General features: G+C 49.5%; 3 protein-coding genes across 6 annotated transcripts; 2 read left to right on the forward strand and 1 right to left on the reverse strand.

Moving 5' to 3' along the window:
- The first annotated feature begins 13,217 nt into the window (after positions 1-13,217).
- Positions 13,218-94,037, forward strand: ABCC8 (ATP binding cassette subfamily C member 8). 4 transcript variants are annotated; one of them, XM_068989312.1, is made up of 39 exons: positions 13,218-13,365; positions 14,629-14,770; positions 18,389-18,510; positions 25,509-25,675; positions 27,309-27,551; positions 28,445-28,633; positions 36,458-36,622; positions 39,797-39,952; positions 45,596-45,730; positions 46,052-46,214; positions 55,679-55,719; positions 56,882-57,027; positions 59,534-59,639; positions 59,778-59,894; positions 60,274-60,349; positions 61,090-61,195; positions 70,077-70,112; positions 71,870-71,905; positions 72,614-72,712; positions 73,763-73,847; positions 74,821-74,901; positions 76,675-76,812; positions 78,329-78,454; positions 79,374-79,473; positions 79,695-79,936; positions 80,034-80,200; positions 81,286-81,355; positions 82,414-82,571; positions 84,282-84,374; positions 88,395-88,497; positions 89,062-89,175; positions 89,503-89,623; positions 89,773-89,903; positions 90,709-90,787; positions 90,984-91,092; positions 91,480-91,583; positions 92,362-92,495; positions 93,317-93,379; positions 93,900-94,037. In XM_068989312.1, the coding sequence occupies exons 1-39, from the start codon at positions 13,218-13,220 to the stop codon at positions 94,035-94,037; spliced, it is 4,749 nt and encodes a 1,582-aa protein (XP_068845413.1). The 4 variants fall into 4 exon arrangements, with proteins under 4 accessions (XP_068845413.1, XP_068845414.1, XP_068845415.1 ...); XM_068989313.1 differs by having other exon boundaries at positions 70,080-70,112; XM_068989314.1 differs by having other exon boundaries at positions 27,309-27,548.
- Positions 94,038-99,148: 5,111 nt separating this feature from the next.
- On the forward strand, positions 99,149-100,315 carry KCNJ11 (potassium inwardly rectifying channel subfamily J member 11). The gene has a single exon (XM_068989034.1). The coding sequence runs from the start codon at positions 99,149-99,151 to the stop codon at positions 100,313-100,315; it is 1,167 nt and encodes a 388-aa protein (XP_068845135.1).
- Positions 100,316-106,912: 6,597 nt separating this feature from the next.
- NCR3LG1 (natural killer cell cytotoxicity receptor 3 ligand 1) lies at positions 106,913-119,343 on the reverse strand. The gene is given in 5 exon segments (XM_068987950.1): positions 106,913-107,246; positions 107,995-108,109; positions 109,668-109,994; positions 117,473-117,820; positions 119,244-119,343. Coding segments are annotated over 5 exon segments (1,224 nt in total).
- Positions 119,344-126,107: the final 6,764 nt, after the last annotated feature.

The raw sequence follows: 126,107 nt of genomic DNA on the forward strand, positions 1-126,107 counted from the left end.
CTGCTATGACCATGGAACTCTCGGGCTGAGATACAGGGGTTCCAACACTTGATTCCAGATGTCCAGAGATGTGAGAACTGAAATCTGACCTTGGGCATGTTAGTTAATCGCTGCCTCCATTTCTTCAACTATAAAAGTGTTATATAAACAATACCTGGGGCCTCCCAGGTGGCACAGTTGTAAAGAACCCACCTGCTAATGCAGGAGACACAGATTCAATCTCTGAGTTAGGAAGATCTCCTAACTGGAGAAGGTAACGTATTCCAATACTCTTGTCTGGGAAATCCCATGGACAGAGGAGCCTGGCCGGCTACAGTCTGTAGGGTTGCAATGGAGTCAGATGTGACAGCAACTGAACAGCAACAACAACAAAATAGTACCCACTTCATAGAATTGTAAGAATCAAAAGGAACAGAGGTGAAGTGCTTAGAGATAGTTCTTGGATCTCAAATTAACATTATTATTATTATTATTATTATTATTATTATTTTGATCTACAATGGATAGAAAGAGGAGCTTGGGACCCATTCCAGAATGGGGCTTCCCCAAGGTGGACTCTGAGGTCGAGATGTTGCTCAGCCTGCCTCTGTGCTCCACACACACAACTACACCAGCTGGGGGCGGGGCTATCTCCCCGTCCACATGTTCTGTGCACAAAGTCCTCCTGCACCTTCCCTTGCTACGGAAGCTGCACCTGTTCCCCAATAGGCCACCAGCTGAGTGTGTGTGTTGGTGTGCGCGCATGCACACACATGTGCTGGTTAATATTCATCCTCATTAATTGTGTCCTGAATGTGTGCAGGAGTTATTCTAGATCAGAGGCAGATTTCCTCTCAATTATCTTATAGGCAATGATAAGGGAGTCAGCCCCTCCTTCCCACGCCTCCCATTGCCCCCGATCTTACTCCTGAGGTGATGAGATGAAAACCAGATGGGAGAGTCTCCTACATGAGTAATGGGACAATCCATAGGCCAGGGATGGTAAACTGGGTTTTCTCCATTTATCTGTAGGAGGCAGATAGCCATTTCCCTCCCCTCTTGAAAGGGAAACTGAAAAGTCTTTTCTTCTTTGAGAAGGAATGAAAAGGATTCTCAATCTAAGCTTCTGGAATGTACACACCTAGGGAGCTAGTGCTTGAATCTTCCTGGTACCTCAGGGGCTTAACCTGGGGACCTGGCCCTGGCTATAACCTTCTGGCTCTCTTGGAGAGATAGAAGCTTTGTTATCATTTTCTAAATTGTGACACGATACACATAACCTACAATTTACTGTCTTAACCTTTTCAAGTGCACAGTTCAGTGATACTCAGCACATTCCCATTATTGTGCACCCATCACCACGATCCATCTCTAAAACTCTTTCATCTTACCCAACTGAGACTCTGTCCTCAGTAAATTTAAAATAACTCGCCATAACCCCTGACCCCTCAGCCCTGGCAACCACCATTCTGTTTTCTATCTCTGTGAATATGAGGTACTACTCCAAGTACCTCATATAAGTGGAATCATACAGCGTTTGTCTTTTCTCAACTCCCCTTGTGGCTCAGATGGTAAAGAATTCACCTGCAATGTGGGAGACCTGGGTTCAATCCCTGGGTTGGGAAGATCTCCTGGAGGAGGGCATTGCAACCCACTCCAGTATTCTTGTCTAGAGAATCCCCATGGAAGAGGAGCCTGGCAGGCTACAGTCCATGGGGTCGCAAAGAGTCGGACGCAGCTGAGTGACTAAGCACACATATTTCACTTAGCATAATTTCCTCAAGGTTCTTCCGTGTTGTAGCATGTGATTTTAAGGCTGAATAATGTTCCATTGTGTGGAAATAGCACATTTTTCTAATCCATTCAGTTCTTGGTGTACACTTGGGTTGCTTCTACTCTTTAGCTACTGTGAATAACGTTGCTATGAACATGGGTGTACAAATATCTCTTCCAGACTCTGATTTCAATAATTTTGAGCATCCCTCCACAGGTGGAATTGCTGGATATGTTTTGTTATCTTTTTGGGTAAAAGCAATTATCTAAACAAGTGGCTACAGATTGAATTCTCATGGGGTGTGTGTGTGTATGTGTTTGCGTGCACACGCACACGCTTAGTTGCTCAGTCATATCTGACTCTTTGTAACCCTTTGGACTATAGCCCGCCAGGATCCTCAGTCCATGGGATTCTCCAGGCAAGAATACTGGAGTGGGTTGACATGCCCTCCTCCAGGGGATCTTCCTGACCCAGGAACCAAGCCATGTCTCCTGTGTCTCTTGAATTGCAGGCAGATTCTTTACTCGCTGAGCCATCAGGGAAGACCCTCTCATGGTGTACGAAGGGCGAAATGCTTCTAGGGAAAGTGAAAGCAAAAATTTCTTCTTTACATCATATATATTTCCAAATCTCAGGAGGCTAGGGCTCCTTTTTTTTTTTTTTAATAGACACCTGAGGAATCTAAGGGAGTTGTATTTCCCCACAGTCCACATGCTGGTCACAGGTGGACAGACAAGGGAGGTTCTCAGCGAGCATCACAGGCAAGCGATGAAGGCTGTCACCTCAGAGGAAGCAGAATTTCTTCCTCTCTGCCTGTGTGCTGCACAGCTGGCCACTCTGACCACAGACTCTTCATCAGTTTATGGTGATCCTGAGACCACGGAGTCGGCTCAGACTCTACTGTTCAGGCCCCCTTACTCACTTGACAGATACCGAGGGGCAAAATTCTGCTTGGTGTGGCTCTACACCTTCCGCACAGTTTGAACAACACCCACCAGGCAGCCACCTCAGGCCTGCAGTTCCTAACTCAGGGTCCACGGAAAGATTTAGAGAGAGCTTATGAACCTCAGAATGTAAATCTCCTTTTGGAGAAGTGGTCTAAATTATACCAGATTTTCAAAAGTATCTCTGACTTAAAAGAGGTTAAATCCACTCTATGATAGGGTGATGATTAAAACAAAAAACCTTAATAATGAGATGTTGGGAACTCCCAGAAGATTAAAGAATAAGTTCACTCAAAGCAAGCCCTGTATTCACCACTGGGTCTCTGCATTTTGTAAGGGACTGGTCATATAATATGTGTTCAACAGAGATATGCCAACAAATGAATGAGCGGGAATCTGTTAAAGACAGACAAAGAAAGTGCACCTGCATGATACGATGTAAGTCAATGAAAAAGCTGAATCAATTCATAGACATCAATTTTCCACTTGGCTGAGCAAGTACACAGCTGTTGTGCCCATGGGGAAACATTATCATTGATCAACTTATTCATTCATTCATCCACTCATTCATTTAACAAATATTGAGATTTGAGCACCCACCACGTGCCCGAACCAGAGTTACATGAGACTCAGTGTTGGCCCACAGTGGGTCAGGCAGGCCAGCAAATGGCCCATCACTGGGTGGCAAGGGCGGCGACAGGGACTGGACAAAGTGCTGAGAGACCAAAAGGAGGGACCTTTAAGTAGTCTACCACGAGGGAGGGTCAGGGAAGGCTTCCCATGAGAAAGTAACATTTGAGCTCAAGGCTGAAAGCCTAGAAGCAGGCAGTCAGTGGGTCAGGGAGCCTATTATTAGCTCCCATTGCTCCCTGCCGGGCACACCCAGCAGATGCTTCCTAAATGTGGACTGTCAAATGAACAGTGGGGCAGAATCTCTAGGGGGAGCTCCACAGCTGGAAACTCCAGAGCACAAGTCATCCAGCCTCCCATTGTCCTTCCTCATGGAGCCTCATCCCTGCCAGACTTACTGGTTCTCTCACTGCATTTGGAAAAGTCTGACCCCAGCTTTCCCACCTTTACACACAGTGGTATCCCTCCCTAACCAGCCAATCTCCCCCTTCTTCCCCTGTATAGGCTGGGCCATCCCCAAGGCCACTGTTTCCCCTAAAACTTCAAGAAAGCTAACTCTGCAAGCCCAGTCACCTTAAAAAAGAAAAAAACATGTATGTTTATCTTGTTTTCCCTAGCAGATTGTACACCCCTGAGGGCAGGGACATCTGTTATTCCCAATGAGAAGGCAATGTGGTAGAGAGCAATGGTTCTCAAACTCCGCAGGGGTTAGAGTCACCCGGAGGACTTGTTAAAACAGATTTCTCAGGACTTCCCTGGGAGTCCGATGGCTGAGACTCCAAGCTCCCAGTTTCAATTCTTAGTCAGGGGACTAGATTCCATATACCTCAACTAAGAGTTAGCATGCTGCCACTAAAGACCTCAAACTCCGAAACAAAGATGGAGGATCCCTCAGGCCTCAACTAAGATTCGGTGCAGCCAAACAAATAAATACTTTTAAAAATAAAAATAAGACAGATTTCTCAACTCCATCCCCAGAATTTCAGATTCTGTAAGTTTAGGGTGGACCAAAGAATCTGCATTTCTAAAAAATTCCTTAGCAATGCCATTGGCCCGGAGATCTCACTCTGAGAACCACTGGCATGGGAAACATAGTGGTTCCAAATCCAGGTGAACCTGGGTTTCAGTGCAGGCTATGCATCTCACCGGCTTGTGAGTTACGGCAAGTCCCTTAGCCTCTCTGGGCTTTAGCTTCCTAAGGACACAATAATACTCAGTTTGCAGGGTTGCAGGGAACAATGTAATCTGGGAAACCCAGTCTGCACCCAGCAGATACCCAATAAAGCCTATAATGGATTGACTAACTGCCTCAGATACAGACTGGAGTGGCCATGGCCTGAGCCAAGTTATTTCTCCCAAATAGGAGAGCAAGCAAATTTCAATGTCTTCCTCCCCCCACCCTCTCCCACCAGGGGGCTGGACCAGCAGAGGAGTTTGATTAGATTTCTCCAGCTCCAGGGGAAAAGGTGACACTTCTGTCCAAACCGCTGGGCTCTTTGCTCTTCACAACACAACTTCTCCAGGCTCTGTCCTTTGCCCAAGCCCCAGAACACTCACATCATTAAATGATTGTCTTCTCAAGGACACCCTGGCTACTCAAAAAGCTTCAACTTAAATATATTCATGAATTTGAATGCATAATACACTAATTTTTAGCTGAAAATAAATTTTGAGGCTGTACAGCAAATAAGGGGGGAGTGCGTCAGGAACATCTCTTTCGAGTAAGTAGGTAAATGTTAGGTAGTGGCTGTGAGTCTGTCTCGACGCCTCTGTCTCTCTCATCCCCAGCTCTCCTTCCCTCCCTCCCTTTCAGGTCTCTGTTTGTCTGAGTGAAGAGGTCTTTCTTTGCCCAAGCACCAGAGGGAAGGGTCTTCTTTCCTCCTCCCCAACAGAATCACTGTGGCAGGCATGCCCACACGTACCTTAATTTATACACCAGGTTTTCATCAGTGTGCCAAGAAGTTGGCTGTATATATACTTACATATAGGCACAGCCTCAAGCGGCCAAGTCTAAATAAGGACCGTGGGCTTGCTTTGCAGAGACAACTTCCAGACACCCCCACCATACCTCCTCGCACCTTCTTCCAGCTGGAAAGCTCCCATACCCCATTTGGCCTTCCTCATTTATCCCACCCCTACGCCAACCCACCCCTGTTTCTCAGCAGGATGCTCCAGGTAGGGACCTGCGTTCTGCTACCTACATGGCTGGGGGTCCCTGGGTCAGTGACTTTTCCACTCTGCTTCATGCTCACGTCTGTAATGATGATTATATCACCTGCTTTAAAGGGAGATGATGATCAAGCTAGAGAATGCTATAAAGGCCTTGGCATTTTATTCTTTCCCAGTCAAGTTTTAGGTATGAACTCAATCAACTAGTAAAAATCAGTAAGTAAGTGTTGCAGCATTACTTATAATGGCCAATACATGGAAAGCAACCTAAGTGTCCATCAATGCATAAATGGATAAAGAAAATATGGTCTTCATGAAATGGAATATTAGCCATAAAAAGAAGGAAATTCGGCCCTTTGCAACAAAATGGATGAAACTTATGGGCACTATGCTAAGTTAATAAGTCAGAGAAAGACAGATAACTGTAGAATGCACTTATGTGCAGAATCTAAAAAAACTGAACTCACAGAAATGAATTGGTAGTTACCAGAGATGGAGGGTGCAGGAGCAGGATAGGAAAAATGGATGAAGGTGGTCAAAAGGTACAAACTTCCAGTTATAAGAAAAGTTCTGAGCATGTAATGTATGGCATGGTGACCACAGTGAACAGTACTGTATTGTATATTTTAAAGTTGCTAAGAGAGCAACTTTAAAAAAATTCTCATCACAAGAAAAAAATATAACTCTGTAAAAAGATGGATGTTAACTAAACACAGTGATAATCATATCCATATATTTAGCCATTATGTTATACATCTTAAACTTATGCATTGTTATATGTCAGTTACACTTAATAAAACTAGGAGGGGGATCAGTGTCTTGTCCTTGGATAAGAAGCTGATTTGAAAACTGGAAAGCTTGATACGTGGTCTCCAGTTTGCCAGGCTTTCTTACACAATTGAATCCCAAGAGAAGACTTATTCGTCCACTTTTACAGATGAAGACCAGGGAGGCTGACTTGCCCAAGGTCACATGGCTGGTCAGGGGCTGAACTGGAACCTGAACATTCCCAGCACTGAATTGGGTCCAGGAGCCTTGGTTCAGGGGAACAGGAGCTGAGGTCCCTCTGGGTGGGTGGGAGGTGGAAGAAAGCTAAAAGGAAGACAGGTGGCCCAGCAGCATCCCCCACCTCACCTGCCTCCAGCCCTGGCTCTGGTGGGGCCCCTCAGGCCCGGAGAGCTGAGGCTGTGCTGTACCTGCCAGAGGCACCTGTCTGGGGCCAGGCTGTGCCAGAGAGAGGAGCCCAGATGGGGATTCTGCTGCAGGGCAACCTCGGGTGGGGAAAGAGGCAGCCCAGCGCACCTTATGGGATCCTCATGCATCTCACTTGCAATCATTCCTTCTGTCACTGGAATTCATCTCCGAAACAAATCAATGCAAGGTCACCTGAGAGCCTGCTTCACCCACAGGTGAGGCCCCACTCCACAGGACCCCCTCACACTCAGGTCCTCCCACCTGGCCCCCCGACTGATGCCAGTGACTGATGTCATGACTGGGTGTTTCCTTTGGCTTCTAACACAGAGAAAAGGCAGAGTACACAGCTCTGTAGGTTTGCCCAAAGGTCTGTCCTTCGGGGCCTGCATTCATTCCCTCCTCCGGAGATGAAGCCTCAGAGGCAGTAAAATGCTCAGGACCCTCAGCGTCGCTTTAAGGAGTGACTGACAGAGCAGGCTCTGAAGCTGGCCCCAACTGGGTTTTGATCTTTTCTCTACCAATCTCCAGCTGTGTGACCCTGGGGAAAGAGCTTAGCTCCTCCGAATCTCAGTTTTCTCTGATAATAGTAACTTCTAGGCAGTTCCCCTGAGATTTAAATCAGGTAAAGTGCGGTATACACTAAGAACTCAACAGTTGCTGGGGAAACAAAAGAGAGAAAAATCTTATTCTCTCTCCCAATAATCTGTCCAGGAAGAGAGCAGGCTTGAGGCCAGTCAGCAGCTGGGGAAGGGACACAGGGCATGCTTGAAAAACCCTGAGTGGGTGTAGAAGCTGAAGGCAAATGCTGAATTGCCCTGGGGACTGAGGGGCATGTTTTGAAGAGAGGCTGTGTGGGAAAAAAGGAAGAGGACATGTAGGAAAACACAAATCCGAGAAGACTGCTGGGGCTGGGGCAGAAATAGGAGATTCTACCAAGTCTCTGCTGTGAGGTGTGAAAAGTACATCTTCCCACCTCCCCATGGAGGCTTTCGGTAAAGCCTCCATTTTAAATCAAGGTACTGGGGAGCCGGATCTTTTGGGAATACAGTGAGAGGATGGGCTTGTCCTCAAGCGTGTAGAGAAACCAGGCCACGCATGCAGTCGTCCTCTGGCTTGTGTTACTATGGTGAGGGTGATCCTGGACCAGAGCTTAAGTGGGCAAGAACGAGAACTTATTTATTTTTATTTCAGACCTCCATCCCTTCCAGGCTGGCAGGAAATGTTAACCCTGGGTTTTCTTGGAGTTCCTTCCCCACCTCCCCATTTACACGGTGCCGAGACACTGGGGAGGATTCATCTTCTTTCTTCAGCATCCACCCAGGCAAGGATGGCAGAGGGTCCCCCGCCGCTAATGGCCCTTGTGTGGATTTTTCTGGCACAACTGACACCTAGCCTTTCCCTTGCTGGGTGGCTATCCACTCCTCCACCCCACCCTGCAGACACACACAGACACACAGACACACAGACACACAGACACACACACGTGCAGCAGGCAGGCAGCGAGGTTGAGTGCAGGTTCCTGGTCTCAAGAACTTCTCTCTCTTTGATATATCAGTTGTCTGTTCTCTGTCTGCAATTTCCTTCACAATCATCTGCCTGAAGGGAGAGTTGGGGGCGGGGGAAAATATCTTTCCAAATCGGTTTGGATAGCCCTGGGGCTTCCCAGGTGGCGCTAGAGGTAAAGAACTCGTCTGCTAATGCAGGAGACAAGAGAAAGGTCTGCCCTGGTGGCTCAGAGGTTAAAGCGTCTGCCTGCAATTCGGGAGACCTGGGTTCGATCCCTGGGTCTGGAAGATTCCCTGGAGAAGGAAATGGCAACCCATTCCAGTATTCTTGCCATGGACGGAGGAGACAGTCCATGGAGTCACAAAGAGTCGGACACGACTGAGCAACTTCACTTAAGAGAAGGAGGCTGGGTCCTTGAGCCAAGAAGATGCCTTGCAGGAGAGCGTGGCAACCCACTCCAGTGTTCTTGCCTGGAGAATTCTGTGGACAGAGGAGCCTGGTGGGCTACAGTCCATGGGGTCACAAAGTGTCGAACACAACTGAGTGACCTAGCATGCATGCACGGATAGCCCTACTTTACTCTCTCTACTTACTGCAAAGCATGGATAAAACCATTTTTGGTTTTGTTTTTAACCATCGCACTATTGATTGGGGTTACTGAAAGGGCTAATTTCTTGAAATATCCTCCTTCTCTACTATGTCACCATTATCATCTTGATGACCTCATCTGTCGTGGTTACTGACACACCTGAGACAGGGCACTAAAGGATGAATGACATCACAGCTAGAAGGAAGTTTTTTGAAGCCTTGTACCCAGGTTTCCTCTCGCTGTACACAAAGCGAGGGATGATCTCTGCCTGCAACTACGTTCACCTGGTGAGCCCTTTGAGCTCAAGAATCCAGGTCGTGAAATCCTTCCCAGGTTTTCCATTCTACTCTGAGGAAGGCTGAGCATTCTCAAAGGGGAATACCCTTGCTTCAAGCCTGCTATTGATGTAATCCAGCCAGCATCTTTGGAGTTGGAAAAGCTTGAGATCCAGTGCCTCCCCGTAGAGACATTGCAGCTCCCTGTCTGTTTCTGTTGCAAAAATAAAATGGTTTCATGCCACACACACAGACTGCTCTATATCTATGCCTTGGACATCTTTCCACATCTCTGTACATAACCCTACTTCATTCTCTGTGTTTGCCTCGCAGTATCCCACAGCATGGAATTATGATATTGTTCGTTTGTTTTTTGGTTTTGCTTTCACTAGCCCTCTATTGATGAACATTTGGGTGTTTTCTAGATTACAATCCATGTTACACCAGAAGTCCTTTCATGCCTCTTTATGCACCCAGTTCCATACTTCTTTAAAAAATTTATTTATTTGGCTATGCTGGGTCTTAGGGAGAAGGCAATGGCACCCCACTCACTCCAGTACTCTTGCCTGGGAAATCCCATGGATGGAGGAGCCTGGTAGGCTGCAGTCCATGGGGTCACTAAGAGTTGGACGTGACTGAGCGACTTCACTTTCACTTTTTACTTCCATAAATTGGAGAAGGAAATGGCAACCCACTCCAGTGTTCTTGCCTGGAGAATCCCAGGGACGGGGGAGCCTGGTGGGCTGCCGTTTATGGGGTCACACAAAGTCGGACACGAATGAAGCGACACAGCAGCAGCAGCAGCAGCAGCAGCAGCAGCAGCTGGGTCTTAGCTGTGGCATACAAACTCTTAGTTGAGGCATATGAGATTTAGTTCCCCGACCAAGAATCCAACCAGGCTTCCTGCATCGGAAGCACAGAGTCTCAGCCACTGGACCACCAGGGAAGTCCCCTAGCTCCACACTTTTCAAGATAATACAGTCACATGACGGGCAGTGGGATGGGTATCCTCACTAGAAAGCTAGGTGCAGGGAAGGGTGGAATTTGCCCATAGGCATGCAGTAGGTTTGCATTAGAGATAGCAAATGTGGCACCCCTTCCAGCCTCTAGACCCAACACTCTCTTAGTCCCAGTGAGTGATCCCTTAATTGTCCTATATATTTGGGTCCAGCTTGGGTTGTGTGCTAAGTCACTTCAGTTGTGTCCAACTCTTTGAGACCCTTTGAACTGCAGCCTGCCCGGTTCCTCTTTCCATGGGATTAACAAGCAAGAACACTGGAGTGGGTTGCTATGTCCTCTTCCAGGGGATCTTCCTGACCCAGGGATCAAACCCGTGTCTCCTGCATTTCAGGCAGATTCTTTACTATTAATGTCACCTGGGAAGCCCCCCAGTTTGGGTTAGAGCAGGCTTTTTATTTATTTCAAATGACCTAGAAGAAGCAAGTATGTGGGTTATGCTGGGCACTGTGTACTGAGTGCAAGAAAGGGAAAGACCACTAGATAACCTTCATTGATTGATGGGGTCCCATGTGTGAGCCCCCAAAGGATGAAGTCGCCAGGATCATCTTCTAGGCTAACACAACACATGTACGCCTGTGACCTCATTTTAATCCTCTAGGGTCTGTATTATTATCTTCCCCATTTAGAAAAGAGGAAAGTTAAGCACAGAATGGTGACTATGTGACATAACTCATAGTGGTAGAGCCAGGACTGGGGACTTGTCTTTCAAACACACCTATATTACTACTGGTAATAGTACTACTGGAATACACATATATATTCTCTGGTGAAGGACAAGGAAGCCTGGAGAGCCGCAGTCCATGGGGTCGAAAAGAGTCGGACGTGACGGAGTGGCTCAATAACCACAATAAAATATTACTACTACTGAAAGGTAAAATAGCATTGCTGAAAGTGTGAAAAACAAATTATAACTACAAAAACAAAATGGCAACAAAAAGTTGCTGGGTTTTTTTAAAGATTTTTTTTAACGTGGACCATTTTTAAAGTCTTTATTGAATTTGTTACTTCAATAATATTGCCTCCGTTTTATGTTTTGGTTTGTTTGGCAACAAGGCAGGTGGGATCTTAGCTCCCCAGCCAGGGATCGAATCTGCACCCTCTGCACTGAAATGTGAAGACTGAACCACTGGACCACTAAGGAAGTCCCCAAAATGGCAGCAGAAAATGTGGAAAGAAAAACTTGGGAGTCAAAAATAAAATCCTAAAAACAATCTTGTTAGGTGACCAAGGGCACATCATATCTCTCTGAAACTTAGTTGTTTCATTCTTACAGAAAGAGAATTGTAATAACAATAAGAATCAGCACAGCAACAGCAGCTAATGTATACTATACACCACCCTAACCTAACAACCGTTTCCAAGTCTGAGCTTCCCCTGTGGGCTTTCATTCAAATATACATATTTAATATGACTATAATCAAAGGAAACATACAATTTTATTTGTTGATTTTTCACCTGACATTGTCTCATAAGCTTTTCCCACGTGGTTACATACATGCACTCAGCAATCACTTTTTCTGTAACTGCCTTCACCCATGTTAATTAACTCCTTTCACGGGTACTGGACATTTACCGCCACCAACTTTTCACTATTTTGGCTAATACGGCAGGCCTCTTTCAGCTTCATGGAGATTCCCCAAAGTCAGAGACTGTCCAAGGACTTCAGACTCTGATCTCCTACCCTTCTAAGCTCTTCACTCAGCCCCCCTGCCTTCTGCTCTGGCGCCTGGCTCTGCCCTGGCCTCTCTCAAGGCCTGAGGCAGAGCTGAGGCCCTGCTCGACAATGTTCTGGAAAGGCTCTGAGCCTCAAAGTGGCCTCAGAACAGGCTCAGAGAGGCTCAGAGGAAAAGGGACTGAAGAGTGCTTCCTTGATGACGCCCCAGCTCCCCCTGAGAATACATGCATTTATATTGCAAACCTCTAACTCAGAAAATTCTTCTAAAATCTAAGCCAAAGTCCCCTTTGTCTTCTTTCTTCATAGGACATAAACTGTTTTTGACCACAGACCTATGAGAATTTTTCCAAAAAGCCAAAAAGACATAACACTGTCTTTACAATTTCACAAGCTTAAGGGTTCTTGAACTCCTTAAGCTTGTGTGTGTCAGGTTAAGGCTACAGCTTGTGTGCACGCTCACTCAGTCATGTCCAGCTCTTTGTGAGCCCATGGACTACAGCCCGCCTACAGCTCCTCTGTCCATAGGATTTCCCAGGCAAGAATACTGGAGTGGGTTGCCATTTGCCATTCCAGGGGATCATCCCCACCCAAGGATTGAACCCAAGTCTCCTGTGTCTCTTGCATTGGCAGGCAGATTCTCTACCACTGAGGCACCAAGGATACAGCTTAGGGTGACATTGTCTTTCCACCTCTCTTGGCTGCCTTCCATTGCCTTCACTGGATACAGTGAGACCTTGGGTCAGTCATGTAAACTCCCTGAGCCTCAGTTTCCTCATCAGAAAAATGGGAGAGATTATAACCTGTACTTAGCAGGAGTATTGGGAGATGCCCTTTGTGAAAGAGTGGGATAGGCTATAAGGCACCTGTGAACATCCAGCCCCTGGAAGGACTTCTGAAAACAATCGAACTGTCCCCCTGGATTCTGTTTTTCAATGCTTTTCCTATTCATGTGGGGTGGGATTTGTTCCACTTTGCCTCCATCAGGACCCTCAGATCTAACTTCATCCACCAGCACCAGGCCAGGTGAGCCCACATTTCAGACCCAGGGCAGTGAGACTCCTACGGCACTCACTCCGGACACACGAGGCCCCTCCTCTCTTCTGCACCTCTCAGCCTCCCACCCAGAATCAAGCGCGCCCACCCACCCAGCCAGCCTGCCTTCTCCCATGCCCCAGCGTGCGCGCGCAGCGGGGCACCCACCAGGCGGCCCCCCGCACAGCACCTCGCGCGGGCGCCGCAGCTGGAACTCCGGGTCCCAGCGCAGCCGGGCGGGTCCGGCCTCCCGCCGCCCCCCGGGGGCCCACAGGTAGCGGAGCAGGGAGGTGGGGGTGGGGGCGCGGGAGCGCCGCGGGGCCGGGCCCGCGGGGCGGGGGCGGGGGCCTGGCTACAGGGGACAGAGCGCGCGAGGCGCGTGGAGCCAGCTGCAGCCGCAGCCGGAGCCGGAGCCCGAGCCGGCGCCGCCATGCCCCTGGCCTTCTGCGGCAGCGAGAACCACTCGGCCGCCTACCGGGTGGACCAGGGCGTCCTCAACAACGGTTGCTTCGTGGACGCGCTCAACGTGGTGCCGCACGTCTTCCTGCTCTTCATCACCTTCCCCATCCTGTTCATCGGTGAGCGCCCTGGGCGAGCGGCGGAGGAGGGGAGGGCGGAGGCCGGGAGGGAGGCGGAGGCGCTGCGTCCTGCCGCTCTCGGTGTCCCCTTGCGGGCGGGCGATCGCCGCTCGCCTCCCTCCGGGGTGCTCTGTATGATGCCCCTCGGCCCCTGCGCTCGCATACCCGCGCAGCCCTCACTACTGGGATGTCCCTGAAACCGCGCCAACCACAGCGGACGCTCCTGACCCAGGGGACCCCCAAGTTTTGCCACCGCGGGGCTAGAGCCGGAATGGAGAAAGGGGAAGGCAGGGGGTCTCTTTCCGTGCTGGAAAGGTCGGGAGGGGGTCGGGCTATACTCTCAGAGGCGCTATGTAGGGAGCCGGGTCACCCCTCCCCCAGGGCACCCTCCTCGTCAGCCGCCACTGGGGCCAGGGAGGAGAGCAGCCTGCGCCTCGGAGGCTGGGATGGAGGCCCTGCGAGCCCTTGGGCTGAGCCAGACAGTGGTGGTCAGCAGCCTCCGGAGATCCTGGGATCCCACTCGCCCTGAGCGAGAAGAGGCTCTGCTTCCCCAGCCAACCCCATCCGGGCGCGCGTGTGCCTAGAGGGCAACTTCTCAGGCTCCTTGCAGAGCCCATCCGACTTAGCAGCGACCCCCGGAGGCCCCCAGCGTCCTGTTTGAAAACCCCCTGCAGAGCTGGGTGGAACCTCCCGGGAGGTTTTCAGTGCCTCTTTCCTGAGGTTCCTTAATGTCTCTCCAAGACCTCGAGTTTCTCAAGCTGGCTAGCTCTGTCAACTCACTCTGTCAACCCTGCTTCCCCCTAAACCTGTTAATTCCTTCTAATTAAGAAAAAAAAAAAGCAAATCTTAACATTCATACACAGCTTTTGGGAAGAAAGGCATAATTGTCACAGAATTAAAAAGAGGATGCTGCAGAAGCAAAAAGTTGTTAGTTACTGACAAAGACAATTAGGAAGGAAGCTATGCTCACAGATACATCAAAAATTGTACCAGCATTTACACTGTTGCTCTCATTGAGATGGTTTGTTTATGCTGTAGTTTGTCACATGAAAAGCCAGATATAAAATGGGTACCTACACATGTGGGCCTCCATGGGTCTGGGCTTCATGCAAAGACATTTAGTTCAAGTGAACAGACTGGGGCATTGTCCTGGGTACACTCCTCATCCCCACCATGGGCCCAGTGCCTAAGCACTTTCCTGGGGTTCATGAAACCTCCTCCAGGTGAGCCAGGCTTCCCGCCTCTTCTTGTGTCTGCTTGCAGGATGGGGCAGTCAGAGTTCCAAGGTGCACATTCACCACAGCACGTGGCTCCACTTCCCTGGGCACAACCTGCGCTGGGTCCTGACCTTCATGCTGCTCTTCGTCCTGGTGTGTGAGATTGCGGAGGGCATCCTGTCTGATGGGTGAGTGACTCGCAGAGAACCGAAGAGAGCGGGTCTCTTCCAGGGTGCCTCCCGAAAGGCCCAAGGAGACCCCAGCTCACCTGTATTCCATGAGCTGATACGGTTTCATTTGCTAATAAATTCAACAACCGTTTACCTAACATACGTGTGCCGGGCTCTCTGTGCCAGGCACTGGGCACTGAGAATCATGCCCTACCCATATCTGCACACCAAGACCCAGTGAAATAATCCTAGAATTTATTAGAGTACCATAGCTCCTGTAGTTATACTCAGCCTCTCCCACAGACTGCTGGAGTTACCTTCTCAGGGCAAAAAATCACTCTTGCTTGAGATCTTTCCTTGGCTCCCAGTTGTTTTCAAGGTCCCAAGTGCTTAGCCTGGCACCCAGGTTCCTCACAGTTGGCCCTCCCTGTCTCGAGCCTCATTCCCAAAGGCCTTCTCCCCATGCCCACCTTTCCCAGGGCCTCACAGCATACTCTCCACACCTCTGCCACTGCACAGGTCATACTCTATGTTCTCATCTGTATCTATTTGCAAACTCTTTCCCCCTTAGCTAGAAAGGCCTCAGAGTTGGAAGCTGCGTTTTATTCATCTTTGTATTCACCGTGCAAGGCACATGAGAAAGTTCCATAGACTCTTAGTGACTCCTTAAGAGAATAAATGAAATAATCTTGCAAGTACTCTGGGAGGATAAAGGAAGGCAGATTGGGCAAGCTTCATGGTTGAGGGGCCTTCTGAGCCGAATCTGGAAGGATGACTAGGGTTCTGAGGAGCAGAGGAATTCCAGAGAGGGTGGGAACAGTGAGGCAGTGCAGCGGGGCTAGTGTGAAACACACCAGAGCTGTGAAGGCTGAGGCTTGGACACTGAGGGCATCTCCAGGAAGGTTTCCAATGCCAGGCTGAGTGTTTGAGTTGAATTTTGCAGGCAGTTTAGAAGCGATGTAATCAGCACAGCACTTGGAGGTGAGAACTTGAGGGCAGGGTGGCAGCAGTGAGTAGCTGGAGGTAGAAACAGCACCTAGGAGGTGACTGCGGTAGTCTAGGTGAGAGATGACTGCAGCTGAAAGTGGTGTGTCAGCAGTTGGGGGTGCAGACAAGGAGGAGGTGAGCAGCCATCGCATTAAGGAAGAAAGACTCCCTGGGTGAAGTGGTGGTGGAAGGTGGTGAGCATTTGGCTTGAATAGCTGAGGTCCAACCCTTCTGAGCTGGGGTCAGACTATGCCCAGATTCCACTCCTGCCAACCCTGGCTCCTGGAGTCGGATGGCAGGGGGAGGGGATCGGGGATCCCCACCCTCATCGATACACATACTCCCTCACCCTCCGTTCCCACCGTATCCGGGCTTCAGAGATAATCTCTGTGATAACTGCTTGCCTTGGGCTTCCTCCGAAGCCCAAGGGATGAGCAGGACAAGAATGCATACTGCCACATAACCAGCAGGTGAAAAGTCTGCCTCCTGCCTTCCATCCCAGCACCCTTTCCAAAACAGTGCAAATGCCAGAGAGGGGAGGGCTGCCTTGTGAGCCCTGGGGCCAGAAGATACTCACTGGGCTATAATGAACAAAGCAATGGAAAGGAAAACATCATTTCTGTAGAGAAGGTAGACCTCGGTCTTCACCAGCATATCTGCCGTGCCACGTACCAACTGTGGGGCTTTGGACAAGCCACTCAGCCTTCCTGGGCCTCACTTTCTCTACCTGTGAAATGAGCTTCATAATCCTTGCCTGACCTGCTTCATAGGAGAGTCCAGGATGATATTAGAGCATGGAGAGGGTGCAGAGTGCAGAGTGGCAGAGCCCTGGGCAGAGAGCACACTCCCAGGATGTGGGAGACTGGAAAGAATCAGGCTGGGGACTCCTTCCTGATGGCCGTTCAGCAGTCCCTCCTGTGTGGGCAGCACCTGTATCCCAAACCTCTCTACACTCAGTGAAAATCGCCATCAGCTCCCCAGAGGGTGGGTCAGCTCCTCAGATGGGCACTTGTCGCCTGGTGTCTGATGGTTTCCATCTGTAGCCTACACCCCTGGGCAGGCAAGCATGAAAGAGGGACATGGGAAGGGAGTCAGACTGGAGGAGAAGCCACCGTCCCTGCCTTCTGACACCCCCAATCCACCCACCCTGGGTTTACAGACTTGCTGGGAAGTCTACAGGGCAGATAAGAGAGGGGGTGTTAAAGCAGTAGTCTTCAAGTATAAGCCTCTTTTGGGCTTCCCAGTTGGTGTTAGTCGTAAAGAACCTGCCTGCTAATGCAGGAGACACAAGAAACATGGGTTCGATCCCTGGGTAGGGAAGATCCCCTGAAGGAGGGCATGGCAACCCATTCCAGTATGCTTGCCTGGAAAATCTCATGGACAGAGAAGCCTGGCAGACCACAGTCCATGGGGATACAAAGAGCCAGACACGAATGAAGTGGCTTAGCACATATGCAAGGCCTCCTATACTGATGAATTAAGGTATAGGGCTAACCTATAGGGCTTCTTGTCTTCCTTTAAGGATTATTTCTCTGTGGTGCTCTGAATTTAGAACAGCCAAAGGTTTTTAGGTTATTTAGAAAAATTTTTTCTTAACATAGAATGTTTTCCCAGACCAGCATAAACTGGAAAAAGCCCTGTAGAAACTTTTACCTAATTTGTTACCTAAGTCAGTATGTATTATTCAATAAAGCAGCCAAAAATCTGTTTAAGTCATGTCATAAAATACTTATTTCAATTATGGTTATTCATTCTCATTTTATCTTATAAAATATTTATTATTTCTACCTTCTGCAAACAGAAGACTGTATTTAAACTTATGAAATAACATTTTAGATGTCACTTAAAATCTATGCAGGAGTACAGAGTTTTTAAAAATTCTTTCTTTTTAAAAAATGTTCTATGTATTTCTTTTAAAAATATTTATTTGATATATATTTGTCTGTGCTGGGTCTTAGTTGCAGCATGGGGCCTCTAGTTCCCCGACCAGGGATCAAGCCCAGGCTCCCTGCACTGGGAGTGTGGTGTTTAGCCACTGAGCTGCCAAGGAAGTCACTTCAGAGTTATTTCAAGGAGTACAGAGGCAAGAGTTTTGAAGGCCCCCTGGGCAGGGTGTTGGCTGTTCCCAGCGTCCCCACTAGTGACTGCCTTGTACCTCCTATAACAGTGTGAGGACCTTGTGCTGAGACTATCCACTAATCAAGGCTTGAAGAATCTCAACATTTACAGTCTCATTTACCAAGAAATCCAGAGGCCACTTTTTTTAGTTGGTGTGGTGGCTTAGTGGTGGCATCAGGACCCCAGCTTCTCTGCATTCTGGTTTCAGGGTAGATGCTTTGCAGCTGTGACTGCCAAGGCCAGCTTCCCTCTGCCAGATTCTGTAAGCGTGAACCCAGGGAGAGAAGACCATGAATTTCAGAGCCTGGACACCAAACCCTCGTAGCATCTCCGTGTGATCGCCTGGGCCCCTTATTTGATAGACGTGTTTGGGGTAGTGCCAAGCAGAGCTGCCAACATATAGCAGCCACACGTGTGTTCTGGAGGCCACACTGCATGCTGCGCCCTAAACACGAGACCTGGGCTGCTCTGTCGGGGTATGGCGCAGCTCACCCGCATCTCCTCTCTCCTTCTCTCTTGCCCTCCCCTCAGGGTGACCGAGTCCCGCCATCTCCACCTGTACATGCCGGCCGGGATGGCATTCATGGCTGCCGTTACCTCTGTGGTCTACTATCACAACATCGAGACCTCCAACTTCCCCAAGCTGCTGATCGGTAGGGGAGCGGGAGGGGTGAGAGGGGGAGGGAATAGGGACTTCCATTTGTTCCTGAGCCAGGCGCTGTTCTAGGCGCTAGAAGTGGAGAAAAATCCCTGCCATTGTGGAGCCTCCAGTCTGGTGGAGGAGACCTACAAAGACAGTAGACAGACAAGTTGTGATGATGCTAAGAAGAACACAAAGTATGCTAAGGGGCAGAGAGGGAAGGCCGTGCTGCTGTCTGTATAGGATGCTTGGAGGAGGCCTCTGGCAAGAGTGGGCACGCAGACTTTGGGGGGTAGATGTTTGCTGAGGTCCAGCCCCGGTGCATCCAGGGAAATCAAAGCAGAGACGGTGTCAGTGTCTGAGGAATTAATTGCTTAATTAAAGATATGGAGGGAGATTAGAAAGAAATAGTGTAGTAGGAAAATTAGAGAAAAGAGGCTGAATAACTTGGTTTATGCGGAGAACCAATAAAACTCCGAGACAAGGAGTTTGCACCACCTATGTAGGCCACCAGCGCCCGCTTGAATAGCGGAGGGTGCCCCGCCTTGGGCTCCCTCTCGCGTGGGTCTTAGAAGCCAGGGCAAGTAAGTAGACATGGCGAGCTTCCATGCTCCAGATGGGAATTCAGCCAGAAAAGAAGAGATCAGGAAAGAACAACACGGGGGAAACCAGTCTTTCCAGGAACTGGTCCATTTCTTTATTTTCCAGGTCCGCTTTTATACTTTTAGTTGTACATAGAGATAAATGCAAGAAACAGAGTCACGCAGGGTCAGCTGCTCCGACCCTTATCAGCATATCTTTGTTCTTACAAGGGTCTTACATTTGTTCACAATATCTTCTGGTCTGGAGACCAATCAACATTTTATGGCTGCACCTATCTTTCTATTGATAAAGGTTAATCAATCAGAAAACTTGTTTCCCCTTAAGATCTATGTAGTCTTAAGAGAGTGATAAAGTTACATTTTTACAAAGCAAGGACGCAGTGATTTATAACAAAGAAAGAGGAGTACAGTGATCTATAACAAAAGAGAAAATTCATTAACTCAAAAAGTCTAGTATTGCTAACATCAAAACTACTATATTTCTTTTCCTACATTCCAATTACATTGATTAACATACTCCCAGGTGCCTAAGGATATGGAGGCCTGGTGGCAATCAGTAACTCAGCAATGAAACCCCTCACCAACATAATTTCTAACTAACTCGCTAATACTATACTAATAATTTTCTAACTTCTCAAAAGAATCTGTTTTTAGAAAGTTTAAAGCATCTCGTGCCTCTCACAGTTGGGAGGCTGTAAACAATCACATGTGGCCGGATAATGCTGTCAGGCAGGCTAGAGAGCCATCAGAGGAGTTTTTGGACCACACCCAGGAGATTTATTAACTGGAGTCCTAAGTTAACTCCTTTACAGAGAGAGGTGGTGGGGGACAGCCCCCCGTAATGTCAGAAGTGTAGGTGAAAGGCATAATGCAGGAAGGCAGGCAAATTCTGGTTTTGGGGCAGACGCACGAGCAGATTTACTGAGGCTCCCTTGAGGCCTGACTCGCCTTTGCCTGTTGGGCCCCTTAACCTCATGACCTTTGCCACGGGCGGGACTCCTCATGCCGGCTCCCGGCAGATGTTGCATGCAAATGGTAAAGCAAGTTCAAAGCCCTTTCTGATAGGAGCACACTTGGCAAAGAAGCTGGTGTGGGCCAAGGCAAATGCGAGGAGGATGATTGAAGGTTAGGTCGGGGGCCAGGAGAGGAACAGAAGACTCCAGGCTCTGGGCCTGGGCACCTGCGTGAGCAGTGTGTTAGTGACCACCGTGGCAAAGGAGCCGGAGTTGGGGTGTGTAAGCCACACTGAGTTGAAACAGCCAGCTCAAGTATCAGGCAGGCAGATAAACAAGTTGGGCACTCAGGGGAGGTCCAGGGCAGTCATGGCTTTGTAGGTGGCATGTAAAACTTGAGCCCAGATGTGGTAAGCTTTAGCAAAGAGAAGGGCCCCAGGACCAGAGCCTGCAGTTTGCCAATGCTTAGGAGTGCCCGCTTAGACCTTCTGACACCGTGTGGCCAGGGTCCCAGGCAGAAACAACAGTGATGACTGTTGATCTTTACTGAGGCTGCACTGTGTGCCAGGCTCAATGCTAGCTTCCTCCATGCATCATCTCACTTAACCCTCACTTCATTCTCCCTCTTGTACTATTGCTATCCCCATTTTACAGACGTGAACACTGAACTCAGAGAGGTTACACATAATGACAGCGAACACTCATTTAGCACCTTCTATGTGTCAGGCACAATCCTAACCATTTTACATGTGTTAACGCCATTTAATCCTTACAACAACTCTATGAGGGAAGTACCATTATTACTCTTTTGCAGATCAGGAGACCAAGACTCAGAATTTAAGTGGTTTGCTCTAGTCTCCCCAGTTAGTCAAGGGGTAAAACCCAGGTTAGAACCCAGGAGTCTGGGGCCCAAGCAGGCTGTTAAAAAGAATGAAGCTGTGTGTCTAAAAGTCCTCAGACTGTGTTGGACTCGAGGTATAAATCCACAGATCTTCCTCTGTGTGGGGCTCCGTCTGCATGTCTAAGGCCGGGCTGTACATCTTACTGTTAAGCTGTGGTCAGACTGTGTGTCATTAAGTCAGACCATGAGTTTCAGAAGTCACAGCATTAATTGACATCTGAAGTCTGGAACTCTCTATGATAAGCCAGAGACAGCCTGGTGTCATGAGTGGGAAGGGGGTGCTTCCCAAGCCTGGCTCAGGCCTACCTTCCTGGTAAGGTGGGATCTGCACTCCCATCAGGATCGTCCAAGAGACGTCCTCACCCCAGCAGCCCCCGTGTGAGTGTGGATGGGGGACTGAGGGGCAGCAGGTGGAGAGATGTTAAACACAGGCTTCAGAGAGCCTCCCACACCAGTGTCTGAAGCAGCTTCTCATGCACAGAGACCCCTCCTTAATCGCCAGGCCTGGCTGACCAGCGCCCTGGAAACACCCTATCTGGGCATCTGGCAAGTTCATTTTGTCATTCTCCAGAAAGCATATAATATTCTCTCCCTAAAGCACAAATTGGGCGTTCCTTGGCTCAGCAGTAAATAATCTGCCTGCCAGTGCAGGAGACACAGTTTCAATCCCTGGGTTGAGAAGATCCCCTGGAGAAGGGACTGGCAACCCACTCCAGTATTCTCCCCTGGGAAATTCCATGGACAGAGGGGCCTGGCAGGCTACAGTCCATGGGGTCGAAAGAGTCGAATATGACTTAGTGTCTCAACAACAACAATGAAGCACAAATTACCACCCTTGGACGGACCAGTCCTTTTCCAAGGAACAAGGACTAACTCCCTCCATTCCCCGTAGGTAGAGTTTTGCTCTCCGCAGAGCTGGAAGTTCTAGAACAGGGGAAAGTGAAGAGGATGCACCCATGGGCTGCAGGGCAGTGAGTATTAGAGAAAGAACTGTCCTTCTGTGGAGGCTACTGTCTGGTCACAGGTCTGGAGTCCTGCAGAAAGTGAACCGTGATGCAGCTTACAGTGTGCCGAGAAGTAACCTTGTTCATGGACCTGGGTGAGATCAGAAGGTGTTCTATGAGAAAGTCATGTTTGAGTTGAAAACCGAAGGATAGGTAGGACCTAGTTGGGGAAAGGGACAGGGAAATGCTTCAGACAGAAGGCGTGGCATGTGCAAAGGCCCAGAGGCAGAAGAAAGAAAGCACATTAGGAAATCTGGGGTGGGGGAGGGAAGGAGTGCTAGAGTGCAGAGGGCAGAAGGGAGCTGAGCTGTGAAGGCTAGAGTGGCAGATGGGGCAGGACCTTGAAGGCCACACCACAGGCGTTAGTCTTTATCCCAAGGACAATGGGAAGCCATTGAGGATATGTATCATAAAACTTACTTTAATCACTTTTCAATGTATACTTCAGTGGCAATCAATACATTCACCTTGTTGGGTAACTATCACCACCATCCATCTCCAAAACTCTTTCATTTTCCCATTAAACAATAACTGTACGCATTAAACAATAACTACCCTCAACCCTTCAAAGCTGGCATTCTACTTTCTGTCTCTGTGAATCTGACTACTTTAGGCTCCTCATTTAAGTTAAATCGTACACTATTTTGTCCATTCGTGACTGGTTCATTTAACTCTGTTTTATATTCTCAAGATTCACTCATTTGTAGCACGTGTCAGAAAGTTCTTCCTTTTTAAGGCTGAATGACTGTGTGTGTGTGTATGTATATGTATGTATATATATATATATATATATATATATATATATATATATGTTCCATTGTGTATATATACATCCTGTTGTATATATATATATTATATATATACCATATTTTGTTAATGCATTCATCCATAAGCAGTTGGGTTGCTTCCACCTTTTGGCTACTACAAATTATGCTGTTATGAGCATGGGTGGGTTGAGATCATACTTCATTAAATGTATTGGTCTGTGGAGGGCGAGAGGGGAAGTGGGGAAGCCCTGAGAAAGCTCTAAAGGTAGTCCAGGGGAGACATGATGGTGGCAACCCAGGTGGCCACCCGGATGGACAGAAGTGGATGGATTCAAGACAATTAGAAAGTAAAACAGAGTTTGGTAATAGGTAGGATGTGGGGGAGAGGGAGCAGAGAGAGAAGGAAGGAGCGGAGGTAATGAGAATTCAGAGAGTTTCTTTTATTATTTTACTTTTTAAACTTTTTATTTTCTATTGGAGTATAGTTGATTAACAATGTTGTGGTAGGTTCCGGGGAATTCAGAGTTTAAAGCTCAGCAGCAGCCCCCGTGTTGTTTCTTCCCCTCTCCCGTTCTCTCAGACAAGCCCTAAGCTTTCACCGAGCGCTGCTGTATCTGGCCACAGGCTGAGGGCTCAGCACTGTAGGGTAGGGTTGTGGGCTTAGTCCTGGGTCCACCACTAACTCCCTGTGTGACTTTGGACAAGACGCTCAGGCTCTCTGAGCCTCAGTCTCCCCATCTGGACAGGAATAGTAAGTCCCTGGCTAAGTCCTAAGGTTCTTATAAAGATCAAATCAGTTCATATCTGTTAAGCATTAGAGGCTAGACCAATCTGAGACGTATTTACAAGTCTGGTCCCAGTAGGAAACCCTCACGAAGGCCTCCAGAGCTTCTGGTGCCTGGGACAGAGTCTGTTGGGAGAGTACGGGTATGGAGGCAAAGGTATGGCATCCAGCTAGGGGATTCCTTGTGACCCGGAGACCAGGCTAAGCTGAGAGACACCATCCAGACTTGAGAGCCGGGACCAGAAGCAAACACTCCTGCCCTCTATCCTGATGTTCTCACTCAGGGACCTGAGACAGGTGGCATTCACCCCTCCCCAATTCAGTGTCTTAAGCTAGTTCCCAGCCCAGAGCCAGGCTGAGACAGACTGCAGCTTTTGTCCCCAAGAGATGCCCTGGCATTCATGTCCAGGCCCACCCAGGGATGAAAGGCAGGGTGATGGTCTTCTTCCCTCTCTGTGATTCCTCTAGAGGAGAGCTCTAAGTATTCAGGCTGACCTTATATCATATGTAAGATCCCATATGTCATATATCGTAAACCATATGACTCTAGGGACTAAGGGGGAAGGGCTTCCTGTGCTAAAGCACTCCCTAAAGGGGGACTTAATTACTGCTCTCTTTTGTTGTCACCAGTAAGCTAAAACTGGCTGGTTTATTGGTGGATTTGAATGGGGTAGATAGGAATTTAGAGGATAGACTCCACCGATGGCTTCTGATTATTTATGGTCCCAGGTCTGAAGTCTGGAGATAATAAATATATTAACACCTGATATCCAAAGAGCACCTAGTGTGTGCCAGGCTCACTGTGCTAAATGCTTTCCATACATTGTTCACAACAGCCTTTGAGGTAGTAATATTATTATTCCCATTTGTGGATGGGGAAACTGAAGCCTAGATGAGTTAAATGACTTTCCCAGGATCATGTAGCTATTAAGTCACAGAATCTGAGCCCAAGCGTATCTGGCTGCAGGCCCAGCTCTAACCACAATATGCACTGCCTCACAGGACTGTGACTCACTTTTTTGTACCCCCCACTCCCCAGGCTCCCTGAAGAGCATCATTGTGCCCTACTGGGCTCTGGGCAAGGTGGGCCAGGGGCCTAGGCCTCCACCTTCCCTCTGTCATTAGCTTGCAGTGAGCTTGGGCAGGTCCCCTCCTCTCCCTGGGCCTCAGCTTTCTCATCTGTAAAATTAAAGGACTAGATTGAAGGACCTTTAAGATATTCCCAGACTGGGGATTCCACAAAGAAGCCATTATAAGGTGGAGCCTACATGTATTAGGCATTAGGCTAGCCCAGTTATGCCACTTAATGTCTGTGTGACCTTGGATCAGTTACTAAACCTTTCTGATTCCTATATCTGTTTAACTGAGGGTGATGGCAGGACTTTGCTCACAAGGCTTTTGTGAGAAATAAATGAGATAAATATGTTTAAAGTGCTTATTTGACACAGTGCCTATAACTTAGCTAAATTCAAGAAATAATTTCACTATTTTTCTTCTTATTTATTATAAAGGAAAATTTGGCTGACCACCTAGACTTGTAGGATTATAATTATTTCTGAACATGCCTGTCATGAATGTTTTAATGTATGCACATTACTTCTCTGGTGGCTCAGACAGTAAAGAATCTACCTGCAATGCAAGAGACCTGGGTTCAATCCCTGGGTGAGGATGATCCCCTGGAGAAGGGCATGGCAACCCATTCCAGTGTTCTTGCCTGGAGAATTCCATGGACAGAGGAGCCTGGTGGGCCACAGTCCATAGCGTCACAAAGAGTCAAACGTGAATGAATGACTAACACCTTCACTTTCACTGTCTCAAAATTATATACTTTTATATTCATACACACAGACATCTCTCATACTGAGTGTGCTTGGCCACAGGTACACCTCCTCCCTGACACACTTTTCTGTCCTCTTGCACACACTTGTGCACACGTGAGTGCACACGCATGCACATACGTGCACACACGCCCTCCGTGCTCTCTCGCCTCTCCCTGGCAGCCCTGCTAGTCTACTGGACTCTGGCCTTCATCACCAAGACCATCAAGTTTGCCAAGTTCTACGACCACGACATCGGCTTCTCGCAGCTGCGCTTCTGCCTCACAGGGCTGCTGGTGATCCTCTACGGGATGCTTCTCCTCGTTGAGATCAACGTCATCAGGGTGAGGGTAAGCAGGCCCCCCTGGGCTGCCACCCACCTGCCGACACACCTGGGCCAGGGCGGTGCTGCTGACCAGGGTCCTGCCCCTGGATGTGGGCCACCACCCTGCTTCTTAGACAGGTCCTAGAAGGAGTCAGCTTCTTATACCTGTCCTCAAAAGGAGAGTTGAGGCCAGTGAGGGATGTTTCAGGAGGAACGTTCCATCCAGCCCAGCAGCCCTCCACCCCAGGCTCTCAGGGGGAGAGGAGGTGACAGCCAAAGCTATAGGGTTCGGGTTTAATAGAGAGGAAATGAAACTTCAGGTTCTGGCTTCTCTGAGTTTGATTTTTTTTCTTTTTGAGGTGGGGGGGGCTTGTTTTATTTTAATGTATTCATATAATTACACATGAATTAGTAAATGTGGTAAGTGTGGCTGCATACATATCTTTTGAGTTTTGGGTTTTTGGGTTTTTTTTTTTTTTATCATTTTGGCTTGCTCCCTTTCCCCCTCTGTGATTCACACCTTCCCCTGTCTCAACTCATCCCTCCCCAGGTAACCCAGATTAACATTTTAGTATGTGTCCTTCCATTCTTTTTATTAATATATTGTGCTACATACTTGCATCTGTTAAGGATATCTCCTTAACATAAATAGGTATTGTTTCTTTCGATGTTTGTTTTATAAAAATGGGATCATATTATATACAGTTTTTACATCTTGCTTTTCTCATCTATCAGGTATCTCTTAGGATACCCTCCAAGTCTAGTACGGTTAATTTAGTTTTCTTAATGGCTGCCTAATATTCCATCACGTAACTGAGTCATTACCTGTTGATGAGCATTCGCTTTGTTGCCAAATTTTTGCCATTACAAATAATGGCATATTAAACATACTTGTATCCATGTAAAGCTACTTCTGTTTCTATGGGAGGGAATCCAAGGAGCAGAGTTGCTGGCTCAGAGGGCCTGAGTATTTGAAATTTTAATTGTGCAGATTGCCTTTCAGAAATGCTGTGATCTACCAGCAATGAATTAGAAAGCCCTTTCCCTTCCTCCAACCAGCAATATGGGCTATAGCCATTTCTAATTTGGACCAGTCTGATGAGTGTGAAGTGCTACTTTAATGTGCATTTCTCTGATTCCTCTGCTTTTAGTTGGTGATTTGCAGGGTACACAGGCTTTCATATTCTCTGCCTCCACTGACCCTCGCAGCATCACCGTGATACAAGTAAAATCCCCTTTTAAGATGAGACATTAGATGAGGTTTGTCCAAAGATACCTTGCTAGTAAGTGGGGGGAGGGGGGCAGAATTTGAACCCAGGTCTGCATGGCTCCACATTCTACAAACCCTATATGAACATGGTGGTTTCTTCAGATTTGTAGGAGAGAGAAGATGGCATATAGGAGACTCCTGCTCTTGCCCAACACAACCTAGCCCAGGGGATTCAAAGTAGGACCTTGATGAAGAGTTATGAGTCAGGAGGCCCTGGCACTGGTGGTCAAGAGGAGTTGGGGGGTTCTTTTTCCTGGGAAGAGGCAAATAATGACCCGACCTGTTAGAAGTCAAGGGTGGGATGACACAACCCCAGGTCTCTGCTGGGACAAAGTAGAGGTGATGAGAAGTTGCACTTACCCTTCCCTGGTGTCCCGTGTGCCCACAGAGGTACATCTTCTTCAAGACACCAAGGGAGGTGAAGCCCCCAGAGGACCTGCAGGACCTGGGGGTGCGCTTCCTGCAGCCCTTTGTGAACCTGCTGTCCAAAGGCACCTACTGGTGGATGAACGCCTTCATCAAGACTGCCCACAAGAAGCCCATCGATCTCCGAGCCATTGGGAAGCTGCCCATCGCCATGCGGGCCCTCACCAACTACCAGCGGCTCTGCGAGGCCTTCGATGCCCAGGCGGTCAGAGGGGGCATGGTCACACTGTCCGTTCCCTGCCCTCTGGTTTAGCGTCACAGACGGGGAGCTCAGAAAGCATCAGGTCAAACCCCTGATGGGACAGTGGGGACACTGAGTCCCGTGAGGGAAAGAGGCTTGCCCTAAGTCACACAGGGAACCAGGGAGAAGTCCAAGACCAAAGACCCATAGGACAGTCGCAGCTGGAATGGTCCTCATGGTTTAGATCACCCAGTCTAACACTTTCGTTGTCCATGTGGGGAAACTGAGGCTCTAAAGGGAGGTAACCCTACTGGATTTCCCATGTCTTGTGGTCTTTCTTTTGGAGCTCAGTGACTGTACAGCTGGGGATGGTCACCCATTTGGAAAGCAAGGGCATTAGTGACCTAATCCTTGCAGTAACTCTATGCGTTAGGCCAGAAGGCATCTCCTCAAACCACTGATGTGGAAACTGAGGCCCTGAGAAAGGCCATGACCTCCCCAGAGCTAGCCTACCTCTGGCAGGTGGCAGAGCCGGTCGCCTGACTCCCAGTCCGGTGCTCATTCACTGCCTCTGCCCTAGCATTTCAGAGGAAAACACCAGGACAGACACGGTGGCATTGGACTGACATATGCCACACCCTCGTCATAGCACTATGCTCACCACACAGTCCCTGCCCAGCCACGTGACCTTGATCCATCACCTGGCCTCAGATTCCCTATCTGGACCACGTTAGGTCTCTGTTTGGACCCACACAACCATGCACTTGGTGGCTCCATAATTTCTTCCTTGAGTCCACCTTTTTGCAGCAGATGTGGCCACTGGGTTTTTCTAGGCAGCAGGAGCCAGGGGTTCCCTGGGAGGCTGGGCCCTGCTGTGAATGGGCCCTCAGCCACTCTGACTCTGTCTCTTTGGGCAGCGGAAGGACATGCAAAGCACACAAGGTGCCCGGGCCATCTGGCAGGCCCTCTGCTGTGCCTTCGGGAGGCGCCTGGTCCTCAGCAGCACATTCCGCATCTTGGCTGACCTGCTGGGCTTCGCTGGGCCACTGTGCATCTTTGGAATCGTGGACCACCTTGGGAAGGAGAATGGCGTCTTCCAGCCCAAGGTAGGCTCCCAGGGGGAGAGCAGGGCGCCCTCGACAAGGTTTTCACTCACTGGTGAGAACAGGCAAGAGGTTGATGTGTGTAAGAGTGGCTGCTCAGGGCAGTTCCTCACCATGCAGAGCGCTTAGCAATATCTGTCTCTAGGAGATGTCTGCACCTGGTCAGCAGAAATGCTAGAAGGCAGGCTTGTACCTCTAGAGAATGTATGGTGCCCTACGCTTTTGACTTAGCAACTAAACAGCAGCATACCGTAATCACCATAATACTTCTCTCGGTTATGTCATCATTCAGAAAGTTGCAGGAGGTATCTAAAGCTTTTATTTGTTAGTTTTTAATTCATGCTGTCTTAAGACTCTCGATGACTTTAATGGGATCTCTCTTCTCTGGTTTTGTATGTGCACAGAACTTGAGGCTCTGCAGGACCACTTTGGTGGCTGCTGTTGTGGGGAGGAGAATGGGAAACCTCCATCTGTGGGGCTTTTTCTCCCTCCACTCCAAATTTTGTTAAAAGCTGCCCCAGTTTTATTAACATGTTAGAACTTCCCATTAAAATTTCTTTTAAAAAAAAGAATCCCGTGTCTTAAAAGTAATTGAAACCCACTGGACTAGATGATACCCAACGGCCTTTCCGGCTCTAAAGATGCTACAAACTGAAATTTGTCAGACAACAGAGACAGAAAATGTTTCTGGGGTTTGCTTTCCTTCCTTGGGGCAATAGCATTCACTCTGGGGATGAGGGTGGAGGGCCTAACTCTTTCATGTTTCTTTGCGGCTGCTGAGCTTTGTTGTTGTTCAGTTGCTCAGTCACATCCAACTCTTTGGGATCCCCACAGACTGCAGCACACTGGTACTTCCCTGTCCTTCACTATCTCCCAGAGTCTGCTCAAACTCATGTCCATTGAGTCGATGATGCCAGGTTTAGATGGCCACAAAATGGAAAACTTTTTGCCTCTAATAAGATTCAGAGTCTTATTTCCCCAGCAGGAACATCATTATAACCTTTTAACCACAAATAGACAGTCCAAAAATGATGCAGGTAATTACTGATTAGGGATCTGATTACTAATTTACGACTTCCCCTTGTGTAGTATTATCCATCTCATGGGTTCCAAAACTGCAGATACCATTTAATTCCCAGGAGGTGCATATGAATTTTTTTCCAGAGACATAATTAATCAGCTGAGCACTTTTGGCCAGGAATATGAGACACTCTTAAGTCTGTCTGATTTACTCAGCAAACAATTATTGAGCCGTACCATGTGCCAGACCTGGGTAAGACTGTGAGAGTATAGAGACAATGGTTATGATGAGGAAGATTAATAATAACAACCACTGATTGACTGCTTAACACATATCCATGTGTTATCTCTTTGAATCCCTGAAACAGCCTTTTAGGGTAAGTTATTTGTTTTTTGAAACAGCATTTTGAGATATAATTGACAAACCATGCAACTTATAAGGTAGGTATCTTTAATCCCCATTTTATAGATGAAGAACTTGGGGCTCAAAGAGGTTAAGTACCTTTCCCTAGGGTCTCTCAGCTAGTTAGTGACAGAGTCAGGATTTGAAATCAAGTGTCTTTTACTCCATAGTCTGGGCACTTACAATCATGATGTTAAATTGATTGTTATCAAGTCTTCATCTCTGGCCTCAAGGAATATGGAACCAAATGGAAGAGAGAGAAATCTAAATAAAATATTTTAAGTGTGCTGAATCGCTTCAGTCATATCCAACTCTTTGCGACCCTATGGACTGTAGACCACCAGGCTCCTCTGTCCATGGGATTCTCTGGGCCAAGAATACTGGAGTGGGTTGCCATGCCCTCCTCCAGGGGATCTTCCCAACCCAGGATCTAACCTGTGTCTCTTATGTCTCCTGCACTGGCAGGCAAGTTCTTTACCACTAGTGCCACTTATGTGTTAAATATTGCTACTTGGAAGTAGACACAAGGAACTATGGGAAAAGGAGTAATTAACTCAGCCAGTGATCATGACAGCTTCGAAAAGGAGAAGATATTTGAATGGGGCCTTGACAGATGAGTAGGAGTTACCTAGGCTAAGATGGGTAGATTTCTTATTCATTTAAGGATGTGAGAACTATTTACTTGGAAATAAATTTCATGAAAACTTTACAGTACTTCACAATTTTTTCACTTTTAAAAATGTTTATATAATCCATCAATTTCTTTAAAAGACTAACATGAGAAAGCCTTAAAAAAAAGAAAAAAGATTATTAGGACTCTTTTTGCTTATTTAGACTTCAGGGGCTCTTGAGACCTTCTCTGGCTTTGAGCTGCTGAACTTTATTTGGCCCAAATGGCGGGGAAGAGACTGTTTCTTTTGTAAAAAAGTGTCACCTTCAGCTTCAGTCTAACCATAAATGAAAAAAAAAAAAGAAAAGAAATGTTAGTTACTCAGTCGTGTCTGACTCTTTGTAATCCCATGGATTGTAGCCCGCCAGGCTCCTCTGTCCATGGGATTCTCCAGGCAAGAATACTGGGGTGGGTAGCCATGTCCTTCTCCAGGGGATCTTCCTGACCCACGGATCAAACCCAGGTCTCCTGCACTGCAGGCAGATTCTCTATATCTGAGCCACCAGGGAGGCCCATGGGGGATTCCCAGATGCTCCAGACTGATAAGCGTTCAACGGTATGGAGCTGGTTGTTAGCACTAGGGGACAGTAAAACCAGCCAGAGCCCTTATCAGCTTGCCCACATCATCTTCTTCATCCTGTGTTTCCCTAAACTCTTACACCAGTCCCCTAAGAACTCTGGGGCCAGATTTATCAGAGACACGGTGAGAACAACACTTAGAATACTAGTTCATTTGAGCGTTAGCGTTGCCTTCTCTCTCTGTTTGTGCACAATCCCTGGGATTTGCTGCCCTCTCATTGGAATGCTCTTGTCTAAGTTACTTGCCAGCACATAAATCGCCAAGACAGATGGCCCTGCCTCAGTGGCAGCAGGTCTTATCAAATTTAATGTTTGTTCCCGGCAGCCCAAATGCAATCAGCAAATTACAGACATAGAAACGAGAGTTGAAAGTAAATATCGTCTCCAGTGTCAGCAACAGAGGGTCCTCAGTCTTGTGGTTGCCTGGGATATGCCTTAATTCTCCTGTAGTGGGGGAAAGTGAAGTGAAATTGCTCAGTCGTGTCCAGCTCTTTGCGACCCCATAGTCTGTAGCCTACCAGGTTCCTCCGTCCATGGGATTTTCCAGGCGAGAATGCTGGAGTGGGTTGCCATTTCCTTCTTCAAGAGGTCTTCCTGACCCAGGGATGGAGCTCGGGTCTCCCACATTGTAGGCAGACGCTTTACTGTCTGAGCCACCAGGGAAGGTATAGTGGGGGAAAGGGGTCATTTATTGAAGTTATTTGATTCACCACCACCCCCTGCCTCCCAGTGGCTCTCACCCAGAGAGACAGGTGCTATCCTGGTCTTCATGAACAGAGAAGGAAGCTCCCTAGCTGTGTTTAACAACCCTCTCCCTGAGAGAGCCCTTCTTCCCGTTCAACCTGGATCCATCCTGCTGCAGTCGGCGCAGCCGGGCACTCACTGTTTACTCTGTTATCAGTGGCTGCCCTGTCGTCTCTTCCCTTGCCAGGATACTCACAGTTGGCAAGAAATCTTGCCGCCCTTGGCATCCTCAAGGACAGGCATTTCTTATTTCTTCTTTTATTACTGGAAATGTCATATGGCCTGCTAGGTCCTCAACACTCCTGTCCCCACTGTCACTCCCCAGGGAACGCTGGGACCTAGGCCCTGCAAAACCCCTGATGGATCTCTTTCCAGCCCCCTCTCTCACCCAGCCCCCACCCACAATCTGTCACCTGCCATGGATGCCTCTGATCTGGCTGGAGGACAAGGGAATTGGATTCATAAAGCACTGCTGGCATCTGAAACCAGCCAGCACTGCTCTAGGCTGTCAGCTGAGCAGAGGAAGAAAGAACAGTTTGGGTTTGATCTCAGGGCCAAACAAAGCTCCACACGGCCTCTAAACCTCCACACAGCCTCTAAACCTCCGTGGGTATCGTGTGTAGGTTAGCGTGTGTTTGTTTCTGAATGAGTTCTCCTGGGACCTGCTTATGAGTCTTTGTGTGTGTCTTTCTGTTGTCCCGGTGTCTCTTGGTATGCCTGTTTCTGTGTGTATCTGGGTTCCCATCTGGACACCCATATTTGTGGCTGTCACTCTGGGTACTTTGAGAACTTATAACACATTTCTGTGACTGTGCTGGGCTGGTCTCTTTATGACAGTGTCCATGTGGCTGCTCTGGTCTGGCATGCCTCACTAACTCCCTCTGAACTGCAAAGACATGTCTTTGACGTCACCTCCTCCAGGAAGCCTTCCTCTGATTGAATTAGATGCTCCTCTTCTGTGCTCCTGTAATACCCTATGTTTGCACCATCAAAACACCCAGTTTCTTTTTCTTCAACTTGACCCTGAGTCCCCTAAGACAAGATCTGCATTGGCTGACCTCTGTGTGCCCAGCTCCATGCCTGACACCCCAGAAGCACAAGAGAAATGATTTTTCAATGAAAAATGCAGACATTAACATATACTGAGTGCTTATACTTACTACAACCCACTCCAGTGTTCTTGCCTGGAGAATCCCAGGGATGGGGGAACCTGGTGGGCTGCTGTCTATGGGGTTGCACAGAGTCAGACACGACTAGAGTGACTTAGCAGCAGCAGCAGCGTACTTACTACAAATCTTTATTTTTCCACACCATGTAGCATATGGGATCTTAGTTCCCCAGCCAAGGATCAAGGCAATGCTCCCTGCGTTGCGAGTGTGGAGTGTTAATACTGGACCACTGGGGGAAGTCCTAAGAAAAATTTTTTACTTACATTGTTACACTGAATTGTCATAACAGCTCTCTGAAGTAGAAACCGTTAATAGCTTCATCTTACATGTAAATAAACTGAAGCTCCGAGAGGTTGAGGAACTTACTAAAATCACAGTCACTAACATAATGAGTCAGAACTTGAACTCAGATATGGGCTAACGTCAAACTCTAAACCACCATGTCAAATGGTTGTGGATGGATGGGTGGGTGCCTTGGTCTATAAGGGGTCAAAGACAGTTATCAACGTTTTCACCAGGGCCTTCCAGAGCTGGAACCTTACGTTCTGCATGCCTTGATTGGCTCAACTGTAAAATGGGGAAAAGGATAGCTTCTATAAAAAGTAGATGGGAGATGAAGATCATATGCATCGATTACTTTAAAATATATTTATTGAGTACTACTATGAAAACCCCTGGAAACAAACACAATTTCTTCCCTGAGAGCGTGTGAAAATGTGAGACAAGGGCATCTGATCTTCCAAAGCATTTTCCACTCATCAAATGTCAAGCTGTAAGTCCTCGGCCTGTCTCTCCAGCTGTCAAGGTGCTGGGCAATGCCAGTGCCCTGACAGCCATCTGAAGCTTCCCCGGGCTTGCCGTCCACGAGCAGTATCCCTGGCCTCTGTGGCTAGTCTAGTACCTACTTCTTAATCAAAAGGCAGCTACTCTGGCCTCTATCTCTTTTATTCTGTCTCTTTGAAGAGAGATTAAAAAAATGGCCCAATGACTTACACCTGCAGGCAGATTTTCATTTTAACAGGTCACAAAACTCTTGACCCAAATAAATATGATTTCTGACCCTAGGGGGTGTGCATTTTGGGGAAAGGGAGCAAGGCTTTAGCTTTAGACCAAAAATTCCAACAAATTGTAAAAAGAGAATTTGTTGCTTTGTGGAAAATGTACAGATATTGATGAGTGCATTTAACAAAGAACACACATGCATCAGTAACCTAAACAATGAGATCGGTTGATTTTTCTAGCCCTCATTCTGCAGCCTGTGTGCTTTCTGATCATTGTGATATAGTGAATGTGAGCCGTTCCATGCTGCTTAAGAGCTTTCATATTGATTGGTGTTCTTGGGTACATAGTGTTTCCCATGAGTATCGTTATATACTTAACCATCCCTTGTGGTTACACATTTACATGGATTTTTGCCTGTTCTAACCCAGAGACAGTACATCTTTGCACATACAGCTATTTCATTACGTTAAATTATTTCCTTTGGGATAAATCCCCACCATGTCCTTTGTGGCTTTAAAATAATGGACTCCGTTCTCCAGAGCTGGGTCTCTACAGAGGCTGGTAGAACAGAAGAATTCCAAGGCATGTTAAACAGGACCAGGTTTTCCCCTAAAGCAGATGCCTTCATTTTTGACCCAGAACGAGCCAAGTGGCCAGGTTTCAGTCCCTGCAAGGCCACAAGCTTGCAGCTGACAGTAGGAGACTCAGAGTTAACAGGTTGGATGGTGCTCAGGCAGTGGATCTAAGGGAGCGTTTTTGGCGTCACGTGGTTTCATGTTCACATCTTTTCCTTTATCAGCATGTGACCCTGGGCCAGCCACTTAACCATGATGACGCTTCATTTCCTCATGCATAAAACTGGTCTAATAATGGTGTGCTCCTCATTGGGTGTTGTGAGCATTGCACCTGGTGAACACAGGGCGCTGCCCCTTGCTTCCCTGTAAGATCAGGTCTCAAACTCAGCAGCCCAATTTTAAGGTCCATTTTGCTGCTCCCAGCAACCCCCACTGTCTTCCTTCTCTCTCCCCCTCTGCCTTTCCCCCTTGTGCTTTAACAAGTGAGGCAGAATCAGGGCTTCAGGTTTCAGCAGGACCCTCTTTCTAAGAGGCCTCCATTTTCTCTATGATTGTTTCCCGCTGACCCCACAGGGGAGCAACCCTGTCCCGCAGAGGAAGGGCAATATTGTTGTAACCAGAACCAGCTCCATGGGCCTGTGAGAGCTGGTGGAAGGGCGCTGTTAAACCAAGACACACAATCTTTCCTACTGCCAGAAAGGTCTGTGTCCAGGATGCATGGATTTCTGACTCTAGAAAAGGCCTCCGCTTAGAATCCTGACCCTTTCAGCCTGATCCTGGTGTGGACACGCCCTCAGGCTCCTTCTCATCATTTTGTTCCCACCACTCTTTACCCTGCAGCTCCCACAACCTTCCAAATCACTTGCAGAGTTCAGGGCAGAGTCTCAGAAAGGGGTGAGCTGTGTCTTCATGGAAACATTGATGTGGAACGATGGACTTAATCAAGATCAAAGTTTCCTGGGAGCTGTTGACGCTGAATTTAGAAACAGACATGCTGTTGTTCTCTGGTATCTTTAGCAACAAAATCAAACCATTTGGTTTTTTTCCCCCACTGCTTATCATCTGAGATCTTGCTGGAGGTTCAGAAAGCCTTCCATTTGAAAGGAGGTCCCAGGAGCCCACAAGACTGGGGTGCTTGGGTCTGAAATGGTCCATTACAGGCGATGTGGTCCCATTCCTCCCTGGGAGCACTCCTCCCATGTTTTCTGCTGGTCTTTCTGCCCAGAAATTTCTACAGTGCAGGCTGTTGGTGAGTGTGAGACAAAACCTCAGCTGATTCCACTTTCGTCGCAGAGCATACATCTTGTGCGATCTGTTTTAGTGGTTCTAGTTTTAACTGCTTTATGATTTGCTCTATTTATTCTTGCCCCCATTCAGAGTGAAATCCCCTGGCCTCATGTCCACAAAGCTGAGAATCATATTTATGGACATAAGGTTAGAACTGGGTCACATTCTGTTTACCTAAGTGGGTTGATGGAGAGAGTATAGGCAACCCTCCCTATAGTTACAAGAATGTTTAGCCTGATTTTTCCACTCATAAACAGTTGCACAAGGCTCACAAGCATGGAGAGTCCTGTCACAATGGCCTCTGTGGCCCATAACAGGTATTAATGGCAGTCATTTTGCTGGCAATGACAACTACCTCTGAATTTCTCTTTCCAACAGACACGGTTTCTCGGAGTTTACTTTGTCTCATCCCAAGAGTTCCTTGCTAATGCCTATGTCTTAGCTGTGCTTCTGTTCCTTGCCCTCCTACTGCAAAGGACATTTCTGCAAGCATCTTACTATGTCGCCATTGAAACTGGAATTAACTTGAGAGGAGCAATACAGGTACTTGAATGATTATCTTTTCACTATTCAATAAGGACCACATTATGTGTCTTCATGAACATTCAAGAATGATTTTGCTGTGAATGTATTGTTTTGTTGCCTTTTGACAGTGTTTTGAAACTAACCATTGACAAGGCAGTGTGACATGGTGGAAAAGTGCCTTGGGCTGGCCTTGGAACTGTTGTAGTTCCAGCCCTAGTTCTGCCTTGGACTAGATCTGAGATGTCAGCTGCTTAACCTCGAAGTGGGACAGACATCACTAATCAATCACAGAACTTTTTCCTGCTGAATGCAAGTGAGGCCTCATAATCCTTCTATAAATACTGTTTCAGGGCTCTGCTACTGGACAGTCTTCTTTGGCTACAAAAAAAGCATCTTTGACATACCAGGATTAGACAGACTGAGTAGCTCAGATGGTAAGGAATCTGCTTGCAATGCAGGAGACCCAGGTTTCAATCCCTGGATTGGGAAGATCCCCTGGAGAAGGGAGTGACAATCCACTCCAGTATTCTTGCCTGGAGAATTCCATGGACATAAGAGCCTGGTGGGCTACAGTCCATGGGGTCACAAAGAGCTGGACACAACTGAGTGATTTCAGACCAGACCAAGATCAATTTGAGCTCTTAAGTCTCAGGCCATGATGAAAGGGACATATCTGGCCTGGTAGGTCCCTGGGTCTAGGTTCTTGCTACTGCCTGCTGTGACTTCCTCCTCAGAGTCTGTTGGAAGGCTGATCAAGGTCAGGAAGGATTCAGGGACCCTTTAGGCAAGGTAGTGATGAGCCCCAGTGTTTTCATTAGAATTTTAGTTCCACTGTTAGAATGGAGAGACCCAGTGTGATAGTTGCTTAAACAGGATGGAAGTTTGTCTTTCCCGTTTGGTCAGGACTGATACAGTCATCAGAGATCTTGGCTCCTTCTGTACTGGTGTGCTGCCAGCCTTCTCACATGACTTTGTCCCATGGTTTAATGTGACTATGGATATCGCCACTATTGTGTCTACATTTAAACCGACAATAATAAAGGTGGGACAGTAGGAGGGAAGGCTGCCTTCTTTTCAAATCATGATGCAGAGATCTTCACCCGTCCCGTTGGGGAGCAATTGGCCCCATGGCTATACCTAGAGAGGCTAGAAACTGTGGCTGTATTCTTGACAGGCTATACCCTGCTACAAATTCTTATGAAAAGAAGAGAATGGATAATGAGGGACAGCTAACAGATTCTGCCATACCCAGCAATTCCTATGAAGTCAGTAGAACACTAAGAGGTTGTGGCTAAATCCCAAAGCTGCCTCATTCTTCAGAAATGTTCCTCAAAGTCATTTACATCGACTGGTCCTCTGGGAGCCAGGATAAGAAGCACTGCCGAAAAGGCACTAAGGAGAAGGGTATAGCCTTGGCTGGGGACAGTGTCAAGGTCCAAACTCTGGTTATCCTGGTATAGTCCATGTGGATGGCGCCCCCTGGAGTTGTGCAGTACACAACTTGTAAAGCTATTCATGACGACACTCCATCTCCAATGCTTTTTTGTTGAAAAGCAGAACCATTTCCTCATGAAGGTCTTCATGTGAAAATAATGGAAAGATCCCAGAAAAATCCAAGACCCCTAAGACTCATAGGGGTTCAGATCTAGGAGAACCAAGCTATTGCAAGTTCAGAAAACCTTTCTACCCTGTTCAGAGCCTTCCAGTGATAAGCAGGCACATACCACTACAAACAACAGCCAGTTTTGTAGCCAAGCAGTTTTGTAATTAAATCTACTTTCTATTTCTGTCATAAATCACACTCTAACCTAATATTTTCCAATTATGCTAAAAGAGCCAAATATGGCTTTTTAATGTATTAGCATGTAATTGTTTTTATTATACTGTCTGAATATTTTGCATGAATAAGAAAGATTAATTCATTATGTCCCCCAAAGAAAATGCTGGCATTAATTATGGGAACAGATCAGAAAAAAATTCTTCCTTTGAAAGATTTACAGAAATCTATAGATAAAGATTTATGTCTTCGTGAGTTTGAGAACAACCACAGTTCTTGCACAGAAGGTTATAAAGCAAAATCCCTGTATTGTATATAATTTTTGACATATATCAGGTTTTCATTGTGTAATTCTGTGGATACTTGTCTTTACTTAATAATGCTTTCTTTGTTAGTTTACTTATGTTCCTACTTCACTGAAACTAGATTTATAATTATTCTTTAAAAATCAATTGCATATAACTTAAGATAAGCCTAGATCTGTCAAAAAATGTCATTGCCATTATTTTAACCCCCAACCATGGTGTACATAAACTCAAAAAAGACAGAAGAAGTTCATGCTTTAAGCAGACCTGTCCCATGAAAAAGCCTGGCTTTACACAAAAGATGAATTAAGGGCTGGGAATCCACCTTACAACAGAATGCACAATAGAATTTCCTTCAAGAGCAGACATCCCCAGGTCATGAAGACAGAAATGCATTTTTCCTTGTTTCAGGACACATAGCCTGAAAATTGCCATCTTTCTGGGAGGCACAATTGCTCTGCACATAGAGCTTTTAGGTTCAGAGCTCATGGGAAGCCATTACCGTGGCTGTTCCTCATGTGCCCTGGAGAGACAGAACAAGGTCCTCGGGCATGGCTGGACTCGGGATAGTGCTGGGCTGATCAACATACACATTTGTCTCACATAAGACCTTCCCAGGCTGAACCCTTGTGTTTATTTTAAGGCTCAATTAAGACAGGATTTAGCTCCAGAGCAAACCCCTTTCCCCATTGGAGAAACCACATTAAAACAGATGGCTGCCACCTTTCATCATTTTTATGGCTCTCAAGTATGTTCTCCACTGGCCTCCAGTAAATCAAGAATACAACTGGGCATGAAAATCTGCTTTTAAGATTTAAAAGCCAATTAAGTCCTGTCTCCAAGGGAAAGGTCTTGCTTGCTGGGGATTCCTCATGGGAATGCTGCCTCTCTGACTTGCTTGGACTGTAGTCAAAGCCCTTTACCTCTCTGAACCTTAGCTTCTCCACTTATAAAACTGAAACAGTCTCACGGTGCCCTTTACAGGGCTGCTCTGGGGCTCCATGGGGGGATGCCTGAAAAGCCCCTGGCACTTTAGAGACACCTGGCATCTGGAGAGGTGATTAGGGGGTTGATGATGACAAATGTGAAACACCCTACTCTCATTTCCAGACCAAGATTTACAATAAAATTATGCACCTGTCCACCTCCAACCTATCCATGGGGGAAATGACAGCCGGGCAGATCTGTAACCTGGTAGCCATCGACACCAACCAGCTCATGTGGTTTTTCTTCTTGTGCCCAAACCTCTGGGCCATGCCAGTACAGGTAAGGGATATGTGCTTTGTTGGGAGTTGGGAGACACAAAACCGCAATCTGCTGGTGCATGCCCGGTGGCTAAAAGCCTGCCATTCCATTCCATGTTTGCCTATACCTTTCACCTCCTTGGGATCTGCATGGGTGTATCCATGTATCCTGGGTGTCTACACTGCCTCACACTCTCCAAGGGGTCTAGGCGTCTCTCTTGATAATCAAAGAAGGCAATGGTCACTAAGACTTTAAAAGTGCAGCCAACCTTAAAAAAAAAAACTGAAGGATAATCATGTGTAGAGCACTTTCACATAAAAGTTGTGTTATAGCAAAGTACTTGCTTACATTGAAAAGTGTTCATGATGTGTTTTTAAGTGTGTTTTAGTCATGTATCTAAAAGCATGATGTGTTTTTAGTATTTATAGTGTGCTTCCTGCTAAATTGGAATACACATATGTATGCGTTTGCACAGATCCACACAGGAAAAAAAGAACTAAAGGGCCTCGTGGGGGCTTACAAATTATTTTTTAAAGAAATGAATTCTTTTTATTTTTTTCACTTAAATTTATTTATTTACTTATTTTTTATTTTGCAATATTGTATTGGTTTTGCCATACATCAACATGAATCCGCCACAGGTATACATGTGTTCCCCATCCTGAACCCCCCTCCCACCTCCCTCCCCGTACCATCCCTCTGGGTCATCTCAGTGCACCAGCCCCAAGCATCCAGTATCATGCATCGAACCTGGACTGGCGATTCGTTTCATATATGATACTATACGTGTTTCAATGCCATTCTCCCAAATTCTTTGTAAAATCTTATTTATTTTTAGCTGTGCTGAGTCTTTGTTGCTGAGCAGGCTTTTCTCTAGTTGCGGTGAGTGAGGCCTACTGTTCACTGCATTGCACAGGCTTCTCATTCTGATGGCTTCTCTTGTGGGCTATCGTAGTTGTGGCGTGAGGGTTTGGTGGTTGCAGCTCCCTGGGCCTAGAGCATCGGCTCAATAGTTGTGGTGCACGGGCTTAGTTGCTCCACAGCACGTGGGATCTTCCCAGATCAGCAATTGAACCCATGTCTCCTACATTGGCAGGTGTGTTCTTTATCACTGAGACACCAGGGAAGCCCTGCAAATTTTTAATTTATTCATTTATAAATTCTCCAATAAGCCTGTTTTAATTTTGGAAATCTTAAACATGGCATTTTCTAAAGCGAGACAACTTTTGAGATTGGCTCTGCAGGAGGCGCACTCTCCTCCAATAGAATGAGAGTCCTTGGCGTGATTTACTGATTCCTGGCCTCATCTGCTCCTTCTCCCATCCTGAGCTCTTCCACCACAGAGTCTGTGACCCCTGTCCTGTGCCTGGGGGTGAATCTTCATTCTGGCACTCAGGTCAAAAGCCAAAATCCCAGATCCATTCCCAGAGAGTCTGCAGGCCCCCTGGGTTCAAGATACTTAACCTATCCTGAACCTTAGTTTCCTCATCTGTGAAAAAGGGGACGATTCCTACTCTCTGGAGTTGCTCTGATGATTCAGTTAGATAATGTAAGCAAAGCAGCAAGCAGGGAGCCCGACACAGAGTATTGTTTAGTCGCTCACTCATGTCCAGCTCCTTTGCAACCCCATGGACTGTAGCTCGCCAGGCTCCTGTCTGTGGAATTTCCCAGGCAAGAATACTAGCATGGGTTGCTGTTTCTTTCTCCAGGGAATCTTCCTGACCCAGGGATCAAACCCGCGTCTCCTGCTTAGCAGGTGGATTCTTTATCACTGAGCCACCTGGGAAACTCAAAGTTTTCATTTAAGAGACACTAAAGGAAAATAGAAGAGGCTTGTATAGGGAGGCAGCTAGACAAGACTGGAAGAAGTGTGTTAGTCACTCAGTCATGTGACCCCATGGACTCTATCCCACCAGGCTCCTCTGTCCATGGAATTCTCCAGGCAAGAATACTGGAGTGGATTGCCATTTCCTTCTAGACAAGATTGGATGTAGGGCAGAAAATCTGATGGTCCTTTTTATGGTAACAGGCGTATATGCTATCCCCCACTTACTCACTCCCAGACCCCTGTGCCCCCTCTGCTCTGCTAAGATTTTACAATTTTATCTTTTATCATTTTACTTGTTTTCCCTTGAACAACTCATTTCAGGAGATTTTGTCCACCAAACTGCTACAAACCTGTTACTATTAGTAATAGTTTTTATTGCATATGGACCATTGCTAACAATAGTAATACTAACTAACAACTAATAACCCCTGCCCTGTGCCTGGCCTGTCCAGCCTCTCTCACTTGTGTAATTAACCCTCACAACATAGTGGGAGGAAAGTTAGGTAGGAATCTTTACCTCCACTGATTACTTGCTGCTGCTGCTGCTGTTTAGTCGCATCAGGCGTGTCCGACTCCGTGGGACCCTATGGACTGTAGCCTGGCAGGCTTCACTATCCATAGAGGAGTGGGTTGCCATGTCCTTCCTCCTCCAGGGGATCATCCCAGCCCAGGGACTGAACCCAAGTCTCCTGCATTGCAGGCAGATTCTTTACTGTTGAGCCACCAAGGAAGGCCCCACTGATTACTTATCTATACTTATTTATCATGAAGTATCATTTGATTTTCTAGGTTTTTTACATTTATTTTCTAATATTTATTTATTCATTTGGCTGCACTGGGTCTTATTTGCGGCACATGGGATCTTCAATATTCATTGTAGCATGCAAACCCTTAGTTACAACCTATGGGCTGTAGTCCCCAAACCAGAGATAAAACCCAGGCCCCCTGCATTTATCTTAGCCACCAGACCACCAAGGAAGACCTTGATTTTTTTGTTTTTAATTCCTCAAAGACTGTACCTTTGCACTTAGAGCTTTGACCAGCCCTCCAGACCCAGTATTACCACCAGAATTAATATAATCCCTTCAACCAGCTCAGGATTCCATATGCAGCCTGGTTATCCACAGGGCACACGAGGCTTTTGATGGTGTTGAAGAGAGCTCAGGAGCCCCATTCCTTCATCCCCAAAGGCTCTCCCTGATTGGAATCTTTTTTTGATTACATATGCCTTTTAAATAACACTTTCATTGAGATATAATTCACCCATTTAAAGTGCACAGTTCAGTGGGTTTTAGCATGTTCACAGAATTATGCAACATCATCATAATTTTAGAACACTTTCATTACCCCAAAAAAGAAACCCATACCCATTGGATGAGTCACTCTTCATGCTTGCCCCCAGCTCTACACCGTCACTGATCTACATATTCTTCTTTTATATAATTTTTATTGGTGTCTAGTTGATGTACAATGTTTTGTTAGTTTCAAGCATACAGCAAAGTGAATCAGTTATATATACACCTATATGCATGCTTTTTTAGATTCTTTTCCCATATAGGTCATTACTTTTGAAAACGTAATGAACCTTCTCCTCAGAAAAACAGAAGTCCATTCGCATGTTTTGCCTACAATTTCGGGGGCTTTGTGGGCCCCCTGAAGCTTATGGACAACTATGTTAAGGAATTTGCCCATAGTGGGGACCTCTGTGCCACCTTATCCCATGAGCATTGGAAACCCGAGAGGGCAAGGGCCTTACCTTGGGCAACCCAACAAGCTGGTAGCAACACCATACCCAGGTATATCCTTTTTATGGTTCCCTAGTGACAGAGTTCCCATGAGGCTTGTTTGTTTATTTTAATAAGGAGGATCAGCCACCTTGTCTCCAGCTGTATGCCAGGTATTATATATGTGCTTATCATATATGCTCATTTAATCCTCACAACCTGGAGAAGGGCATGGTTACCCACTCCAGAATTCTTGTCTGGAGAATCCCGTGGACAGAGCAGCCTGGAGGGCTTCAATCCATAGGGTTACAAAGAGTCGGACGTGACTAAAGTGACTTAGCATGCAATCTTCCCAACAGTTCTGCTAAGTGGGCAGTTAAAATCACCACTTTAAAAATGAAGAAGCTGAGACTTAAGATTTCACAGCCAGTAAGTGCTGGGACTGCATTCAAACTCAGGGCTCCTGACTCTTGGACTGTGATCGCCCCACTACTACACGAGATTGCTCTCCTGGCCTGTGACTAGGAGATAAAATAGTCCTTTTAATCCCCACACTCACTTTGCGCACTCCAAATCCCTGTTTTCTGGTGTGTTCTTCCACGTGGTCCATTCAGACCCCTGCAGAAGAACAGAGCAGACAGAGGGTCTGGGGAGCATGACATGGGGTGGGCGAAGTGTGAGGATGAGCCCGGCGGCAGCAGTGGTCACATACCCAGCAGCTGCCAGCCTTGGAGGTGGTGGTGGGTACAGATACCTACACCCAGCTGGGGCCCTGGGAGTGCTCTGGGAGTGCCCTAAGAGTGTTTGTGGTGTCCATCTTTAACCCAAGCTGCTGAACGACAACCTGATTGCCTCCAAATGAGGATGCCAAGGATAATTTTCCAGAATGATATTGGGAGTGGGTTCTAGCAAGAGTAGGAATGTTCCCTAATGTGCTCCTCTGCCCGCCCGTGCCAGCATTTAACATCAGTTAAACACTGGGAGGTAGGTGGTGAAGGGGTCATTTACCAGCCCCTAAGAACCCGCTAATGGAGGAGGCTTTCTGTAATTAATAGATGTTACAGAGTCAGCCACCGACTCCTCTGTCCTTGAGATGGTGCAGGAGCTTTGTGCCAATTTGATGAGGGCTCAGGCAGTGCAGGGCCAACCTAACCTTTTTTTTTTCTTTTTAATTAAGGAAGACAGCACATCTGTTCTTCTAGAATAAGCCCTGAATTTAGAAGTGTCTGCCTTTGAAGGCAACCTGCGAATTGTCATCTTGAGGCTTTGGGGGCTGGCAAGAGTAATTTACACTTCTCATCCATATTCAGAAGCCGGCTGTCACTTACATAAACCGAGAAGCAGAATGAATTCTCTTTTTAGAGAATACCTACCAGATTCATTAAAGATTAAAGACAGCAGGAACATTAGACTAAAAAGTAAACTCTCAGACCCTGGACTGGTCTTGTCGGGCATGGATGCAGTTCTTTTCCCCTTTTCTCAGGTATCACTTTTTTCCAATAGAGTGAAATATCAACTTGATAAGCAGCAAACTGCACAAAAGGTACCATCACTCTTTGTGCAGCCTCAGCTCTGAGACGGACTTGCATCTGGAAGGTAGACCTGGAGAGAGTGAATGCCTCAGTCAAGCTTACAGATAAATGTAGTTAGGTGCCAGTCCAAAGACTCTCTGACTGTGTGCGAACCCATCATATTAATCCCTCCTTCTGAAATCACACTGTCACACCTCCTCTTCTTTCTCCCAGGAAACTTTGGAAGGCTGGACACCAAGGCATGTCCCACTTTAGGGTAGTGGGGTTGGGGAGGGTGGAGTGCAGACTTTGTCAGTACCCCCTGGCAGGGGCTTCCCTGGTGATTCAGTGATAAAGAATCTGCCTGTCAGTGTAGGAGATGCAGCTTCCATCCCTGGGTTGGGAAGAGTTTCTAGAGAAGGAAATGGCACCCCACTCCAGTATTCTTGCCTGGAAAATTCCATGGACAGGGGAGCTTGGCGGGCTACGGTCCACGGGGTCGCAAAGAGTCAGACACAACTTAGTGACTGAACAACATCAACACAACCTGGCAGGGCAGCCCTCAGGTCAAAGGGAACTCATCTCCATGACCCTCCCTCAGATCATCGTGGGTGTGATTCTCCTTTACTATATCCTCGGGATCAGTGCCTTAATTGGAGCGGCTGTCATCATCGTGCTGGCCCCTGTCCAGTACTTCGTGGCCACCAAGCTCTCCCAGGCCCAGCGGAGCACGCTGGTAAGTATCCACAGTGTGCATGTGGCCCCCTCCCCATCCTTCCCGTACTCCCCCTCCCCTCGTGTTGGTGGGTCTCCTCACTCTTCCCCCACGTGCTGCCAAACAGCCCCTCACACATCCACACTGTGACTGGCCTTAAGCAGGTCACGTCAGCTGTCCAGACTTCAGTTTCTTTGTGAAATAGGGTTCATGCAGGGACATTCCTGTGGGGACAGAAGCTGGGCATCATCTGTAAGACGGCGAGGGCATTGACTCAGCTCCTTCCTCTTGGGTGGGATGGGGGCAAAGGAAACCCTCCTCTGACTTGGGGACTTCTGGCAGGAGTACTCCAATGAGAGGCTGAAGCAGACCAACGAGATGCTCCGTGGCATCAAGCTGCTCAAGCTGTATGCCTGGGAGAACATCTTCCGCACGCGGGTCGAGATGACCCGCAAGAAGGAGATGACCAGCCTCAGGGCCTTTGCCATCTGCACCTCCATCTCCAGTGAGTACCCTCCGCCTCTGCCAACCAGCCAGCACTGTGTGCTGCTGCCTACATGCCAGGATAGGGTGTCAGGGCTGGAAGAGGAAGTAGGCGTGCAGAAGCAGGAGACTTTGGGACCATTCCGTCCAGGGATGATCAAACTGTCTCTTAGAGCTGCCAGAAAGCAGTGTTCTCAGCCATTGATCCAGCAACTGTATTGATAGCCTGCCACGTGCAGGACACTGGGCTGGCCCCCAAGATACAGTGATGAGAAAGACAGATGTGGTTTTTGATGTCTTACTAAGCTGATATGTTATTGAGAGGCATCAATAAGTGAATAAATAACAGCAGTTTTGAATTCTCCCAAGTGCGAGGACTTTTTTTCAGTTAGTCAGGCTGAGCTGCCACTGCCCTAAGGGAGCTACAAGGAAGCTTTTGTCTCCCTGGAGCCATAGGAGTGAGAAGTTTTCTCTTTAAAGAACAAAAGCTCAAACTTGAGGTACTTACAGGTATAGGGACTGAATTTACATTAGCCAAGTGGTTTGGGAAGCCCAAATCCAGAAAATAGAGAAAAAAGCCCAAAACGCATAAAACTCTTATGGTCCCAGAAGATAGACATATTAAAACCATTTTCCAGAGAACACAGGACTCCAGTGGCAAACATTCCTGTTAAATAATGAGCTAATAATAAAGAAATTAAAATCCACCAGAAAAAATGTACCATCAGAGTGAAAGTCAGCAAATGCGAAAAATAGTATTAGTTCTTCAGTACTTAGAGATGATAGAATAGTTTGAAAGAGATAATAAAATATATGTGTTAAAATAACTAAAGAGCTAAAGGAGGGCACAAGGCAAAACAGTGACAAGAAAGACAAAAGAACTTCTCAAAATTAGAAGTTCACTTATTGAATTCAGATGGTCCCTTGTCAGAGTGAGCATATAGAGGTCAGGCAGTGGATGGAGTCCTGGCCTAAGTTTATCTCCACAGTTGGTCTGGTAGCTCCACGTACTCACCTCTTTGCAGTTACTGCCCAAGTACGTAATCAGGATGTAGATCCTTAGCAGCTAGAAGACCCCATACTGATTCCCTGATCTGCCCAGTTTAAGAGCCATTTTGGTAGGAAGGGCTGAGGGGAAGCCCCCAAAGAAAAAATTATAAGGGCAAGAACTCAGTGTACAGGTTGAATGAATTCACATAACTGAAGAGGGGATTTGTGAATAAAAAGATATATCTGTGGAAATTACACAGAATGTGTCAGGGATAAGTAAATGGGAAATGTTTTTGCAAGTTGGGAGAACCGTTTTACAGATGGGAAATTGAGGCCCAGAGTGGGTATCTCCCTGAGGTCACTTCTGAGGTTAATAGCATGGCTCAGACTAGATTCTCTGGAATCTCTGAGACTCTCAGAGCTGAGAACCTAAATGAGGTGAAGAAAACTTAGGACACAATGGAACACCGTTTTCAGGCTGTGGTCTCTGAATGGAAGAGAAGCAACCTAGAATGGGCTTTGATGGGAATAGGAAACAAAGAAGGAAATTAGGAGAGAGAGACACTACCACCCCCTCTGCCAGCTGAAGCTGGTTCTTTTGGTGTGCCAGGAAGAGACATATGTGTGGGCATGCCAGCAGTGGGCAGCAGTGGAGGGTGCACTGTGTTTCCCAGAGAGGCACGGGGGAATGAGATGGGATTCGGGTCATCTGTGTGTTCCTGGCAGTCCACTGCCTAGAGAGAGGATCTGGCGGGGCAAAGTGGCCTGCGTTCAACCTGAAGGTTCTCACAGGGCAGGGCTTGCACTGACACCTCCTTGTGTCCGCCCAGACAGCACAGGACAGATGGTACCCTGGTCCATGTGGCAGTGATCAGGCCATCCACCATCATGGCACCAGCCATGGCATCTTTCTGCAGGAAATCCTAAAAGCTGATTTTCACAGAATGGAGAGATGAGCATGGCAGTCTTCCTGGACTCCTCACTGAGACACTCTAGGTTCCTCTGCCATGACCCCGTGGCCTCCTCCTGGACTGAGCACTTGATCAGTTCAGTTCATTTGCTCAGTCATGTCCAACTCTTTGCAACCCCATGGACTGCAGCCCACTAGGCTTCCCTGTCCATCACCAGCTCCCAGAGCTTACTCAGACTCGTGTCCATCGAGTCGGTGATGCCATCTAGCCATCTCATCCTCTGTCGTCCCCTTTTCATCCTGCCCTCAATCTTTCCCAGCATCAGGGTCTTTTCAAATGAGTCAGTTCTTCTCATCAGGTGGCCAGAGTATTGGAGTTTCAGCTTCATCATCAGTCCTTCCAATGAATATTCAGGACTGATTTCCTTTAGGATAGACTGGTTGGATCTCCTTGCAGTCCAAGGGACTCTTGTGAGCACTTGATAGAACAGGAGAAATTGGGAAGGAGCCTCTGGGGAGCTGAGGGAACACAGTGTCCACAGTGTCCACAACCCCAGGCCTTCTTCAGCCTGTCTATCAGCTCTGCCTACCCATGGGCCTGGCCATGGGAACAGTAACCCACACTGTGTTCTGCTCTGTGAGTTACAGACACCTGGCTTCCAGACACCCCATTGGGAGGAACAGCTGTTGAGGCAGGGGAGGGCTTCTCCCTCCAACAAGAATGTGGCAGGGTGGAGTGGGGCAGACTCACTGTTGCTACAGTGGGAGAGAGAGCAGGGAAGCAGTAAGGAAATTGGGGGCACCAAGTCCCCAAGATTCCCGGCAGCAAGGTAGAGGCAGCCTCGTACTGTATAGATGGGGGCATGTGGGAGCTCCTTTGCATCTAGGAAATGTATGCTCATTTCCTGTGATCTGAACTGCATCCCGCTGGGACATGGCTTCCTATGTAAACAACATTATAAGATGCCTAGGTTTCCGGGCTAGCCCAATGAAGCCTGTCTAATAAATGCTCTTTGTCCTATGGGCCCCCTCAGGGCTTGGGGCAGGAGGACCTAGGGCAAGGAGACTGCTTGTTGTCTAGAGCTGAGATGACTCTGGAAGGAATCAGGGGCTCTGGAGCTATGCAGGGGTCTGCCCAGGGCCTCTAGCCTGTCCAGTACTTGGCGACTTAGAAAGATAAACAGAGCAGCCGTGGCTGGTCCATGGGAGAAGGCAGAGAGGGGGACAGGAAAAGCCCTCGGAGAGAGAGAGCTTGGAAAGCCAAGTGCTGCTCGCTGGGTGCTCATCCTTCCTGGGATGGGTTTCTCTGTGTTGGTTGATGGTGGGATGGAGAGAGACAGGTTAGGGGCCCTGCCAGGCTGTAGTTATTGGCTTTGAGTGTGTTTTCATTTACGTCCTCCTGGACTTCCTGCCTTCTGCTCTCTGTCACCTGGAATTAGGACACAGGTGATTAGGCTTGAGGTAATGGGGCATCTTTCATTCTTGCTTCTGGCACCAACCATGGGGTCCTGGTGCCACAACGGAGCCCTGGAGTCACGTTTCCTGATGGGGCCCATCGGTGGTGCTGCCTGCTGGGTTTTCAGTCTGGTCATCGTACACCAGGCAGTCAGACTGTCAGGCAGACAAGGTTACCTCTGACACTCTATCTGATGGTCTCAATGTCAGCATCGCTGAGATCTCCTGTGTGTGGAGCCCTGAGCTGGTGCAGGGCAGGTCAGCACAGGGGGGTGACAAGGAAATGAGTACCGTTTCCCTGCTATCAAAATCCAGAATGGGTATTTCCTCTTGAAGAAAAACAGGTGTGAGTTACTCAGATGGCACTGAGCGAGCCCTGCCCTGTGTTAAGCACCCAAGAGGCCAAAAGATGTGCCCCTGTTATACTCTGCTGAGAAGTCAGGGCTTACGTACATGAGACAGTGTGGCTGGGAGTTCTCCACCACAGGACCTGCTCTGCACTGGTCCTGCACTAACCCTCACAACTCTGTGAGTTGTGTGCCCCTGTTGTCCCATTTTACAGCAGGAAAGACTGAGGCTCAGGAAAGTGAAAGGACTCTCTGAGGTCCTCAGCCAATAAATGGCAGAGAATATAGAAGAAGGAAGCCCATGTGGACAGGGAGTGCACACAAAGCTTCATGCAGGAGGAGGTTTGGCTGCAGCTGGCACAGGCCAGTTTTTAGTAAGTAGAAGACCAAGTGAGGAAAAGCGGGGGTGAGTGCTGTGCCCACTCCTCTTAGAAGTCAGTCCCACCCTTGTTTTCTTGCAGTACCCACATAGCTCTAGGTGTCCAGTCCACCCATGAATTGGAGAACAAGCTCTGCAGAGGTGACAGAAGGGTCCCAGGCCCTAACCATCATCCAGCGGACATGCTGCTCGTTCATTCTGTCCTTTGTGCAGCGCTCATTCCACAGCCTTCTCTCTTTTCCAGGCTCTACTGAGGCCCTGGGCATTAGAGAGGAGCTGCCTGGCCTTTGCCCTCCGTGTCTTGTGGGAGACCATGACGTGAACAGGGGCCATGCCTGTGGTCAGTTCTAAATCCCCCGGGTTTGCTTTCATGGTGCACTCCTGGCCCTTGCCTCGTTTATTTCATTCCCATATCTGATAGATACTGACTGAGCACCTACTGTGTGTCAGGGCCTGGAGGATGCCAGGTGGTGAGAAGGAGTGCCAGTCCCTGCTGCAGGCTGCTAACAGTGTAGCAGGGAAGCCAGATGTGCAACTGCGCCAGGAGTGACAGGAGCAGAAAGGGGGACCCATCGGAATGGCACCCAACCTAGTCTTAGGGGTGGTGCAAGTCAAGGAAGGCTTGCGGTAGGTGAAACCCACTGCTGATGCCCAAAGAATCGTATGTCAGCCGAGTAAGGGAAGAATGTTCCAGGCCCAAAGGCTGAGAAGTGAAAAGGATGACAGTGTGTTCAAGACTGAAATACACTGCTGTGAGCAAAGATCACAGGGCCAGATAGGGCTGCATCTTGTGTGCCGGGTTTCCTCCTGAGGCAGGAAGGCGTTGAAGGAGCTTAAACGAAAGGGGTTTGCTGTCTTTTCCAGTGTCTGTGGTCAGGGGCCTTCCCTCTTCCCACACTCTGGTGGTTCACGTTGGATAAATGTGACTGGCCTCATACTGTGTGCTGAAAAACAAAAAACAACCTCCCCCGCCAAACCCAGCTCTGCCATTCACGGAGCACCCAGCACCTGCCCCTCCTGGAAACCCAGGGCCTGGCTATTCTTGGCAAGCCGTAAGCTCCCTCTTTCCCCCTGGGTGGAGGCCCCAAACAGCCCGTGTCTGGAGACAGGGTGACCTCCAGACTTCCCCAGCTTCTCAGGACTTCTTCAGCATCTGCTTTTCCTCCACCAGCTGGTGCAGCCCCAGTGGGCTGCTGATGCATATCCTGGCCTGCCTGGGGAGGGGGGTGCTGGGTGGCCAGGGGGCGGTGTCGGGGGAGCTGGAGGCAGGACTCAGCTGGCTGTGAGCCTCCCGCCTCCCTTCCACCACCTCCAGCTCCGGACACACTGTGAACCTGCTTTCCTTCCCTCTCTTGACTTCAGACTGGCTATCAGACTGAATAGCGCTCTTCCAGGTGCAGCCTGCTTCACTGTGAGCTGGCAGCTTCTCCCCTGGCCCTGGGTAGGGGGAGGGGGTGAACTTAACCAGAGGCACAAATGGCTCACTGTGACCCCCCGACGCGTGGCTTCTGAAATATTTATCAGTGCTTTGGAGATGAAAAGCTCCTGTTGTTACATTGTGGGGGCTGGCACCCGCGGGCCGGGCAGCATTCCTTGACCAAAGCCAGCGGGGAGCGGGCTGTCCGAGCCCTGCTTTGTGTTCAGTGGATGTGTTATTTTGTTTTGTTTGAGGGTCGACACCGTTGTTCACTACTGTGCCCCTCAGTAGTGAGGGGTTGTGTTGGTTGCCTGGAACACAATGCCTGGAACAGAGGAGACCCTCAATTTCTGAATGAATATTTCTTAAAGGAGGAGGGGGTTATTAAAACAATATCTGTCCTTAACTCTGTGCTGTTACAGAAAGGCTTTCCCTTTTGAAGGTGGCCTTTCAGGCCTGCCTACACACAACTAAACTTTTCCATAACAGCATCACACTCACACCTCGTTTCGTAATCTTCTGCCTTCACTTTGTGTTATTTAACAGTATTTCCTACTCCCCAACATTCAAGGTTTGAGCACTGTCATGTTTTTCTTCTTTAAATTTTTTCCTAGATCACATCAAAGTGAGTCAGCCCACCCCATGCCAAAGTCAGAGAGAAATCTATTCTTGGTCTTATTTCCCACTCCTCCTATAGGCCCTTATGTGGTTCAGGGAAATGGAGGCAAGGCCTCAGGTCTTCTAGCCATGACAGCTTGAAGGGATGCCCAGCTCCCTTCCCGCCCCACCCCATCATACCTTCATCCCAGGCACAGGGGGTCTGCTGAGTGCAGAGAGATGCCAGACCTTGTAGCATGCCTGCAGCTAACACCTCCCAGGCTCTAGCACCGACACCCCCAGTTCCAGCTGTGTTCACCCCAGGTCCTAATGGGCTGATCTTGCAGCTGGTGAGTCTATTCACCCAACCCCCACCCCTGAGAGTGACCCAGAGCTCCCTGTAAGAAGGCCATCCTTCCAAAAGAGAGTGAGGACAATGGGAAATGACATTTTCATTCTTAGCATCTCTATACAATAGCCAGAACAGGACAGAAGCTAATTATATATCACTCGTGTTCTCCGTGTTGCTGCATCAGCTTTGGAATGCTCCTTTTCAGATTTATGTATAGCTGGTCTCATTCCTGAAAGGAGTTCAGGCAGCTACAAGAATGAGGACAATAAAGTAGAAATATATATATATATATATATATATAAATTAAAAAATCATGACCAAGGAAAACACGGAGTAGAACAAAATGTCAATTATCACACATTTCCTGACTGTAAAGTCTGCCTGGAGTTGCTGTCCCTTGTTTACTAAAACAGCCGCTCCTGTTAGATGTTTCCAGTTTACTTCGTTTCAGGGCTCTTTGCTGTGGTTGCGGTTTTCATTTTGCTGTGACAGATAGTGCTGCGGCTAACACCGTCTTACTGAGAGCTTTGTGCTTCTCTTGAGTGATTATTCGGGATAAATTCCCAGGAGAGAGATTACAGGATCAGAAGGTCTGAACTTCTGTGCAGCTCTAGCTACGAAGCACCAGAATGCTTTCTGAGCGAGCCATACCGGTTTATAATCTAACTTCCTGGCCTGTTCTTCAGCTGGGAGTTGGGCCCCCGCATATGTGGGCGGGGTCTTGGCCTGGGGCAGGGTGGGGTGCACAAGTTCCTGTTGACAGGATGGGCAGGAGAGGAACAGAAGGTGCCGTCTGCCCTGAGGGAGCTCCGAGGGCGAGGCTACCTGTCTTTCGAGCTGTATGGTGATGGTCCAGGGCCCAGGCCCGATGGGCATCGTCCTCTCCCTCCCTCTCCCCAGCCAGTGATGACCGTGCTGTGTCCTGCGTGCCAGATCTGGGTTCCCTGTGCTGTGGGGAAACCAACACTGCTTATATCCTGCCCCCTGCAGTGTAAGAGGGCTATGAGGGAGGGCACCAGGAGGCCGTGGAGCCTTCGTCCGGGAAGGGCAGTCAGAGCACCATCATGTATGATGTTAGTGTTGATAAAAAGCCCTGTGGTCAAAGAGATGGGCAGTGCCCCTAGGGCTCCAGTCATATCTTCTCCATGAGACAGGGAGCCCTCCAATGGCAGGGCCTGTAGGTCAGGAATTCCCCAAAGATGGGAACAGTGTCTTTCCTATTTGCTTGAGAGCCCCACAGGGGCATGTTCCCTGTCTCCCACCCTATAAGGTGCCTCCTGGGAGCATAGCTCCTTACCTCCTTCCTCAGACCGGGAGCCCCGTGAGGGCAGGGGCCACATTCTGCCTCTCCCTTGGGGTTCCACATCTCCAACACACACAGTGGATGTTCTCGCTGGTGCTGGACTCTTGGAGTAAGTAGACAGTCAGCTTGGAATGGTGTTGAACATCTGGAATTCTTCAGAGTGTCAGACGCTTCGCCATTCAGTGAACAGGGGCCATGTGCATAGGCTTAGCCCTTGGCCTCTGGCTCCTGGCCCCTTCTGCTTTCATCTGGCTAATTGCAGCACCAGACTCTTGGCTGTTCTGGAAGAGGCTCCAGAAAGGAAGGGGGAGGAGGTGGGAAGATGGCAGCTAGAATGGGCATCTCTTACTCCAAGAGGGGTGCTCTCTCCGGAAGTTTGGGCCAGGGGTCAGGGATGCCTTGGGCATCTCACAGATTGGGCCAGAGGAGCAGGGCTAAGCTAGCCGCCCAGGGGGTGCGGTACTTAGGTAGCACTAAGGCTTCATGAAGCCTATTCCCTACATTACATGCTCTCACCTTGGAGAATGCCTGAGTGTGGGAACAAGTCGGTACAAGTTAACAAACTCAGGGGAAAGAAACTGAGGTCCAGGGAGGTAAACGATCAGCCCAGGATTACACAGGTTAGAAAAAACTGAGGACTCCACCCTTCTCTGACTTTAAGTCCAGACCTCTTTGCTCTTTGGGGTCCCTGTGAAGAGTCTGAGGACTGCTCTGTAAACAGAACAACGAAGGGGCCTCCTACTGCCCCACCTAGGCATGGACTCTCAGCCTTAGAGCTAAGGCAGTCCCTGCTTCGAGCTGGGAAAAGTCAAAGTGAAAGTGAAGTCGCTCAGTCGTGTCCAACTCTTTGCGACCCCATGGACTGTAGCCTATCAGGCTCCTCCGTCCATGGGATTTTCCAGGCAAGAGTGCTGGAGTGGAGTGCCATTTCCTTCTCCAGGGGATCTTCCCGACCCAGGAATCGAACCCGGGTCTCCCGCATTGCAGGCAGACGCTTTACCGTCTGATCCTCCAGGGAAGCTTCAAGCTGTCCTCAGTCACTAATACCTCAGTGTGAACGAGTTTGAAATCCTTCCTAAGAGCTATGCGAGAGTGAAAGTGTTAGTTGCTCAGTCGTATCCGACACTTTGCGACCCCGTGGACGGTAGCCCATCAGGTTCCTCTGTCCATGAGGATTCTCCAAGCAAGAATATTGGCATGGGTTGCCATTTCCTCCTCCGGGGGATCTTCCTGACCCTGGGATTGTACCCAGGTCTCTCACATTGCAGGCAGATTCCTTACCATCTGAGCCACCAGGGAAGTTCTAAGAGCCATGGGAAACTGGGAATCCTCTAAGCCTCAGTCCAAGGAGGTTCAGGGACCAGAGACAGAGGAAGGAGAAGCAACTCGGTGCCCCCAGAAATGCATGCTGCTGACCTCACATTTGACCACAGGCCGCCAACTCTCCAATCCTTCCCCTGCCATTTTCTCGTAAGGCTTTCTTTACGCTGTCCACATGGAGCAAAGTAAGAGCATTTCATGCTTTCTTTAGAGGCTTATATGACTCAAGGACAGGGGATAAGCATCTTGAGGGCACATGGTAAGGAGCTAGAGGTGCCACAGGGCCAAGATTTCTGCCCCTCCCATGCCCCAGCTCCATCCCGCTGACTGGGTAAGGACCTCCAGTCCAACCTGGGCAGCTTCACCTCCAGCTGCCTTCTTCATCCTGCTAAACTCCCTCTGTGCTTCTTCCGCAGTTTTCATGAACACGGCCATCCCCATTGCAGCTGTCCTCATCGTAAGTGGATGCTTTCCCCATCTCCCATTGTTGAGGGGAGGGCAGTGGCGATTTCTGGAGTGAGAGATTCCCAGTGGTTTGCCTTTCTGCACAGGGGCTTCAGAAGCTAGGTTCAGCAGGGGCACTGAGAATAGGGTCATGGACGGCAAGTCTGTCTGTATATGGAGCTGGTCCCTTCTCCACACCCCATCTAGGCAGACAAGACCTCTGCCTCCCAGCCTGGAAGACCTGATGCTTAGTCTCGAGAGCCATTAAACTTTCTTTAAAAAATTGCCACCAAACTTCTTCATTATAAAAGTGAGACACGTTTTTGTAGAAATGTTGGGGAACTCAGAAGGGAAAAGGCAAAGAGAACTTAAATCACCCATAATCCCACTGGCAACAACTTCAATGTGTTTCTTTCCAGTCTGTTCTTGAGTCACTGAATACAGCATTTTTACAAAAATAGGATTGTGCTTCACATGCAGTTTTGCAGCCTTTTTAAAATTTAAGACTATGACACGAACAATTCTCCATGTCATTAAATATCACAGTGGTGGTTTTCTAAAGCAATTTTGGCCAAAGCTGTGTGGGAGCTGAGTAGTGGGGGCCAGCAGCACGCCCCTCCAAAAAGGCCACACGCCCACAGCGCCTTCTCTCAGGACTCCCGTCCTTGGCTTCTGTGACTGCTGCTGTTCTTTAAAAAGATGCATTTCTTTCCCCTCGGGCCGGAGTCCCTGAACTGTGTCAAGTTCACAGCCTGTCAGTCACGCTTGGGAATTCACTTTCAACATGATTTATTGGGCTGGTTCCCAGCCTGGCTCTTGAGGAACTCTGGGTAACAGAGGCTGCCGAGCCAAGCCAGGTAGCCAGAGACTGGGGGGCACAGCTGAGGAGGTGGTTTTGTAATCAGCATGCTTACATTTTCCGGCTGAGGACTCTTGTCTGAGAGTGGGCAGAGCTGACCTACCCTGAGGGCTCCTGGTGTTCCTGGAATGAAGGAGGCAGGGCCGGGAGGGACGGCCCCATGAGATGACTCTGAGGATGACAGCGTCTCCAGCCAGAAGTTCCCCTGGCTCCCCGCTTCTGGTTTCCTTCCCTGGGGACTGAGGGCCGCCAGTGTGGGAGGGGCCCGTGCCCCGAACCCCACTCTGCTCCGTCTCATTTGTGCCTCTGTCCACAGACCTTCGTGGGCCATGTCAGCTTCTTCAGGGAGGCCGACTTCTCCCCATCGGTGGCCTTCGCCTCCCTCTCGCTCTTCCACATCCTGGTCACGCCGCTGTTCCTGCTGTCCAGCGTGGTCCGGTCCACAGTCAAGGCTCTGGTCAGGTGAGAGGAGGAGCCTGGCCAGGGCGACAGGCTGCTCACGTGTCGGGCCCAGGCTCGCTCCGGCGACCACGGCAACCACAGCTGTTTGGTCCCGGGACACACCTGCCCGTTGCTGTGGGCTTCGCTGAAGCTGGTTGTGGTTGCTCAGGGGGACATTGTCCATGTGTAGCTCCCCTCTACACCATCCCCAAGGAGGACTAGCCAAATTTCTTATGTCCTCCAAGGAGAGGAGGTCACCTTCAAGACAACTCCATAAAAAAAAAATCAACATTGAGCCGAACTTGGTATATCCTCATAAATTCTAACCATTGCTCCAAGTTCTGCCTTCCAGAGCCACTCAGAATGAATGTCATCCCTCTCCCACGTGATGACAGCCCCGCAGATGTTAGAAGGCATCCCTGAAATCCTTGTCTTCCCCAAGCTGAACACCTGAGGTCTCTCCACGGGACTCAGCGCCTTCACAGTCCCAGTCGGTGAAGAGGCATTCCCCAAGCACCTGCACCCCCTGTCTCCAACTGGCCTGTGCGCTGGGAGGCCCCACTTCAGGCTCAAGAGCCCAGTGGTGACTCTGCCACTCTCCCAGAGGCATCGCCTTCTTGGGAGTGAAAGCCTGGAGGTAGAAGGCTGAGGCTCTGGCTGGGGAATGCCACAGCTGGAGTGTGAAGATCTCCCGAGGCCTCTGAACTAGCTTTGTGAAAGCAAGGGCCAGGCGTGCCTCTGGGGAGAGCTGGCTATGTCCTTCCTTATCACCAGTGGGACCAGACAGGACCAAACGTCCTCCGTACTCAAACCCCTCCAGCCTTGAGGGAAGTGACATCCCTCTCCTGGACCCTGGCAGGTCCGAGGCACCTGGCAGGAGGGGTGGCTGTTGGAATGAAGTAGCTGATGGAAAGAGGGTCGAGGATGGAGGGGCATAAGACATAAGAGCTGTGGTCATAGGAGAATCTCATTAGGGAATAGCTGGCTGGAAAGGGATTAGCTCCCATTTCCAGGGTCAACTGTGTTGACTCACTTTTAGTGACATTGTGAAACTACTAATGGTCAGCCCTCCTCCCCCACCCTTACCCCAGCCAATGATTCTGTGTAGAACCCATATATTCAAAGGTGGTATAGCTATGGGGAATCTCTTGCCTGACCCAGAAGCATTTCTATATAAATACTCCTCATCTCACCTTAGGATAGCTGCAGCCTTTTTAAAAAAGGAGACCAGACTCTGGGCTGAAAGTGGGAACATGACACAGCCTGAAGCTTTACCCTAAGTCAGCTCCATCTCCCACTCCTCGCCCCCGCACCACCCCACCAAGGTGTGTTGGAATGGGGACAGAAGGAGAAGCAGGCAGAGGCTGGCATTCTGCTCCTTGTATGGGGAGGGAGTGCATGCTCAAAATAGAAATAGGGGTGGGGTGGCCCCAGGCTATTGCAAATTTAAGCAGAAGTTGGGATTGTCTGAACAGTTCTCAAGATTCCCCAGACACCTTGCCCACCCCTAGGGATAAGAGAGAATGAATCAAGTGAAGCTTCTGGAACCTCCTCTGAGTTCGTAAGGAAATCCTTGGGGTGGAGAATAGCCTTTTCTTCCTTGAGTTGGGAATAATACCTCTTCCACACCTCCCCCAGCAAGATCAAATTATTTAATGGGGATTCAATTATGTGCTTATAAAGCATTTAACAGTGTCCGCTGTTTAGCCTGCCAGGCTCCTCTGTCCATGGAATTCTCCAGGAAAGCGTACTGGAATGGTTAGCCATTCCCTTCTCCAGTGGATCTTCCTGATCCCAGGATTGAACATGGGTCTCTTGCATTGCAAGCAGATTCTCTGCTGTCTGAGCCACCAGGGAAGCCCCAACTCAATGGTTAATAGCCAATCCTAATCCTAACTAACCTGTCAGAACTCTAATAATAACCAATAAAGCCCAACACCAACTATCCTTCAGTCTAATAACCAGACTAACCAACTAACGTTAAACTAACCCTAAAACTAGTCTGCTGCTGCTGCTAAGTAGCTTCAGTCGTGTCCGAATCTGTGCGACCCCATAGACGGCAGCCCATGAGGCTCCCCCGTCCCTGGGATTCTCCAGGCAAGAACACTGGAGTGGGTTGCCATGTCCTTCTCCAATGTATGAAAGTGAAAAATGAAAGTGAAGTTGCTCAGTCGTGTCCGATTCTTAGCGACCCCATGGACTGAGGGCCCACCAGGCTCCTCCATCCATGGGATTTTCCAGGCAAGAGTGCTGGAGTGGGGTACCATTGCCTTCTCCATAAAACTAGTCAGTCCCTCCTAATCCACGCCCTAACCTACTCCAGCTGCCTAGTCAACACTAATAACCCTAGTAACTCCTATTGCCCCCACAGAATGGCCTTGGTCTGTCCCCTCCCGTGTGGGCTTTGTGGGGCCACAGCTGGAACCTGAAGTCTTCTCAGAACTGCCCTCTCAGGCCTTGCCCTCCTCCCTGTCCCCTCCCCTCTGCCCCCCCGGCAGGGTGAGGGGTGTCTGCGCTTCCTCTGCAGCGTGCAAAAGCTGAGCGAGTTCCTGTCCAGTGCAGAGATCCGTGAGGAGCAGTGTGCTCCGCGAGAACCTGCGCCCCAGGGCCAGGTCAGCAAGTACCAGGCGGTGGTGAGTGCCCCCCTGCCCTGCACCCCCACCCCGGTGTATTTCCCCAAAGCCTGCAGCTCGAGCCCTGCTGTTGTCCTGCCTCAGCTTCCTTGCACAGCTCCCAGCCCCTGGGCCCTCACCTCCTCTAATCAACTCCAGCCCCTCAAGGTTGTGAACCGCAAGCGTCCAGCCCGGGAGGATTGTAGGGGCCTCACAAACCCACTGCAGAGCCTGGCCCCTGGCACAGATGGGGATGCTGACAACTGCTGTGTCCAGGTGAGTCCTAGACCCTGCACCTGCATGCCCAGCCACCCAGCACCATCTCCACAAGGAAGCACAACATCTGAAGGACCAGACCCCGGTGTCCTGAGCCCTCTGCCCTGAATGGAGGTCACCCTGCAAGCCTGTAGTGTCCATAGGAGTCCTGAGACCGGGGCCAGTGCTTCAGTCTCCACCAGCTGAGGGGACCTGTGTCCATCCTCTGGGGAGGGTGCCTCAGGTAGAGGTCTGCATGAGAAGGCCATGCCCCCACTCCCCTGCCTTGGAGGTGGTTTTCTTAATCTTTGCTTTCATGGGGGAGGGGAGGCAAGACTATTCACACCAAACTCAGCTGCCTTTCTGCTCTCTTCTGGTTGGTGGGGTGCCCCTCATGAAGATCATTGGAGGCTTCTTCACGTGGACCCCTGATGGAATCCCCACGTTGTCCAACATCACCATCCGCATCCCCCGAGGTATGGCCCGGCCCACCCTTCCATCATGATCTAGGCGTGTCCCCCTCAGAATCATGTCTGAAGTGCCCCCTCCCCATGTTCCACTGAATGACAAGGAGAGAAAAAGAAAAATCAGGACCGATTGAGCAGCTGCTGTGTGTGCACTCTTGGTGGGTGCTCTGGGTATGAAGGCTAGAGAGGGGCTGGGCTCCTTCCTCGGGGAGTCCAGGTGCTTGGTGGGAGAGCAGCAGCAAGGACAGGGCAAGACAGCAGGGCCTTGATGTCAAACCATCTGTTGCAGACAGAGTGGGTGCTTCACAAAAGGAAAGGTGATCCCCAGTAGCCAGGGAAAGCGTTGTGAAAGGGCTGGGGACTCCAAGAATGGGCAGGGTCCTTCAGGCCGTGAGCAGGGTGGATGGTCCGGCAGAAGCAGCAGCTTAAGCAAAGCATGGGAAGGGGAAGGATAGGGTGGCCTTTGTGGGGACCAGGAGGCACTGAGCTCACACTGGAGAGCACTGGAGAGAGATGTAGGCCCTCAGGAAAGGGCAGGGAACTAGCAGTAGGAGGACGTGGGGAGCCAGAGATAGGGTGTGGGTTTCCAAAAGGAAAGGCTCCAAGGAGGAAAGGACTCCCTGGCAATTCTAGGTAGGAGAAGAGCAAGTGGGGGCCCCAGAGTTGGGTGTGTCTGTCTGTCTTTCTGGGTGGTGGTTGTTCAGACTCCCTCTGGCCTCCGCTCCCCCTGCTGCCCTCCCTCCCTGCAGGCCAGCTGACCATGATCGTGGGGCAGGTGGGCTGCGGCAAGTCCTCGCTCCTCCTCGCCACCCTGGGGGAGATGCAGAAGCTCTCGGGGGCCGTCTTCTGGAACAGGTACTGTGTGCACCTTCCGGGCTCAGACAGTGGAAAGACAGTGGGCAGGTGGGCAGCCCTCCTTGCAGCCGTTCTCAGTGCGGGGTGCGTCATGCCTGTGTTGAGTGTGTTCCACAAGCACTCAGTGAAACCAGTTACTTTCTACTCTTGTTACCATCATTAGCATTAGCCTTCACATTGTGCCAAGGACTTCCCTGGTGTCTCAGATGGCAACGAATCTGCCTGCAAAGCAGGCACCTGGGTTCGATCCCTGGGTCGGGAAGATCCCCTGGAGAAGGAAATGGCAACCCACTCGAGTATTCTTGCCTGGGAAATACCATGGACAGAAGAGCTTGGCGGGCTACAGTCCCTGGGGTCTGAGTGATTAACACTTTCACTATGTGCCAGGTACCTTGCTAAGTCCTCTGCACACACTATTTCGTTTAATTCTTAACGAAAACCACAAAGGTGAGTACTGTTAACAGATCTCATTTTGGACAGAAGGGCCAAACTATTTGCCCTAATTCACCTACCCAATTAGTGGCAAAGCTGGAATTCAAACTCAATTCTGTTTGACTCCAAACTCCATGTTCACTCAGCTGCACTGCCTCCCAGAGTGGGGATCCGTAACACGAACGTTGGTTTCTGGCTTGGTCATCAGCAAAGCTGATACAGACCAGTCAGTGCGTATTTCAAAGAACCAGAGATAAATCAGGCAAATGTGGGATTCTGGGCAAAGATTACTATCTCAATTAAAGAGCCGAACCCCAGCCTGAGTCAAACTTGAAACTAGTTGATTAAAGATACGTATATGATAAAAGCTTTTTTGAAAGTAAGAAAAGAAGAGCCAAGAAATGAAGAGGGTGGGAAAGCTGTTCAAAAACCTGGGCAGAACATGGCTACGGCAGTCAACAGGTAACCTGGGTTGGAGTCCACCACCCTCTGCCCCCCAACATCTCCCTGCCCCTAAGTATCCAAGAGAACGAGGGATCTGATCAAGGTTTCAGAAATAAAAGTCGAGGCCAGTTCAACAGAGGACAAACTTTCCCTCGCAATCATTTCTAGGGGCAAATTAGCATTCAAGATGTCAGGTTTTTTCACCAACTTGAGAGCAGGCTGAGCAGAGAGAAAGGCCTTGGAACAGGCACCCCCATTTCCTGCTTTTCCAAAATGCCCCTGAACAGTGCACCCAACAAATGGCAAGTTTCCTTCCTCAACAGGTCTATGGGCTGGCAATGAGCTCCTTGGGTTTCCTATAACTTCAGTCTCAGGAACCTTAATTCCACTGGGAATGTGGTGTGTCTGGGGGCACAGGGTCTCTGCTTCCATTTCCCATCTTATTCAGGTGTTTCTCAACACAGCCTGACTGGAAAGGTCCAGGCATTGGATTGCCAGACCCTGGTGCCAACTGCCTCTCAGGACTTTGGAGGGAGGAGCCCTGCCATTGGCTGCCTGTGTATATCTGTGACAGGAAGACAGGAAACCCCAGTGAACTGTGAGCCGAACAAAACTACTGATGTCACTGCGCACCCGCCATGCGGAGGCCTTTGCTAGGTGCACTGCACACACGAGCTCATTGGATCCTCCGGCTGGGTGCTATTACCCCATTTCACAGAAGTAAGAACTGAGGACAGCAAGGTGGGGTGACATGCTCAGCGTGTGGACCAGAGTCCCAAGCCTGGACTCTTTCCCTCAAGCCTGCCTGCTGCCTCGGGCTGGGGTCCCTTGGGTTTTAACTCCAGAGAGTATTCTCCAATTTCCATGTAGAGGGCAAGCTGGATCCAGGCCCTCTCTCAGGGCAGGGTGGGATTTCCTGGATGGGATTACACTGCTCAGAGACTGGGGTCACTCCTGGATTCCCATTTCTGCATCCGGCTCAGCCTCTGTGATCCTGTCCCCTTTGTCCCACTTCCTTCGTCTCCTCCCCACCCGCCTCACCCTCGTGTGCCCTTTTACACCAGCATCAGACCTCTCTGTCCTCTGCAGAGGCCTCAGCCTCAGCTCCCACCTCCTCTCTAAGCTCTCAGGGTCTGACTGCTCCTCCTTTCTCTTTGGAAGCCTCTGCCCCAGCCCTAGGGGGTCTCTCCAGGGAGTTGGAGCCGCTCTTTTGTGCAAGATTACTCCGTAAGGCACTTAATTCCTTCATTGTCTTGGTCAGTCTTCACCAAACTCTATGAGGCAGGCGTTCTCAATATCCCGATCTAACAGATGAGAAAACTGAGGAGAAGTAGGTTGCCCTGGGCCACCCAGCTCTTAAACAGCAGAAGTGGAATGTACACTTAAGTGCTCACGTGCATGGGCTTTCCACTGTGTGCTGAGAGAGAAGGGGCTGGAGAGCAACATGAAGAAACAGCCAGCCTGACGGTCAAGGCCAGCAGCCGCTCGGGCTGTGATGCCCTGTCCCCCGACCCCCGCAGAACCACCACATCTCTGCTCACAGCTCTGTCTGCATGGACACTCACTCTCCCCAGCAGGCAGCTTGGGCCCCACTTCCTGGTTCTGTTTGAGGCTCAGGGAGGATCTCGTGTCTCCAGAAGCTACTTTGCCCTCTTCCATGGCTCGGTTTCCCTCCCAAGCACAGCAAGCACATCAGGGTAGCCTGCAGTCCACCCTGAGAAGCTGTGAGAATTCGTTCACGACTCAGCTTGTGCTCTGGTTTCTCTGCATTGGTCTATTTACTCGCCCCATACTTATCGAGCACCTGCTGTACGCCAGACCCCAGGCACAGCAATAGGAATGCAAAGATCGTGAAGACGTGGCCCTGCTTCCAAAGGAGGGGAACAGATATCCAGTGCCATGGTGCCACCTCGTGCCACCATCAAGCACAGAGGAAGAGTGAACTCTGAGGTCAAGGAGAAAAGACTCATGTGGACATGGTGTCTGAGTTTTGAGGGACCCTTGTGGCTTCATCAGATGTAAGAGACAGGGGTGGGAGGGGAAGGTGTTCCAGGCAGGGGTATCGGGGTGGGCAAAAGCATGCTGATGTGAGAGGATGTGGTTCTGGTGCCCAGAGCAGTGGCTGGTGAAGGTCAGAGCTGAAAATGTAGGCTGAGCTGAGGTCAGACACCCTGTGTACCAGGCCCAGGAAATAAGATTTAGTCTGAAGGCTGTAGAGGAAAGGTACTGATGATACAGGATGAGGGATGGGAGAGAGAGAGGCCACAGGAAGGGAGACCAGCCCCAAGCTCTTTATAACTGGAAGAAGGAGTAGGCTGGCCAGACATGGCTCATTGGCTTCATATGCTCTCAGAATCCTGGCTTGTACACAGCTCTGCCTGGCCCACCTACCCTGGGCAGGGAGTTAAGTGTAGGGGCTGTATGTTGAGGGCCCTTCTCCATTTCTTGCAGGAGCTCCATGCCTCAGACCTCCCTAGGTCTGCAGGGAGATGATACACTTGCAAAATGAACCAAGAGCGAAATAGCATTTGATCCAGCAGCCCCTCCCAAGGGCCTGCCTGTTTGCAGCCAGAGGTGAGGGCAATGCCAGGTTGCTCCCATATTTTTTTTTAATCCATACCAGGGCTGAGACCTGGTAACCAGGCAGCCAGAAAGAGTCCCAGGAGGCCCAGGGCAGGGATTTGGGGGAGTAGGAGGCACACAACAGAGAATGCTCTGGGAGAAGGGTTTGTGTGTGCACCATTCATTTATTCCTTCCTCGAAAACGATGAGCAGTACTGCTGAGCACATAGGATCAAAAGTTCAGGAGGCAGGCTGCCCGAGTTCAAATCTGGACTCCATCCTTTGGGAAATTCTGTGACCTTTCTGCACCAGTTTCCCCTTATTACCCACGGAGTTAATGTGAGGCTTAACCTGGCACATACCAAGTGCCCTATAAATATTAGTGTAAATATTATTCTTTGACAATGTACTTCTATGCCAGGAAAAAAATTCCCCTATTGCTCTTTAATTATACCCCAGCCTGTCTCCCAGGAGAGACTGCAGTGAGCTCCCTGGGGACAAAGATCATATCTTATTTGTCTCTCTGTATTTACAGTGCCTTTGCTAAATGAATTCATTTGCTAAATGAATGAACTGGGAACAGTTTATGACCTTTAGGAGACTGCCATTAAATACGTCTTTATGTCTCTCTCCTTCCCACACACCTTGGCCCAGGCTGTTTCCCTCACCCATAATTCTACCACCCAACTTCTCCATCAACATTTAGAATGTACAGATCCTCTTTGTGTGGCCTCATATCGCATGCTTGTGTGTCTGCCTCCTCCAGGATACTGAGCTCCTTGGAGGTGGGGCTGGAGGGTTAGTCCAATGCGGTGCCCACATGGGATGTGTATTTTGTGAGCCACTCTGTGTAAGCTACAAAGGAGAAGACCTGGCCCCACCCTCAGGGGGCTCACCAGTCTTAGGTGGACAGAAGCCTGTGGGGCTTCTGTCCGGAGTTCAGGGGTAACTCCCTGAATTCCAGGCTGAAGAACTACTGTGGCCGCCCTGAGCAGATCCCACACATCAGCTGTTGGGCTCCAGGTCTCTGGGAAAACTGTGCAGCTTTCAAAATTCTCTCTGATGATACTTACCTGCCCCAGCCCAGCTCTGTGCTCTGATGCACCATTAACCTGGAATTTGCAAACTCTCTCCTTGATCATTAAGAGGAAAACATTCTTTTTTTTTTTTTAAGAGGAAAACATTCTGATAAGCGGTCGAAATTAGCAGATAGAGTCTAGTGAAGTTCTTTCCTTGGAAATACAGAAGAGGGCCGTTAGTGTCCCCAGTAGATTGATTTTAGATGTCCCCTGGGAGCCAGCAGGAAGCAGGGATCCGAGAAAAACTTAGGGGTGGGAGAAGAATCCCAGCTCCCCACCAGGAACTGCAAACTGGCCTCACTGGAACTCCCTGCTGCTCCTGCCACCCGCTAGGGTGTGGCCCCAGGCCCTGCTTGCTCTCAGACACTCTCAGAACATTGCTGCCTTGTGGTGGTTGGGTGTGAAGGCTGCTTCCTGAGAAGCCTGATTCCCCAGGGGTGAAAAACAACTCCTGTTAGATTTCCCTGGTGGTCCAATGGTTAAGACTCTGTCTTCCAATACAGAGGGTGTGGGTTCAATCCCTGGTCAGGGAATTTAAGATACCACATGCTGCAGGGTGTGGCCAAAATGCAAAAAAAAAAAAAAAGGCTCCTCTCAGCATAGCCTTGTGATCCATCTGTTCATACAGTCCCTGGAGACTTTGGGGAGTTGGGTCAGGAGCTCAAGGACACCCCAAGTTTCCTGGAGAAGGCAGTTGTGGAGAGACGGTGGGCAGACAGAAGGGGTGCTGTGTGAGCGTGACAAGCCTGCCTTGAGAACGAGATGATCTCTGGTTGTGGTTCTCACTCTGCCACTCGATAGCTGTGTGACGTTGAGCAGGTTATTTCACTGGCCTGAGCCTTAGTTTCCTCATCTGAATAATAGCAAAAAACCCTTTCCTCCCTCAGAGATTTGGCATTAGGACCCAATGACCTCAATTGGAAAGGGCACTGTGGGTGAAAGGTTACATTTCAGAGCAGCAATAAGTTTCTCTGAGGCAGGATGTATGGACCGTGGAGACTTGTAAGTCCTAACTTGCCCTTCCAACCTCAGTCCCCACAGCTTTCCTCTTTGTTTATTGTTGGGGTCTTAAATGAGTGTTGGGTCCTTTGGATTCCACCTCTGCCTGCACCTTTGAAACCAAGCACTGAGCTGAAAGGTTGGTCTCCCCACGCCCCTACTCCATCCCTCATTCTCAGACCCCATCCTCATCTTCCCGTCCAACCAACTCTGAGCTGTGTGCTTAATACATTCTCCCGGTGTCACAGTGACGTTCCGACCATGACCTCAATTTTATAGATAAGGAAACAAGGCTACCTTAGTAAAGGGACTTGCCTAAGATTTCACAACCAGTGGGTAGAGAAGCCTCTCAGATACAGACTTTAGAGCCCGTGTTCCTTCCACTTCTCCCACTGCCTGCACTCATGCCAGCTCCTCCTCCAGCCTGGGATTCCCTTCTTCCACTCCCAGTCCCAATCCTTCTCTCTTTGAGGTTCCATTCACCTGTAACTTCTACGAGCCCTTCCTCACTTTCTCAGATTTCGTCCTCCTCCAAACTACTTGCAAAATATGCATTTGGACTTACCTGGTGGTCCAGTGGTTAACACTTTGCCTTCCAATGCAGGGGGTCCTTGGTCCTTTGATCCTTGGTCAGGAAGCTAAGATCTCACGTGCCTCGCAGCCAAAAAGCGGAAACAGAAGCAATATTGTAACAAATTCAAAAAAAGACTTTAAAATAGCCCACATCAAAAAATAATCTTTTAAAAAATATATTTTTCTCTGATTCTAAAAGAATGTACATTGACTATGAGAAGAAGCAAGTGTAAAGAGGGCAAAACCCACCTAATATGAACACATACAATATCCCACCTCCCAGAAGTTTCCAGTCTTTTTTCTGCATATTTGCATATGTGTTTGTATACTATTCTCCCGAAGTTCTATAGCACCTTCTTGCTCCTACTTTTCTTTTGGCCTCTATAGCTTTCTGACTTCTGTACGTGTCGGATTCACTCTGCCAGTCCATGAGCCATTTGAGGGCAGGCTCTGTGCCATGATTCAGGTTGGTGTGCACACAGGGACCCAGCTCACAGCTCGTTGCAGAGAAGGAGGTGGGTCAGAGAACTGGAGAGATTATCTTCTTAGCTCAGTGTTTGGTCCTGAAATTGCAGGCAGAGGAGGAACACTCCTTTAAGAGCCCAGCAATCAATGGGCGGAAGTGCATGCCATGTGTATCCTTCTTTACTTTTCAGATTAACACATACATATACAATGAGGAGGCTCATTCTAGGAAGGCTGGAACTATGCTGGAAAGAGGAGACGATGAACCTGGATTCACACCACAGCCTCCCTTCTCCCTAGCTCTGAACTTTGGGTACATTAGGCAAACTCTAAGCCTTGGTTTTTTTTTCCTAAGATGGAAAACCTCTTTATAGAGTTGTTGTGAGGATGAAACTATGGATACAAACAACTGTACACAATGCCTCATGTTGAATGCCAGCCCCCCTCCCTTCCTTCCTCCCAAATAATTAAAGATGTCTGTTATCAACGTCCACTTATAACAGATCTCCCATATGCTAAGCCCTGTGGGGGCTAAAAAAGATGCTCTTCCTGCCTTAAAATCCCACTGGGGATAAAGGACTTACACAGGAACTTATTAGAGGGGAAAGTAGTCCATTATAAGGGCTAATTGAGCAGCCCAGATAATGATGCAAATTGAGTTAGAGCCGAAGGAGCTCCCTGTGTCCCGGGGTCCTTGGGGAGGCCACAGATGTGCTTCCCTCTGGATAAATAACAGCGTTTGCAACTCTGGAAGCAGTCAAGGTGGAAGACTGCAGAGACAAGCTTCTCTGGGCTGTGGACGCAGAGTTGGAATTTGGAGTTTGAGTTTTTTATCTGTTTCATGTTACCAGCTTGTCCATAAATCACAGCAATCTGATGATTAAGCAATACGAGTTAGGTTGAATTGAGAGAATGAATTGAAACTAATAAAGATCAAAGAATAAGATCATAGGGAGTTGGTGATTATATATCCATCAATGTCTCAATTAAGTTCTGCCTGCTGCTGCTGCTGCTGCTAAGTCGCTTCAGTCGTGTCCGACTCTGTGCAACCCCATAGACGGCAGCCCACGAGGCTCCGCCGTCCCTGGGACTCTTCAGGCAAGAGTACTGGAGTGGGTTGCCCCAGAGGACAAAATAGAATTTCATCTGTCTTCTTTCCATCCCTGTTTCTATCCATCCTGATTTTCCTTGCAACATATTTATCAGAGCTATGGCCTGGGTAGTCATAGTGAGGCAATATAACATAGGCATTACCAGCATGGAGCTTTGTGATCAGACAGGTCTATTTCCTCCGCTGTTTGCTGGATGTGTGACTTTGGACAAGTTACCCAGACTCTCAAAAGTCATCTTGTCTTTAAAGAGACATTCCTTGTCTATAAAGAGACCTCTTCCATATGGTTTTTTTGAACTTTAAAATAGATAATAGTATTGCAGTGCTAAACTCCAGTAGATGGTGAAGGCCAGGGAAGCCTGGTGTCTTGCAGTCCATGGAGTCGCAAAGAGTCGGACACGACCGAGCAACTGAACTGAACTGATTGCAGGGTTTATCACTGTGCTTGTCAAGATTATGATAAATGTTAGTTGATTTTATTAAAGTAAGATCTGCATGAAAACAGGACAGATTGATTTTCCCCAAATGTGCATGTCAGATGTACACACTTCGTTGGCAGAAGGCTGCTTCTGGAAGGTTGAAAGGTGGCCTGGGGCAAGAGAAAGAGCACTAGTAAAGTTGGCACCCAAAATCAGGTCACTTCACACAGTGTTTTTCAAAAAAATTTTTTACTATAATTCACAGTATGAAATGCATTTTATATCACAGTCTGCTACATTTATGCATTGATATGCAAGAAAAAATTTTACACAAAGAATATACAACTTGACCACATGTGGTACAAACTGGTTTTGGGGTGGGGGAGTTGTATGTTTGTCTGTTTTAGCGCAGTTGCAGATTACTTATTTCAGACCCTATATTGGGTCCCAATCCACAGTTTGAAAACACTGTATGAAATGATTATGACCTTGGGAAAGTCACTTTCCCTCTCTGAGCTTTAGTTTTCCCAACTAAAAGCCCGTCCTGACACCAAGCCAGCCTCGCTGCTGCTGGGAATGGTGCCAGGAGCACTGATGAAGCCCTTGCTGCTTGGAGGAAGCCCATCCAGGGGCTGTGGGAGGGACAGAAATTGAGAAGCCGCTTGGGGACACTGGGGATGGGTGGGAGGGGTGAGGACTGTGGAGGCTGCTTCTCCCCAAAGACACAATGTGATCTAAATAAAGGCAATGGGCAAGGGAGAAGTAACTGGTGGTGTTCTTTCCCATTTGTGCCCCAGCAGCCTTCCTGACAGCGAGACGGGAGAAGACCCCAGGTACAGCCTTGGGACTGGGTTGGAAGTGGGTCCCCAATAAAGGGAAGGGGCTTGGGGGGATTCCCTGGTGGTTCAGTGGCTAAGACTCCATGCTTCCACTGCAAGCGACACAGGTTCAACCCCTGATCAGGGAACAAAGATCCCAAATGCCATGCCATGTGACCAATTTTACAAAAGGAAGAAGAGGGAATACAGGGGAGGAAAACAGTTTTTAAAAAAAATGGGGAGGGGAAGGGCTAGGCAGGGTGTATGGGGCAGGGAGGGGTGCTGAGTATAGATTCAGGGCTGTATAGTCCACATACACTTAGAGACATGAAGCCCTATAATACGTGAGGCATGCATTCTCAAAGAGGGAAAAATCTGGTGCTGGAGAGGAAAAACTTAGATATTCCAGTGTTTTGTGGCTCTCCAAAGGGCCGCAGTATATGAGCAGATGTACACTAGATCTGTGGTTTTAAAACTTCATAGTGGATAGAGTCAGAAAGTGGATTAGTGGGAAGGGAGGAAGGCGATGACTGCTAGTGGGTATGGATTCTTTTAGGGGTGATGGAGATGTTGTCAATTTAGACAGCAGTGGTGGTTGCACAGACTTGTGAATATAATTATTTTTTAAAATCCACTGAATTGGGAAATAAATGTGGCAGGGAAAGGACAATTAGAAAAAATATGTCTAAAATGGCCCTGGGGTGATCAAGAAAAAAAAGTTGAGAAACAAAGCTATAAGGAGAGGCGGTGGTTATCCCCCAGGCCAGACAGAAGCTTCAGCCTTGTTGCTTTATGTTCTATGTGCTTTATGTTCTGGTTGTCTAAAACATCCAAGTGAAATAGATTAATGTGGCCGTAAGACCTTCAGAACCCTCCCTAAGCTCACTTCTTTCAAGACAATCGAGACACACTGGAGGAGGTGGGAAGTCAGGACTGGGAAGGTTGACTTGACCTTGTAAGTCAGTGTAAGCGTCTGGCCTTCACTCTCCAACTCCACAGAGGTCTCACGTCCCCACATTTTCTCCGCCGTGTCTCCTGCCTTGGTGAGTGCCAGGGCCTGATGGCAGCCCAGCCTCTCTAGCCATAGTGACCGTAACTGTTGAGCCAAAAAGCCGACCTCACGGTATGTGGCAAGTGAGAACATGTGGACGAGAGCAACAGGACAGAATATTTGACCCGGAGCAGCTGGGGCCCGTCCAGGCCGCACGGCCACCGCAGCTGACCCTGTCCCTCTGAGGGAATCTCCTAGGCCCCATGGCTGTCTTCTGGGAATCACACTTGGAGCCCTTCTCAGCCCTGCAGGTGCCACCCTGAGTTGCATCAGCCGTGGGTTCCCGCCCCCGGACTCACAGGCACCCATGGTGGCCTGTCCCACCCGGGCTGGCCGCTGTCAGAGTGCACTCCCTGCACCAGCTGTCTGTGCAGCCGTGTCAGCCCACGAGCTCGGCCAGTGCATCCGAGCCCTGACTCAGAGGCTGGGTCTGCAGGAGTCACAAGTTGGGCCTCAGACTCCCCTGACATAGGAAGACCCCCACCACCGTGAGCCTACACCCAAGGTGCCTTCCCCCCACTCTCCCTTGTAATTTCACACACCCCGATTGTATTCAGGCAGTGGAGGCTCCCCAGGAGGACCTGTGGCATTTGTGGCTGCAGACTCCGTCTCAGGGGTTATCAAGGCCCTCGCGCTGGGTCTGAAGGAGCTGAGAATGTCTATAGAGTGCTCGGTCCATGCGGGTGAACCCTGAATGTATGTTTTTCCCTCCCTGCTGCAGCCCCGAGCGGGAGACGGTGGCTGACGCGGACGTCAGGTACTGTGATCCCGAGCACTGCCCCCTGGGGCAGACTTCCTCAGAGGGGCTGTGAGGCCTGAGGAGCCACAGAGCTCAGGCAGGCAGCCCCCCAGGTCCAACCCAGCCGCAGAGGAGGCCAGGGAGGGGGCTGTGCTTCACAGGGTGGCTGGGAGAGCACTGTTGCTTCTGGGCATCAAGCCCTTCACACCAGATCATTTTTATCCCTGTGGTCATCTTTTCCTTTCCTTTTTTTCTTTCTTTGTCTTCAGAAACCATACCACGCTAAACATGATTTCCTTAACAGTGCTCTTTTTAAAATTTCCATTTGGAGAGTTAGCTGCTGACATCAAAGTTGAGTGGTTTGAGGGCTACCCAAGGAAGGAGATCAGGGTTCAAGTGTCCACTTAGTTGGCTTCTCCCAGGCTCTGAGTAAACCTGGGAAAGGGAGCAAACTGCAGAGGTGGGACAGGGAGGGGTGGAGAGCAGGGAGGGGTTGAGGTCCCTTATCCCCCAGTCAGCTAAGGCCCAGCACCCAAGCCTGCCTCAGGCCTTGGGGGATGGAGAGGCCACCAGGAGCCACACACACAGCAGATTTCAGCCAGCTGCACCTCCTCATCTTCGCGGTGCCCCCACCCCCTAGCCCCAGTTTTATCCATCAGCTTGATAACCACCTCTGACAGTGGCCCCCTGAGAATGCCTCCCCTCCTCCTGCCCTGCTTTTTCCAGGAAGAGAGGCCCAGTGGCCTATGCTTCTCAGAAGCCGTGGCTGCTAAATGCCACCGTGGAGGAGAACATCACCTTTGAGAGTCCCTTCAACAAGCAACGGTAAAAGCCTCCCAGAGGGAGTCAGGCTGAGGGTGGGGAGAAACTGGTGATGCTTTAGTCTCCCTCCCCAGCCCCTAAGCACAGCCAGCTGCCTGCTCCTCCATCCATCTCCCTCACCCCGCCATCCTGTTCTCCAGCCCGCTGATCAAGATTCCAGCCTGTTCCATATGGTCCATCTGGAAATGATCCGGATGTTCTGGACTTCGGGGCAGTCCACCTCCCGTGGTTGAGAGGGTAGGAGGGGAGGGAGGTGCGGGCACACTGGTGCCCCCTCTTGAGGTTGGTGAAAAGGCTCCCCCAGCGCTCTGCCCTCTCCATTCTCATGATTCCCTGCCCCCAGCTCTGCAGCTCACACACAAATCCCTCCAGGGCTAATGACTGCTGACATCCATGGACCTCTTTCCAGAGGCTCTCGGTATTCATGATTTCTTCTAATGCTCACACCAATCCCAGTAGGCAGGTACTGTTATTATCCCCATTTTATAGATGAGGAAACCAAGACTCAGGTAACTTGCCCAAGACCACCCAGCCAGGAAGTGACAGAAATGGGTTTCAAATCCATCTTCTAACGCCCAAGTGCCTGTCACCAAGACACTCTGATGCCTCCACGCACCCTGGCTGGCACCCACCCAGACTGAGAGCTGACCAGGGGAGTGTGAGGGGAGCAGGCTGGGCAAATATTTGAGTAGCCATCATCATTTGCTGCCTCAACAAAGCAGCAGTGATTTTTCCCTGGCAGTGCCCCAAGCGTGGGCTCTGGCTCTAGCTTTTCCCACCACACAGGGCCACAGGCCCTCTCTTGTCACTTACATGGCTATTTGCTCCCATCCAATTTCATCCTTCAAATATTTAACTTGCCCCAAGATGGTGCCAGGTGCTGCCCTCAGCTCTTTTTGAGCTCACGTGGTGTTTGCTTACACCCATCAGGAGGCCCATTAAAGCCATCGCTCATCCTGGCACAGCTGTCCGGAGGGTAATGACCCTCTACAAAAGCTCAGGCCCACCCCCGGCCAGGCTGCTCAGCTGTGTCCCCACCCCGCCCCACTGCAGGTACAAGATGGTCATTGAAGCCTGCTCCCTACAGCCAGACATCGACATCTTGCCCCATGGAGACCAGACCCAGATTGGGGAACGGGTTAGTAGCAACCTCCAGGGGAGTTACTCAAAGCTGGGGCCCTTGGGCTCCCCTGCTCCCCACCCATCACCATCACCACTCCCCGAGGTCGTTCTCAGGGAGAGCAGGGGATGCGAAATGAAAGAGGGGTAAGGCTGCAGAGTGCCTGCCATGGGATCGAAATGACCTCCTTGAGCCCTAGACTGGTGGCTGTCGTGGACAAGTTTCCAGTCTTGCTGGGTGCAGAGGTCAGCTTAGCACTTTCTCAGGCTGGGCAGGACTTGACCTCTCTACAGACACCCCGAGTATGTACTGAGAGCCCACCCAGCACTGCACCGGGCTCAGGGTTATTCTTCCTGTTTCATCTTCAGGTGGGGTCCCTCCTCCATAAGCTTAGATGAATAGGATTCTCCCATGGCTTTCCTCCTGGTGTGTGATTTAAATCCCCCCTTCCTACGGCTTCCCTGATAGCTCAGTTGGTAAAGAGTCCACCTACAATGCAGGAAACCCTGGTTCAATTCCTGGGTCAGGAAGATCCACTGGAGAAGGGATAGGCAATCCATACCATTTATTCTTGGGCTTCCCTTGTGACTCAGCTGGTAAAGGATCCACCTGCAATGCAGGAGACCTGGTTTTGATCTCTGGGTTGGGAAGATCACTACCCACTCCAGTATTCTGGCCTGGAGAATTCCATGGACAGAATAGTCAATGGGGTAGCAAAGAGTCGGGCATGACTGAGAGACTCTCACTTTCCTCTGTCCTGGTTTTCATGGGTCAGATGATCCCTAGCACCTACATGGTGAATTGTCAAAGGCTGGGGATCATTCTCCCCACTTCTGAATGAATTCAGTGAACGTGTACGAGTTCCTCCTCTCCACCAAATGAGGAGGGTGCAAAGAGGTGATTGAAGCCAAATGCTCACATCAAGTAGGGGCCTGGACAGTCTCTGCTGAAGGGCTGTGCAGGCCTGACCTTTCCTCCCTTTTGGCGGCAGGGCATCAACCTGTCCGGTGGTCAGCGCCAGCGAATCAGCGTGGCCCGAGCCCTCTACCAGCACACCAATGTCGTCTTCTTGGTGAGTGCATCAGCCCGCAACTTCCTTGAGGTACTTGTGTCTGGCTGCCCCCTTGGCTCAGACAGACAGACAGACAGGCAGACACACACACACACACACCCCATCACCAAACAACATCCCTCTCCAGGAGCAAACTTCTTCTGCCAGAGATATTACCTACTGATCTTTTTAAAAATTTTTATTTATTTATTTTAATTGAAGGCTAATTACTTTACAATACTGTAGTGGTTTTTGCCATACACTGACATGAATCAGCCATGGGTGTACATGTGTTCCCCATCCTGAACCCCCCTCCCACCTCCCTCCCTACCTACTGATCTTATTCATGGAAAAACTGAGACAAGATTAGTCCAACTGATCAATATGGACTTCACACAGCTCTGCAGTAGCCACGAGGGGAAATGAGGAGTAATTATAGGCCCCTGCTTTGTAGAACATCCCCAACCTATTAATACTTATTTAGCCCAAATATAAGAATCACAAATACGTGGAAAGTGAGTTGCCATTTCCTATTTCAAGCCCAGAGCAGACATTGCTAATTGATCTCAGTTTTCTCTCCCATGAAAACTTAACTTGGCCTCAGAATCCTTCTTAACACAGCACTCCAGGTAACCTCTAATCATCAAACATGAGATAAAACTTGGCTGTACCCACCCTCCTTCATGCCAAGTTCTGTGTAGTGTGCCTTAGTTGGTACTGAAGAATTCCAAGACATAGCCCTTTGCTTCAGAGGTTTAGAATCTAATTAGGGAAACAGAGCTCGCCAGTACTCAAGAGCCTCAGCCCACTGGAAAGCCAAGCTGTGTGACAGACTGTGAAGGGCCTTGTCTAGGGAGACAATTGTGAGGACGAGAGTAATCAGGGAGGGCTTCATAGAAGAGAGCATTAAAGAGTGAGTCAGTCAAACGGAAGGAAAGAGGGAGCCATCTGGACAGACCGCTGGCAGAAGGACTCTCACTTCTCTGATCCTGGCTTTATTCTCCACCCCGCCACCTCCCCACTAAACTCACTGCATAATGGAAAGGTTCACACCGTTTGTTACCGTCTGACACAAGCATAGCATTTCACAAAGTACTAGCTTCTTCATGATCCCTTGTGAGCTTTAAATATCCTTGTTAGAGAGAAATAAAGTGGGTACTTTAATTTATTTCAGCTAACTTTTAAGCTCCTACTCTGTACTAGGCACGGGCACAGGGGATGTCAGTTCTTCAGGGCCCCACGGTCCAGGGTAGACAAATAGCTATCAGATCTGACTTCCTGCAGGGTATCACAGAGGGAGGGAAGACTAGGCTCAGGCATCAGGAAAGGACACAGGAAGAGCTGGTGCTTAGGGGAAGTGCTGAAGGATGAAAAATAGTTCACCTGACAGACAAAAGGCAGATCAGCACTGCAGGCAGAGGGAAGAGCTTGGGCAAAGGCCTGGAATGGCAGACTCCCTGGAAATCAGAGCGTAGGGAGCTTTTACAAGACAGATGGGAAGTGAGGCTGGAAAGGAAGACTGAGCAGGTGGGAGGGGGTCTGGATTAGGGTGCTAAGGAATTCGGACGTAACAGATTATGGGGAGTCACTGGAGGTTCAGGAGTCAGGAAGTGCTTGTAATTAGACCTGTTTGAGGGTGATGACTGATGGCTGAAGTCCAGAGAGGTTAGGTACGCTGTCCAAGGCCACACAGTGAAGTGGTGTCAGTCACTAAACCAGAGCAGGTACATCCACAGTTTTACATCCACTGCTACCCACCCCCATGCTCGCCCCTGTTTTCTCCCATCTACCCAGGACGACCCCTTCTCAGCTCTCGATGTCCATCTGAGTGACCATCTGATGCAGGCCGGGATCCTTGAGCTGCTCCGAGATGATAGGAGGACAGTGGTCCTAGTGACCCACAAGCTACAGTACCTACCGCACGCAGACTGGGTGAGGGGCCAGCAGCGGTCAAACTGTGGAGGGCTATGGTGGGAGAGGCAGTTGGGTGTCTCCAGAGGACTCCGTCAGCTGTCTGAGCAGCAATTGCTGAGGGCCGCAGAGCAGAAGAGAGCAGCACTGGGTGGCTTCTCTCAGGCTGGGCCCATCAGGGAGGCCTGGCATAGTCCACGTGTTGGGCGTCACCTAGAGTTGCAGACATCTGCATCCTGACCGGGGGCCCCGTGGGTGCACACAAGGTCAGCACCAAGAAGTCTCAGAAAGAAGTAGACACTCAGTTCCTACTTCCATTTCCTACCCAGTTTGATGACTCATTCCCCTGTCCTTGGGGAGTGCCCATGTGGACAGGAGAGCCATCTTCCTGCCCACTAGTGCGTCAGATTCAAGTTAGGATCAAATGGGAAATATGGAAACAAACCTTGGCAGTAGTAATAGAAACGTCACTGTTATCAGTAGAATGAAATATCACATCAGTTAAATCCCCATATTCCTCAACATGAAGACAGTAGTTATTTTTCAAATAATTGGAAAGCATTTAATTCTTAAAATGGAAATCATGTGACTTTTGAAACTGAGGCCTTGCCTGACTCGTACATAAAGTTGTCTGTGGAAATGAGGCCCTTCCTAAGCTTCAGGTCTGTGTTAAATGCCCCTGATAATTCCCCTCAAATAATTCTTCCTTCTTCATGTAGTAAGGTCTTCCCCTCTACTATGAATAAAAAGGAAAAAGATCCAGACTTTTCAGAAAAGCTATTAAAGCAGAAAAAAATGCAGGGGGCAGGGGGTGAGGGGGAAGTTCCAGATTTTAAAAATAGCTATTAGAGGAGGTACAAGTTTGTGTCTGAGTTTCTGCAGTGACCCAGGTGAGACAATTCAGGACAATCCTTAGTCCAAAGAAGGCAAACACAGGAGTGCCTGGTTCCTTAAGTGAACAGGACTTCGGGGCATCAGCCCTTGAACCCCAGCATGGGGTGAGTGGGAGTGAGAAGAGCAGGTTGGGTTTCTGAATTAATGATGGGTCTACGTGAGTATAAAGCATTGAATGTTTCAAATACATTTTATTGATCTCAAAGAGGCCTCACACATTTAGACCAACAGGTGCTTTGCCAAACACTGGTGGAACCTGTCAGGCCTGATGTGAGGAGGAGTTGAGGGTAATGAGCTGTTAGCCCATTAAGTGCATGCAAACAGCTGTCATTGCTGGAGTCCTTGGGGACAAGCAGACAACTTGACCAGGATGCATTAATTTGCTCTGCAAACCCTCCTATCAACCACGGGGCAACCATTGAGAACTACCCCTGAGATGTACCAGATTCTAAATCCTGGAGTGTCCTGCTGAGGGCAGTGGGTGAGCTGGAGCCATCTGTGGTGGGGAAGGGGTGTGTGCACATCTGTTGTGAGCACATCTGTTGTGAGCACATCCGTCTCCAACCCCTCGCTCAGGCAGGGGTATAACCTCCACTCCCCCACCTCAGCCAGCCCCCCACTGAGTTTGTTTCTGCCTTTTTAGATCATCGCAATGAAGGATGGCACCATCCAGAGGGAGGGCACCCTCAAGGACTTCCAGAGGTCTGAGTGCCAGCTCTTTGAGCACTGGAAGACCCTGATGAACCGGCAGGACCAAGAGCTGGAGAAGGTGGGTGTAGCCTGGGGGTCAGGCAGCCTGGCCCCTGAGGATAAGGTTCTGCTAGAACCTGAATTCATAAAGGCCTTCCTGCCCTCATTGGCCCTAGGAAGCCCCCCACAAACACACACAAAGGACAGATGTGGGAGCTGGGCATGAAATTGCTCCGACTAGACAGCCACTACCTGTGCCAGCTACCCAAGGCAGAGTCAGGCCAATGCCTTCCCCATGTCCTGAAATAGGCAGATACCATCTAGTTACAAAGCTTCAGATAACCAACTCAGACCAGCTAAACAAAGAGAAAAAGGGGGTGAGGAGTTAAGGATTTACTGGCTCAGGAAACTAGAACGTCCAGTGATGCTATAGCTTCAGGTGGAGCTGGATCCAGATGATCAAGCCATATCATCGGGAATCTAATTCTCCCCACCCCTTGGCTCGGCTTCTCTCACACTGGCTTCATTCCCGTGGAGGCAGTGAGGGCCATCGGCATCTCAGGCTTCCATTCTTCCAGGTCAGCAGCTCTGCCAGAAAGACAGTGCCTGTTTTATGATAGTTCAGCAAAAGTCCCAGGGCTGACTCCTGTTGGTCCCATCCTGAGCAAATCACTGTGGTCAGGGATGTGGAATGTGAAGACTGACCAATCCTGGGTCACATGCCCACTCTGGGAGTCAGAGAGAATGATTAGCCCACCTGAATCACAGAGGCAGAATAAGGGAGAGGTGGTCTCCCACAGGGATACTGGGATGCTAGTAGCTGATAAAGGGGAAGGAGTAAATTCTGGCAGGCAAACGTGTCCATCTGGACCACCCTCCAGGCAGGGGCAGCTCGATAACTGCCAGTGGTCATTACCAGGGGCAGTTCCCCCCTACCCCCCTCCCTTTTCCCCTCTGCACACCCTGAGGACATTAGCCAGGCCCCATCTATCTTTCAGGAAACCGTCATGGAGAGAAAAGCTACGGAGCCACCCCAGGGTCTGCCCCGGGCCATGTCCTCAAGAGATGGGCTCCTGCAGGATGAGGAAGAGGAGGAAGGTACAGGCCCGGGACTGGAGTGGAATCGTGGCCTGAGGTCTGCTCCACCATGAGGAGACTAAGAGTTGGGGTTCCGGGAGTGGGGAGATGGTGTGCCTCTGATGCATACCTTCCCCCCTGTGCACCTCAGTCTCCCCATCTGTAAGCGAGGCTGATCCAACCCCTGTTCTCTTCAGAGGGGTGTGCAAGGTGACTCTATAAGGGGGTTCTTCCACCTGCAGAGGAGGCGGCCGAGAGCGAGGAGGAGGACAACCTGTCGTCGGTGCTGCACCAGCGCGCCAAGATCCCGTGGCGGGCCTGTGCCAACTACCTGTCCTCGGCCGGCACCCTGCTGCTCTCGCTGCTCGTCTTCTCCCAGCTGCTCAAGCACATGGTCCTGGTGGCCATCGACTACTGGCTGGCCAAGTGGACTGACAGCGCCCTGACCCTGAGCCCCACGGCCAGGAACTGCTCCCTCAGCCAGGTGGGTCCCGCAGCCCCAGTGCCGGGGCCAGGGGCCGGGGAGGGCTGAGCACGGGCCACCCCCACAGGGTGCCAGCCTCGTTCTCTGCCAGGCCCAGGAGTGTCCCCTCAACCAGACCAGCTACGCCATGGTGTTCACGGTGCTCTGCAGCCTGGGCATCGTGCTGTGCCTCATCACGTCTGTCACAGTGGAATGGACGGGGCTGAAGGTGGCCAAGAGGTTGCACCGCAGCCTGCTGAACCAGATCATCCTGGCTCCCATGAGGTAGCCCTCTCCCCTGGCTGTGTCTGGCTGTGGGCGAGTCATTGTTCTCTGGGCCTTAGCTCTCCCATCTGTAAAATGGGCATATATCAATACATCCGATCTCTATTAATAGCAGGTCGCTAGATGTGACTCAAGGATATGGGGTAGGAAAAGCCCCCTCCTTGGTGCAGAAAACAGGGAAACTGTTATCTACTCAGCTAGACAGGGTGCTAGAAATGTCACACAGCTCATCTAATTCTCACAACAGCCCTTCAAAGGGTCTGCAGGCGCTGCATGAATGCTTTCCCCTTCTAGGCAGGTACCACCCCTGGTTCAGCTCTCCCCTTCCCTGCCTCTCCTTCCTCATTCAGCCATCCTGCAGCTTCTACCCCAGGGCCACACAGGGTAGTTATTCTAATCCTCTGTAATGGGATCAGTCAAAACCCCAAAGGCTGCTTGGTGTGAAAGACAGTTAAAGCTGTCACAGCCTGATCGGCTGCCAACTCAGTTTACAAACCCAGCAGGCAAACCGGCTATCTGATCCCTCCTCATCATCCAGTCACAATCTCCTCTCTTCAGTTTCATGATCAGTCTGTGGCCCACAGACACAGCCTCCAAATTTACTTATCCTCTGTTTGTCCCAGGTCTATGGTTCTGAAATTCTCTGGCTGGGGTTGGGCCGGTTCCGGGTCACAGCCAGAGTGCTGACAGCTGGCGTGGCCTCGCAGGGTCAGCCAGCTGACAGGCTGTCCCCAGGGCCCGTCCTCTGCCCTCCCTGCCCCATCCCCTCCCCCAGGAGAGTCTCTGGAGAGAACTCTACGTCCCCAGGAGGACAGCTGCTGAGTGAGGCGGGCCCAGTGAGAAGCAAAGAAGGGTGGCAGTGGTCACACATGGGCTGGAGGGTCAGCGAGGCTGCCAAGGGGCCAGCACCCCTTTGGGCGGCTGCGGGAATTCTCAGGGACACAGGCCAGACACAGGCAATCGCCCTGGGAAGGCAGACCTGGGGATGACTCCAGAGATGTGGAAACAAAAAAAAAAACTACCCTCTTTCAGTAAACAGGAAGGAAATCAATACACGGATGAGTAACTGCCCTCTGATCTCTTAGGTTTTTCGAGACCACTCCCCTTGGAAGCATCCTGAACAGATTTTCATCTGATTGTAACACCATCGACCAGGTACACAAGATTGCAATGATGTATGTCCCCAGTCCAAAGAGAAGCCAGGTCCCCAGGAGCTTCTCCTGTCTGACGCTGGCTTCCCCAGATCAGCTGATCAGAGCCTTGGGCTAAGAACCTAGTGGGCTCCATCTGATTACAATGCTGCCTCAGGACCTGGGGCCTCCCCTGGGAGACTCTCCTAATGAGGCTGAAAGAAACCACATCCCTTTGGCTTCTGGCCAAGCCCACTCTGGCTCACAGGAAGGTTCCAGCATACTCTGCACCAAGGTGACTGATTTTCTGGAGAACAAACATTTTGATTCTGCCTATGTCCTTTATTCTTCATCGTACTAAATGGTGAAAAAGCAAAGTCCTAATGCCTGGCCTCAGGGAGCCCACAGTGTAGCTGCAGGGATAAGACACGGACCAGTAGTAAAGGAAGAGCAAAACCTGGCAGCAGGTAACACGCTGAAGATAACCAAATACCAAAACGCACCTCCCAGAACTTCCCTGGTCCAGTGGAAGAATTCGTCTTCCAATGCAGCAGCAGCTGCTGCTGCTGCTAAGTCGCTTCAGTCGTGTCCGATTCTGTGCGACCCCATAAATGGCAGCCCATCAGGCTCCGCCATCCCTGGGATTCTTCAGGCAAGAACACTGGAGTGGGTTGCCATTTACTTCTCCAATGCATGAAAGTGAAAAATGAAAGTGAAGTCGCTGAGTCGCAACCCCATGGACTGCAGCCCACCAGGCTCCTCCATCCATGGGATTTTCCAGGCAAGAGTACTCGAGCAGATGAGGGTTCAATTCCTGGTGGGGGAGCTAAGATCCCACATGCTGCAGAGCAACTAAGCCCACGTGCCGCAACAGCTAAGCCCAGAGGGCCTCAGCTAGAGAGCCTGTGTGCCACAAACTACAGAGCGCAAGAGCTCTGGAACCCGCGGGCTGCTCCCACATACCACAACCAAAATCCCATGTGCCACAACTAAGACTCAGTGCAGACATACATAAATAAATATATTTTTTTAAAAAGGTTTAAAAAAAATTTCACCTCCCTTTCTCACCCTGCCTTCCCGCAGCACATCCCATCCACGCTGGAGTGCCTGAGCCGCTCCACCCTGCTCTGTGTCTCAGCTCTGGCCGTCATCTCCTATGTCACCCCGGTGTTCCTCGTGGCCCTCCTGCCCCTGGCTGTCGTGTGTTACTTCATCCAGAAGTACTTCCGAGTGGCATCCAGGTGATGGCAGCACTTGCCAGGGGGGTGAGGGATAGGAGCTGCTTTGCAATAGTCACTTCAGCTCTGTTATCAGAATCATCATAGAAGCAGTAGAGTCATGTCCCCTTCCCCAAAATGAAAATAGAAATATTCATATTCCACTATCCTAATATAAGCATCTGGCAGCACACACACTGCAGTTACTATCTGCACTATTTCCTGGGGTGATATGCTCAGGAATGGGATTGCTAGCTCAGGGTGTATACATGCGACTATGTCCTTCATTCATTTTGCCAAAATGCTGCCCAGAAGGATTGTATGATTCTAGTGTCCAGGCTGATTGCTGGTGCATAAAATCAGAGGGCACCTGATGTGACGGGTCTGATGGCAATCAGATCTCCCAACTCACGTCGGTCCAGAGGAAGGATAGAAAAATCCTTGACTGGAGGGAGCCTCTCACCGCCTTTCTCATTGATCACATTTGCCTTCATGGGCCATGGAACCATGCATGGCTCTTTCCTACTCAAAATTTTCTAAGAACATTTTCTAAGAAGTTCTTTCTGGGAGCGATTTTATTAAGCTCACAGATTCAAAGATTTGTAGGGCCAGTTTTTAAGAGCCTCTAGGCCAGTGTTTCTCAAACTGCCAACCACAACCTATCAGTGGGTCATGATCAGTATCATAGATCATAACCAGTTTTTCAATGAAATAGAAAATATATAGAAAATATCAGACTGTATTCGCATATAGTAACAGTAAGCTTTGCTTGATGAAACCTTTGTTTTGGCTGTGTATGGGTATGTGTGTGGGGGGGGAGGTGTGCATGTGTGTGTACTGATTTGTAATATAAAATGTGTTACTGGGGTTGTGGTCAGAAAGGTTAAGGATGTCTGTCAAGTACACAGAGTTTGTTAGAAATGAGTCAAAATACTGATTAGGTATAATAATAATAATTAAATTTAGATACATTTTGGCTACAATTACCTTGCCCGCAAGGATCAAGATCTGTATAAATGGCTTTTTGCCTGGTTGATCTGGAATCCCTTGGTACCCACGAAGAACAAAGTGCATTGATATCCACAAAATTGCAGAGGCTTTTTAAACACTATACAAGCTGTTCTACAAAGTTCATTTCTTCTGCCAGAGACACCACCCTATTCCCCTGGCATCCACTCTGGCCGTGGGTGTGGTTTGTCCAGGAAAGCTGCTTCCTGCATTCCAACCTCGCCTCCAGGGCACTAATACACTTGTCAAGGTGCAGCTGTGGGGAGAAGGAGCAAATTCTGTTGCCATGGAAACCACTGGCCTTTCCCTCTCAAGGAGCTCTTTAGCTCCTGGCCTGTGATGTGCCAGCACCTGTGGTGGTTATTGGGGCCTTTGGTCCTCCTGTTCCCTTGCCTGGCTGTTAAGGTTGTTCACCTCTGAAAGGGAACCAGCACTGCCTGTAGAGCCTCACCACAGAGTGCGGCGCTGCAGCAAAGCCAGCGGACAGATGCAGACATGAGGTGGATGACATGCAGGCTAATGGTAACCCTTCAACATGCTCAAGCATCTGCATGAACGAGATAGGGTGGTACCCTCCTCTTCCCTCTTCACAGGTGAGAAACTGAGGCCCGGAGGGGTGAAGCCATTTGGCCCCACAATAGTAGGGGTGGAGCTACGATTCAGACCCAGGCTAAGCCCCGAGCTACCCTGTTAACCATTTGGCTCTGCTCCCCACTTCCCCCACAGGGACCTGCAGCAGCTGGATGACACCACCCAGCTCCCGCTGCTGTCTCACTTCGCTGAAACTGTGGAAGGCCTCACCACCATCCGGGCCTTCAGGTACCAGATTCACCCTGGAGGGTAGGGGGGTGGGGATGGAGCCAGAGTCACGGGTCATGGGATTTGATTCTCAGGGCTCCGCTTAGGAAAGCCCAGAACACATGCCTGCCAGCCCCTCATCAGGCCCTGAGGCCGGTTCACACGAGGGGACAGGTCCACTGGGCTCCAGCTGCATGATCCAGAGGGGAGACTCTCAGACCTGGAGCCAAGCCCAGGGCCTCTGTAAACTAAGGTAAAACGTGAAAAGAGACAAGGCCAAGACAGTTCCTCATAAATCTATGCTGGAAAGGCCCTCACAGGGTGTGGGCCAGCCCTGAGGCCATCTTTCATTGAGACACTACTGTGAGCCAAACACTAGTAGGCTGAGTACTTTCCAGGCCAGTACTCATTTATTCTGCCCTGCAATCTGACATGGAAAGCTTGATGATTCCCATTTCTCACGTTAGAAAATTGAGGTTCTCTGTAAGTTTCCACAAAGTCCAGATTTGAAGCTGGCTTGTTCATTCAACGAACATTTACTGAGTGTTCACCCAGCCCCTTGCCAGGCACTGAAAAGATGGAAATAATTCAGATGAGCCCATACCCTGGAGGCATTTACAGTCTAGGCTTTGAGCAGGCCAGGACAAACCCATGTGCCAAGTACTCCAAAAGAAAGGCTATGGTAGCATAGCAGGGAGGCAGTCGTGGAAGCCTTCACTGAGGAGGTGGCATTAGTGCTGGGACTCAAAGAGTAAATAAGCGTTCACCAGGCTACAGAAACTCCCCCCAAATGTCAGTGCCCTGCCATCCTCTTGATACTCTGAGTTGTGATGTTCAGCTTGACAGGGGCACCTGAGGCTGCCTTGGGAGCGGGGGTTAGGGCTGTTGCTCTCCACCTCAGTCTCTGTCTGAAATATTAGAGCATCTCTCCTCTGGAGAGACATGTTAGAGACATCTGACCCAGATTCTGGGCTCTGGTCTCTAAGCCTCAGAGAGTGACTCTAGGTTATTTTTAGGATGACACAGCTGCATGGGGCATGACAATAACCATGCGACATGGGCCTTGTGTCCAGGAATCCTAGGGCTCAAGGAGAGGGTCTGAGAAGGCTTGTATCTCCTCCATTCAACCCCCAAAGTCCAGCTGCCCGGACTCCTGGTGCCACACCGCAGCCCCAGTTCACTCCTTGGGGATCTGGGGCCAATGGGAAGTGCTCTTTGGGGTCTCATCTGAGTAAAGCAAAGCTGAACTCTGCCCTGGCCTTGGCCCTTCTCCCTGGACTTCCCCTGCCTCTGTGTGAGCCTGTGTTGTCTTCCCCACGAATACTCCCTGGAGCCTGGCCTGACTTCAGGGTTTCCTCCCAGCTTTGTCCTCTTCTCCAGTCTGAACTCCCCAGTTCTTCCACCCTTTGGATCCCTCAACACTGCCAGGGCAACCTCTACTCTAACTTTTGGTGATGCTCCTCTTAGAATTGGTATCCTGGAGGCCTTCAGGCTGGGCCTGGGGCAGAGAGATTGTGACTTTCCTTGAGTGGACCAGACCCCCTCGACAGAATCTGCGTGGATGCCAGCATCCTGCAGCTCACCTCAACCAAGCCTATGGTCGGCTAGAGAAACTGCTCCCCCGGAGGCCTACTCCACCCTGCACTGACACAGTGGATGGTTTTTAAATTTGAATGATGGACTTTTAAAAATCATCCCTGAAGGTGTTGAATTCATTGGCTTTTGCCCAGCAGCCTGCCCTGCCAAGAGCAAACTAGTGTTTATTTCTTGATTGTACACTTCCTGTGTGCCAGGCATGTGTGTGGATTATAACATTTAATCCTCACAAGAGCCTTGTGGCATAGGTCGGAGAAGCCCCGTTCTACAGATGAGGCTGAGTAACCAGCCCGAGGTCACACAGACAGTGAGAGCTGGTTCCGGGCTTGGGACCCAGGTCTGGCTGACCCTCTGGTTTTCCTAGAAGCCCTACTTTTTCTCCCCTCAAAAGTTTCAAGGATGCCCAACACTGAGTGATGGTTTCAGTTCACGGAGGAACTATTACTAGCCCCATGAGAAAAACTTAGTTTCAGTCCTGAAACATAGCCAGTAATAGTAATACTCAGACTCTAGCCTGGTTCTGCATGACCCCAAATCTGGGGCTCTTTCCACATTCCTTACATCATCACACACCTATCACAGAAGCCCCATCTCACATGCACCTTCATGCACACCCACCCCTCAGGGCAGTCACACACGCTTCAGACTCTCCAGTCACACGAGCACTCACACATACACATCTCCTACATGCACTCACTCACTCAAGCCCTCAGACATGTGGTTTCACAGTCCCGAAGGACACATCACCCCGCCACACACACATCTACCCTGTGGTTGGGCAATGACACCCTCTCACACCCCAGATATTCACTTTGCTCTCCTCTGACACATGGTTCTGATGCAGACCCTTCACCCAGAAATAATCAAAGCAGAACAAACATCTTCTGGGAGTGAAAAGCAAATGCCCACCAAGATCCATCTTGAGTCCCTCTGAGTCCCCTCAGTTGTTTCCCTGAGACCATGTTGAGATGGTTTTCCTTTATTCACCATCAAACAAGCACAGCTGGCCCCTCCTGTAGGCCTGGCCCAAGGTCTGAAGAGGTGGCCAAGGAGAGTGATACCAGGAGCCCAGGCTGGTCAGAGAGAAGAGGCAGGTCCATACAGAGTAACACAAGGGAGAATATGAGGAGGGCACGAGAACAGGGAAGAAGCCTCCAGAGTTCCTTGCACAGAAAGATCCCATCTGTCTTAGAGGGAGAGGAGAAGGTTCGTTCATTCAACAAATGTTTATTGACAGTGCCAGGTGCTGGGGATAGGGTTTCCCAGGTGGCTCTTGTGGAAAAGAACCTGCCTGCCAATGCAGGAGACATAAGAGATGTGGGTTTGATCCCTGGGTTGGGAAGATCCCTGGAGGAGGAAATGGCAACCCACTCCAGTATCTTTGCCTGGAGAATCCCATGGACAGGGGAGCCTTGAGGGCTACAGTTCATAGGGTCACGAACAGTTAGACACGACTCAGCCACTGAGCACACACAAGTGCTGGAGATACATTTGTGACCAAAACAGACAAGGTCTCTATCCTCATGGAGTTTACAGTCCAGTGAGGGAGGTCGATGATAAACAGCTAGGGAAATTAATGAGCAGAGATTATGAAACAAACAGGCTGCAGAGATGGAGAACAATAGGCCAGGAAAGGCCACTCTGAAGAGATGTCATTTAAGGTAAAGCCTGAAGGTTGAGAGGAATCAGCCTTGGGGAGACCAGAGGAGAAAGCACTCCAGGCAAAAGGAACAGCATGATAAAAGGCCTTGGGTGGGGAGGAACTTGGCATTGTCACAAAACTGAAAAAAAAAGGCAAGCAATGTAATAAATTACTTCGCTGTCATTTCTGTGGCTGCAACGCAGTGAGCAAGGGGATTTATGGCATGGAAGGAGGCTGGTGAGGTTGGCAGGGGCTGGTTCCCACAGGCAAGGAGGAGGTTCTTTATCCTAAAAAGTCTTTCATATTCTTAGCATCGGAGAGGTAGGATGCGATTCATGATTTGGGAAGCTTATGCTGGCTGCTGTGTGGAGAGTGGACTGTAGAGAGATGGCAGGTAGACCTGTTAGGAAGCTGATGCTATAGTCCAGGTGAGTTTGTGGTGGGCAGGAAGCAGGCGAGAGGCAGGCAGAGAGGCAAGGTCAGTACTGGAGGTAGTCAGAAGAGGACTGAGGGATTGGATGTGAATCAGGTTTCTGGCCTGAGCAACGGGCTGGGTGGAGGAGCCCTTTAGTGTAAGAGGGAAGCCCTACAGAGGAGAACTGGTCTTGGAGTGAAAACAAGAGTCTGAAGGAGGTGGTGCTCTTGACAGGTATGAATAAGAAGGGAGCGGGGAAGGCATTCCAGAGAGGAGTGGCATACATCGGGTGGCAGAGGTGGCATGTTTCAGGGCTGCAGGCAAGGAGGGCCCCAGGGGCTGCGTGGACCAAGATGATTCCCCCTCACCCTCCTGATGCTCCCTCCAGGTACGAGACCCGGTTCCAGCAGAAGCTCCTTGAATATACAGACTCCAACAACATCGCCTCCCTCTTCCTCACGGCCGCCAACAGGTGGCTAGAAGTCCGCATGGCAAGTGCCTCCCCCTACCCCCCAGCCCGGGACGGGGGGCTCTGATAGCACTGTGCTGCCAGAGCAAGGGCCAAGCAGGGGCCGGAGGGCAGGAAGGAAGGATGGATGCTGACTCAGGAGCGCACCCGGGGGTGGGTGTCGAGCCCTCCTGCGTCTCCCAACCCTGGGGGTCCTCCCTGTGTCTGCCCTTAGCCTCCTCTTCCCTCTCTCACTGCCTGGAGGCTTGTGTGTCTGAGGTGTGGGCCAAGAGAAAGAACAGTTGTGTGTTGAGCTGTGACAGGTGTGTGTGTCTGCGGTGGGCCATATGGCACGTGGGGCCAGCTGGTGAGCTGTGCGTGTTGGGCATGGGGGTGGGGGAGCACTGCTGCGAGCACACGACGTCTCCCGGGGCTCCAGCCCTCACGCCCTCCTGCGTGTCTGACGATGTGTGTGTGCAGTGCGGGGCTGGGGTTGAGTCTCAGCTGAGCTGCTCTCTGTCCTAAGGGAGCGAGTGTGGGCTGGGGCGGGGCGTGCTGTGGCCGAAGCGCCCACCGAGGGCCCAGGCCAGCCCCGCTCCCTCTGCAGGAGTACATTGGTGCGTGTGTGGTCCTCATTGCGGCAGTGACCTCCATCTCCAACTCCCTGCACAAGGAGCTCTCTGCCGGCCTGGTGGGCCTGGGCCTCACCTATGCCCTAATGGTGAGTGGTGACAGGCGGGGCAGGAGAGGGGGTAGACACCAGCAGACATCAGGGCACTCCCTCCCCCGACTGAGACGCTCCTGGGCCTTCCCCCGCCCCCTGGCTACACCGAGTCTGATGCCAGAGGGACCGTGTGGGCAGGAGGGTTCCCTGCAGGTCCCCACCCCTTCATCCAGGCCTGGGCCCCAGATGGGTGCTGGGTGAGGATCCACGTTCACTGTGACCCCCAGGGAAGGTACCCTGGGCTGTAAGAAGAGCCATCCCAGGGCCCAGGGACAGGACCAGGGGATCACCAATGGGACCAGGTGACTGGCTTGCTCCCCGCAGGTGTCCAACTACCTCAACTGGATGGTGAGGAACCTGGCGGACATGGAGCTCCAGCTGGGGGCCGTGAAACGCATCCACGGGCTGCTGAAAACCGAAGCGGAGAGCTACGAGGGACTGCTGGGTGAGGGGCGTGGGAGGACTCCCGGAGAAATGGCCCAGCGTGGATGTGTGTTTGGGTTGAGGAGGCATGAGGAACCTGGGGGGGGGGGCACTCCCGGATACCAGCTGTGGCCCATGCCTGGCAGCTGAGCCCCCCACACCGGTCCCCAGCACCATCGCTGATCCCCAAGAACTGGCCGGACCAAGGCAAGATCCAGATCCAGAACCTGAGTGTGCGCTACGACAGCTCCCTGAAGCCGGTGCTGAAGCACGTCAACGCCCTCATCTCCCCCGGACAGAAGGTAGGGGTGGGGAGAGCTGGACAGCACCCCTAGGGTCACCTTCTGACCCTCAGGGGCCTCCAGACCTCACACCCATCCAGACCCCCAGTCTCCCAGCCCTGGGCCTCTCCCCTTCTCCTCCTGCTGCCCCCACTCACCCACCATGGAGACGGACACCACAGACTCTGCAGGCTCAGAGGCGCTTTGTCAGGGACCCCTGAAATGGCCAGGGGCTTTCCCAGGACACTGGTCCCCGAACTTCAGGGCAGAGTCCTGGGGCAGAGAGCGAGGGCCTGTCCTGGTCTGGCACTCTGATCTGACTTTGATTGACCCCCTCCGCCTCTCCTCCTGTCTCTCTCACTTCATCATTGTCTGTGCCTGCCCGTCTTACTCTCCCTGACCTTTCAATATACTCTGTCCCTGCCTCTCTGGTCCTTCTGTATCACCATCTCTGTCTCTGGGTTGGTCCCTGATGGTCCTTTCTGTAGGGATCCATGGGCAGGAAGCTATGGGGTAAGGGATGAGTCCAGTTTAAGGGGAGGCACACTTTGCACACCACACTCGGCCACCCCTGTGCCCTCCCAGCACACCCCACTGAGAGTGCCCCCAGTGCCCCCAACTCCCCTGAGGCCCTGTACCCAACAGAGCCACAGCCACACACAGCCAGGCAAGCTGGAGCCCCCTCTGGAGCCACTGAAGGAAACAAGCCCGAACCCGGGACCAGCCCTAGCTGAAGAGACACTCCCGTGCCTGCACAGCCCAGAGCCAGCCCTCACGGCTCCCAGCCACCCCAGTGCCCACAGCATGGCCGTTTCTCTCCTTCCAGATTGGCATCTGCGGCCGCACAGGCAGTGGGAAGTCCTCCTTCTCTCTCGCCTTCTTCCGCATGGTGGACATGTTCGAAGGTGAGCCGTGTGACAGGCATCCCACAGCCACCAGATGGGATCTCAGTCCTGGGTTTGCTCAGAAGTTGCAGGAGGCCCAGCCATTGCTACCTTCCTCTGCATCCTCATTGGGACCCATGTCCCAGGCGGACCCTGTCCGCAATGCCATCATCTCCCCGCTCCCTGGTGCCCCGCCTGTGACACTGTCTGCACACAGGGCGAATCATCATCGATGGCATCGACATTGCCAAACTGCCACTGCACACCCTGCGCTCGCGCCTCTCCATCATCCTGCAGGACCCCGTCCTCTTTAGCGGCACCATCCGGTGAGCCCCTACCCCACTGCCAGGCCCACCCCAGCCCCAGGCCCAGCTCCACTCCTCTAGATCTGGGCAGAGAGAGGAGGGAATGGCAAGGCCAGGGGCAGCCCTGCTCCAGCTCTGGCATGAAGGGTTGGCACTGGTTCTACAGAGCTGCACCTTCATGCCTTTCTCTTTCCTGCTGGGCCCAGGTAGGGGTCTCCCACTCCTCAGGCTTGGGATGCTTTCCTTCCTGCTCCCACAGCCAGCAGCTTGCTGCCCCCTCCCAGCCAAGCCCCCAAGTCAATCGGGTCCCTCACTGCTCCCTTTTCCAGCCTTGCCCACTGCATGTACCCTGGGAATGGAGCCAGGACCCTGCTCCCCTCCCGAAGGGCTTTGTGTGTCACTCTCCAGATTTAACCTGGACCCAGAGCGGAAGTGCTCCGACAGCACGCTGTGGGAGGCCCTGGAGATAGCCCAGCTGAAGCTGGTGGTGAAGGCGCTACCAGGAGGCCTTGGTAACTACTCCTGGCTGAGCACTGGCCAGGCACTCACGGACACCTGTAAGGGCTAGGGACGGACGACTCATACCCACATCTTAACTTCACCCAGAGTTTAGAGTCTAGGGTCTGGCGGGACCCCAGAAACCATTGAGTTCTACCTCTTACCATACAGAAGCTCAGAGAGGTCATGTGACTTGTCCCAGGTCACACAACTGGTCAGTTCAGGATCTGGCCCCTCCTGCAGGGCACAGGGGTAACAGTAAGGGTCACTGTGACACAAAGCTTGCAAGTCCCTGATACCATGCCCTGCCCTCCCAACCCACCTGTTTGCCCTGTTCCACCCTGAGGAAGGAGAGACCGACTCAGGGATCACAGGCACAGCTTATTCATCAAGGCTACTGAGAAGAGTCTGTCCCCAACCCGGCGGGTGGGTTGGGGGGTGAGCAGAGCCTTGGTGTACCTGCTGCAACCCCTGGGGCAGTGGAGGCCGGCCAAGCCTTGGCTTCAGAAAATTACCCCACCATGGCCCACACATATGCCTGACGTACATACTCTGCTCACGCCTCCTCCCAGTACTGCCCAGGGCCACAGCCACGCATAACTGCAGGGCATGCTCTTCTCTTTGTAACTCCTGGAATTCCCGTGTTGTGTAAAGTGCAGCCACCCTGCACACACCTCTACCCATGATACACACCTACATGTTAGCCGCTGTACACACGTTCCCATGCAAGCCACTCCATCCACTCAACTCACAACGCAGGGTTAACTCAGAGCTCCCCGGGGCTGTTTTCAGATGCCATCATCACAGAAGGTGGGGAGAACTTCAGCCAGGGCCAGAGGCAGCTGTTCTGCCTGGCCAGGGCCTTCGTGAGGAAGACCAGTATCTTCATCATGGACGAAGCCACGGCTTCCATCGACATGGCCACGGTCGGTGCTGGGCACACCCATGGGGACGGGGTCTTGCAGAGGGTTTTCAGGGGGTGTTAGGGAGAAGTTCAGAAAGTAGTCCTGAAGTTCAGGTTGCCTTTAGCATCAAGGATCATTTGGGGCAGAAAAGGGAAAGACTGAGGGACCCTGATTTCAGCTAGTCTACAGTTCAGTTCAGTCGAGTTCAGTTCAGTCGCTCAGTCATATCCGACTCTTTGCAACCCCATGTATCGCAGCACGCCAGGCCTCCCTGTCCATCACCAACTCCTGGAGTTCACTCAAATTCACGTCCATCGAGTCAGTGATGGCATCCAGCCATCTCATCCTCTGTTGTTCCCTTCTGCTCCTGCTCCCAATCCCTCCCAGCATCAGAGTCTTTTCCAATGAGTCAACTCTTCTCATGAGGTGGCCAAAGTACTGGAGTTTCAGCTTCAGCATCATTCCTTCCAAAGAAATCCCAGGGCTGATCTCCTTCAGAATGGACTGGTTGGATCTCCTTGCAGTTAGTCTTAGGGCATGTTTATAACACACATATACACAAGCTGCACAGGGACCCACAGACTTCACACCGATCCCCCACCAGACAGCACACCCAGACACACTCATAGTCTGCATGTACGCACACATGCACACACACAGCTGAACTCCCAACAGGCAGAGCCCAGCCCCTGAATGCTGGGAAGCAGGTTGGTCCTGCGGGGACTAGAGCCCCAGGGAGGGGGCACAGCTGGGTTTGGGGTCACATGGGAACTGGGCCAGTAGCCAGGCCAGACCCCACCCCCTGGGCAGGTAAGCCAACAGCTGCTGCTCCCACCCGGCAGGAAAACATCCTCCAGAAAGTGGTGATGACGGCTTTCGCAGACCGCACCGTGGTCACCATCGCGGTAAGGGGCCCACTGATGGGGTGCAGGGGGGACACCCAGAGAGAGGGCTGGCCTCCTTAGGCTATCATCAGTGGGGCAGCCTCTGGGCTCACCTGCACCTGGTAATCAAAAGAGCGCCCTAGGCAGTGCAGGGCAAGCAGTCTGGCAGGCTTGCAAGGAGTCTGGATTGCAGGATTTGGAGTGTAGGAGGGTTTGCACCCACACTTCCCTTAGACTTGCCCTCTTTCTCCAGGTCCCAGGGTCCACCCCTGCCCCAAGGCCCTGTGAGCTAGGCTAGGGTTACTTCTCCAGAGCAAATGGGAGATGCAAGTGTTGGGGATCTCTGAGCAGATCTGAGACCTGGTGAGGGAGAAGGTGGCATTAGTGGATGGAGGGTTTGGAGTCCCACCTTGGGAAAAGGCAGTCACCATGGAGACAGGACATTCTGGCCACATGCCTCCACCTCCAAGATGCAGGAGGGATGCCTCAGTGGCCCCAGCCCTGCCTGCACCACCCTGATAGCCCCTCCTGCCTCGCCCAGCACCGCGTGCACACCATCCTGAGCGCAGACCTGGTGATTGTCCTGAAGCGCGGCGCCATCCTTGAGTTCGACAAGCCAGAGAAGCTGCTCAGCCGGAAAGACAGTGTCTTTGCCTCTTTTGTCCATGCTGACAAGTGACCTACCACAGCCCAAGTGCCATCCCTGCCCCACCCTCCTGCCTGGGTTTTCTAACTGTAAATCACTTGTAAATAAAGAGATTGGTTATTTCATACTGGAGGCCAGAGGTCGTGGGTCTGGTGGGCAGGGACTGGGGTGGGCCATGGGTCCCATGGATCCAGTCTGACTTTAGCATCAAGTAGACCTGAGGAAGCTGTGTGAGTGTGGCCAAAAGCACTTTCCTCATCTGTGAAATGAGGGCTGTCTTCATCTGCTAGGTTGTGTTCTGCCGTAGCAAAACACCATAGCCCGGGTGGCTTAAACAGCAGAAATTTACTTTGACAGTGCTAGAGAGTGGAGGGAGAAGGCAATGGCACCCCACTCCAGTACTCTTGCCTGGAAAATCCCATGGACAGAGGAGCCTGGTAGGCTGCAGCCCATGGGGTTGCTAAGAGTCGGACACGATTGAGCTACTTCACTTTCACTTTTCCTTTCATGCATTGGAGAAGGAAATGGCAACCCACTCCAGTGTTCTTGCCTGGAGAATCACAGGGACAGGGGAGCCTGGTGGGCTGCCATCTATGGAGTTGCACAGAGTTGGACATGACTGAAGCGACTTAGCAGCAGCAGCAGCAGAGAGTGGAAGTCCAAGATCAAAGTGTCACAGGCTTGGTTTCTCCCGAGGCCTCTCTCCTTCTAGCTGCATCTTCACATGGCCTTTCCTCTGTGTGCACACCCCTGGTCTCTCGTTCTCCTTATTAGGATACTAGACATATTGGATGAGGCTGTACTCTTGTGACTTCATTTAATCTGATTACCTCTTCACTGGCCCTACCACACTGGAGGCTCCAACATATGAGTTTTGGGGGGATGTAAGTCAGTCCATAACAAGGTTATAGTATTTTTGTGATTATATCATCAGATAAGGTGGCAGATCTCCATACAGTCTGGTCCCTTTTCCTTCTTACTTTAATTCTTGGGTTAAAATTGTGGGTCCCCAGGTACCCTGGATCAGTGCATTTTGATTACAAATGACAAGAACCCAACTCAGAGTGGCTTTTAAAAAACTGGAATTTCTTATCCTATGTGACTGAGAAGATCAGGAGGTGTACTACTTCAAGCATGGCTGGATCCAGGTGTTTGCCACCAGGGCCGATGGATTCTGTCTTCCTGTCTCTCGCCCATGACGGATGGCTACTAGCACCTACAGCGTACATCCTACCCCTCTGAAAAGGAGAGGGGCCTGAATCACATGTCCCCCACTCCATCCCACACACAGGGACATTCGGAAGTAGGGGAAGGGTGGCCCATCAGAGGGAAAGCACAGTACCTATACCACAAGTCAGCCAGGTAGTGACTGGGAGATGCTGGGCCCAGACACTGGGGAGACTACAGTAGTTGTCCTCAGACTCCACAGGCATCATGAGACAGGAGTGCACACCTGTTCCGGCAAGAGAGGAAGTGCCCATTTCCATATCGCTTTATTATCATTTATATGTTTCCTTTAGTACTAGCTGTACTGAGTCCTGGGGTGCAGACACAGGCGTCTTGGACCTGCAGCCTTGTCAGTTGCCAGGGGTTCAGAGTCAGACAATGTAAGGGAAACCTACCAGTCATTGGAGAGGGGCCCAGGACAGACCCTTCTGGCTGTTGTAGGAGCCAGAGGAGCTCAGAAGGAAGAGCTCTGTCAGGCCTGGCAGGGTGCCTGGGAGAGGCAGGATTGAAGTTGATCATGGGAAGGGTAGGAATTTTATGTAAGCAGAGAGTTAAAGAAAAAGGCCCAAGAGGGGAAGGGAGAACAAGATCAGAGAGCCTTGAATGCCAAGATCAACCCAAGGTCTGGGACAAGCCTATGCACAATAGGAAAATGAAGAAGGTTTCTGAGTGAGAAAGAGACCTGACAAATGCAGTGCTGGGGGGAGATAAGTATGAGGAGGTGAAGGATGGAGCACAGCAGGAGGCTGAGCCCTTCGGGTGGGGAGCAAGCCTTCCTGCAAAGGGAATAGCTGAGGCCTCGGGGCCACCCACGTGAGGCAAGTCCTAGCCTTTCCAGCTCTGAGATGACTCAGAGATACCTCTGGGGGCCCAGCAACTCCCTCCGCTGGGAGGGAGCAGAGTAGAGCCTGAGGAGGGAAAAAAGGGTTCCCAATCCTCGTGTCTATGACCTCCCCACCTCACCGAGGGATTAAAGGAAAGTAGCATAGACACGACTGAAGTGACTTAGCAGCAGCAGCAGCAGCATAGGCACCGGGGCACATCACAGCTCACACTGATGTCTTGCAGAGATGCCCAACGTCATCTTAACCTAAAGCTCTCTATAGCACCCGTGATGGTCCACCAACCGTGATATGGACACCCCACAGATGAGGGTCATCTCTGGTTATTAGAACTGACTTTTCCATACATGCATGATGATTCCCTGGTGGCTCAGACAGTAAAGAACCCGCCTGCAATGGGTTGGGAAGATCCCCTAGAGAAGGGAATGGCAACCCACTCCACTATTCTTGCCTGGAAAATCTCATGGACAGAGAAGCCTTGTGGGCTACAGTCTATGGGGTCACAAAAGAGGTGGACATGACTGAGTGACTAACACTTTCTTTCACTTTCTTTTCCATACATGAAATCAAAGCCTGCCTCTGTTCCACTCCATGTCTATACCAATTCTATATTTTGAGCCACACAAAATAACTAGTCCATCCTCCTTGGACACCAGGGGTTTCTGCAATAGAACACAAACTCCCTGGGAAGGCTCTCCAAGTCTTCTTTTCTGATGGCTGAACAGCTGTAGTTGCCCCAGAGGATTCCTGTGTACCTCTGTCTCCTTGAGCTCCCCTCTCTGCTCATCCTGTTTTCCCCTCCCCATCCTAAGCATTGCATCTCTGGTCAGTTCAGTCACTCAGTCATGTCTGACTCTTTGCAACCCCACGGACTGCAGCACAGCAGGCTTCCCTGTCCATCACCAACTCCCGGAGCTTGCTCAAACTCATGTCCATCGAGTTCGTGATGCCATCCAACCATCTTATTCTCTGTCGTCCCCTTCTCCTCCTGCCTTCATCTGCATCTCTGGTAACACAGCCCAAATCATGCTTACCATGAGTAGTAGAGGGGGCCCAAGCCACAGAACAACCCGAGGTAGATGCCTGCAGTAGAAACATCATTCCTCTTCAGGCCAAGAGCTTGAGCCCTCCCCACACCCCCCACACACAGTGCCCAAAACAGCCCTTTGACACAGCTCCTCAGACCTAGGTGCCTCCCACAACCTAACGCAGACAAAATCATGTACCCCGGGAGGTGTAAAGCAAACACCAGTAGCTTAAGCGTGTGCGTGCTCAGCCGTGTCTTTACAACCCCATAACTGTGTCCCGCCAGGCTCCTCTGTCCATGAGATTTTCCAGATAAGGATACTGGAGTGGTTTGCCATTTTCTTCTCCAGGGGATCTTTCTGACTCAGGGATCGAATCTGCGTCTTTTGTATCTCCTGGATTGGCAGGCTGATTCTTTACTGCTGAGCCATCCGGGAAGGCGCCGGTAGCTAAAACTCCCTTTAAAATGCAGGGGTGGTTTTACAAGGATGGGTCATGACTGAAGAAGACGCAACCACCCAGGCTTCTGGGCTTAAGCATCCAGCATTCCCTTTAGTGGGTGTTAAACTGTGTTTCTACACCTACTAAGGTACTTTTTTTTTCTAAGGTACTTTTTTCCGGGGAGGAAATCCGTAGCTTTTATCAGATTCCCAAAGAATCCGTGACTCAGAAAATACTAAAAAGCATCGCCAAGGAGAAGTGGTCTGTTGAGAAGTCCTCTGGCCGCCTAATCTGCCCCCCGCCCCAGTACGAGGTTGGTGACCCAGCTCCTGTATCTCCTATCGCGGGGAACCCACAAAGCCCAGGCAGATACTGGCACAACCGAGGATGGGAAAATTGGAGTATGAGAGCCAGGACAACAGGGCATCTGTCCCCAGAATGGGAGATCGGGTCGCGACTCCCTTCACGCCCCTCACCCCGCCCTGATTTCATAGTGTGAGGGCTGGGAGGAACCTCTTCGGACCATCTGATTGGGCAAAGTCCCCAAGCCAGACCGCGAGCTCCGGAGAAGGCAGGCGGGGGAGGTGAATGGCGAGGGGCGGGGCCTGCGCCGGTGCCCGCCCGCCCTCCAGCCCAGGAATAGGTCGGGCTCCCCCTGGCGGCCCCCGGCCCCTACTCCAGGCCCCGGGAGCCGGGTGTTCTCAATCCTGTACCCCGCCTAGCACTGGTCCGTCTCCGCGGACCGACTGACGGACAGAAGGGCCGCAGAGCGACCCGCCGCGGGCGCCCGGGCAGCAGGAGGGGGCGGGGAGGCGAGGACTGCGGCTTGAGGAGCAGGAGCAGGTGCCGTGGCGACGGGCGGGCGGGGCAGGGACGGAGCGGCGGGCGAGGGCGCGGCGCCGGCGTGCGTGCGGCGGGCGCGGGGCTGGGAGGCCGCGACTCCGAGTTGAGCCCCGCCGGGTCGCGCCGGGGCGAGGGGATCTGGAGTGGGGCCGGGTGGACTGGCGACTCTGGAGGGCGCAGGATCCCAAGGAGACAGAGAGGACGAGAGCTGGAGGGGGATCGCAAATTGGCGAGAGCGCTTCGTCGGGTGGGGTAGGAAAAGAGGGAGCGTACCTGGAGGGGAGACCGTGTGAAACTGGAGCTTGGAGGGGAGCCCAGGGCGGGCATGAGCGAGACGGGAGACACGGTGCACGTTGTGTGAGGTCTGGTCAGTCGGTAAGATCCGGAGGTGTGACTTTCCCAGCTGGGAGAGGTGGGTTGAGAAGGAAGGCTCGGTGGGGAGAAGGGGCCCTAGGAAGACGCCTAGGGGTCGCCAGCGGGTGGAGGAGAGTTGGGATCCAGCGCCAGGTGGCGAACAGGCAGAGCGGAGGTGATTGAGTAGGCAGTGGGGCAGGTGGGCTGAGGTGAGAGGCTGGTATAAGGAAGTGAAGCAGGGGCCAGGTGGAGGTGAGGATGAGTCGAGTCTAGCTGGAGAGGCATCTCAGAAGTAAGACCAGTGCAGACAGAGTGGTCCCAGGGCGGGAACCCCAAACTAGGGAGAAGGCTCAGTCAGGGGTTGTCTCCCTCCTCCATGGGGGAGGCCTCTACCTGGTGGTCCCTGGAGCCATGCTGTCCCGCAAAGGCATCATCCCCGAGGAGTATGTGCTCACGCGACTAGCGGAAGACCCTGCAGAGCCCCGGTACCGTGCCCGTGAGCGGAAAGCCCGCTTCGTGTCCAAGAACGGCAACTGCAACGTGGCCCACAAGAACATCCGGGAGCAAGGCCGCTTCCTACAGGACGTGTTCACCACGCTGGTGGATCTCAAGTGGCCATACACGCTGCTCATCTTCACCATGTCCTTCCTGTGCAGCTGGTTGCTCTTTGCCATGGTCTGGTGGCTCATCGCCTTCGCCCACGGTGACCTGGCCCCTGGCGAGGGTGCCACTGTGCCCTGCGTCACCAGCATCCACTCCTTTTCGTCTGCCTTCCTTTTCTCCATTGAGGTCCAGGTGACCATTGGTTTCGGCGGGCGCATGGTGACCGAGGAGTGCCCCCTGGCCATCCTGATCCTCATTGTGCAGAACATCGTGGGGCTCATGATCAATGCCATCATGCTGGGCTGCATCTTCATGAAGACGGCTCAGGCCCACCGGCGGGCTGAGACCCTCATCTTCAGCAAGCATGCAGTCATCGCCCTGCGCCACGGCCGCCTCTGCTTCATGCTGCGTGTGGGCGACCTCCGCAAGAGCATGATCATCAGCGCCACCATCCACATGCAGGTGGTGCGCAAGACCACCAGCCCTGAGGGTGAGGTGGTCCCCCTCCACCAGGTGGACATCCCCATGGAGAATGGTGTCGGGGGCAATAGCATCTTCCTGGTGGCCCCGCTCATCATCTACCACGTCATTGACGCCAACAGCCCACTCTATGACCTGGCGCCCTGCGACCTGCACCACCACCAGGACCTTGAGATCATCGTCATCCTAGAAGGTGTGGTGGAAACCACGGGCATCACCACCCAGGCCCGCACCTCCTACCTGGCCGATGAGATCCTGTGGGGCCAGCGCTTTGTACCCATTGTGGCTGAGGAGGATGGCCGGTACTCCGTAGACTACTCCAAGTTTGGCAACACTATCAAAGTGCCCACGCCACTCTGCACAGCCCGCCAGCTTGAGGAGGACCCCAGCCTGCTGGATGTCCTGACCCTCGCCCGCGGGCCCTTACGCAAGCGCAGTGTGGCCGTGGCCAAGGCCAAGCCCAAGTTCAGCATCTCTCCAGACTCTCTGTCCTGAGCTCTGCTCCCTTGGGCTCCCTCTTTATGTGTGCGCACGCCAGTGTGGCATGGTATGTAGAGCGGACATGGTGTGGGCCCCTCGGCCAGGCCAGGACCTGGTGTGAGGCTGGGCCCTCCAGCTCAGCCTCCCTGCCTGCTGCTCGCCCAGGGTGTTACAAAGCACTTGTCACTACTCTATTTCTGGCCTCAGCAGGAGCCTGCACTGGGTTATTTTTGTCCCTGCTCCTCCCAGCCCCAACTCAGGACTGGCTTGTCCCCTGCCCCTGCCCCAGACTGACAGAGCTGTGGAATGGGTCAGGCCCTAAAGTTGGGTCTTCATCTAGTCCTGGGCCCCCACGACTGACTGGCCGCAAGGTGGGCAAGGTGGCCGGGGAGAACAGGCGCCAAATTGGAGGCCCGCTGCCCTGTTTCTGTGGCCCCAAGAGATGCCTATGGTGAGGCCCCAGCCCCTACTTGGCCCCTGAAAAAGTGATGGCCGAAAGGGTGGGCCTGGTCTGCTAGGGAGGGCAGATGATGAGAGAGCACAGTCGAGCTGGAGGGTTGGAGATGTGGAGCCCCCGCCCCCCGGGCAGGCTCTTCAGAGAGGAGATGGCACCGAGGGGCTTAGCTTTCTGAGCCCTGCTCAGGCTTGGGGAGGAGCGATAGGCCTCTTGCCTCTGACCTCAAAGCTTCTTTAACGGGGCTCCATGGCCCAGGGCTGCTGCACCTGCCTGTTCCCATTCTGTCCCCCACCCTGGGAGGCTGTGGACTGAAAGAGGCTGAGAGAGACGGGGGTCCTGGGCCCACCACAGGCCTGGCTCCCCACCAGTGGCTGCCACTCAGTTTGTCAAGAGGGTGGCTTTGGACTGCTAGGAAAGGAAATGTTGGAAAGCACAGGATGGTGGGGGTGGGTGAGGTCCCTGAGGCAAAAAGGCCGTTGATTGTGACCGGCTTGACCCCAAGCCAGACTCTTGGAGCAGTGCTACGCGTACTTGCCCAGAATTCTGCCTTCTTTGTCGTCAATAAAGCCTACCCCTTTGTGACCTAAACTCTGGGCTGTTCTTGCTGGTGGGCAGGGAGGGCAGGGGCTGGTCGCTGCCAGCCCACATTTCAGAGGCTCTGCTAGCTGGGAGGCCAGGAAAGGGACCTGGGGTTGGGCATCTTCTGCTGTTCAGGGACACTTCCCTTCTCTGCCTCCAGTAGCCCAGCCCTGCCAGCCCGTCTGACCATCTCGATTGGGGACTCATCAGGCTTACAGCCCTGAGCCCTGCCTCCACTCCCAGGGATCTGCTGGAAGGCTGAGGTGCTCAAGGAAGGAGGCGGGGATGTCACGGGCCTTAGTGGCGCGACTGGAGCATTAGCTCTCAAAACAAGTGCTTTCATTCACACCCTGACATGAGTCCTCAGACTTCACCTGACCTAACTTCTCTGTACTTCAGTTGTCTCATCTATAAAGTGGGGCTACTAATAGTACCCACCTCATTGAATTGCTTTGGGAGTAAATGAAGAGCACATGTCAAATGCTTGAGTGCCTCGTCTATAGTAAGTGAAGTGAAGTGAAGTGAATTCGCTCAGTCGTGTCCGACTCTTTGCGACCCCACGGACTGTACCCTACCAGGCTCCTCTGTCCGTGGGATTTTCCAGGCAATACTGGAGTGGATTGCCATTTCCTTCTCTAAGGGATCTTCCCAACCCAGGGATCGAACCCAGGTCTCCCGCATTGTAGACAGACGCTTTTACCGTCTGAGCCACCAGGGAAGTTCATAGTAAGTACTCAATAAATGTAAACTGTTGAGACTGCTGGTTAATCAGCTACATGATGAGGCAACTGAGCAAGTGAATGCCAAGAGAGAAGGTGCTATTATATGTCCCCTAGTGAGGAGTTTCTCTGCCTGGACTTACCTTCAACACTGTGTCCCCACCCAGCTCAGACCCTGATGACAGGGGCTGTGGCAGCATCTATTACCTGGGCTTCTTTCTCTATCTCAACCCTCTGGAATCCATCTACCATGTGGTCACCAGAGTGGTCTTATTAAAAGACTTCATTCTCTCCAATGTCAAGTGCCTCCAGTTGTTCCCCATTCCCTTCTGGTCAAGGCTAGACCCATAACCAGTCATTTCAGGCTTTGCCTGACTTCTAGTCATTTCAGCCTACTGTTCTCTGGCCAGGACCCTATGTAACCACCTACCACCCTGGCAGCCTCAATATCCCCTCCCTGCATACAACATTGATCTTCCTACCTCTGAGCTTTAGCTGATGTTATTCCCTTTGCCTGGACTGTCCAGGCCTCATCTCTCCCTGTGGAAATCTATAAAAGTCCAAGCCACCATGATGCCTCCTTGAAGCCTCCTCTGATTCCTCTAGAAAGTGATGGTCCTGTCCCTTCCTCTGTGCTTGTGGGCATTCTACTTTTGCCAGTGTGTGTGGGTCTGTCTCCCCATTCCCAAGTCCATGGCTCCTTGAGATCAGGGACTGTGCCTGACTGAGCACTGTGACCGTCTCTGAGTAAGTGCTGAATGAGTGAATGATGAATAATGTACAGGACAAGTCAAGGTCAGTGGTGCAGTGTGAGGCCCGTAGAGGGCTTTGGTTGCATCAGTGAGAGTTTGTCCCAGGCTATTCCAGAGGCAGGGCTGAAGGACTATGGAGCTGCTGGTTCAGGCTCTAAGATGCCCCATCCCTGCTGCTGCTGCTGCTAAGTCGCTTCAGTCGTGTCCGACTCTGTGCGACCCCATAGACAGCAGCCCACCAGGCTCCCCTGTCCCAGGGATTCTCCAGGCAAGAACACTGGAGTGGGTTGCCATTTCCTTCTCCAAGCCCCATCCCTGTACCCACAGAAACACACCCTGCCCCCCATCCAAAAGCTGATTTTTTGCTGTGCTGACTTGTTTCTGGCTTAGAGGAAGGAGATGAGAAAGCTGTTCAAAGTTGGCCCAGGGTTCTGGGGACAGTATCTGGTTCTTAGTCTAAAGACTCAGCTTACCTGTCTTTAAGACCAGAGGAGGAGGCGAGACTCACTAATGAGAAGCGTCTGGGCAGCACCTTCCTTGGGGACCATTCAGAGTAACCTTCCTCCACTCCATACACCTTTAAACAGCTGGCGATAGTGAAATGGCAGAACTGAGGGCTTAGCGCCACCTGCTGGCCACAGACAAGACCTCCTTGATCCCAGAAAATCAGAATCACTGCTGCTGCTAAGCCACTTCAGTCGTGTCCGACTCTGTGCGACCCCATAGACGGCAGCCCACCAGGCTCCCCTGTCCCTGGGACCCTCCAGGCAAGAACACTGGAGTGGGGTGCCATTGCCTTCTCCTAGTCCTAGGCTCTTCACCCTGTGAGATCCCTAGCATTTAGGCTTAACTCAGGGAAAAGCTGAAAAGCTCCAGGCATGGAAACAGCAGCTAGAGCAGACCTCCTTTGACCACCCCACAGATGTTCTTGTCCACCAACAGTGCTCCCATCCTTTGGGGCCACCCATCTCTTTAAGGCACTTGTCTAACTACAGACAGAAGAGCTCCCCTAACGTCCCCTCAGCCTAGCAGGAAATTCTGTGAGAACTGTTTCTGAGATTCTGCCTCCAGGGCATCATGTGGAAACAGATGAAGCAGTCTAAGCTCGTCCACACTCTGTGTGCAGATCCCGCAGAAAGGATGTGTCTCATGTCACTGCGGTCCAGTGCTGAGGAAGGCGCTCCTCTCCCAATTTGCAGATGAGGAAATGGGATTGGACTTGGGGGTCACTTGCTAAGATCATACAGCTAGTAAGTAAGACAGGCCCAAGATTTGGGCCTGAGTCTGTCTCACACCAAAGCTCTCTCCCTTCCCACCACTGCACGATCCCAATGACCTGAGCATCACCTTTTACTAGGGGTGCCACCTTGCTCTCGGTTGTCAAAAACCACCACCGGCAGACAGATGTCTCTAGACCAAGAACAAGAGGGAAAGTGTAACTGAGGAAGGTCCCAGATTTGAGACTGATGCCGACTCATCTGTAAGTGTCAGCCCAGATCATGTCCAAACACCAAAAGGAGCCAGAGGGACTGCTACTGAGTCCAAGCTCATATTGCTCGCCACATGAGAGGCCAATAAATCAAGAGACGAGTTGTTGGGGCAAGGAATAGCGACTTTATTTAGAAAGTCAGTAGCCCAGGAAGATGGTGGACTCATGCTCCTCAGAACCATCTTGCCTGAGTTAGAATTCAGGCAATGGGAGGAAGTAAAAATCAAACATCTTTACTGGTTCTGGTCATCCTCCAGAGATGTGTTCATTGCTTCCTTTCTGCAGTCATTCATAGGTCATCAGGATGTTTCCTTTGAGCTAAACAAAGGTATTTTAGCTCAATACTTGTTACCTGGAAGGCAGGCTTCCCAGGGATGGGCCATTATGTATAATTCAACCTCATAGGCAACAGCCCTTTATTGGTTAATTTGTAATAGAATACAAAGTTTCTTCCCTATTGGTGGGGAAGAGACTTTCTCCCGCTGGTGTCTATGAAGAACACTCCATCTTCTGCCTTCTTCATGTGGACTGGGGTCCCTACCTTGCAGGCTCCCCCAACTCCAGCCAGTCAGGTGGCAGTGTGGACTGATGTTGCACATCTCCCATCCCTGTCTCCAACTCACACAGGTGTGACATGTGTCCTGGGTCTCAGTCCTGAGCTCAGCAGAGAAGGGAAGCCAAGCCACCCTCTTCCAGTAGTGGAACTGAACTGCTAGGCTGGAGAAACTAGCCTGCTTAGACATTCTGAAAAACTGCTCAGGCCTAATGCCTCTGGGTTTGGTATCTCCAGCCAGTCACCACTCAGCCCACCTGTGGCCCACCTAGGTGGCCCTCTGGTCTTTCTGCTGGGCAGGACTCAGCCAGTTTCTAAGAACCCACTCTCCTCGTGTATCATCCTCTCAGCTCTGTCCTGCTCTTGAGTTCCTCTCCAACATCTTTTCTTAGGGGGAACTTTCCTAGAGTGCTTGCTGCAAAGAGCAGCTCTGGCTCCCCATTCATCTCTGGGTTCACCTCTGAGGTCTCCCCAGGGCCTGTGTCAGACACCTTATTGTACAAAGACATGCAGAAGACCTGGAGGAAGAAGACATGATTGCTGCTGACCCCGGATTAGGGTAGGCTTGAATAACAACAGATCTGTTCCAACTTGAAAGGAGTTGGGGAAAGGCCAAACAATGGGGTTAGAGTCAGAACTGGGTTCCAGAGGGTGGCTTGTTGCATGAGAACCCAGAGTATTGGTGTCGCGCTGTATCCTGCTGACTATACCAGCTGTCCTGCTGTAGCTCACTGTGTGCATTGCTGAACCCAGAGCAGGCGAGGCGTGAACTAAGAGGCTGGAAGAAGACACAGAGAGCCATAGGAACTGCAGACACATTTATTCTCTCCTGACTGGCACAGCACCCATGGCAGCAGCCATAACATAACTTTAGCATAGCCGTAACGTAACCTTAATGCAGCCTCCAGGGCTTTTCAGGCGGAGCTTATATATACTTACAGGACAAAGCAGCCTGTGGTCAAGAAGTACCTCGTGACACGCATGCACAGAGCTATAAGTGATCTCAGCTCTTACATAATCATTTACCAAACATGGGGCAAGAGCGAGAGGCTGTGGAACAAGACATAGCCTGACTACTGCCACTGCCAATTGCTCCTTCCCTACAACTGGCATCCTCTCAGCCAGGTACACCTGCCTGGGGCATTGTATATCTTCATCTACCTACACCCTACTCTATTTCCACTCTGGAGTGATGCGAAAGGCAGGCCACCTGAACTGGCCACCTTAGGTACAGAAGTGTAAACTTCTGTCTTTCCGCAGTCCTTAGGTTCTTCCAGGCATTGATGTCCATAATTGAAGCAGTGATACCAAGTGCATATGCAACCGCACAATTCATTACAGAACCCTGCTTCTACGTACTCTTACTTCACTTGACCAATTCCAGTTTTTCTCATTATGCCATTGTTATTGGGGAAGGGAAGATAAATAAATACAGGGAACTCCAGTACTTTGGCCACCTCATGAGAAGAGTTGACTCATTGGAAAAGACTGATGCTGGGAGGGATTGAGGGCAGGAGGAGAAGGGGACGACAGAGGATGAGATGGCTGGATGGCATCACCGACTTGATGGACGTGAGTCTGAGTGAACTCCGGGAGTTGGTGATGGACAGGGAGGCCTGGTGTGCTGAGATTCATGGGGTCACAAAGAGTCAGACACGACTGAGCGACTGAACTGAAGTGAAATCAGAGGGAAATAAGCACGGTTCTGACTGAAACTTTGATACAGGTCCGCTATCTGTGAAGGGAGGCAGAAGGGATAAGTAAGGGAGAACATTGCATTAGCTTTCAAGTAAGCTTGAAAACTATAGCAGATGCCTGAGATGCCATAGCTGGAACATGGTGGCTAAGTATCCTTTTCACAGCAGGCTCTCTCTTGAAGGGGGGTCTCAGCAGCACATCTCCATGGCAACCATGCTTTTGGATTAAAATCCAACTTCCCGAAGAGCTGTATCAGTCAGCATTCGCTGTGGAACAAGCCACTCTATTGCTTTATTTTTCAAGTGGCTTTGAAAAATAAGTCTCATGCACTCAAGAGTCAGCTCTGTTGGCACTGATGATCTTAGCTAGATTTGCTGATGCATTGAGGAAGCGGTCATCTGATCCAGTTCCAGCTTCGAGGGTCTCTTATCCTCCAGAAGTCTCTCATTACAGTGTCTCTCACCCTCCAGCTTCCCCAGTGGCTCAAGCAGTAAAGAATCCACCTGGAATGCAGGAGACTTGGGTTCGATCTCTGAGTTGGGAAGAGCCCCTGGAGAAGGAAATGGCAACCCATTCCAGTGTTCTTGCTTGGAAAATTCCATGGACAGAGGAGCCTGGCAGTCTATAGAGCTGGACAACACGAGCACAGACCCTCTCTCCTCATCCTTCTGCAGGCACCATTTCCAGCATTTTCATGACCTAGGTTAAATCAGGAGAGTAAATCCTATGAATCAGTTGGCCAGCTTTAGACAAACAGCCTTTTTTCTTGATGAATGGATCGGTCTGCTTTTCCAAAAGCGTTTATAATGAGATATACTAGCTATTGCACAGATTCTGCATTGGCAGGCCTGTAAATAATTGGGGGCAGTTTTATTACCCAAAAGCATTTAACTAATGCATTTAAACTGGCCTCAACCACAGTTTGAGTTGTTTTATTTGCTATTTGGACCATAGGGAATAACATGTTTGGAAACATGTTTTAGATTGGAAACACCCTCACTAGGGTTGGAAATTCTTAGATAAACCAGTATAATTTGGGTGGTAAGTTATCCCATTGAGTTATTGACAAGATATGCGGAAATGGTGGGGAAGGAAATCCCCTCTCTGAGCCAAGGACTCTATATGCGACAGCAATACTGCAGCTCATATATCATTCAAGGGCCTGGTGTGAACAACGAGATCAGGCTTGAGTCACAGTGAGCTGGTTCATCAGAAGGAGGCAGAGGGGCTTTACAGTGCATCTTCCCAGAGTCCCAGGCCACTACATGGAGACCAGATGAGACAGTTTGTCCCCAGCACATCAAAAAGAGCCATACATCATAAACATACTTAGAACACCCCAGCATCAGTCCTGAGGGCTCTCCAACACCATGCACTGGCCATGAATTCTGAACTCCCAGCGCCTACTCCAAAACACAAGGCTAAACTTTGCTTTGGAGCCCCTTACCTTTTCTTAAGAAAAAAACATAAAGAAAGTATGACCAGTCCAATGATTAATATGATCAGTCCAATGATTAATACACCCATTCCAATATAGAACCAGTCAGTTTTCTTCTCAGATTCTGCAGAAAGAAGGAAGAAAACGTTAAGAGGAAGCCTACTGGCAGGGGCCAAAGAGACCACATGGCTGCTTCTAGGCTCTGTGTGGATGCATGTCATCTTCTGTCAGAGACAGTACCACCAACCTTCTGCCACATGTCTCTGCCCTCCTCCATCCTATCACTTACACCTCCAGACGTCAAACAGCCTGTTTAGCACTTATCAGAAATACAGCAATATCAAACACCACATACGGTATGCACATGCTGTGCACATGTTTAAAGCTTCCACACCACTATACCATCCCGTATCACCTGTATACTGCTAGAGACGGGATGTCACTCTCCCCTCAAAATCTGAATGCTGAAATTTTAATGCCCAGTATGACAGCATTAGGAGACAGGGCTTTGCGGAGCTGATTAGGTCATGAGGGTGGGGCACTCATGAGTAAGATCAGTGCCCTATAAAGGAGGACCCTGAGAGATCCCTCACCCCTTCCACCTTGTGAGGACAGGATGAGAAGTCTGAAACCTGCAAAGGGCTCTCATCCAACCATGCTGGCTGCTAATCTTGGGACTCCAGCCTCCAGAACTGTGAGAAGTGAAGTTCTGTTGCTTATAAGCCGCCCGCATGCATGCGTGTGCGTGCTCAGTCATGCTGAACACTCCAGTCATGGCTGACTCTTTGCAATCCCACGCACTGTAGCCTGTCAGGCTCTTCTTGCCCATGGGATTTCCTAGGGAAAAATACTGAAGTGGGTTGCCATTTCCTTCTCCAGGGGATCTCCCCAACCCAGGGATTGAACCCGCATCTCCTTCTTTGGCAGGTGCATTCTTTACCACTGTACCACCTGAGGAGGCTCTTATAAGCCACCTAGTCTGTGGCAATTTGTTACAGCAGTCCATATGGGCTAACAGGGCTTACCTGGTGACTGGTGATAATAAAGAATCTGCCTGCCAACCTACTTCCATATTCTTACCTAGGAAATCCCACGGACAGAAGAGCCTGGTGAGTTACAGTGCAGGGGGTCACAAGGAGTTGGATACAACTTAGCGACTAACCAACAGCAATGGGCCAAGATATATATATATCACCCAGCCCAGACAAATCCCTGATACCAAACACACAAAGCATATTTCAATTTCATAGTCCCCTGTTTCTGAGATACCCTAAACACATCTGTGCACACACTACCCACACATCCCTGGTCTTTACTTCCAAGAACAATTTTTCTCTCCCTTCAGGATCATCTCAAGCCCCACCTGGCAGACCCAGACCACATCCCTCAGGGCCACCAGTCAGCCTCTGCTTTCATTACCTCTCTCAGCTCTATGCAGATGCACTGGACCAACAGGGTCATCCCCACCTAGGACCAGAGCCATGAGCATAGAGGCCAGGTCGCCTAGTGGACCGTCTGTCCACCTAGTGGACCGTCTGTCCTGGCTTAGGGACCTAATCTGGACTGCCGACTTGGGCTGAGCTAAATCAGACCAATCTTTCTCCCCTTCCCTATATAACCAAAGTTTATATGATACTCCCCTCAAGAGGAAGAGTAAGGGAGATGTCCAGGAAGATGCTTACCTGGATGTAGAATCAAGCGGAAGTTGAAACTCTGGATTGTGGGCAAGGATACATGCCATACCACACACTGATAGATGGTCCCATTGTCTTCCAGAGATGGCTTCAGCCTCAGGTGGCTAGTGATATTAAATGTACCATCCTCATTCTTGACCATGTGGTCAGTGGTGATGTTCTTAGAAAATTCCCGGAAGTGGGGATCATTCTGGGTCCACTTTTTCCACGTGATGTTAATATGCTCTGGGTAGAACCCACTTGATGTACATAAAATATGTTTGTCCCCGCTATCTTTCACCATGACTTGTTCAGACAAGTTGCTGACTGGCTGAGCTGCCAGGGGAGAGAAATCATTCTTTGAGGGTAGGTAGAGATTTGCTTATCATCAGCTCAATGTCAGACCCATGGCAAGCCTTCAGGAAAGCGAAGTAAACTGAATGGTATTCTGCTTAGACTAAGTGTTCTGGGTACGTTGGTCCCAGTGCCAGCGGGGTACTGATATGCTGTGACCCTGAATCTCAGGCAGTTTCATAAAGCAGAGTTTCTTAAGCCCCTGTGTGTCATAGATACCTTTGGGAATCTGAAGAATCCCTTGGAATAAACACTGATGTGGGCAGAGACTGCTAATTGCTGCCAGTCTCCATTCTTCCATGACACCTCCAAGTTAAAGCTGCTTCTCCCACCCTCCTCTGCAGCTGGGTATAGTCATGTGACCTAAGGGTCTGAAAGTTTGATTGTAATCAGAAGTGGTGAGAGCAACTTCTAAGAAATATCCTGAAATAACAAGGGTATCTTAAAGAAAAGAACAGTGTCTCTCCCCCTCCCCTTCCTTCTTTCTACAGAATGGCTGGAATAGTATGTCATGGCTGGGGAGAGAGAAGCTGTTTCTAAACACAAGGTGGAAATGCAGGTTGAGGACAGCAAAGTGACAAGATAAAAGGATCCTGGGTCCTAGATGATCAGAGCACTGCCATATCTGCCCTGGGTTGGCTACATTTTTGTGAAAGGAAAATAAGCCGCCTTCTTAAAAGCACTACTGACCTCTGGCTTCCCCTCTCACATGTAAAGATCTTGAAAGTCATCATTTCTACCCTTGGAACAGGAAAGAAAGCTGAGCTGAACAAACTGAAAATCCACGGCTTTCTTTAGATTCATCGAAGAATTGAGGTGACAGGGCAAACCACCACCCTGTAAACCAGAGACACACACAGGCAGATTGAGAGAATCACAGCCAAGATCATAAAACCTTAAGCAGAACGTACTAGAGCAATAAACTGGTTGACATACATAAGCACTAACTCGGACAAAATGCTAAAGGATACGTGTGGACTAGGTTGAGAGTAATAACCTCCTAGAGGCCCAGCCTTAGAGGGGGCCACACACTTTCATGAGTTGTACCTCCAAGAATCGCACCAGGCTCTCACTGTGAAGATCCAAGAAAAATCCCCTCTTGTTTTGAGCAGGGAAGAAAACAAAGGTAACTATTTCAAAATATACCCAGGACTCCCTGCTGGTCCAGGGTTTAAGAATCCACCTGCCAATGTAGGGGACACAGGCTTGATCCCTGGTCTGGGAAGATTCCACGTGCTGCAGAGCAACTAAGCCCATGTTCCACAACTACTGCAGCCTGTGCGCCCTGGAGTCTGTGCTCTGCAGCAAGAGAAGCCGCCATAATAAGCAGCCCGCACACCACAGCCTGGGAGTAGCGCCTACTTGCTGCAACTAGGGAAAGCCGGTGCACAGCAACAAAGACCCAGAGCAGTCAGAACTAAATAATTAAATAAAATTAAATATATATATATACACATATACACACACACACCCCCAGTGCATTCTCCACAATAAAGGATGCTCTCAAGGGAAAAGAATTTGCCAAAGTCTTATCTGGCTTCCCTGGTGGCTCAGAGGTTAAAGCGTCTGCCTCCAGTGTGGGAGACCCGGGTTCGATCCCTGGGTTGGGAAGATCCTCTGGAGAAGGAAATGGCAATCCACTCCAGTATTCTTGCCTGGAGAATCCCATGGACGGAGAAGTCCATGGGGTCGCAAAGAGTCGGACACGACTGAGCGACTTCAACTTCACTTCAACTTATCTGACCTGGGATAGTGATGTTTAGCCAGCTCCAGCCCCCTCTAGCCTTCTGTCTCACCTAGAAACACTTGTGAAGGTGAGACAGTCTAGGGGCTCAGGCAGCTCAAAGAATGAGATTTAATCAGAAAATTATAAACAGCTTCCCCTCTATGACACCGTACCACTACATCAACAGAGCCCTAGAATGATAACAGCAGATTACAACTGAGAGAGCTGTTAAACACAGGCTCGATTTCAGAAGGAGTTCATGAGGAAACTCAAAGAAAACAAGGCAAGGGGCGGGAGGAAGACACCAGAAGGAACTGAAGTCTCTGACAGGCATAGCATTAACATTAAACAGAGTGCAACTCCTAGCCAAAGAAACCCAGATCCTCATACCAAAAGCCTATTCACCTCAGTTCCTATTATCTGATACGTAAGATCTAGTTTTCAACAAAAAATTACAAGGCATGCCAAAAAGTATGAAAAGACAAAGCAAGCATCAGACCCAAACTCTGGTATGACACAGATTTTGGAATTATCAGATAGGGACTTTTAAATAGTGATTAGGCACATGTGCCCTAGAGTCCATGCTCCACACTGAGAGGCCACTGCAGTGAGAGGCATCCCCTATTTGCCACAACTAGAGAGAAGTCCGTGGAGCGATGAAGACCAAGCACAGCCAAAAACAAATAATTAAATAAAACTATTTTTGGAAAAAATAGTAGCCTTCAGAGCAAAAAAAATTATCAGGAGGAAAAAACTAAGGAAATCTGAATAAACTATGTAAGTAAGTGTTGGTCACTCAGTCGTGCCCTACTCTTTCCGACCCCATGGACTGCAGCCCACCAGGCTCCTGTGTCCATGAGATATTCCAGGCAAGGATACTGGAGTGGGTTGCCATTTCCTTCTCCAGCGGATCTTCCCGACCCAGGGATCCAACCCAGGTCTCCCACACTGCAGGTAGATTCTTTACCGACTGAGCTACAAGCGAATAAACTATGGACTTTAATAAATAATAATGTATCAATATTGGTTCATTATAAAAATACAGCATAAATGCAAGATGTTAATAGGGCAAGTGGGGTGCGGAGGCAAGAGTAATATGGGAACTCTGTGCCATCTTTGCAATTTCTCCATAAATCTAAACCTCTTCTAAAAAAAAAGTCTATTTATTTATTTAATTTTTGAAAGACCAAAAAAAAAACTTTTATTTTAGGCTATCAGTTGCAGAGGAATTCTAATATACATCCCTACCTCCAAAATTGATATGTACAAAACATTCCAAGTCTTCAGTGAAATTGTGGAGGGCTCACAGATACTGCCCTCCAGTTATACTGAATTGTACCCCCTCCCAAATTCATATGTGAAGTTCTAAATCTATTCCCTCAGACTGTGACTATATTTAGTGATAGAGTTTTTTTTTTAATTAATTGGAGGCTAATTACTTTACAATATTGTAGTGGTTTTTGCCATACAATGACATGAATCAGCCATGGGTGTACATGTGTTTCCCATCCTAAACCCCCCTCCAACCTCCCTCCCCATCCCATCCATCCCTCAGGTTCATCCCAGTGCACCGGCCCTGAGCACCTTGTCTCATGCATCAAACCTGGACTGGCAATCTATTTCACATGTGGTAATATACCTATTTCAATGCTATTCTCTCAAATCATCCCACCCTCGCCTTCTCCCAGAATCCAAAAGTCTGCTCTTTACATCTCTGTCTCTTTTGATGTCTCGCATATAGGGTCATTGTTACCATCTTTCTAAATTCCATATATATGCGTTAATATACTGTACTGGTGTTTTTCTTTCTGACTTACTTCACTCTGTATAATAGGCTCATTTCATCCATCTCATTAGAACTGGCTGAAATGCATTCTTTTTAATAGCTGAGTAATATTCCATTGTGTATATGTACCACAGCATTCTTATCCATTCGTCTGCTGATGGGCATCTAGGTTGCTCCCATGTCCTGGCTATTGTAAACAGTGCTGCGATGAACATTGGGGCACACATGTCTCTTTCAATTCTGGTTTCCTCAGTGTGTATGCCCAGCAGTGGGACTGCTGGGTCATATAAGCACATGCGCCGTGAGCTGGGGCAAACCCAGTGTGGTCCATACACTGCGAGCACTCCCCACACACGCCAGTGACATTTGTTTCCAGTGTTCCTCCCCACAGCACAACTGAACAAGTGAGCCTAAATAAGTGACCACCTTCACCCCTGTGTCAGGGCAGAAATTAGACACTAAAGAGACTTGCAAACAGAAGAAGCCAAAATAAACAAAGCAGAGGGAACCGCTTTGGAAGTGACAGGTGTAACAGATTAAAACCCTGTAGTGAGCATTGACTAAGCACTGGAAGGGGCCTATAAACCTTGAGAAGAAGTATAAGCTGGAACAAGGAACTATCTGAAACTGAACTGACCCCACACTGCCCTCAACAGCTCCAGAGAAATTCCTAGATATATTTTACTATTATCATTTTTTAATTTTTTATAAGTTCTTTATTATTCCTTTAATTTTCATTTTTATAATCTATTATTACCTTGCAAAAAAGGACCCTATTTTAAAGCAAATTTCATATATATTTTTTATAATTTTTGTGATTTTGTTTTATATTTTTAATAATTGTATTTTTGAGTCTAACTTCTAGATTTTTAATATTTGCTTTTTGGTATTTGTTATCAATTTTGTACCTTTAAGAATCTAATCTTCAGTTCCCATTTTTACTTAGGCATGTGATTACTGGCTTGATTGCTCTCTCCCCTTTTGACTCTCCTTTTCCTCCCCAGGTCACCTCTATCTCCTCCCTCCCCCTTCTCTTCTCTAGTTAACGCTGTGAATCTCTTTGGGTGTTTCCGGCTGTGGAGAACACTTAGGGAACTGATCACAGACTAGACTGATCTCTCTCCTTTTGACTCCCTCTCCTCTCCTCCTGGTCACCTCTGTCTCCTTCCTCCCTCTTCTCTTCTCTGTGTAACTCCATGAACCTCTCTGAGTGTTCCAGACTGTGGAGAGCAAATAGGGACTTGATTACTGGCTAGCTTGCTCTCTCCCCTTTTGATACCCCCTCTTCTCCTCCTGGTCTCCTCTATCTCCCTCCTCCCTCTTCTCTCCTTCATGTAACTCTGTGAACCTCTCTGGGTATCCCCCACGGTGGAGAATCTTCTCACATTAACCTAGATGTTTATCATCGGTGCTGTATGGATGGAGAAGTCTTCAGGCTACTGTAAGAATAAGACTGAAAGCCAGAGGCAGGAGGCTTAAATCCAAAACTTGAGAACACCAGAAAACTCCTGACTCCAGGGAACATTAATCGACAAGAGCTCATCCAAAAGCCTCCATACCTATACTGAAACCAAGCTCCACCCTAGAGCCAACAAGTTTCAGAGCAAGACATACCAAGAAAATTCTCCAACAAAACAAAAAAATAACCCTGAGCACAAAAAAACAGGCAGCCAAAAGTCACACCAAACGCATAGACACCTCAAAACTCACTACTGGACATGTCATTGCACTCCAGAGAGAAAAGATCCAGCTCCACCCACCAGAACATCGATGCAAGCTTCCCTAACCAGGAAACCTTGACAAGCCACTCGTCCAGCCCCACCCTCAGGGAGGACCCTCCACAATAAAAAGGAACCACAAACTTTCAGCATACAGAAAGGCCACCCCAAACACAGCAATCTAAGCAAGATGAAAAGCCAGAGAAATATTCAGCAGGTAAAGGAACATAATAAATGCTCAGCAAACCAAACGAAAGAGGAGGAGACAGGGGGGCTACCTGAAAAAGAATTCAGAATAATGATAGTAAAGATGATCCAAAATCTCAAAAACAAAAATGGAGGTACAGATAAATAGACTGGAGACAAGGATTGAGAATATGCAAGAAAAGTTTAACAAGGACTTAGAAGATATAAAAAAGAGTCAATCAATAGTGAATAATGCAATAACTGAGATCAAAAGCACTCTGGAGGAAACCAACAGTAGAATAACTGAGGCAGAAGATAGGATAAATGAGGTGGAAGATAGAAAGGTGGAAATAAATGAAGCAGAGAGGAAAAAAGAAAAAAGATTTAAAAGAAATGAGGACAACATGAGAGACCCCTGGAACAATGTTAAATGCCCCAACATTCAAATCATAGGAATCCCAGAAGAAGACAAAAAGAAAAGGCTAAGAGAAAATACTTGAGGAGGTAATAGTTGAAAGCTTCCCTAAACTGGGGAAGGAAATAGCCATCCAAGTCCAAGAAACCCAGAGCGTCCCAAACAGGATAAAGCCAAGGTGAAACACCCCAAGACACATATTAATCAAGTTAACGAAGATCAAATGCAAAGAGCAAATATTAAAAGCAGCAGGGGAAAAGCAACAAATAACACACAAGGGGATTCCCATAAGGATAACAGCTGATCTTTCAATAGAAACTCTTCAGGCTAGAAGGGAATGGCAGGACATCCTTAAAGTGATGAAAGAGAAAAACCTACAACCCAGATTACTGTACCCAGCAAGGATCTCATTCAAATATGAAGGAGAAATCAAAAGCTTTACAGACAAGCAAAAGCTGAGAGATAGGGTTTTTACTGAGGTTGTTGGTAAGTTAAAAGAGATCATTAGGTTGACCCCTAATCTGACTCATGTCTGTTTAGAAGATTAGGATGCACAAGCACAGGAAAAAGACAGCCAGCTACAAGCCAAAGAAAGAGGCCTCGGAAGAAACCAACCCTGCTGTCACCTTGACCTCAGACTTCTAGACTCCAGAATTGTGCGAAAATTAATTTCTGCTATATAAGCCGCCCAGTCAGTATTGTTTTGTTATGGCAGCCCCCAGCCCATCCACAGAGAATCCAACCTACTTATAATAGCAGAAAGAGGAGTTCAAAAAGGTGTTTAGGGAAGAATGTTGCTGTTGTTAAGTCTTGACTGAGCACCTGCCTTAAAACAGCACTGGCCAAGCATTTTCATACATGATCTTATGTAATCCTCGGAACACTGTGAGGCAGGTAAGACTTGTTACCTCATTTTGAGTGGGAAAATTCACAGGCAAAGATATTAAATGGCTGATCAGTCACTCAGTTTGGAAGCAGCAAAGTCAGACAGAATAGGATTCAGACCCATGAAACCAGAGTGCCATCTCTCTCCTTCCCCAGCTACCTTTCAGAGGTATCTCTTCAGTGAAGGCTAACTCTAGACATACCAGGGAAATTATCTAATTACTGTGAATATCTTTTACTGCTACTTTAAATGGACCAAGCTCTATTCTGAGTATTTTACCTGCATTAAAAAATTTTTTTTAATTGGAGTATAATTGCTTTACAATGTTGTGTTAATTTCTGCTGTGTAACAGTGTGAATCAGCTCTAAGTACACATCTATTCCCTCCCTCTTGAGCCCCTTCATCCCACACCCCCATTCCACCCTTCTAGGGCATCTCAGAACACCGGGCTGAGCCCCCTGTGCTGCACAACAGCTTCTTGCCAGCTATCTTACCTGCATTTTTCCGAGCCACTTTCCTATAATCAATTCTCTCAGAAAAAATACTATTACATGTGTTTAGAGTTTCAGCGTGATTAAAAACTTGCCCAAAGTTGTTTAGAAGTCCATGGAAGTCCTGGACTCAAACCTATGCCTATTTGACTCCTAGGCCCATGCTCTAAACCTCTGCTCCACTCAGCCCACCCACATCACCGCAAGCCCCATCACCATGAGAATCACAGGGCACTGCCCTCAGACACTCACCTACAACCTCCAGCCAGACAGTCCCCTGAGCCTTCTGAGGAGTAACCACCAGCTCACAGCGGTACTCCCCTGCATCCTCCAGCCGGACACCAGGCAGCTGCAGTGAGGCATCTCCCATCTCCAGACTCCGTAGAGACACACAGGCTCCACGTTGGGATGCCTCCCTGTGGTTCCCGAAATACTCAAACAGTTTGGTGTAGGTTTCAGACTTTTGAGTCTTCTGGAACCAGGTGATACCCATACTTTTGATGTCCAGCTGTGCTGAACCAGCGATCTTGCAAAAGATAGTCACATTTTCATTCACGAAAACCATCTGAGTCCTCCCTGCCATCTCCACTTGCAGTAAACCTGTGGCAACAAGAGAAGGTTATGGAAGACCCTTGAAAGAAACATAGTCCTGGTACTCTAAAACACAATCATGTGATTGGAAACATCTTCCCCTTTTTTTTGGGGGGGGGGGACAGGTCCAGGGGGGTGGCAGGTCCAGGGGGGCATCCTCAGATACAAAACCCCTTAGTTCATGGCCCCTCATTAACCCACATAAAATCCTGGAACTTTGTTTTTTCCTTCCCCCAACCAACCCCACCCCCACCCCATCCACCCAGCCAATCCAACAATATCCAAATTAAAGCAGTTTCCTTTCCACCAACCTGGCCTCTTCACTGGCTTTTGAGGGACCAACAGATGGAGCCCACTTTCGGTTACACCCATGCACTCTCAGTAAAGACTTTAGTGAAGTCAAGACATGCAGGTGGAGTCTATTTTCTTTTCTTTTTAAAGGGAATTTAAGGGACTCTCAGCTAGAATGATCCATGGCCCAATTCCTTCTCCCCTGTTGAAGAGGTTTCTGTTGAGAGTTTTCTGTTTTTGGCCACCACGGGTGGCATGCGGGATCTTAGTTCCCTCCCAACAGAAATTGAACCCCTGCCTCCTGCAGTGCAAGTAGAGTCTCAATCACTGGACAACCAGGAAAGTCCCGGAGTAATCTCATTTCACATTTTTTATTTTTTCCCTCAGTTCCAGCAACTAGCATGATGCAAGGGAGAAAGAAGTTTACAGAACACCAGAGCACAAACCTGAGGAAACACTTCTCCGGCTCCTACACCAGGGGACTCTGCACAAAGCAGAGATTCAGTATGTAATTGTTCAATAAATCAATCAGCATTTTCCGAAAGCTACCTGGGGGTTATTCACGCCCCTATATTGAAAAGCAGAGATACTACTTTGCCAACAAAGGTCCGTCTAGTCAAGGCTATGGTTTTTCCAGTGGTCGTGTATGGATGTGAGAGTTGGACTGTGAAGAAAGCTGAGCGCCGAAGAATTGATGCTTTTGAACTGTGGTGTTGGAGAAGACTCTTGAGAGTCCCTTGGACTACAAGGAGATCCAACCAGTCCATCTTAAGGGAGGTCAGTCCCGGGGTGTTCATTGGAAGGACTGATGCTAAAGCTGAAACTCCAATACTTTGGCCACCTGATGCGAAGGGCTGACTCATTGGAAAAGACCCTGATGCTGGGAAAGATTGAGGGCAGGAGGAGAAGGGGACGACAGAGGATGAGATGGCTGGATGGCATCACTGATTCGATGGACATGAGTTTGAGTGAACTCCGGGAGTTGGTGATGGACAGGGAGGCCTGGCGTGCTGCGATTCATAGGATCGCAAAGAGTCGGACACGACTGAGCGACTGAACTGAACTGAACCCAGCCGACTGCGATCTCACGGCCTAGCGACCGCGACCCCTCCTCCCTCCTTCCTTCTCTCCCGCATCCTACCTGCGATGAGGTGGAAGCGCCCCAGCACCAACACCGACATCCGAACCCAGAGCAGCCACCCGGAGCCCCACGGCACGCGTCCAGCAGCCCTCTTCGACATTGCAGTAGCCTAGCTTTACCGGCGGCCTCGAACTTCCTCTTTGTTCCTTTTTCTTCTTAAGAGTGAGCAGTGCCTAAGAAGTGGGTGGAAAGTGTATTCTCTCGCGTCCAGACCGAACTACAGGCGTATTTAACTAAGGGGGCGCGTTCACCTCCTTAGGTCTCTGGGCTCCTTCTGCGGAACTCTGCGATGTCGTCTTGGTCACTCCGTTCACGAAGAAGGAAAAGTTTCGCCGAGCGCCTGCTCAGTCGCACCTCTGCCAGCTGCGCGGGGAAATGGGTTCCGCTGGGAGCCGCGGACCGGGGAACAGGCAATCTCCACCTCCCAGGGCGGGGCGGACACGCGGACGGGTTGACGGGCGGCGGGGCGGAGGGATGCGCGCACGCGCGGAGGGGCAGCGCGAGGAGGGATGCGCGTTCGGGCGGAGGGGCAGACGCGCAGAGGGGCGGAGGGATGAAAGGATGTGCGCATGAGCGGAGGGACGGACGCGCGGACCGACGGACAGGTGGGCGGACGGGCGAGCTGTCTCTAGGATCGCTTTGTAAACCGGGCAGGATCCGATTGCCCCGGGCGTTGCTCTAAGGAAGATCCACTTAGGGTGGCATGATAAACTTGCTGTTGCTGCTGTCACTTCAACTGTGTCCGACTCTGTGCGACCCCATAGACGGCAGCCCACCAGGCTCCCCTGTCCCTGGGATTCTCCAGGCAAGAACACTGGAGTGGGTTGGTGTCCGACCCTCAGCGACCCCATGGACTGCAGCCTACCAGGCTCCTCCGTCCATGGGATTTTCCAGGCAAGAGTACTGGAGTGGGGTGCCATTGCCATCTCCCTAGGGGATGCCATCTCTGGGGCCGAATTCACCCCTTGCCTTCCGGCTCTGGCTGTTGCCCACCTGCCTGTCTGCCTCCGGTGGGGAATGGGCTGGTCAGCAGCCGGCTAGCTCTCCTCTGGTGTTTGCTCAGTCCTTTGTTCTGTGAGCGGGCCTGGCACTACCTTATGTTAGAGCTTTTCACGGGAAAGTTCTCACTCTCTCTCTTTCCTCTTTTTTTTTCCTCTCTGGCTATCCCATGGTTTGGATTGCTATCTCATGTTAGTGCCCTCAGATTGCCCTCACATTCAGGCCTGCTCCATACCCTAAGCAATGCAGCCTGAGCCTCCCTATTCAGCCCCTCTTGCTGGTGGCGCACACAAGCGTCTGTGCTACTTCTCTGCTGGGAGTTGCAGTTAGGTCTGTAATCTGTGGGTTTTATTTATTTATTTTTTCCTCCTGGTTCTGATGCCCTCTGAGCTTCCGAAACTCCCCACAGACCCGCCTGTGAGAGGGTGTCCTCGTGTTTGGAAACGTCTCCTCTTTTATGACGCCCTCCATCCCTAACTCTTTTATCTCTGTTTTTATCTTTTATATTTTGTCCTACCTCCTTTTGAAGACAATGGGCTGCCTTTCTGGGTGCCTGGTGTCCTCCGCCAGCGTTCAGAAGTTTTCTGTGGTATTTGCACAGCGTTCAAATGAACTTTCAGTGAATTTGTGGGAGAGAAGGTGGTCTCCCCTTCCTATTCCTCCGCCATCTTAGGACTGCCGCCTGCAATGTTGAGTTTTAAGTCGGCTTTTTCACTCTCCTCTTTCACCCTCATCAAGAAGCTCTTAAGTTCCTCTTTACTTCTTGCCATTAGAGTGGTATATCTGCATATCTGAGGTTGCTATTTCTCCCAACAATCTTGATTCTGGTATTACTGACATCATTAAATAACATCCTCTATGGAAATGTATGATAAATCCCTATACCTGCCCAAAATAATGCACATAGTTGTGACATATACATATCACCCTGTAGAAAATTGGAGAAATTGCCTCAAAAAGTAAGCAGAATAAAATTGGCAGCTTTCACCATTTTTATTAGCATTTAAAGATTAATCAAATTTACATTAAATAAGTCTACTTATGTTATCATCTTCTCCAATTTCACATATTTTGAATTCCTGCAAACACACAAGAAAACATATCTTCTGTTTGCTAGTCTTTCATTCAACCCCAAAGCACACAGCAGACGCTTCACAAATGTTTCTAAAACAAATGAGTTTAACATCGTAAAAAAAATTATATTCCAATAAAAATAAAAGAATAAGGCATATTATACTATGCACGGATCCATTGATTATGAAAAGAAAGGGGAGAATGACTTTATTCAGAGCCCTTTGACAGAGCAGAGGCTGCACATCCTCAACTCCTCTTGACAGCTAGGATTTGCCTCACTCAGCCTTCCTGAAGGGTTTTCTGATGACTGACTCACATAGCCTGGCCCCATTTTCTCCCACTTTCTCTCTCTGAAACCAGGTTTCCACTGGGAGAACTTGCTTTCTCTGCTGCTCCAAGCAGGACCATTTTTGCAAAGATTTGTCTCTTATGTGGTAGTCCAGCACAGCTTGTAATGGGATGTATAAGGCTGTATATAATTCTGGAGTTTATTGTAAGAAATCTCAGTTTCTCATAAACCTAGCTTTTACTAGTAATAAAGTTATTGTTTTATCATAAATAAATAAGTTTTATCATGAATAAATAAATGAACTTACATTCTTAGACATCTCATGTTGAGACATGGTCCTCAAATGCTGGTTAATATTGAGGCCATTTATATAAGACACATCCTGTCCAATGTGTTTTTGGAAGTCACATACAACTTGGAACCATATTTAAATTCAAGAAAACATCCAACAAGAAATAAAAACACTGAAGAAGAGACATGCATATGAGGACAAAATAACAGAGACTGCTATTTGTCAGTCAACTATTTTCTCCTTCTTCATTAAAAAAGTCACCAATTTTTTCCCTGAGTACCGGAATCACCAAAATAAAAGACTACATTTCCAAGCTTCTCTTGGAGCACACTGTGGCCATATGACAAAGTTCTGACCCAAGTAATATAAGTGGAAATTCAGTTCAGTTCAGTTCAGTCGCTCAGTCATGTCCGACTCTTTGCGACCCCATGGACTGCAGCATGCCAGGCTTCCCTGTCCATCACCAACTCCTGGAGCTTCCTCAAACTCATGCCCATTGAGTTGGTGATGCCATCCAACTATTTTATCCTCTGTCATCCCCTTCTCCTCCTGCCTTCAGTCTTTCCCAACATCAGGGTCTTTTCCAATGAGTCAGTTCTTCATATCAGGTGGCCAAAGTATTGGAGTTTCACCTTCAACATCAGTCCTTCCAGTGAATATCCAGGACTGATTTCCTTTAGGATTGACTTGTTTGGTCTCATTGCAGTCCAAGGGACTCTCAAGAGTCTTCTGTAATACCACAGTTCAAAAGCATCAATTCTTCGGCGCTCAGCTTTCTTTATAGTCCAGCTCTCACAACTGTATATGACTACTGGAAAAACCATAGCTTTGACCAGATGGACCTTTTTCGGCAAAGTAATGTCTCTGCTTTTCAATATGCTGTCTACGTGGTCATAGCTTTTCTTCCAAGGAGCAAGCATCTTTTAATTTCATGGCTGCAGTCACTATCTGCAGTGATTTTGGAGCCGCAAAATATAAAGTCTCTTACTGTTTCCATTGTTTCCCCCATCTATTTGCCATGAAGTGATGGGACTGGATGCCATGATCTTGGGTTTTCTGATTGTTGAGTTTTAAGCCAACTTTTTCACTCTCCTCTTTCACTTTCATCAAGAGGCTCTTTAGTTCTTCTTTACTTTCTCCCATAAGGGTGGTGTCATCTGCATATCTGAGGTTATTGATATTTCTCCCAGCAATCTTGATTTCAGCTTGTGCTTCATCCAGCCCAGCATTTCTCATGATATACTCTGCATATAAGTTAAATAAGCAGGGTGACAATATACAGCCTTGACGTACTCCTTTTCCTGTTTGGAACCAGTCTGTTGTTCCATGTCCAGTTCTAACTGTTGCTTCCTGACCTGCATACAGGTTACTCAAGAGGCAGGTCAGGTGATCTGGTATTCCCATCTCTTTCAGAATTTTCCACAGTTTATTGTGATCCACACAGCCAAAGGCTCTGGCATAGTCAATAAAGCAGAAATAGATGTTTTTCTGGAACTCTCTTGCTTTTTCGATGATCCAGCGGATGATGGCAATTTGATCTCTGGTTCCTCTGCCTTTTCTAAAACCAGCTTGAACATCTGGAAGTTCATGGTTCACATATTGCTGAAGCCTGGCTTGGAGAATTCTGAGTATTATTTTACTAACGTGTGAGATGAGTGCAATAAATGGAAGTGTTTTGTGTTATTTTTCAGAAATGTCCTTAAAGGGAGGGATATGCTCTTTACCCTTTCATCCGTCTGCTGGAAGGAATGCAGATGTAATAGCTAGAGCATAAGCAGACATCTTAGACCACAGCGTAGAAGTCGCTCACTCGGGACAATGCGACAGCAAAACAGAGGGGTGCTAGGTCCCTCATGAGTTGTGAAACTTCCCTACCAGACCTAGGATGACACCCCAGAACTTGCGGAACATGAGAAACAAAGTCAGTAAGTCATTCTTATTTGAGGTGTTCTTATTTTCAGCAGAATTTAATCCTAATCACTACAAATGGTAAAAGAAATGGAGTTACTTTTGTTTAAAGTAGACTGAGGCTTTAAGACGTGTCTCGGTTTTTTAAAGTCTTCGAAAAGCTAACACCTAAGGATATACATAGACGTGTTATATGATGTTTTTCCAGGCAGAAGTAAAGTCCCTAGGTTGAATTTATGGAGAGACAGATTTGAACTCAGCATAAGAAAAACTTGTCCAATAAAAGAATGGTCATTTTAAGTCACCCCACAGGCAACCATTCACTGAACTCAGACAGGTATGGTCTGAATGTAATGCATTCAGGTGACTAAAGCACAGTCCTTAGCCTCAAAAGGCTATTCTAGACACTGCTTGTCAAAATAACTGAGACAAAGGACCTTTGTAAAAAAAAAAAATTCAACCTAAAATATTGTATAACATCCCTTATAAGCAGAATCTTTTAAAAAATGATACAGATGAACTTATTTACAAAACAGAAACAGACTCACAGACTTAGAGAATGAACTTAATGGTTGCAGGGGTGAAGGATGGGGGGAAGAAGGGATAGTTAGGGGATTTGGGATCAAGAAGTACACACTGCTATATTTAAAATGGATAACCAACAAGGACCTACAGGATAGCACAAGGAACTCTGCTCAGTGTTATGTGATAGGCTGAATGGGAAGGGAGTGTGTGGGAGAACAGATACATGTATGTGTATAACTGAGTCCCTTTGATGACACATGAAACTATCACAACATTGTTCATTGGCTATACTCCAACGTAAAAGAAAAAGTTAAAAAAAAAAGAACGAGAATATCCAACCTACTGAGGACTGATATTTTGTAAAATACAATAAAAATGAATTCTTAGAAAACTGAAATCAAAAGACATAAAAATTAAGCCTCCAATTTTTACTATAAAACAAATGTAAAATTATTTTCAAAGGCACAACTAATTTCACTTTCTATGTTTACCCCTCATTGTTGGGTGACACTGGTGTATAGACAGCATCGGTCACAGAACATACTTTGAAAAATAATGGTCTAGACAAATGCAAGTTGAGGGCCATTCTATAAAAGAACTGGCCTGTACTTTTCAAAAGTGTCAACATCATGAAAGACAAAGAAAGGTTGAAGAGCTATTTTAGATTAAGGGAAATGAAAGAGATGTGAAAAGTAAATGCAAAGCTTGATTCTGGATTAAATCCTAGATTACCAAAAAAAAAAAAAAAAAAATTGACCATGAAGGACAGTACTGAGACAATTGGTGAAATCTGAATATGGACCAGATGTTAGATCAATACTTTGTAATGTCAACTGAAAAAAATACATAATCAAAAAATTGAGAATTGTGTTTTATTCAGTGGTCTTACTGAGGACTAAAGCCCAGGAGAGAGCCTCTTGGAATAGCAAAAGATTCCCATTAACTAAAGAAAACCATACATCTCAAGTAATGAATTTAGTGCTTTTCTATGTACGGAAAGATTCCAGAGTCTGGGCTCATTGAAATCAAGTCTTTGATAAGCACCTCAACTCGCTAAGGCTGGTATCCTGTTTATCTCCTTCCTGAGTTCCTCACGGGATGCACAGCTGCACAGAGGGCAGCTATGGAGGCTGATGATGGTGGTAATGCAACATTCTTTATTTACAGAAGTGGCAGACCACATTCTTTGTCCACAGGAAATTTCCTGAATTTGACTAAGATGATAATTTGACCACTTTTAAAAGATGGTTATTATAAAAGAATGTCCTTGTTCTTAGGAGATGCTAACTCACAGATTTAGGGTAAAGGATCAGTGTCTGAAACTTCTGAAATGCTTCAGTAAAAAATCAGAATTGTAGAGAAATAGAGAGCTTGACGGCAAATGTGGCAAGCTGCTAACAACTGATACATCTAGGGGAAGGGCATTCTAGAATTAGCTGACCTATTGTTGCAACTTTTTTGGATAGGCTTTTTTTTTTTTTCAAAGTTAACAAACACACCCATATATACAACTAACTGCAATGTATGATCCTGAATTGGCTCTTTAGCCTAGCAAAAGTGTATTAGTGGGATAATTGGCAAAATTTAAAGATTAGTTGATAAAATTATATTAATGTTGACTTCCTGATTTTACGAACTCTGTTTAAGGTGTTAACATTTGAAGAAGCTAGGTGAAGGGCATATACTATTTTTGCAAGTTTTTTGCAAACCTGAAATGATTTCAAATGGAAAAGTTGGGAAATTTTAGTAAAATTAGTAAAATCTCACAGTCTAAACT

This window comes from Capricornis sumatraensis, chromosome 16 (genome assembly GCF_032405125.1).
Source record: "Capricornis sumatraensis isolate serow.1 chromosome 16, serow.2, whole genome shotgun sequence".
In the NCBI taxonomy this organism is placed as follows: domain Eukaryota; kingdom Metazoa; phylum Chordata; class Mammalia; order Artiodactyla; family Bovidae; genus Capricornis; species Capricornis sumatraensis.

What these genes read in the sequence shown, in the direction of transcription:
- ABCC8 (XM_068989312.1), top strand. Translation starts at nt 13,218, where the DNA reads ATGCCCCTGGCCTTCTGCGGCAGCGAGAACCACTCGGCCGCCTACCGG. An exon ending in AGGCCCAGCGGAGCACGCTG is followed by an intron (nt 45,731 to 46,051) that starts GTAAGTATCCAC and finishes GACTTCTGGCAG; the next exon opens with GAGTACTCCAATGAGAGGCT. An exon ending in ACAGTCAAGGCTCTGGTCAG is followed by an intron (nt 57,028 to 59,533) that starts GTGAGAGGAGGA and finishes CTTCCTCTGCAG; the next exon opens with CGTGCAAAAGCTGAGCGAGT.
- KCNJ11 (XM_068989034.1), top strand. Translation starts at nt 99,149, where the DNA reads ATGCTGTCCCGCAAAGGCATCATCCCCGAGGAGTATGTGCTCACGCGA.